Source organism: Cannabis sativa, chromosome 1 (genome assembly GCF_029168945.1).
Source record: "Cannabis sativa cultivar Pink pepper isolate KNU-18-1 chromosome 1, ASM2916894v1, whole genome shotgun sequence".
NCBI classification, from domain to species: Eukaryota; Viridiplantae; Streptophyta; class Magnoliopsida; order Rosales; family Cannabaceae; genus Cannabis; species Cannabis sativa.
The window spans coordinates 41,718,186-41,838,502 of NC_083601.1; the positions used below are offsets into that span (position 1 = coordinate 41,718,186).

Genomic DNA, 120,317 nt, shown 5'->3' on the forward strand with positions numbered 1-120,317 from the left:
TATTAATTAAACATACTAATTTAATAAACAAAATAATAATGTTCACATAAGTTTATTATATGACTCAATATGTGTGTCATATTTATTTTTTTAGTAATTTTTTAAAAAATAAATAATATATATAATATTTATATTATGTTTATCTTTTTCTTTTTCTTTGTTTATTGTGTCATGTTTATTTTTTTTAATTAAATAATATTTGGAGTTTATAAAGTTATGTTTGTTTGTTTATTTTTTGATGTAAGAATTGTATTTCAATAAAAAATTCGTTCACTAACTCATTAGAAAATAATTAATATATAGAAATAATAGAAAGAAAATATATTTAGTTTAGTATAAATTGACTGTCTATTTTTATGTTTACAATTATAATAAACATACTAATAATATAAAATACTTTATATGTATGTTTATTTTGTTTTCTCTTTATTAAACATACTAATTTAATAAATAAAATAATAATATTCACACATGTTTATTATATCACTTTATGTGTGTCATGTTTATTTTTAGTAATTTTAAGCTCTGATTTATATTTATATACATTAATGTTTAATTATAATTTTGATATTGTATTTTATTAAAAAAATCTTATTAAATTATAATAATTCATACTAAAATAATAAACATTTATTCTTTAATAAAAAAATATTTAACTTGTTTATTTTTATAAAATTGTTTATTATTTATTTAATTAATTTTACAAAATTATTTATTTTTGAGTTTTAATAAACATGTTTTATTATTAATAATTTTTAAAATATTAATATAATAAACATAAGGATAAGATATTACAAACATTAATTACATTAGTTTATTTATGGTAATTAATTTAATCATTAATTATTTATATTATTTAATAATTAAAATGTATGTTTTCATTTAATTATAAGTTTTCAAGATGTATAAGTTTTTAAAATAATTTTTTTTTACACATTTTTTGTAATTATATTATTTTTGTTGTACATTTATAAAAAAAGCTCTAATTTTTATGGTAAGGTAGGCATATTTTTATTTATATTTGATATTTTGAGAAATTATTAATTATATATATAACAGTGTACATTATAGTTATAATATATATTTTATTAATTTTTGAAAAATTATGAATAATTTAGGGTGCTAGCACTATAGAATAATCCATATACTTTTATAATTACAATATAAATCATTATTATATAAAAAAAAAAATTATATTATAATACTCACATGAATATATAAGAAATTTTTATGGTGAAGTTGTTAGAATTTATTGGGGTCACAATTGTATATATAAAATGTGTGTTGGGTCATCAAATAAATAAGTCAAATTTATGTGGTCTATTTTGGAATAAAGTTTATGACTTAAAGGCATGATTATCATGATTTTAATATGTGGATACCAATTAGACAATTTCTATATTGATGAGGGGCCAAATAGAAATAGTCAAAAAAAAAAAATATTACCAACAGGTTTGTCTGTTGGTAATATAACAGGTATGGGTCCCCATTTTGCATCGTATCATATTTTTACAGAGTTCCTGAATCCCCATCATCAGGAAAATAAGGTTTGAAAGGTTTTGATGCAAAATTGGAAGATCATACCAATCAAAGATCGATTCTATGGATTCCGGTACGCTTCCGCTAATCTATATTCTATTGTTTGATTCTCATGAATTAATTAGGGCTATATACAGATTTACAGTATTTCTAACATGTGGTATCAAGAGCATCTCTAAATTAATTCTTGAGGATTTATAGTGCTATTGATCTTTCATTAAATTTTATTTGCTTTTAGAATATTCAGTTAAGTATTCAAGCCGAATATAAATATATTTGCTTTGATTGTAATCGTTTGATTACTATATACATATATGTATGTGTTGTTGGACTCCTAACTCAATCGTTAATTGCACAGAATGGATATGTATAATTCTGTGTGGAATTAAATTTGTGAGAAAATTTTATAATCGTTCATATATATATTGCGATTGGAAAAGATTTGCCAAGATTGATATGTATATGCCTCTGTAAGTTTTGATTATATATGTTTTTTCATTTTCTGCGACTCAACATATATGTATATAAACCTGCAAGCTTGTTATGCGTGAATGTACTTTCTTTTATGTTTATTATTATTATTATTAAAATATATAATAATTTTAAGATAATAATAATAATTCAGTAACACTTAATTCAAATTTTGGTTTAAAAATTTATTAAGGATATATTTAATATTTAATTAAATTAATTGAAACAAAATATCACCAAAGTGATCTCTTTTGTGTAGATTAATTTAATAAAAATATTATGATGATTGCATGTATGTAATTCATAAATTTATTAATTAACCCAAAGGTGAGTTAATATTTGGATGAATTTCATGCTTGTTTGTGGTGATAAATGTGTGACAATTATAAGGAATCTTGTGTGAATAATATGTTAGTCCAAAGATTGCATATTGTTTGACATAATTTATTGTCAATATTTGATCACTACAACAAGAGTACCGCTTACAATTAATATTACTGTCCAAAGACTTAATATTAATGTTGTGTTTGGTATCTTGAGATGGGATTAACCAATATTTGAATTTATTGTTTTTATTTGGATTCTTATATGAGCATGTTATTTATGAAATTGTATTGTTCTTTTCAGCTGTTGCTAGTGTATCTGCTAACCTTAATTCGGTACCGGTCCTTAATGGTAATAACTTTAAGGACTGGAAGGAGAACATTTTTATTGTTCTTGGCTGCATGGATCTTGACCTTGCATTAAGGATGGATCGTCCTGCTTCTCTTACGGATACCAGTACCTCCGAGCAAAGGAGGATTTATGAGAAGTGGGACCGTTCAAACCGCATGAGTCTTATGATCATTAAGCGCGGCATACCTGAGGCTTTTAGGGGTGCGGTGTCCGAGGAGGTCACCGATGCCACAACTTTCCTTGCTGAAATTGAGAAGCGCTTTGCGAAAAGTGATAAGGCGGAAACAAGTACTCTTTTAAAGAAACTTATTTCCATGAAGTTTAAGGGCAAGGAAAATATAAGGGAGTACATTATGGAAATGTCTCACCTTGCTTCAAAGTTGAAGGCACTAAAGCTTGAGCTTTCAGATGACTTGCTTGTGCATTTAGTGCTTATCTCTCTTCCTCCACAATTCAGTCAATTTAAGGTCAGTTACAACTGCCAAAGGGAGAAGTGGACTCTTAATGAGCTCATTTCATTTTGTGTTCAAGAGGAAGAAAGATTGAAGCAAGAAAAGACTGAAAGTGCTCATTTGGCAAGCACCTCTAAGGATAAGGGCAAGAAAAGAAAGAATGAGGCTGCTAAGGATAAAGGTCCTGCACATAAGAAACAAACTCAAACCAACAGTGATGATGGTTGTTTCTTTTGCAACATGAAAGGACACATGAAGAAAGAATGTGCTAAGTACATTGCATGGCGAGCAAAGAAAGGTACATTTCTTACTTTGGTCTGTTCTGAGGTAAATTTAGCTTCAGTACCAAGAAACACTTGGTGGTTAGATTCTGGTGCTACTACTAACATCAGTGTTTCTATGCAGGGTTGCCTGAGTTACCGAAAGCCAAATGATGCTGAAAGAAGCATTTATGTAGGAGATGGCAAGTCGGTAAATGTGGAAGCAATAGGGCATTTTAGGTTGTTATTAAGTACTGGTTACTATTTGGATTTGATAGATACTTTTGTTGTACCGTCTTTTAGACGGAATTTGGTTTCTGTTTCTTGTTTGGACAAATTGGGTTATTGTTGTTCATTTGGAAACAATTGCTTTAGTTTATCTATTAATTCAAATACTGTTGGAACTGGTTCTCTTATGGTTTATGACAACTTATATTTGCTTGACACCGTTGCTTCTTATAATGAAACCTTGAATGTTGAATCACGTGGTACTAAGCGTAAAATGGATAATGAAAAATCAAGTTCCTTATGGCACAAACGGTTAGGTCACATCTCTAGAAATAGAGTTGAGCGACTTGTGTCTGATGGAATTTTAGATTCAATTGATTTTTCAGACTTTGATGTTTGTATTGAATGCATCAAAGGCAAACAGACCAAAACAAAGAAATTAGGTGCGAAAAGAGCTATAGATGTCTTAGAGTTGATACATACAGATATTTGTGGGCCATTTCCTACACCTTCTTGGAATGGTCAACGATATTTTGTATCATTCATAGATGATTACTCAAGATATGCGTACCTATTTCTACTTCATGAAAAGTCTCAAGTGTTGGACGTGTTCAAATCTTTTAAGGCTGAAGTTGAGAATCAACTTAGCAAAAGAATAAAGCAAGTCAGGTCTGACCGTGGTGGTGAGTACTATGGTAGATATGACGGCTCAGGTGAACAACGTCCAGGACCTTTTGCCAGATATCTAGAGGAGTGTGGAATTGTCCCACAGTACACTATGCCAGGATCTCCTAGCATGAATGGTGTTGCTGAAAGACGAAACTGTACTCTTAAAGATATGGTAAGGAGTATGATCAGTCATTCAACCTTACCAGAATCACTCTGGGGAGAGGCACTTAAGACAGCAGCCTACATTTTGAATAGGGTACCAACTAAAGCAGCTGCAAAAACACCTTATGAGCTTTGGACAGGGCGAAAGCCTAGTCTTAAGCACTTTCATGTTTGGGGATGTCCAGCTGAGGCCAGGCCTTATAGGCCAAATGAAAAGAAGCTGGAACCTAAAACTGTGAGCAGCTACTTTATTGGATATTCTGAACGATCCAGGGGTTTCAAGTTTTATGATCCCAAAGTAAAAAAAAATATTTGAAACGGGAACTGCAAAGTTCTTTGAGGATATTGAGTTTGGGGGGAGAAATACGGTTAAAGACTTTGTTTTTGAGGAGGATTTAGAATCACCCACTTCTCTTGAAGATGAGTTGATTCCTATTCCAATAGTTGCTTTTGACAATGTTCAGGATTCTAATCCTTGTAACGTCTCCGCTTCAAGCCTCCATTGGGTCCTTCCACCCACGGAATAATGGCTCTTATACACGAGTACGCCACTCTGGCTGCTTCCTGGATTGATGACTGACCCTACAGACCAACACGAGTGTTTCCAGCGTGCTTTGTCCTCACTCACACACATCCTGGGAAAACTTCCCAGGAGGTCACCCATCCTTGAAATTGCTCCAAGCCAAGCACGCTTAACTGTGGAGTTCTTTCGAGATGGGCTACCGAAAAACAAGATACACCTTGTTGATATAGGTAGTACCAATCAATCCATTTAAGCTCTATTCAACTGTGTAGTCCCATACCTACACAGTCTTAGAATCATCCCACTTGACCTTCCCCAGGCGGTGTGAGATTGTACAGCTTACCCGGTATTTCCCCTTACGGATCACGGGACTACTGACTGTCACAATCACCCCCCCTTACGGGGTCCGACGTCCTCGTCGACCACACTTCCGGCTGGGTCAAGGCTCTGATACCATTTGTAACGTCTCCGCTTCAAGCCTCCATTGGGTCCTTCCACCCACGGAATAATGGCTCTTATACACGAGTACGCCACTCTGGCTGCTTCCTGGATTGATGACTGACCCTACAGACCAACACGAGTGTTTCCAGCGTGCTTTGTCCTCACTCACACACATCCTGGGAAAACTTCCCAGGAGGTCACCCATCCTTGAAATTGCTCCAAGCCAAGCACGCTTAACTGTGGAGTTCTTTCGAGATGGGCTACCGAAAAACAAGATGCACCTTGTTGATATAGGTAGTACCAATCAATCCATTTAAGCTCTATTCAACTGTGTAGTCCCATACCTACACAGTCTTAGAATCATCCCACTTGACCTTCCCCAGGCGGTGTGAGATTGCACAGCTTACCCGGTATTTCCCCTTACGGATCACGGGACTACTGACTGTCACAATCACCCCCCCTTACGGGGTCCGACGTCCTCGTCGACCACACTTCCGGCTGGGTCAAGGCTCTGATACCATTTGTAACACCCTCATTTATTTCATAAAAATATCATAAATGACTTTACTTTAAAATACTAATGTTGCCTTTATTTTAAAATGAATTTTTTTTTTTTTTAAAGATAGGGTACCCGTGTATTAAAAGAAAATAACACTTGTTTACAATAATATAGAAAAAAAATAACAAAAGACAACATTATTTTAGCTATATTCAAAAGACTCTAAAATTTATAACCAAATGCCCATGACCATACGCTCAGTTATAAGATTCTCTCTGAATACACACACTGCTGATTGAGTCCAACTTGTCACCGTCAAACTCATTAAACCTTACCTGCATATATTAAAAATAAGGGGTGAGCTTCTAAGCCCAGTAAGGAAATCCTACATACATGTAATCAGATAAATACATTAAAATTTACTTACAATTACCATAATTAAAATCATGAGATATTTCCTTTTTAATTTCATTTCACCCAAATATGTTCCATATAATTCTATGTGTTACAATACTACAAACCAACAACACAGATACTACATAAAATACTATAACATCTATTTCAACAAAACAACCAAATAAATTAGTGCCACAACAATGCGACAACATTAGATAATAAACACAACATATCATATCAATGCTATAGAAATGCTACAACACCAACAAGTGCAACATATCAGATTAATGCTATAGAATTGGTACAACACCAACAAGTACAACATATCAGATTAATATCATGACAATACTATAGTATCACACACAGTAAATACAATATACCAGAAGGCTAGTAATATGATACATGCCTCTTTAATTCATAGTCAAATGATTACGCAGAAAGAATTCCTATTTAACACATAATTATACATATACATACTTTACTTCATGTAAAGTTAGTTTTATACCACAATCCATATAGAGAAAATTATAGTCACATACAACACACCCCACACATATATTCTCATACGCGAGGTCTATCCAATGGTCATTTCTTGAACGATGGTCTATTCAATGATCACTACTTGGACCACGGTCTATCCAATGGCCAATATTTGGGCCACAATCTATCCAATGGCCATTACCAACCATGGTTGTATTGAAATCAATCAACAAACAATGAGTACATTCAATAATCATATTCAAATTTACAATCAAATATATGCTATTAATGATATAATCAAATCCATTAATCATGCAGTTGATAATAAAATTACCTAATTTCCTTACCTTGAGTCTTTAAATAATGTTTTCTTCTAGTGAGTATTGTGATTGCGTCTATGCCCTTAAAAACCCAAAATTACTCCATGTACGTACCATCTTCAAGTTTGCTATCTCCAAATTTGTTTATGTTTATCCAATCCTAGCTGATCACTCTAGCGATTCAAGGCTCTCCTCGTTTTCTCATTCTCCTCTCTCTTGGTCTCTGTAGTCTTTTTCAAAAAAATAAAACCTAAAAGGACGACTTGGTAACTCAACTCTTATGCTATCATAATTTATAATATTGTTATACTCTTTTTAATAATCTAAAATAGTGACTAGACACGATGAACGTAATTTCCATTATCAATTCCACCATCATACACAACACCTGTGACTAATTTAATGATTTATTCTCTTAATCACCATAAATTTAGTAACTACCTTAGATATTCACAGGTACATCTTAAATTAAATATCCTAAATAAAATATGTATTTTAATTGTTAGCTTAGCACACGTGTTTGACCAATTCATAAGACACTTTTTATTAACTATTATATAATTTCACATCAATTGCCCAAGTCCATCCTCTAGTGCCACCTAAACTGCTTGGTTATTCATGCTAAATAAATAAAATAATTAATCCCCAACACTTCTATTAAGTCACATATAAGTATTCTATTAAGTCACATATAAGTATTTAAGTGATCGTGATTCTAATTTCAAGATTTACTAATCAGTCTAAGGCCCAAATCTTCATTTTTAAATTCTCACATAATCCACCTAGATCTAAAATATAATTTATGCATATCCAACGCATTAAATCTTAGACAAAATTTTTCATAATCTTCCCTGTACGCAATCTACTCACATTTTCTTTAATTGAAATTAATTAAGAATAATAATTATCCCTTAATTAATTCACATAGCTAGGTAAAATAATAATAATATTAATAATAAAAATATTCAGGTTATTACATTTTACCGCCCTTACAAAAAAAATTCGTCCTCGAAATTTTACTAAATAACAAACTGAGGTACCATTCCTTCATGCCTTCCTCATTATCCCCTATCCAAACAATTGCCCGCAGGACCTTAACTCTACATTTGAATCTCAATACTTTTATTCCTCACTTTGCTATGCAATTTGGTCGTAACCTATAACTCAAGTCTAACTTCAACTCCATTATTTCTTAGTTTAACTCATGTGCTAAGTCTGACATGTACTTTCATATCTTAGATAATATTGGTAGTAAGGCCAACCTATTAGTTACTTGTCCCTACTCTGTCCAATATCTAAAAAAAAATAGGAACACACACCCTTAACTTATACGGTAACATAACCATACTATTATTATAATATAATCATATCATAACTATTATGCTATTACCATAACATAGGCATATCATAGTCATTGCATAGTTAACATGGGCCTAACTAGACCTTATAATAACTTGGGCATAGGTAGCCCTACCATTGTTATAGTATAGGGTATCTCTACCTTCAACGACAATATCGTCGTATCATACCCACCATAACAATGTCATACATGAATCAGACAAATGTAGGATAGGGTATCTCTACATTCAACGGTCTTATCCCGTATCATACCCCACCATAACAATTTCATACACGACTCAGAAAAAATGCAGGGTAGGGTATCTCTACATTCAACGGCCTTATCCCGTGTCATACCCCACCATAACAATTTCATACACGACTTCGGTTCAATGCGATAGTTTGCTTGGGTTTAAACACGATAGAAATTAGGTTTTAAACTCTATTTTCGTTCACCCAAAACAGAGAACCAACGAGAGAGAGAGAGAGCACGTATACGGCGTATACGGTACCGAAAACTTTCGTTTCTTCAAGCGGAGTGAAACCTGGGTGAACGTGGGGGTTTGGGATCACTTATATACGACCTAAGGAAGCTTTTTAACGTGGTATAAGGGGCGGAAGTCGTCGTTTTGAGATTCGCCATTTTTGAAGCTTCAAAGGTGCGGCTTAGTTACGGACTCGAATTCGAACGTGTTTAAGCTTGTTCTTGGGTCAAGGGAGGTTATATTTGAGTGCATGGGACCCTAAGGATTGTTTTTGACGTAAGAAAACGAAGCTTTAACGTCCAAAACGAAAATCCAAAATTTTGACTCCATTAAAGGCGGTACACCGCCAACGAAGAAGACAACCCCGATCTGCCTTCTCGGACCATTTTTCTTGATCGTTTTGAGGTCCTGAGCATTGTGGAGAGCTTCCCCAATCGAAAGGACGCTTCAAGAGCCATTATTCCGTGGGTGGAAGGACCCAATGGAGGCTTGAAGCGGAGACGTTACAATCCTAATATTGATCAAGTTTTAGATCAAGAGCAACCAAACATAGTAAATCAAACCCCAGAGGTACAAACTCAACAACCTCAAGAACAAGTGCCTTTGCGACGATCCACTAGAGAAAGAAGAAATGCTATTAATCCAAATGAATACATAGTGTATCTTCAAGAACATGAGGATGGCATTGGAATGATGGAAGATGATCCAATCAACTTTCATCAGGCCATGAAAAGTTCTAACTCTCAAAAGTGGAATGATGCCATGAATGAAGAGAATAAGTCTATGCAAGACAATAAAGTTTGGGAAGTTGTCCCATTACCAGAAGGTGTAAAACCAATTGGTTGTAAATGGATATTTAAAACCAAGAGGGATGAAAATGGTAATGTGGTGAGGTTTAAGGCACGTCTTGTAGCAAAAGGCTATACTCAGAAAGAAGGCATTGATTATAAAGAGACTTTCTCTCCAGTTTCATCGAAAGACTCTTTCAGGATAATAATGGCACTTGTTGCTCACTTTGATCTTGAGTTACATCAGATGGATGTTAAAACAGCGTTTCTCAATGGCGACATTGATGAGACAATTTATATGGAGCAACCAGAAAACTTTGTGGTTGGTGACCCAAAGAATATGGTTTGCAAATTAAAGAAATCCATCTATGGACTCAAGCAAGCTTCCCGTCAATGGTACCACAAATTTCATCAAGTGGTTCTCTTATTTGGTTTTGAGATGAATGCTGTTGATGATTGTGTGTATCATAAGTTTAGTGGGAGTAAGTGTATATTTCTGGTTCTATATGTCGATGACATATTGCTTGCCACTAATGATATAGGCTTATTGCACGAAACTAAGAGATTTCTATCCAAGCATTTTGAGATGAAAGATCTTGGTGACGCCTCTTTTGTTTTAGGAATTCAAATACATCGAGACCGTTCTCGGGGTATTCTTGGATTATCACAAAAGAGCTATATCGATAAAGTACTCAAACGGTTTGGCATGCAAGATTGTAGACCTGGTGATACCCCGTCGTTAAAGGAGACAAATTTTGTCTTAAACAATGCCCTAAAGGAAGCCTTGAAATTCAAGAAATGCAAAAGATTCCCTACGCTCTACTTGGGGAGTCTAATGTATGCTTCGAAGTTTGTACGCGTCGGATATAGCGTACATTGTTAGAGTGTTAGGCGGATACTTAAGCAATCCGGGAATTGATCACCGGAAAGCGGCCAAAAAGGTTATGAGATATTTGAAGAGAACAAGAGAGTACATGCTCACATATAGGAGGTCAGATCACTTTGAGATCATTGGATACTCTGACTCTGACTTTGCGGGATGCCAAGATAGTAGGAGATCCACTTCGGGCTACATATATCTGTTAGGTGGTGGAGCTATATCATGGAGGAGTGCAAAACAAACACTCATAGCTTCATCCACCATGGCAGCAGAATTTGTTGCATGTTATGAGGCATCCAACCATGGTATATGGCTGAGAAATTTTGTCACTGGGCTGCGCATTGTGGATGGAATTGAAAGACCACTTAAGTTGTATTGTGACAATAAGTCAGCTGTATTGTATTCCAATAACAATAGGAGCTCGACGAAGTCAAAACACATTGACATCAAGTTCCTTGTTGTAAAAGAAAGGGTACAAAGTGGACAGATTTGTATAGAACACTTAGGTACAAACTCCATGATTGCAGACCCCCTTACTAAGGGTTTGCCACCCAAGGTCTTTCATGAGCACACTGCTCGTATGGGTGTTTTAGATTATGAGGATATCTAGATTCAGTGGGAGTTTGTCTTTAGTGTGTTTTATTTGTTTCATGAAACATGTGTATTTGGATATTTTTCTGATCAGAAATTATGTTATTCAGTTTATTTCACTTTGTACATTTAAGCTAAAGTTTTGATCTCCATAAAGTAAAGTAGGACCAATTGAAAATTGACATGAATAGATCACCATGCATGTAATTTTCATACCACATTATCATGATTGATCTATGTCATTTGGCTATGTTGATATATGTGACCATTGATGGGTTTAGTTGTGATTGATACAACGAAAATCGCTTTGATCCTATGTTGATATAGTTAATGGACGAGATTGCACATGCCTATGGTTATGATGACAAAGTTATGAGCTCAATAAGGTTAACACATTTATATGTATACATATGTGACCAGTGGGAGATTGTTAGAATTTATTGGGGTCACAATTGTATATATAAAATGTGTGTTGGGTCATCAAATAAATAAGTCAAATTTATGTGGTCTATTTTGGAATAAAGTTTATGACTTAAAGGCATGATTATCATGATTTTAATATGTGGATACCAATTAGACAATTTCTATATTGATGAGGGGCCAAATAGAAATAGTCAAAAAAAAAAAATATTACCAACAGGTTTGTCTGTTGGTAATATAACAGGTATGGGTCCCCATTTTGCATCGTATCATATTTTTACAGAGTTCCTGAATCCCCATCATCAGGAAAATAAGGTTTGAAAGGTTTTGATGCAAAATTGGAAGATCATACCAATCAAAGATCGATTCTATGGATTCCGGTACGCTTCCGCTAATCTATATTCTATTGTTTGATTCTCATGAATTAATTAGGGCTATATACAGATTTACAGTATTTCTAACAGAAGTATTTAAAAAAGAGTATTCCTATTAGGCACTAGTGGTGCCTAGCACCTAGTCGACATGTCACGTTGCGATTAGCCAGCGATACTCTTTAAAAGCTATTATATTAAATTATATAGGACCCGATATTTAGTTAGACCAATAGCGATATCGACACATAAGAAAGTGCTAGACACCAATGGTACCCTTTAGCATTTCTCTTTAAAAAAGACCCCATTCATGGGGCATTTAATCTAAAGTATCAATTGGTCAAGTGCATGTCAATACAATGGTCATTAACGCATCTTATAGAAACTTGAATTGATGAAATATGTTATCACATCTCTTAATGCATGTCCCCTCTCTGAGTCAATTGTTTTCCATTTGAATAGATTCGGGACTATAAATAGTGAAGGAGTTTTGTTCAAGCTAGACCGAAACGGTGAAAGTGTATTCGATTCCTCCTCCGCTCGTAACAATATCACCACCACACTTTTATCATTGTCGACTCCACTCAGCTTTTTAACATTTCCCCCTTTTCAACCATTGATACCTTGAGTAGAGGTTGTAATCGCAGACTTAGGAGGGAGATTATTGCAGGAGGTAGAATAAGTACTTTTGGTAAGTTTTGGTGTTTATGATTGTGAATTTAAACGATTGCATTTTTGAGTTTTATTTAGGATTGTTTAATTTGATTTTGGTGAGTTAGTTTTGACTTGATTACACCCTGTGTACTAGGTGGAGAAAGACAATTTCACTCATTCACCCCAAACCCGATTACACCCTAGAGTTATTACTCTCGACAAACTTGATTGTCTCTTAACTTTCTCTAACACTCTCTACCTAACTCTTTATCATAACCTTAACAGAAGTTACAATCGAAATAAAATGGAGTTGAATTTTTTTATATATATAATGTGTCATAAAAGAAACATGAGTAAATGTTATAATTAAACTTAATTGAGGTGATCGAATAACCCATTTCAATTAACGATGCGTAGTTAGTTAATTTTGATATTCATGTTCTGGAGGATTAACTTCCACATGTAGACTGTTGTACCGTTGTACATGTTTTTGTGACTTTTCTTGAACTTGGTTTTGAACTCTAATTTTTGTTCTTTTTGTGTTCATTTTTTTATACATGCGTAGGTGTGATGAATATCTATAAACAAGAGTTCAGTCAATTAGTTAGTGCATTAAATATTATTGAGGGTATTGGAGAACATTGTCCTACATGAATTAAATGTAAAAGTATTGAGCCATATATAAGAACTTGGGCTACTCCACTCATTGCCAATTGGTTTTGAGATGGAACCCCATGATTCTCAACATGGTATCAGAGCCATATCCCTAGCGGGCTTTCGATCCACACCTATCCAGATGGTTAGCCAACCGCACGAGCCTGAGATCCGAACAAAAATAAGCGAGCAAATGGCAGGGCCTGTGATAAGGTAATTCAAGATTGGTGAGCAAAAATAGCCACCATCTTGAGGGGGGATATTGGAGATGTAAAAGTATTGAGCTATATATAAGAACATGGGGTACTCCACTCATTGCCAATTGGTTTTGAGATGGAACCCCATGATTCTCAATAGAGGGTAATAGTGTAGTAATTTTAATAATTCAAAAATAGTTGATGAGAAGGTTGGTGTTGGTGAAGGTTTATTGGTTACTGCAGATTTGATGCCTGTTGCGATATTTAGCACACGCAAGTGTACGTATCGTTTCAAGTAGTAGACTCACTAGGAGTGAGGTCGATCCCATAGGGAGTGTAGTTAAGTACGTTAAAATTAAACTTTTACTTCTATTTGGTTAAATAAAAAATAAGAAAGAATTAAGAATAAGAAACTAGTAAGAAACAATTATACAAGAAAATTGAAAGTTAATAAAAACTAGGGCTTCGATTTCAATTGTTTTTATTGGATATGGCCTAATATGATTATTTTCCTAATATTAATTTCTATGCAATAGCAGGTTTACTAAGGTAATTTATAGTCTTCTCAGATATATAAATCTCAATTACATGCAAACTTTCTACTCTCGTGATAAATTTAACATGCAACAGGCATTAAACACAGAAACCCTATAAGCTATCTAAACCATATAGGTACTCTCGTCCTATATCGAAATTCAGTTCTATTCTACTATAGCATATTTGACACTCACTTCTCAGATCTCGCATCAAACTCATAGACAGATAATTGGTGATCAAGCAATTAAAAGTAGTTAAGCACAAATAAAATAGAATACATAGAAATTAGGGGGAAAATAACTCATATTAAAATCATAAACAATGTCAAACAATATCCATCTAACCCTAATAAAGTGTTTAGTTACTCATGTTCATCGAAGCACAATTACACATATTAACTTTAAGAAAAGAGATGAAAATAGAGAAGAGAAGAAGAGAAGAATGCTGAAAACCCTCTGAAGAATGCCTCCAATATTGCAGTTGATCTCTCCACTTTGTATCTGAATTCTCTCTTTTTTTCTCTCTAAAATTGCTTGCTCAAATCAACTCTATTCTTCCCTTTATATAGGCATTGAAGGCCTAAAAATATGGAAAAAAACGCAATATTTAAATTCCCATTCGGATTTAAATTTTTGGGAAACCTCAAACGATATATTTTTTCTGTTGCGTCGACTGATAGTATTTTGGCCATAACTCTCTCAATATTAATCGGAATTAGACGATTCAAGATGTTCTGGAAAGATAAAAGAGAGATCTAGAACTTTCATGTTTTAACTTTTTCCAAAATCTAATCAGAACACCGTCAAATTCAGGCTTGAAGTTTCGGCTTCCACAATTTTCTCTATTTTAAATATCATGATATTTTTATCTTTTTCCCATATTTTTCTCTGATATTTTTCTAATCTTCTTCTATTTTAAATCTGCAAAAATAAAAGATAACAAGCGTAAAAATGCTCCAAACATGATTAAAACTCAATTAAAAATATACTAAACTTAATCTAAAATTAATACTAAAAATAACCTAACAATGCCACCTCGTTTGATTCGGTTAAGTATAATGAGTCAAGTGCGTGCTTTTATTTGTATAAGGTCATTTTTATATATAGATTGATTATGTATATTATTGAAAAAATTGTTAGAAAGTGGAAAATGAGAAAAGAATAAAGAGATAAAATGAGACAATAAAAAATAAAGAAAAGGAAAAGAAAAAAAAAAAACAGTATTCTTTCTTTAGAATTGAGATAACACGTTATTGAAATAATGCTAACACATAAAAATATTAGTAACACTTAAAGAAAAGGGTAAAAGATATATCTACATCATTTTTAAAAGGGAAATTTTTATTAATATACGTATAACATATAAAAATTACATAAAAGACTTTAATTAATTAAATAGGCATTTAGTACCGTGACACATCATCATCCCTACCGTAATACCAAAAAAATTGCATAACAGAGTCCAAAAATGAAACATGCCATCTCGATCTATGAACACGCCATATCGTTCAACAAATTACGGAGTTTGATCCTCAAAACAACGCGTAAAACAAAAACACCAAAACGAAACCTATAAATTTACTTTTTTGGGATTCAAAATCACAGCTCCAATCATTCTTTTTCTTTTAAAAAAAAAAAAAAAAAAAAAAACCATTGACGAACAAAAAAGCTTCGTTCACAAAAACACCAATCAAGCATTCATAACCGAAATCGTTTCTCAAACAACAAACAAGGTCTACAAAATCGATTCACTGCGATTGCAAAAGAGATCAAAGTCAAAATTCGAAACCATTCTCACAAAAAAAAAACTCCATTAACGAAAAAAAAAGCTCCGGTCACAATCACCACAAGATCGATCCAGAATTTAGAACCGAATTTGTTTCTCAACAACAGAAAATCATTTCTCAACAACAAAACAGTGACAAATTCATTATTGGAAAAGTAACATCTCAATTGACAATTCAAAAATTGACCAAAAAATTTCTCTGTTCTAAAAATAAAATAAAATAAAAAAAAGAAAACCCTAAAGTATACAACATATGAAAAATAAGTGATATGTAATCAACCAACAATCCTAATTATATGAAAAACGCACATATATAACTATACAAACACGTTTTTTAAAAAATAAAAAATAAAAAACCCTAAAGTATACAACGCACATCAAAATAACATCTGATCAAATAAAATTCCCAAAAAATAATCAAATAAAAATATACAAAATATTTTTACAAAAATCACATCCAACTTTTCATGTTATCTTCACAGACAATAAGTTATAAATAGTATCAGTAAACTAACACTGACAAAATCATCACACTTAATATACACTGTAAACTACCATTACCGTAATCAATTCATTAGTATAGTGCAATTTGCATGGTAATCCTAATCTTGCTCATGTTTATTGTTGTTATTAATGTTACAAATTTTCATGTTATCTTCACAAACAATAAACTATCAAAATGCATCAAAAAACTTTCCTATGTAATATGCATGTTATATATCATTTAGTTTTTAGTTTAAGAAAATTAAAATATGAATTTTTATACAAATAGATAACTTGTTTATTTATTTATGACGAACTTATTTGTCTTTTTTATTCTTAGTTTGATAGAAACCATCAGATTTTATTTTTATTTCAATATGCCAAAATAAAACTAATAAGTTTATTTGGCATATATGAGTATAGATATATATATGTCAAATAAACTTATGAATGTATTTTATCATATTCAAATCTCTAACAAGTGTATATATTGTTATCCAAGTTTACTATGTAAGACATGTTATAGTCATGTACTTTGTATACAACTAGATTTGATATCTTGACCTAAAAAAAATAGACTAATTAGTTTGTTATTTCATAGGCATACATGATGATAGATTGTATTTGAAACAAAAACATATATTGTTGTTCTAATATACAAAAAATAAACTAATAGGTTTATTGACGTATATCATTATGTTTGATTATAGTTTACTCTGTATTAAAAAAAGTAAAATATTGTTCCAATAAATAGAAACTAATAGGTTCATTGACATATATAATTGTAGGCTATATGAAATAAAATGAATTGCTATTCCAATATACAAATATATATATATATATATTTCAATATGCCAAAATAAACTAATAGATTTATTAGTATATACGATGGTAAGTGCATACGAAAAATTTTGCTATGTGAACAAAGAATAAAAATTTGTTTCAATATGCCAAAATAAACTAATAAATTTATTTGGGATATATGCCAAATAAACTTATGAGTAATGCATTTCATGTGAGCAAGACATTTCATCATATTCAAATCTTTGACAAGTTCATAGATTGTTATCCAAATTTACTATGTAAAACATGTTACAGTCATGTATTTTGTATACAATCAAATTGGATTTGATGTCTCGACCTAAAAAAGAATAGACTAATTAGTTTGTTATTTTATAGGCAAACATTGTGTTTGAAATAAAAAATAAATTTTTGTAACAATATATGAAAAATAGACTAATAAGTTTATTGACGTATGTTTGATTATAGTTTACTATGTATTGAAAAAAAAAATAAAATGTTGTTCCAACAAAAAGAATCTACTAAGTTTATTGACATATATAATGGTAGACTATATGAAATGAACTGAATTATTATTCCAATATACGAAAAGAAAAATAAAAATTTGTTTCAATATGCTAAAATAAACTAATAGATTTATTAGCATATTCGATGATAGGCTATATGAAAAGGCTACTATGTAAACAAAGAATGAAAATATATTTCAATATATCAAAATAAACTAATAAGTTTATTAGGCATATATGAGTATAGGCATATATGCCAAATAAACTTATGATGAGTATATGCATATATGCCAAATAAACTTATGAGCAAGGAATTTTATCATATTCAAATCTTTGACAAGTGCATATATTGTTTTTCAGGTTTACTATATAAGACATGTTACAGTAATATACTTTGTATACAACCAGATTTGATGTCTCAACTTGAAAAAAAATAGACTAATTAGTTTGTTATTTTATATTCACAAATTGTGTTTGAAACAAAAAAATGAATTGTTGTTCCAATATACACGAAAATTAGACTAATGTGTTTCTTGGCGTATATCATTATGTTTGATTATAGTTTACTCTATATTGAAAAAAATAAAATATTATTCCCCCAACAAACAATAACTAGTAGGTTTATTAACATATATATGAAATAAAATAAATTGTTGTTCCAATATACAAAATAAAAATAAAATTTGTTTTAATATGCAAAAATAAACTAATAGATTTATTAGCATAACTAATAGTATGTTTACTGTATGAATTACTTTGTATGATCTATGTTTTTTTTTTTTTGTATATCAGTTTTGTAAACCAATATCATGAATATATTCAATATTTAGTTTGAAAATGTTGACCGAGGTTTTCGGCAACTATTAAAATATAATTATAATAAGGAGCTGTAAGAAAGTGAGATGAAGACTTTTTACGTGGTTGGGGCGTTAATGAGCCTTAGTCCACGAGCCACTGCTATTAATGAATGTATTTAATACAGATTCTACACTTGAGAGAATGTTTTTCTCTTAAATACAGAGAATGTTCTTGGTGAGTTTGTTCTCTTCTTGCTCTTTTTGCAACCAAGATTCTCGACCCCATTAAATGAGCTTTGAGGGGGTATTTATAGTGTTTTGGTGGGGTAATCCCTAGGATTGTTCTTACACACGTGTCTGTAAGTATCCATAAAGTTGGGCATTTCCGATGAATATACCATGGGTAATGCATGGTCAAATCCCTAGGTGCTGTAGGGTTTTTATGGAGAATGTCCTTTTTGTCTTGTGACTGACGTGACTCTTCGCAGAGTAGCCGTCGCTAGACTTAAATGATCATTACTGTAGCGCTGCTGTTCGGGGGTTGTGCCGTCAGACTTTATTGCGTGTTACAGTTCCAACACGCTTCCTCCCATGCAGCATTAAATGCGACTTGATTTCTCGGGAGAGACCTGACACCTCTCGGAGAGCCTTCATGCTATACTAGCTTCCTGGAGTACCTTGTACTCCGGGTGTCTCCTCCGGGACCCATGCTAATAGCGCTTCCTGGTGGCATAAAAAGACTTAGCAAATCTTTCCAAGTTATCTGATCCACGTGTCCCCTCTCGACTGGTCCACGTATTTTGGGCGAATTTTGGAGCAACATTTACCCCCCAAGCCTTGTTTACTTAATAAAAATAAACCAAGGCTTGTTCAAGTGTCTCCGGTTGACTCCTCGTTTCCCTAGCTCGAGCCTTGAGCGCGTGGGGGCAAATTAAATGATGTCATTTAATGCAGCAATATGCTTTTTGCAGGAATGTTTCCAGCCGCCTCCTCGGTCTTCTGATACGACTTGGGGGCGCGTGGAGGTGTGTCTAATAATGGCATTAAATGCAGCGATTCGCTTTTGCAGAGGTCGATTCGTTTCACGCCCCATGATTGATGCGGCGCATTGATGGTGTCAGACGGATACTCAAACGTTTCCACCGCCTTAATGGTAGATCGATCTGATCCGTTGATTTTTCAGGAATTCGAATCGTGCGTCTTCCCCACCGTGCGATTGGTAGGTGATGACGCCTGTTCCTCATGCGTTTTTGCCTATAAAAGCCACCACCTTTCCTTCATTTCGGTTACTTTCCATTCCTTGCCATTTCTGCTCGAATTTCCTAGAGAGAAAATTTCTCAAAGTAGCACGAACTGTCTTAATACTCAGACACTTCATTTAATTTTCCAGTGTTCGATTTTGCCAGTGCTTCTCAACTCTCACTCAACCACATTCAGTACCCCCAGTTCAACAATCGACTGTAAGTTTCTTGCATCCTTAGATAATAACATGCTTATATTTACTTCGTTTGTTTTCTGGGTTCGCACTTTGAGGCTTCTGGGTGTGTGAGTGTTTAAGTTCTTCGAGTTCTGTTTTATGTTTACTGCATTAGTTGTAGAATCGCCATTTATCATGCCCCTGTTGTAGTTTATACAGTTCTGTTTGGAGAAGGCCATGTGTTCTTCTTTTAACAGTCGCTTAGGGCATAAGATGGCTTTTTTCTTTTTTTCTTTTTTTTTTTTTTTGTGAAACCACTTTCTGCGATTTCATTGCACCCGACACTTGTTGAGGGATTCTCTCCAGAGTTTCCCAGGTGACACGTGTCCGGAGGGGGCCTCTTTCCAGCGGTTAGGGGACCCCCACTCCCTTTTTCTTGATTTAGGGTTTGGTATGGGACCTAACTGCTGGGTTTTTCTTTTTCCCTTTTGTTTTTCTCGAACACAAAATGTACGCTTCGGCTCAAAATCTTCTAAGAAGAAAGGGAAAAGTATGGCCACGCTGGAGGAGGTTTCTTTGGGACCCGTCGCCCAGGAGGGGTACAAGTCCCGTGCAACTGGCTGGGAAGCGGCCGAGCTTCGGTCGACACGACTTGTCCTCACCGAATTTGGAGAACATTATTAATGTGGCTGGGATCAAACCCTCTACCTCAGGGACCTTCCACCGGCCTCCTCGTGACTCGGAGACGCCTAATCACAACTATGACGGCTTCGGGGCTTGGAGTCAGACCCATTTGATGGCCGGTGCCATGCTCCCGCTTCAAGATTACTTTGTGAATTTTCTTGTATTTGTCGGCCTTGCGCCATACCAACTTATTCCTCAAGCTTACCGCCTGCTCTCAGGCTTATTCATTTTTTACACCGCCCGTGGCTGGGGGTCTCCCAGCCCGGCGGAAATTTTATATTTTTATGAACTTGTATCCGTCCCCAAGAAAGGGGACAAACTTAAGGATGGTTTTTATGGGTTCCGGATCCATCCTGCTAACGAGGGGATGGTTCCATATAATAGGCAGACTCATGTTAAGGAGTACCGCCACCGCTTTTTCTTCTCGTCCGGGTTCAGAGCCGTGGACCATCCGGAGCTTCTCACGGAGTGGGTGCGGATCCCACCTTACCAGCGGACGCTCCCCACTCAGGCTTTCCTTCGAAGGGCCCAAGCCTTCGCCTCCTACGACCATGCCGATCTTGATGTCGGGGGCCTGGTCACCACGGAGAATTGTAGGAAGGCTAAACTTATCCTTTCTCATCAATCCGTGGATGACTCCAACCTCTCCAAGGTCATCTGCCCCAATGTGAGGGCGCCGGTTGCGGAGAAGGCCTTCCGGGATGAGCTCATTGCTACGGCAGAGAAGAAGTACCGAGATTATCTCTACCGGAAGGCCCAGGAGAAGGCGTACTCTAAGGCCCAGGCTGCCTCTGGGAGAGGGCTTCGCGTGGGGAGTCCGGTGGTGCGAAGGAGCCAAGCCATTGGCGGGAAGTCCGAAGCTAAATTTTTTGACAAGATACTTCAAGAAGAGATTGGGGGTCCTTCCGCCGGGAGGCCCCTTCGTCTTGAAGGCTCTTCTGAGAATCAGACTTCCCGGCCTCAGCCTTCAGCCCCCGAACCAAACTCGGGTGCTCCCGGTGCTAGCACTTCCGGTGCCGGTGGTAAGTCTCCCTTGATAATTCGCTATGTTCCTTCCGTTGATGAATATACCAATCATAGGCCCATAGGGTTCGACGAGCGTCTCCGTAGGTTTAAGATGCCGTCGACCCGGTGGGGGGATCATTTGAAGGAATTTTATTTTACGAACTTAGGAGATTACCTAGGTCGGTCCCGGATGGGCTCCGGCCCTCCGGAGCCTATTCCCTTAGGTCCGTCGGCTTACATAGCGTCCAGCTGGTTTCGGCCCTCGGACAGTTATCTTGGAGATGATGCTGCCAGTATTAAAGTTCGGGACTTTGCTAGGGCCGAATTAGGAAGTTCGGGTAGGAGTAGCTTATCTGCTGCATCTTTTATAAGTGGTTCCTCACGAACTTCTAACACTTGCTTATTTTATTGGAACAGGTACCTCCATGGATGCCATCCTGGAACAGCTTGCCGGGGTTCATACTCCCGTGGCTCCTCCGGCTTTCACCCCCTCTCCCCCGGCTCCTTCCTTGAAGGTTTCTTCCGGCGCTCCCCCCGAAACCATTGACTTAGTGGATGACGAGGAGGTGCTTCCGGGAGAAGGCCAAGGGAAAGGGTGGGACTTCTCGGAGGAAGCCGCTGAGGGTACTGGAGAGCCTCAAGCCCATCCAGTGGTAGCAGAGGAGGACGAGGAGGAGCCTGAAGTGGCTCTGATTCGCAAGCGTAAGGGCAAGATGATTGCCCAGGACGAGCCGAAGAGGCCTCGGAGGGCCGACACTCCTGCTCATGGCCTAGACGGCGGGGTTTCCCCGATGGAGGAAAATCCTGCTCCTCCCCACATTGATCTTACCCCGATTCCGGGGGATGAGGTGAGGCAGGAGCTTCGCATAGCCAAACACAACTATGCTATGGACGAGTACTCCCGGGGGTATGCCGAGGTGGAGGCCCTTAGGAGGATTCAGCGAGCTGAGGTTGAGGCGAGCATCAACCATCCGGACTATCATGATCCGTGGAACCTCAACCTGGACCCTTTAACGGACTGGTTCCGTCCCCTCCTAGGGCCCACTTTGGCTCCCTTTGCCGCGGAGATGACCGGTGAGTTCGCTTCTCAGCTTACACGTTGTGCGCCCAAGCGGTTTGCCACTTGTGCCTCCTTGAACTCTATCTTCCAGGTCCAGGACCTCAGCCATTCCCTCACAGTGGTAAGTAATTTGCAATTTTTTGCGTTTCCTTTTTGTTGTTTGTATTTTGTTTTCTTCCTTTGAGAAATTTTTCCTTATACCTCGTTATGGTTCAGCTTGCTGCCGAGGCTGGTCGCCTCTCCAGGAACATCATAAACCATGGCTTCGCTCTGTCCGACTTTGGGGACATGAACGACGTCAGGAAGGTCCTCCAAGACCTCACAGCGGAGAGGCAAATTTACTAGGAGGCTGCCGAGCGCCAGGAGGCAGCGGCCAAGGCCAAGGAAGAGAAGGCCAAGGCCAAGGAAGAGGAGGCCACCCGGAGGGAGGCTCAGGCGGAGGCCATGATCCAGGCCGAGGCCCAGCGGAGAGACAGGATGGAGGCCCATCATCAGGAGGAACTAAGGGCTCAAACCGAGGCTGTCGAGAAGGCCAGGCGAGATCTTCGGGAGGCCAGGGAGGCTTTGGATGAAATGGCCGCCAAGGTGAGGTCTCTAGAGGAGACTCACCAGTCGGATATCGAATCCAAGGCCGCTCTAGCTGCGGAGTTGAAGGAGCTCAGGGATTACAAAGATCAGTCTACCAGGAAGGCCAAGAGGGCCGAGCTCCTTTCTCCTGTTTCCTGCGCCCGGTGCCCGAAGCGCTTTGATGATGGTGTCTACATGGCTTGGGCCACCAATGATCAGAGTATCAAGCTTACTTTTTATCCCAAACCCGAGGACATGATTGCCAAATTTCGGGAAAAGAAGAAGAGGCTTGATGCTGAACTTGAGGCACGGATTGGACCTCGTCTTCCACCGCGGGCTGACTGAGCTGCCGTATTATTGACCCAGATTCTACCCGTTCTTCTTATAACTCTTTTTTTTTATTTGTACATATTTGCTGCTGCCTTAGAACAATTTACATATAGGCGGCAGCTTTTATTTGAAGGGGAGACAGTTATATCTTAAGGCCTGTCCCCGGGCCATTTACATGTGTATGACCTACCCTTCGGGCTAGGATATTTTTTTTTCTATATATATGCGATCTTTATTTGTCACACTTAGGTATTTTAACCTGCTCAGGGTTTTTATACTTATGCTCTTTATTTTTGCGCATATTTTTTGACCTGCCCTTTGGGTCAGGATATTTTACTTAGATTGACCTGCCCTTTGGGTCAGGATATTTTACTTAGATTGACCTGCCCTTTGGGTCAGGATATTTTACTTAGATTGACCTGCCCTTTGGGTCAGAATATTTTACTTAGTTTGTTTTTGTTTGTCCGTGCGGTATACCCTAGTACCCCCCTGAGTGGCATAGAAACTTTGTTTTTAAGGCACTCAGTTTTATTTAATATAGAGGAGGCATACATTTGGACGGTACAAACCCTTTGAACAAAATCTAAGTTTAATTCGCTACTGGTAATATTTTCTGAGGTGATCGGCATTCCAGGCTCTTGGGACAGTAGTTCCGTCCATTCTTTTCAGTTTGTAAGTGCCAGAACCGATTTCGTCCTCGATTTCATATGGTCCTTCCCAATTCGGTCCAAGTACCCCCACTCCGGGTTCTTGGGTGGCTGGGAAAACCCTTCTTAGGACCATATCCCCAATAGCGAATTTTCTATTTTTAACCTTGGAGTTAAAATATTTGGTCACCTTCTTTTGATAAGCGGCCATCCGTATTTGGGACTCATCCCGGAGTTCTTCGACTTGATCCAGAGCTTCTTGGAGCAGGGCCTGATTGGTGGCTGGATCATAAGTCGTCCTCCTGTGGGATGGGAATAATGTTTCCACCGGGACCATTGCTTCACAACCGTACGCCATTGAGAACGGCGAGTGACCGGTTGTGGTTCTGGGGGTCGTCCGGTAGGCCCACAATACCCTCGGCAATTCTTCAGGCCGAGTTTATTTTTACGGACGGCGGCTTCTTTTTCAAGGTGACCTTTAGGATTTTATTGACTGCTTCTGCCTGGCCATTTGTTTGAGGCCGGGCTACCGCGGAGAAGCTTTTCACTACTCCGTGTTGGTTGCAGAAGTCAGTAAATTTCTCGCAATCAAATTGCTTTCCATTGTCTGAGACTATTTTGTGAGGCAAGCCGTATCGACACACTATGTTTTTAATAACAAAGTCCAATGCCTTCTTAGCAGTTATTGTCTTCATAGGCTCAGCCTCTGTCCATTTGGTGAAGTAGTCCACTGCTACTATTGCATACTTTACCCCTCCTTTTCCCGTAGGTAGAGACCCGATGAGATCTATTCCCCAGACCGCGAAGGGCCAGGGGCTGGTCATCAAAGTGATCTCATTTGGAGGAGCTCTCGGTATGTTCGCGTACCTTTGGCACGAGTCACATTTTTGGACATAGTCTATACAATCTTTTTTCATTGTTGGCCAGAAGTATCCCTGCCTCAATATTTTCTTTGAGAGGCTGGGTCCTCCCGTATGATCTCCACAGAACCCTTCATGGACCTCCAGCATGATTTGTCTAGCTTCAGGGTCCGATACACACCTTAAATAAGGCATGCTGAGTCCTCTCCGGTAGAGAATTTGATCCATCATTACATAACGATGAGCCTGATACTGAATCTTTCGAGACAGTGCCCTTTCTTGGGGCAACTCACCTGAGGTTATGTACTTTATGATGGGGACCATCCAGCTGGGTTCTTGCCCAACCGTTTGTGTGGTCTCTTTTATTTTGATGCTTGGCTCTGCCAAGCGTTCCACTGGTACTACCCCCAGCTCTTCGATTTCGCTGTCCGAGGCTAACTTAGCCAGACAGTCCGCGTGAGCGTTCTTTTCTCGGGGGATTCTTTCTATTTTATAGTCCGTGAATTCGTGGAGTAGTTCTCGGACTATTGTTACGTATGCGGCCATCCTTTCGCCGCGAGTTTGGTATTCTCCGGAAACTTGGTTTACGACTAGCTGAGAATCGCTGTAGACTTCCACCCTCTTGGCTCCTACAGCTTTAGCCAATTTTAGCCCTGCTATCAGGGCCTCATATTCGGCTTCATTATTCGAAGCTGTGAAGTTGAATCGGAGTGCTGCCTGGAGCCGCAATCCAGTAGGTGATATCATAGCCACTCCGGCTCCTGAACCGTTCTCATTAGAAGCTCCATCCACAAATACTCTCCAAGTGGGGATGGGTGGCTCCGGTGTATTGGCTGTCGCCTCGGCTTCATTACATTCGGTGATGAAGTCCGCCAAGGCTTGGCCTTTTATGGAAATCCGGGGCACGTAATGTAAGTCGAACTGACTCAGCTCCATCGCCCACTTGAGGAGCCTTCCGGATGCTTCAGGCTTCTGGAGAACTTGTCGGAGTGGATGATTGGTCAAGATTCTAATCGGATGGGCTTGGAAGTATGGTCTCAACTTCCTTGATGCCATCAGGAGGCAGAATACTAATTTTTCAATAACCGGGTACCTTGTCTCGGCTCCTACCATGCGCTTACTAACATAGTACACGGGGTGCTGAATTTTTTCTTCCTCCCGGACCAGTGCAGCACTGACCGCATGCTCGGAGACGGCCAAGTAAAGGAACAAGTCTTCTCCAAGGACGGGTTTTGATAGGATAGGAGGTTTAGGCATGTGGTCTTTTAACCTTTTGAATGCCTCCTCGCATTCATCTGTCCATTCGAACTTTTGGCATTTCTTCAGTATGTTGAAGAAGGGTATGCACTTGTCCGTGGACCGTGAGATAAAGCGGCTCAGTGCGGCTACCTTTCCGGTCAAACTCTGCACGTCCTTATGTTTTTTGGGGGATGGCATGTCCAGGAGAGCTTGGATTTTCTCCGGGTTTGCCTCGATCCCCCTTTGGCTGACTATGAAGCCCAGGAATTTCCCCGACTTGACCCCGAAGGTGCATTTTTTCGGATTGAGCTTCATGCCGTATCTCCGGACGACTTCGAAACATTCCTCTAAGTCGTTTGCATGGCTGCTGCATGCTTTGGATTTGACGAGCATGTCGTCTACATATACCTCCATGTTTCGTCCTAGGAGGCTTTTAAACATCCGGTTAACCATTCTTTGATAGGTTGCTCCGGCGTTTTTCAGTCCGAAAGGCATGACTAGGTAACAGTATACCCCCTTATCGGTCCTGAAGCTAGTGCACTCCTGGTCTGCCGTATGCATTTTTATTTGGTTGTACCCCGCATAGGCATCCATGAAAGACAACAGCTTAAATCCGGACGTGGCGTCTACCATCTGCTCGATCCTGGGCAGCGGAAAGCAGTCCTTTGGGCAGGCTTTGTTTAGATCTGTGAAATCTATACAAACCCGCCAAGTCCCGTTCGGCTTGGGCACCAGTACCGGATTGGCCAGCCATTCCGGATAGTATACGTCGCGGATCATGCCATTGGACAAAAGTTTGTCCACCTCTTTCTCTAAGGCCTCGGCTTTCACCGAGTCGAGCGGGCGTCTCTTTTGCTGTACAGGGGGCACGTCCGGGTTGACGTTGAGTACATGGGTGATGACATGAGGGCTGATGCCGGTCATGTCCTCTTGGCGCCATGCAAAAATGTCGATGGCGCCCTTCAGTGTTTTTATTATTTTATCTTTTTCCTCCGGATCCAGGCTTCTCCCTATCCGGAGTACTTTGGTGGAGTCGTCGTCGCACACTGGTATTTCTTCGACGTCCTCCATTGGTTCTACGACCCTTTCGGATCCTATGCGAGGATCCAACTCGTCCTCTTCAGCCTTCTCTATCTCAGGGGGCCCCCGGACCATGAGTACTGGCAAGTGGGTGGCAACATTGTAACATTGCCTGGCCTCTCCTTGATTTCCCCTCACCGTTCCGACTCCGGCTTCCTGGGTAGGGAATTTTAGGCATAGGTGTCGGATTGAAGTAATTGCACCAAAGTCGACGAGGGCCGGTCGGCCTAAGATTGCGTTGTAGGCTGTTGGACAGTCTACCACCACGAAGGTGCAATACTTGAATGTGCTTTGGGGGGTATCCGGGCACGAGAATGGCCCAGGGCGACTTTTCCCATCGGGATTAGCGTTGTCCCGTTAAACCCTGTGAGCTGCGATCCACTAGGAGAGAGGTCCCGGTCGGTCAACCCTATCGCAGTGAAGGCTTCTTTGAAGAGTAAGTTCACGGAACTCCCATTGTCAATCAGGACCCTAGCCACTACTTTATTTGCGATGGGGGTCTCTATGACCAGAGGGTCGTGATGAGGAAAACGCACCGCCTTGGCGTCTTCTTCCGTGAACGTTATGGGTTGGTCCATTAGCCGAGGCCTTTGAGCCGGGAGTTGAGTGACCTCCCACACCTCACTGTGTCTTGCGGCCTCGGCATATCTCTTTCGCTCCTTGCGAGTGTTTCCTCCGATATGGGGACCTCCGGAGATCATGGCTACCCGTCCATTAGGCCGGGGCGGTAGTCCGGGTATATGCTGGGCGTCACCTGCGGGAGCAGCTGGAGGCAATACTCCTGCTGTACCCCCTGGTGTTCCCGAAGGCATACCCCCTGCCACCTGCCCCGGATTAAGGTGGGGCAACCTATTTTTGATCCACTCATAGAGGTGGCCCAAACGGATCAAATTCTCAATCTCGTCTTTGAGATTTTTACACTCATTGGTGCTGTGACCAATGTCGTTGTGGTACTCGCACCTTTTACTCGGATCTCTCCGGGAGCTGTCTTTGTACAATGGTTGTGGTCTCCGGTAGTGCGTATTCTGCCTTGTGGCAAAATATACACGTTCCTGAGAGTCCGTGAGCTACGTGTATTGGGTGTATTGGGGTGTGTACCCCTTCTTTTGGCGCTTCTCTCCCGTTCGGGTGCTGCCCTTGGAGGACCTTTTGCTCCTCGACCCCTGGGTAGGGCCTGTTAAGCTAGCAGTCGGGGCAGCCTGTGAAGGGGTCCGTCCATTCACCCCGGACGGGTTGCCGTAATGGGAAGATGCCGGGGCCAAAGCTTGGCCCTGGCTGTACCCGGGAGTAGCAGAGAACTGTATGCCACTTACCGGAGGGGTCGCGGTCGGGACAGTACCCGAGGGCAATACTCCTGGCATGTATCATGCTATCCCGGTGGGATAATAGCCTCCGTAAGCCACGATTTGGGCTTCTTCGAGGTTAATATATTTTTGGACTCGCTTCTGGAAGTCCTGAAGGCTGGCAACGCCTTCTTGCTGTAATTCGTTCCAGAAGGGAGTCCCAGTGCGGATTCCTGCTTGGAGAAGCGCAAGCTGTTGTCCGTCATCGACCTTCTTGGTCTTCGAGGCTTCCTCTCGGAACCTCTTGATGTAATTATTCAAGGTCTCGGTGGGCAGTTGCTTGATGTTGGTCAAGGCACTAACCTCCAGGTTGACCTTCCTGGCAGCAACAAACTGTCTCCGGAAGTTGGTTTGGAGTTTGTTCCAGCAACCCACCGATCCTGGTTCCAATTTCTTGAACCATTCCTCTGCCGATCCGCCCAGAGTGAGGGGGAAGCATAAGCATTTGGCGTCATTGCTGACCCGCATGACTGTCATGACCCGGTTGAACCGTGACAAGTGATCACTGGGGTCGGAGTTCCCAGTATATGCTGCCATTTCGGGCATTTTGAAGTTTTTAGGGAGCTCCGCCTCCAGGATATGTTTGGCACAAGGCTCCCGATCCTCACTGTCCGAGTCGGAGTCATCTCCCTTCTGCCTCCGGGAGACTCGAGCAATATCTTTTCGAAGTATGGCAAGTTCTGCCATAATGCCTTCGTTTACAGTACCCGAGGAGGCTACGGGCCTGTATCTTTTTTGGTCAAGGTGATCCCGGAGGTCACCTTGATTCCCATTGATTTGATTTCTCAGATCAATGGGTGGACATCTCTGTCCTCCTCTCCCTCTACCCCCTGGTTCCTGGTGCACGGAAACGCTTTTCCGGTCCCCTCGATCCTGAGGGCCAAGACTCCCTCTTTGGGGCTTGCCCCTCTGCGGACCTTTCCCTTTAGGGAAATCCGAGCGGACCTTTCGCGGATCCTGCGCCTTTTTCTTTCGACCAGGGGCAGAAGTAGGGTTTTTTGTTTGGTTTTCCTCAGCAGGGTGCCTTATAGGGCTAGGTTCCCTAGGCCTTTGCTGCTGGGAATTAGGCGAAGACGTTGCTGGCTCCCCGTCGAGTCCAGCGGCCATCGCCTTGGGATGCACGTGAATACCAGCTGCCTCCATGGCTTTCTGCATGGCTAGCATCACTTCCTGCATTTTTTGATTTTGCGCTTTCTGAGCTTCGATCTCAGCTTCATGATCGATAGCTTTTTGTCTGAGGAGCACCAGCTCTTGGTAGCTTCCTCCGTCATAGGCATACTCGTCGAGGTGTTCCTCGCAGTTTTCATCGGGAACTATTTCTTCTTCTTCTTCCTCGGACTCCTCTGCTGCCCTTGAGGCTACATCTTCCTCATTAGGGTCTTGAGCGTCTTCTAGAGGGCGAGGATGACGTGTAGCTCTTGTCTCCACCATTATCGTGAAGTTAAATGCTTGTTGTGAAGCAGCTTTCCTCAGCTCTCAATGAAAGCACCAAAATGTTGACCGAGGTTTTCGGCAACTATTAAAATATAATTATAATAAGGAGCTGTAAGAAAGTGAGATGAAGACTTTTTACGTGGTTGGGGCGTTAATGAGCCTTAGTCCACGAGCCACTGCTATTAATGGATGTATTTAATACAGATTCTACACTTGAGAGAATGTTTTTCTCTTAAATACAGAGAATGTTCTTGGTGAGTTTGTTCTCTTCTTGCTCTTTTTGCAACCAAGATTCTCGACCCCATTAAATGAGCTTTGAGGGGGTATTTATAGTGTTTTGGTGGGGTAATCCCTAGGATTGTTCTTACACACGTGTCTGTAAGTATCCATAAAGTTGGGCATTTCCGATGAATATACCATGGGTAATGCATGGTCAAATCCCTAGGTGCTGTAGGGTTTTTATGGAGAATGTCCTTTTTGTCTTGTGACTGACGTGACTCTTCGCAGAGTAGCCGTCGCTAGACTTAAATGATCATTACTGTAGCGCTGCTGTTCGGGGGTTGTGCCGTCAGACTTTATTGCGTGTTACAGTTCCAACACGCTTCCTCCCATGCAGCATTAAATGCGACTTGATTTCTCGGGAGAGACCAGACACCTCTCGGAGAGCCTTCATGCTATACTAGCTTCCTGGAGTACCTTGTACTCCGGGTGTCTCCTCCGGGACCCATGCTAATAGCGCTTCCTGGTGGCATAAAAAGACTTAGCAAATCTTTCCAAGTTATCTGATCCACGTGTCCCCTCTCGACTGGTCCACGTATTTTGGGCGAATTTTGGAGCAACAGAAAATAAAAAGAAAATTATAAACAACATTAATAATTGTAAACATATAAGCTTTAAAAAAATGTTGATTGTGAACATCTAACTTGATATGAAAGCAACAAAAAGTATTGAAATTTATAAGAGGCAGCATTACAAAATATGTTTACAAAGGAGATTTACAGAAGGAGGTTTACAGAATGAGGTATTAAAAAAATTATTGAAAATTTGGAAAACCGTGATCATGTGCTCTGCACCTCCTGACGCACGTCCCATCAAACTATTGCTGACGTCATCCTTCTCTTCAGCTTGTTCAAAAAGCAACAAAGGTTTACAGAAGAAGGTATTAAATTTTTTTTGGAAAATTTGGAAAACCATGATTATGCGCTCTGCACCTTCTGACGCGCGTCCCATCCAACTGTCGCTGACGTCATCCTTCTCTTCAGCATGTTCAAAAAGCAACAGGATTGGATTAAATTTTAAAAACGGTATAAAGTAGCGGTAATACTAATAATTAGAAAAATTAAGTTATTATGGAGATTAAATACACAAATACGTATCCACATGTAAATTATCCTTTTTAAAAATTAGATTTAAAATAAAATATCAAATGTAAAAACTCCTAAAATTTATTATATCTATCTGAAAAAAGCTAAACCAAATTATGACCGACTCGTGAAAATTTTTGGATAAGTATCCTAAACCAATTTATAAGTGGGAATATTAAATTATGACCAACTTGCAAGAATTTACTCTAGGAAAATTGTACAGTAAAATTTTAGAAACTTTAAATAACCAATAATTTATTCTCAAAAATAATAATAATAATAATTAGAGTCAAAAATTATAAATAAGTAAGCTTTTATTTGTTCAAAATTGAAGTCTCACGTATAGATAAATAAGTCTCAACATCACATGCCCATATATATTAGTCCCACCAAAACAACTAGTGCTCCTGTTCAAAAACGATAGGTAACTTGTATTAATCTAACCAACAAGAAATTTTCATAAATAACTTAAATCTTAATTAATTGTAAAGATATATGTAACACCAACATCTTTCCATATTATGATTTTATGAAAATAGAACCAAAGACTTGTTTGCAAGGTCTTGGATTATCAAGAACCGCAATCATATTGACCTTACAAACTTCATTGAAATATATATAGCATTAATTAGTAATAAAAAAAAAAAATTAACTTTCTAATTTTTTTAAATGGTAAGATCAACAACATGTCAACATCAACCAAATTAATATCAGATATACCAATTATATATTACCCTAATGGATGGGTCTATTAATTAGAGCCAAGATAATGAAAGTGCAAATTTTACCTTAAAGAGCCACAATTTTAAAACTCACAGCAATGGTCTTTCCTTTTAAGTAAGTTGACCTTTTCCCACCATGAACATCTGATTTCTGCTTCCATGACAGTGCCGGAGCAATGCTTGTTTGCTGAAGAAAATCTGGATTGAATGATCAGTGAAGGAGAAAACAAAAACAATCATCAAAGAAATAAAAATAAGACTACTTGGGTTGGTTGTTTATAATTGTACATAAATATTAGTCGTATCAATTAAAATTTTCTTTCTTATTATTTAGCCTCTATTAGCCACTATTATTATTATTAGTATTATTATTATTTTATTTTCTCTCCCTAAATTAAAAAATAAATTTTTGTATTAATTTAATCTCATGAAAAGTAAACAAGAGGAGGCAATCATGAAAACCCATGTACAAGTTAGATTGAAATGTGGACTTTCCTTTCCCTCTAAATTACAGGTTAATATATATACTATTAATTTATATAAATATATATACTAATTAATTATTTATTAATTAAAGCCTTTCTTTTCACTTATAATTAAATTCTCTTTCTCTCACTCACTCTCACTCACATGTCTTTACCACTTTCCTGGATCTTTCACTCTTTCTAATTACCTTATTATTATTCTTTGACACTTTTACGGCCAAAGGGTATTTGATCCACACAATATTACAATTGTCTCATTTTCATACTTTAATATTAATATATTATCTGTGTATTGATTTTTAATACGTTTGACCAATTACCGTACCAAGTCCAAGTCCTCTATAAATAGCTAGTTGGAGCTCTCATAATTCATATCATTATTCTCTAAAAAATCCCACTATATACACATCACTATGGATACAATAATTATTACAACCATCTCCTCTCCTTGGCTTCTATGCTTTCTGGCTTTGGTTTTCAGCCATGGCCTTGTTCAGCTCCAAGCTTCACACCATGTTTACAGAAATCTTCAAACATCAGAGAATACTCCACCAAATCAACCTTATAGAACCTCTTACCACTTCCAACCCCCCCAAAATTGGATCAACGGTATTTTTAATATTAATTTCTTTCCATTACATCTTCTTTGTTTATATGTATATTTATTAGTTTTTATTATTATACTAATAAGGGTTTAATTAATTGTTTTTCTTTGGCTTCTTTTTCAACTTTGGTGCTTTTATTGGACTCTCAGATCCTAATGGTTAGTATTCTATCTTTTTTTCCATCTTCCTGTTAATTATTTTGATAAGAAAATTTTAGAGTTTGGAAAATAAATATATGGTCAAAATTTGAATGAATAACATTACGACTTAGCTAAAGTGTAATGACAGTTATACCCCTGTTTGTGATTATAATAGAGTTTGTTTAATACAGGACCAATGGTATACAAGGGACTATACCATCTATTCTACCAATACAACCCGAAAGGAGCTGTTTGGGGAAACATTGTATGGGCCCACTCAACCTCAAAAGACCTCGTAAACTGGACCCCACATGACCCAGCCATATTCCCATCCCAGGAATCCGATATTAACGGTTGTTGGTCTGGCTCAGCTACAATTCTCCCCAATGGCAAACCGGTAATTTTGTATACCGGAATCAACCCCCAAAACCAACAAGTACAGAATTACGCCGAGCCCAAGAATCTTTCCGACCCATTCCTCAGGGAATGGGTCAAGTTGCCTCATAACCCAGTTATGGCTCCCACACAAGCCAACCAAATCAATGCCAGCTCATTTAGGGACCCCACCACTGCTTGGTTGGGCCCAGATAAGAGGTGGAGAGTCATTATTGGAAGTAAAAAGAACCGCAGAGGATTAGCTATCCTTTACAGGAGTAAGGATTTCGTTTACTGGGTTAAGGCCAAACACCCACTTCATTCAGGTAAAGGAACTGGAATGTGGGAATGTCCTGATTTCTTTCCTGTGTCTGTGGATGGCCAAGTTGGGGTTGACACGTCTGTGATTGACAACAAGGTTAAGCATGTTCTTAAGTACAGTTTAGATGACACTAAGCACGATTATTACACCATTGGTACGTATAATTTTGCTTTGGATAAGTATATCCCGGATAAGGGTTTTGTGGATAGCTATTCTGGTTTGAGATATGACTATGGCAAATTTTATGCTTCAAAAACCTTTTTTGATGATATCAAGAATAGGAGGATTTTGTGGGGTTGGGTTAATGAATCTTCAAGTGTTAATGATGATATCAAGAAGGGATGGTCTGGAGTTCAGGTATGACTAGCTACTATACTATAATTTCCACATTTATTTCATAATATAATTGTTTGGTTACAATGTTAGAATGATAAAGAATAGAGTTGACTCGTTATAATTTAAAGGTGTAACTTAACTTTACCTTTTCTTTTTAACTTCTTTTCATGTGAATAATATTAAAATGGTTTTGCAGGCAATTCCAAGGACTATTTGGCTAGACAAATATGGGAAACAATTGATCCAATGGCCTATTCCCGAAATCGAAAAACTAAGACTTAACATGGTCAATTTGTCTAATAAATTACTCAAGGGTGGATCAAAGCTCCAAATTTCAAATGTCCAAGCACTACAGGTTGTTTAATTATTATATATATATTTTTTATTTCAAATTTAAATTATTGGGAAAAAAAATTAAAGTACTAACCATGATTCCCTCCACCAAATTATTATTAAAAAAAAATAACCTTTTTTTTTTTATTTAATTTTTTGGCCACTTTTCCAGGCAGATGTAGAGGTTTCATTTAAAGTTAGTGGATTTGAGAAGGCAGAAAAATTAGACCCCAGTTGGACAGACCCACAAATGTTATGTAGCCGAAAGGGTGCATCAGTGAAAGGTGGTTTAGGACCATTTGGTCTCTATGTTTTGGCTTCAAAAGGATTAGAAGAATACACAGCAGTGTTCTTCAGAATTTTCAAAAGTAATGAAAAATATGTGGTGCTTATGTGCAGTGATCAAAGCAGGTCAATTAATTACCTCTCTCTCTTTCGATTTCAAGCCATCATTATCTTATTATTACCAAATTTTAACAATTCTTTTTATATTATTATTTTGTTATTTTGATAGGTCCTCACTCAATGAAGATAATGATAAGACTACTTATGGAGCTTTTCTCAATGTTGACCCCGTTTATGAGACGCTATCCTTGAGAACTTTGGTGAGTATATACACAGGAAATAATTAATACAACTTGATTTTAATAAAAATTTTAGTAACATGTTTCTCTTTATTTCAAACTTACAAGTCAATGCTAGCTAGCTTAATAATCAATACTTAAATCAGAACATTATATGGCTCTATTTGTAATTGAGGCATCGCTCTATAGTGACATTTATATATATTCTACATATATCTTAAAGGATAAGCCATTATATACATATTTATCACCAAACTTTATATCATATATATAGTACTATACATATATGTTCTAATAAGTGGGGGTTTGCTTTTTTATCTAGATGATATAATTGCTTTCTTATCCATTAAAAGTAACACCATCTTTTAATGAGGTAGGCTAATATATATGATCATAACTTTTGTTTGACAGATTGATCACTCAATAGTGGAGAGCTTTGGTGGAAAAGGCAAAGCTTGCATCACAGCAAGAGTTTATCCTACCTTAGCTATTGGTTATGGAGCTAATTTGTTTGCTTTCAACAATGGTAATCAAGATGTTCAGATCACAAGCTTAAAGGCATGGAATATGAAGAAAGCAATGATCTATTAATTAATTGATCAAACAAATTAAAAAGATACATATAAGCAACTTTTCGAGTGGAATAAAAGATGTAACCCCAATAATATAATAATTATTATAGCTTAATCTCTCTCTCTCTCTCTCTCTCTTGCATTGTTTCGATTTTTTTTTTTTGAAAGAATTGTTTCGATTCTCGAGGACTGGCATATTTGTATGGTTGTATAATAACCCAATTATGCGGGTCAACAAAATATATATCATAAATTTTAGACTAATTATATATTTTTACTATATTTTGGCTTTCAGTGAGACCAGTTAACATTGGGATATAACACATTAATGTTCTCCAGTTTAGAAATAAATCTCTCTCCTATATAAAGACACTGAAAACCATTTTTCAGATGAAAAAAAAAGCATTGGAAACATGACCTTCATCGAGTTTATTACCTATCAAGCACTAAAGATTAATATAAATATTTTTTTAGTTAATTATTATAATATTAGTGATATGATTTATGTAATACATGATATCATGAAAATCCATTATTGTGACTAAAATGATGTGTGATCATTTATTATATATAATAGCATGTGAATCTTTTTTCTTCACTAAAAGAGAACGAGAAACACATTCTCTCCCACCGCCACCGTTTATAAGGCACAATGAATTTTAGGTGGAACTATATAACGTGAGCGAAAAGAAATTAAATTTACAAATACTAGTTGTGGTCATCAATTAATTAATTTATTTACAGAGTGGACTTTCGAAACTGATTTTAAGATTGATATTTGAGAGAAAGGGACATTGGAAAGGGTAACCTTAAAATAATAAGGATTGTTATTAGATCTTAGTGTTGTCTAACACTAGAAGTAGACCTTACCACTAGTTAAAAATATTCTATAAAAATTATCATATGAAATTTAATACTTAATTACATTAATAATAATAATAATATGTTATGTTGGCTAAAATAATATATGATTTGGTGGTGTTGGTTGTCACCACCGCTAAAATTATTATCTCAATATATAGTATATACACTTAGTCTTGATGCCCCAAGATGAATTTTTATTGGAATTGATATACATTTCTAAAAGTCTCTAAAATTTTCTAGTCATATATCATAGTAAAAACTACAGAAAATTAATCTAGAGAAAACTATGATATTAGCATTTCTAGAATTACCTAAAAACTACACTAGTAAGTCAAGAAAATTAAAGAATTCTAGAATTGTTGTCTTTACTTTACTTTGAAACAGAACAATTAAAATTAGTCAGTTAATCGGAATGTGTATTATACATATAGAGGATATTTCAATTGAGAAAGTTTGTCTTAGAAAGTGAAGTTGTAAATCAAAATAAGAAAAATCTAAAAATTTGTAATCTCTAACCATGTTCTCTAAATACACTCCTTAACTAAAATAAAGAATGAGTTTCAAAAAAATGAGTTTCAAGTTTCAACCATACAAATAGAGCATTGTTATGAAGCACTCATGGTGTCTAGTACTATGATGAAGTGTTGTCCTATAATTAGTTAGCGATTTTCTATAATATTTATTTAAGTAAAACAAATAGGACCTGATATTGATCTCATTGGCGATATTACATCTCATAAGAGTGCTAGAGACCATAGATGTCCTTTAGCATTTTTCATATAAATATAATAGATAATGGATATGAGCTCTAGAGTTTTCTATTTTTCTATTATTTTTTTAAAATAATTTATATTTAGCAAATTTAAATTATAAAATATCATTAAAATAATCAAATACTAACTAAAATATGAAAAAATAAAATAAAATGGTTCTCTAATTTAACTTTTTAGTTATTTTAGTTAAAATTTGGTTAAAAAATAGAAAATGTGATTGGAGATCCTTTTAGCTCCCTATAAATACCAAGTTGAACTAGTGTAACCAAGAACAACCAAAAATCAATAAAAGTCTATTAACGTTTCCTACATATTGAGTCTCCCATTCTTTATTATATACACCTTCAACCAATAATCATCAATCATCGTCATTATATAACACTAGTCACCAAACACATTTCAAAGACTATCACTCAACACCAACAAATCACAACTATTTACTATATTCCAATTTCTCAAATCATCAGTTTTTAAAAAATAAATTAAAAACCTCAAATTATTTATCTATGTTTTAATTATTTATTTGATTAACATGAAAAAAAATTACAACTAGTGTCTATTACAGAAAAAAAAAAAAAAAGAATAGCCCCCAATTTCCCAAGGAAAATCCATTCCATTAAAAAGTATTGATAACTACCCTTGAATCACTCTCCAAAACAACTTTCTATTACCTTCAACAAATTTAAAATTTTGTTTAATAAAAAAAATAACTATATAAGCATTGACACTTCCCGCTGAATAAAAATCTCCTACTCTTTTTTTTTATCATTATACCAATATCAGTTGGTTTGGGCCACTAATTTAATTTTGGCTTGAAAAGGCCTACTTTAGCACTGTGTACAAGTATAGACTGCATAGTACAACAACCCTTTTGGACAAAATAGTGTACTTTTGGTTAGCTTAGCTATTCTCTAGCTGCTATATTAAGAAAACGATATGACATTGGCGTTTTTTTGGATATAAATCCCTGCCACTGATCAAAGTGTCAACATGATAAAGATCGTGGCATTCGTACAAATGTTATGAATATTAATTTTTTTTCAAATAAATTTGTAGACTAATACAAAAACATGGAAACGTAACTTCAAAAACAAGCATACAAAAAACAAAAAAAAAAAAAAAAAAGAGAGAGGTACAACACATGCTTGTTTATCTTTTCAGATGAAAATCATTTTTCTGCAAGAACTGTTCCAGTTTCTGACGAAATTTCTCTTCTTTTCATTGTTCTTGTTTGTCTTCTTTATATATCTCTCTGTTGGCTATTGCTATCTGATTTAGTATATGAACAAGAACAAACAGAGAATATCGACAGATAATAGTCCCTAAAAGAAAGATTCCTTTGGTTGTCATACTTTTTCATCTTTTGAAATAAAACTTTGCCACTATTCATCTTCTAATAAAAAACAAAGGCTTTCGTAATTAGCACTTAACATATGGAGCTTTTCGTAATTACAACTAAACGTACGATACATGTACATGTTTGATGTTTCCCATGATCATTTTGGTCACCTAAATGCTACTTCCATGTGTTCTTTTAAGCGATTTAACAAAAATCTTATTACAATTGATCATGTTTATTTTCCTCCCAACTCATTTTTTCTACCATTTACAGATTGATCACTTAAAAAGGTTCATTACAGATAAGAGTGACAAAAATGTACCTTTTTTTTTTGTTTCGGGGGGGGGGGGGGGGAGGGGGGGGGGGGCGCTGTTCAATAATGGAACTGTCGAGAATGAAAGCATAAAAGGTGAGTGAAGAAAGCAAAGCATAAAACTGAAACACAACAGTAAACGACAATGTACTAATCATATCTATATCTAATATCTATGACTTGCATGGCAAAGGTTTGGTTTGAAAGAAATTTTGTGGTTATAGCCTATACATCAAACTCTCAATAATTATAATCCCAAAACTTCGATGTTTATTGAGAGAACAAAACGGGTGAAAAGTTGCAAAATAGATCTAACTTTTAAAAAGATCCAAAACTATCCAAGATGGTGCTACTGTTGCTTGCACTCGAGAGGGCGCTCACCTTGTGGACCATCCAAAGCTATAGTGGCCTACCACTTTTCTGCAGGCATACGAAAACAATGCAAATTAGTGTAATGCAGCTGCAGTTTCAAAAGGGGCATCAAAGCAAATTATTATTTTGCGGGGTCAAGGATCCAGCATATGACTTCAATTATCAACAATTTTAATTGAATTGGAATGTTTTTATTGTAATGTAGAATTTGAATGAATATGATAAATGAAGTTAAATTGGATTGAAACTATACCTTCTTCCTGCCCTTGTGTTCCTATTCATCCTCATCTTCATCTTCATCTTCATCCTCATCCTCGTTCTCATTCTGGTCGCTAAATTCATCATCATCATCGTACTCTTCCATATCTTCAAAGTCTTCCCCTTCAACAGCCTCCCCAGTAAACCATGAAACAGCATGTGGAATGATCTTGTCTCGAATTGTAGAACTGTAAATGACACACAGAAATATAGCTCTCCAACATTCATAAAATGTAAATAGCAACAATGTAAGCAGGTTTGACTATTGACTTTGGATTTTAAACATCTTGGGACATGTTAGCTCATGATGTATCTTCAATATTTTTAAGTTTAAAAACCTAGTGTTTAATGAAATAGAGGACCAACTATATCGTTCAAAACTGCAACCTTGCCCTGTTCCAAATAACTGGTCCTAAACTCAAATTCATACAAGACACCTAACTTACTGTTTACTCAATTCTAAAGCCTAAGTGATTGTTAACAAATACTTAAAAATAAAGATCGACCACATAAGGCAAAATAGATAGCACAGGATTACCCAATATCATAGTCCTGCTCCATTTGACTCTGGAGTTCATCAGCCTGCCAATACATGCATCAAATAAAACAAGAAACTAACTGATGTAAACACTAAACTAGCTAATGGATCATTCAATTCACTTGTGAATCTTAAATGAAGTCAAACTTACTGCATCTTCATCAATATCCACATCATCCTTAGGGATCGGAGGAGGGCTGAAAAAATTGAAGAAGCTGGAACAATTTTCAGTTTTGGTGATGGGGTTGGCATTTTTTGATCCATTCTTTCTTGGCTTCTTCTTCAAAATCTTCTGAGTCAAACATTTCCCAGGATACCATTCAATTTCAGTCCTACAAGGCAACCCAATATAAGAAGTTGAGAGAAATTACAATACAATTTCACTCCACGGCAACTGAAAACACATTTGATTTACCCAATTGCATTTTCTATGATAGGCTCATCGTCCTCAGCCATGTGATATGTCTTTGTCAGAACAGAGTTTTTGAAGTAAGGATTGGTATCAAAGAAGAAATCCAGCTTGAATCCTTTGGGATTTTTAGTCATAATCAACTTAATATCCTTGAGATACTTAAGAGCACCCTCATCACGCTCTGTAATCTGTGTTAGTGAAACAGTAAATCATACTCGAATCAATTTAGCAAATGAACAAATAAAATGCCATCAAAGTTTGTTTACCTCCTCAGCCAATATTTCATGAGCTTTCATTGCATTAAGCCAAAATTCAGGCACTCCTTTATCTGCAGTTCAAGTGTTGTTTCATAAGAAATTCAAGGGTCATTATTAACCCAAGTCAATAAAACTATGATTTCTTCAATGTACATACCTTCACTGGCTTTGTCTCCATGATTAACTCCATCGACTTCAACTATACCATTAACAATCTCATACCTCTGCAATCAATAGTTGAATTAAGCAAAAATGTTAAAAAAGGTCAAGCACAGACTAAGTATAAATGCAAAACTCCAGTTTGTAAAGCTTCATATCACTAAAGATGTCATGTCAAACTATATCTATTGCATACACCTCAAATTACTAAAATGAATACTGTGAATTTGATTAAAGAAGAACCGCATGGCTAATAAATCTTACAAACCTTAGTGTAAAGGGGTTGATAAAGTTCATGGTATTTAGATGCCAGTGAGGCTCTCTCCTCAAAAAATTTGGCTTCCAACTCATCATGTTGGTCCTGAAAATTATCAAAGTTTAAGGTCAATCAGTAATCATACGACATGCAAAGTGTAATTAGTATTAGAGAACACGAAAACACATAATATGTAATTTTGTTAACATTAAAAAGCAAAGAACCTGAATCTTTCTAAGTAATTCAACACGCTTCCGAATCTTAGGGGACAAAGTTTCCATAATATCTGAATGGTTAGCAGTCAAATTGCGAAGCTTACTCTGCATATATAATATAGAACACAAAATCAAAACCACAAAAGAAGGTGAAAAGTACTGATCATGATCGGAGTCGGACCCCATAATCAACACGAAATAAAAAAGGTAAGAACTCACTTTGAGAGCGTTAACAAGACCAACACGGTCCTCCGCAGTAAGAGCTATACATGAAGAAGAGACCAAACAAACAAAACAAAGGAAGTTAAGTTATTAGGAGATATGACAATGAATTATCGTTTCTACTCTTCTATTATATATAGACACAGAGACAGAGGGAGACGACCGAGTGTAAAAATAGGGTGGTGTGGTTGTGGTGTTACCAGCGGCGGCGGCAGGGAGTGAGGCCTCAAGATCGGACATACCGAAGTCAGCCTTGTTGTTGTTGGTGCTGCTGCTCTTCATTTGTTTAGAGAGTAATCTTTGTTTGGGTGACGAGAAAATATAAAGGAAAATAAGAGAAACACAACACAACACAACAGCAGAAAATATTTAATAACGGCGTGGCGGTGAGCTTCGTCACATCATATCATATGTGTGTGTATATATATAGGAATATATGGGTGTGTGTGGATTTTGTGTGTCAAGTGTTGTACATGCCAACTCTGAATGTAACCTATACACGACCCAATAGTGCCAGCCCTCCTAGTTCCCACGAAAACCTTACTTTCTATACCGTTATTAAGGTTCTTTATTTAATTTTATTTTTGAACGGTTATTTTTTATTTTTCTATTCTCATACTCATATCTTCATAAAATAATTTAATTTATTTACATTTTAACATATTACTATACAATTATATTAACATTCTCATGTATTTCCATTTATAGTACCACAGCTTTAATATCTGTACCAAAAAAAAAAAAAATGGAGTGTCACAACAACTTTAAGATCCTCACCAGAAAAAATGGAGTTCCGTAGCTTTAAGAACCTTATCGCAAAAAATGGTGTGTCATAGCTTTACAATCCTCACCGAAAAAATAAAATGTTGTTCAAACCTGAAAAATAAGGATAATTGAAAAAAAAAATGTTCATTATTATCTAATATACATTCTTATATGCATTGATTAAAAAAAAATGCATCATATATATTATTAATGATTTCGGTAAGTTGTGGGTAATGTAGTATTTAATGTGTAAATATTTTGTCTTAAATGTGATTTTGTAATTAAGTTTTTATTTATTATTTTTTTTTTGGCTTCATTTTTACACTTCAAAACAGTTTTTTTTTGTATTTTTACGTTACAACTAGCGCTGCAACCTAAATTGCAACAAAAAAATCGTATAAAAATTCTATTACAACTAGCGCTTCATCCACTCTAGAAATCCAAACCGTAAATTTAAAAAAAAAATTAAAAAAAGAATATATACAGTAATTCCCTTTTTTTTTTACAATGAATGTTATAATAAAATCCCTTTTTAAAAATATGTCTTCAAAACTACACCGCACATCACCAAAATCTTTACATTCTTTAATTTTCATAGTGTATTATATTTATTTTAAATAAGTAAATGTACACACATATTCACATATAAAAAAAAAAAATTAAGATTTAAAACTTTTTAAATGTAGAGCATGAACAAAAAATAATTTAAAACAGGTTATGTAGTATGCTTTTAATTTGATTCTACAAATATTTTGACTATTGGTTTCCTCAATAAAATTATGCAAAATAATATTATGCATGTTTTTAAATTCTAATCTAATTTAGTATATTTATTTAAGTTAGAATTTTAATATTATTTTAATTGTCTAATGCTAAATTAATAGAAATAGATCCACACACGCACACGCCCATGCATTGCAATTTGCAAGTAGTTATGCATACACTAGTTATTTTATAGAGAAAGCATATTACAGTAGAACATAGAAGTAGTTTGTTTAAAATTGAAGAAGTAAGACCTTATAATTGCTGCCACTCATCCTGGTCTCTGGTTTATTTAATAAATTTATCAGTAACATTACAACCAAAAAAAAAAAAAAAACTCTAAGGCTGAGTTTTCACTTCTCCAGAGAGTGAAACACTAGTCACGACTCATGGGGCTTGAGATGCATATAACTATAGGAAAAGCACATAAACCTCAGCCATCGTGTCATTGATGAGTAACTAGGCTACTTTGTTCACTGCTGCAACTTTCCTTTCAGAGATTCGATGACCGCTGAAAAATCTTGGTCACTGAGGCCTTGGGACTTTGCTACTTTGTACAATTCATTTGCAGCTGCTGCAATGGGGGTGGATTGGGAAACAGATTCTGCTAATCCTAAAGCAAGCCTCATGTCCTGAAAACAAATGATAAGAGTAAGAAGCTGTTGTAAGAAGGGAGATATTACTTGTTAGCCATCTAAGGAGGAGCTTTACACACCTTCTGCTGATGCTTCAATGGAAATGCAGTAGGATAAACGGATTGAATCATTGATGGGCCTTTCATTGAGTACATTGGCGCACTAATGGCACCCTGCGAGATCACCTGTAATACCATGGACGCACGAAGAAATGAAATCGACTAGGTCAGTTTATTTAGTCACCTGTGATACTTAGGATTATGAAAGAGTACAAGGATCAAGTTACTAACATACATTTTTTGATAAAAAACAAAAACCAAAGATGAATAAGATGAGACTTATGACAGAGATGCCCTGGAAGATACCTTAATTAGTACGTTCGGGTCAAGTCCTACTTTCTCACTGAGAAGCAATCCTTCAGAAAATGATGCCATCATACTAAAAATTGTTGTGATAAAAGGAAAACACGATCAGAATAACAGTCTAAACAAAATACAGAAGGATGTAGGATTAGTTGGGAGTTGAGATCTGCCAAACCTTCCCATGACCATGTTGACAACAAGTTTCATGGCAGCCCCATTTCCAACATCACCAAGGTAGAATTTTGACTGAATGAATGAGCAAAATCAGAAACAGGTAACTCTATTGACCAAACCAAACAAGCACTTTCTAGTTTTGACAAATCAAAACAGTACCTTCCCCATGATGTCTAAGTAAGGAGCAACTGAATCATAAAGAGATTTGTCCCCTGAAAAATTTAAGCTAGTAATTTAGTGTCTATTAGGCATTTATTCACTAAATACGCAAGATTTGCATAAGCTCAGAGTAGAACACTTAGCATGGATGAAAATCTTAACTGAAGGTATACTTGATTAAGTAGCAGAAAAGAAATCTGAAATTTTCAAATTATGAACTTTATGTAACGATGATTCACAACACTTCAAGCATGCAAACAAAATATTGCCTACCAGCAGCAAGAAAGATGAGCTGGCCATCTTCTGCTGGCTTTTTTGAGCCAGAAACTGGAGCCTGATACGAAAAAAAAAAAAAAAAACGCCAAAGCTCAAAATCTCTTATCAAAAAGAAACAGAAAAAGGTAATAGTAGAACTTACTAATGTATGAAACACTTTTAAGTAAATTAGAAAAAAAAAAAGTTTACCTCCAAAAACAAAGCTCCAGTAGCTTTAATATGTTGAGAAATCAATTGAGAAGTTTCACCATCAACTGTAGAAACATCCACATACCTGAAGATGTGCATCAATAACTATCATATTACTACTTATATCAGCTATGAAGCGCCTAACTTTGACATGGTCAAAGTATGCATATGCATAATAGATATAAAAGACCATTAGTCTATTCATTATTTGAACGAAGTCCTTTCTCGATTACCATTCTGTGAGTGTTAACTTCCAATAACAAAAATTCCTATTCTCTAAAGACAAGAAAATAGTACCCTTTCCCAGAACTCAAACCGCTTGCAGCTCCATTCTTCCCACAAGCAACTTCCACCTAATAAAAAACACATGTAAGTTGCCAAAACTGCTATATAATGTTATGAAGGAAAAAAAACAAGAACGTAAACAAAACTCACAGCGCTTTGAGGATCAGAAAGCATTGCAAATGTGACATCACAAGACGCGGCTACTTCCCCAGGAGTTGATTTATATCTGAAAAATCACAAAACAAAGTAAAGTACTGAAAAAATTCCAGGTAAAATCGTCTTAAATGGTGGTTACTGGTTGTATATGAAAATAACAACAAAATATAACTAAGCTAACATTTTTTATTATTAAACTCAGTTCGAATTTGAAATCACATGTCAAGTACTTACATGGCTCCTAAGCTGATGAGAGGATCACACTTGCTCTTAGTCCTGTTCCAAACAGTCACATTGTACCTGCATGGTGCCAAATCCACAATAAAAACTTGATTTCAGAGACAAAGAATTGACCTTCATGTTTCTCCCATAAATAACTAATTAGTTAATCCTGGCACAGTAACCCTTAACCACAGTATTTTCCCAGAAAAGTACTCAAAGGCAAATTCTTGATCCAAAAAATTGCATAATCTGATGAACTACCAAAGAGTATCAACATTTCCAGTAGATAAGAAGTAAAGTAAGTGGACCACAGCAATGCATACCCAGCTTTGATTAGATTCTGTGCCATCGGAAAACCCATTATCCCAATCCCGAGAAAACCCAACTTTAGAGACGACTTATCTCCTGAAAAATCAAGTACCATCAATAACAAACAATAAAGATAGATAAATATTTATATTAACAAGTACATACTATAGATGCAACATGAGAGAGAGTGAAGGCAGGCGAAGGAGTAAGAGATAGGTATGTTACCGGCGGCGGCCGCGGGGAGGGAACCAGCGAGATCAGACATATCGGAATTAATGGTGTTGATTGTATTTTCTCAGAGGTGTTTGGGTGACGAGAAAATCCAGTAAAACAGGAGCAGGAACCAATAGTAGAAGGAAAGTTGGGGAAAATGTGGAAGATGCGGGTTCGGATTCGGGTATGGGTTCAAGTGTGACGTGTTTTCATGACCAATACCGTGTAGACACGTGGAAAACTTATAGTTGGATCGTACTATTATTTCTTTTTTTTTTTAAAAAAAAAAACATTAAAAATTTATTTTCAAAAAAAAAAAAGAAAAACATTAAAAATTTTAAATGGCAGTGAGTGACTTTTGTGAATGCATCAGCAAACCATGATAATGATAAAAACAATTTATATTTACCCAATATAATTATGATTTAATTATTTGTTGCGATTAAATAAAACTTCAACAAATTATTATCTACAATTATGCTCAGGAGTCATGAACATTAGTGATTAACTAATTACATATATTCATATCATTATTAGGTATGTTTGTTCAAATTTCTCACTGTGGTTGACCAAACTAAAAATAATAATAATAAAAGAAGAAGAAGAACATAGGATCATCAGAAAATAATGATACTGCAACAAAACAATGATATGAGCTAGTAAACCTAAAAGAGACACTAAAGAAGAAACTGCTTAATGCTTATAGCCTCATCCTAAAAAATGGATATGCAAACAATAATCATCCAATTATTCTCAATTGTCAAATTAACATGGCTTAATTTCATTGCTGTGACTTGATGCAAACTTAAAAGTTATTTATTTTAGTATATATTATTTTCAAAATGGGAAAATTAAAAGAAACAAAAAAATTCTTAAAAGTAATAATATAGATTGTGGCTATTACAATGAACCACATCAACTGTCTTCAACTACTCTTGAGGCGGAATCACTCAGTGGGGAGGGGACAGGGAAAAATAAATCTTTGAGGATGAGTTTCAATTCTCCATTAACTGAATCACGTCTCGTGTGACTCGCTCTGGATTGCAGATCATGATCCGATCGATGAGAAACTCAACTGCTTTTCTCACTGCTGCAACTTTCCTTTCAAAGCTTCAATAACTGCTGAAAAATCTTGGTCACTGAGGCCATGAGATTTTGCTACTTTGTACATTTCATTTGCAGCTGCTGCAATGGGAGTGGATTGGGAAACAGATTCGGCTAATCCTAGAGCAAGTCTCATGTCCTGCAAACAATGGTTCAAGGCTGTGAACTAATATCATCATGACGAAAATTTAATGTTTCCCAAGAAATCCAAGAAACTTTACAGACCTTTTGCTGATGCTTCAAGGGAAATGCAGTAGGATAAAGGGATTGAATCATTGATGGGCCTTTCATCGAGTACATCGGTGCACTTATGGCACCTTGTGAGATCACCTGTGATACAATGGATGTGCCAAGATAAGTAACACACAATTTTGCTAGAACCAGAAACACAAGTCTTAACAAGTTAAAAAGCATTAGTGATTTTGAAATAACAAGAAAGATGTTCTTTACCTCAACTAGTACGCTCGGGTCTAGTCCTACTTTCTCACTGAGAAGCAATCCTTCAGAAAATGATGCCATCATACTTTTTTTTTCGAAGGGTTACAAAAAGAAGCTGTCAGAAATATAGTCAGCAAAATAAGGTAACTATAGATCATAAGGTAAAAGTAAATTAACAAACCTTCCCATGATCATATTGACAACAAGTTTCATAGCAGCCCCGTTCCCGATATCCCCAAGGTAGAATCTTGACTGGATTAAAGCACAAAGGTAAGTAAGAACCAGAACTGGGGAACTATATAGATTGCTAGGCCAGAGCAGCACTAGTAATAAAACAAGACATAATACCTTCCCCATGATGTCTAAGAATGGTGCAACTGTTTCATAAAGTGATTTATCCCCTGAAAGTTTTCAACAAAGAATTTACATTGGTACAAAGAGACGAATTCTGAGCATGGATTAAACAAGAGATTTGAAACTTAACCAATGATATGATTTAGGTAATTATCAGAAAAGAACACTGACAAAAGTCACATTATAAATGGTAGGCGATCAGCAACATATTACATAGGCAAATCAAAGATTGCCTACCTGCAGTAAGAAATATCAGCTGACCATCTTCTGCTGGCTTCTTTGAACCAGAAACTGGGGCCTAATAAAAAAGTGCCAAAGCTGAATCTTTCTCAACATCAAAAGTCCACATAAAGAGAAATAGAATATAACTTATCTTAATAGCCTGAGAAATTATATGATAATTTGCTCACCTCCAGAAACAAGGCGCCAGTAGCTTTAATTTGTTGACCAATATATTTTGAAGTTTCCCCATCAACAGTTGAAACATCCACATACCTGAAGATGCCCATCAATTAAAACTAATAAACTAATTATCAACATAGATAATGCTTCATGTATACATGCATCAATCCATAGATACAGCTAGCAAGTATCCAAACTTTGAAATAATAAAAACAATGTCAGAAAAACGTTTTGAAAAATGATTGCCACAAGAAAATTAGTACCCTTTTCCTGAACTCATGCCGCTAACAGCACCGTGTTTCCCACAAGCAACATCGACCTATTAGAAAATATATGCAACCTGTCATAAATGATATAGGAGATTAAATAAAGATAAATTTGAGTGAAAACATACTCACTGCACTTTCAGGATCAGAAAGCATGGCAAAGGTTACATCACAAGATGCAGCTACTTCTTCAGGAGATGATTTATATCTGAAAAACCATTAAACACTTGCTGATACGTTCCAGATTAAGTCTCTTGCATTCTATGGTGGCTAGTGAAAGTTGTAGGTTAAAACAAACATTACTAAGAGAAACAACTATCAAATATTGTAATAGCTAAATCTCAACGACCAACAAATGACAAAAGTCAACTGTGAATGAGTATGTCAAGCACTTACTTTGCACCTAAGCTGATGAGAGGATCGCATTTGCTCTTGGTTCTGTTCCAAACAGTCACATCACATCTGCAAGGCCAAATAGAGTATTAAAATTGACCTCATTCTTGGGACTAACGATTGATTTCAAAGTATCATGTAATGTTAAATACATATGATTAGGTTAATATTTTAAAGCAAACAATCCAAGTGAATTATCTTTAGCAGTAGATAAGAACTAAAAGTAGCCAATGCATACCCAGATTTTATAAGATTCTGTGCCATTGGAGAACCCATTATTCCAATACCAAGAAAACCCACGTTTGCTGGCAATTTATCTGCAGAAATTTATACACAAGACCCTAACTTAGATTGAGGAAAGCTGAAACTTATCCCATAACATAAGCCTGACAAGTACAAAGCTTTTTCCAGATACTCGAGAAAATTAATTTAGTTGAGAAAAGAAAAAGGTGAAAACAATACCTTGAGATGAAGCATTAGAAGCTTGCGAAGAAAAAGCCTTAAAAGAACCAGAAAAATGAGATTTTGCAGGAAAAGAGTAAATGGGTCTCCCATTAAAGCGGGTGGTAAGCTGAGGGAAAAAGCTTGAGCACATTGCTGCCATGGCGGTTGAAGAAACCTGCTGACAGTAACTGGTCTTGACAAATATGGACATGGATGATGATACCCAAGTTTGGTTGTTCAGAGTTAACGGCTTTGTTAAAGCACGCATTTTTATGCAAGACAACTTGTTTGGATAAGTAAATAGAAAGATTCTGAGGTAGGTTTTGGATACGAGGTTGGTCTTGTCCGAGCCCAAGGCCATTATATTCCCATTTAGGGGAAGTTAAAAAAAGTGAGTCACTTTATTTTCTTTTTTCGTTTTTTAAATTCAATAATTTCTCTTTATATATATATTTTTTAAAAGAAAATAATATAAAGATTTTCTAATTCAACTAAATCAGCTAGTTCATAAGAATGACCATGAATTTCATTTTCATAAAAATAAAAATGTCTCATCTTTATGTGTAGTCAGTCACAGAACAAACTAAAGAAGAAAAGAAAATACAGTAAGACTTTGTCTATTATAGAAAGAATGATGAACTGCTCACACAAAATAGGCACTAAAAGATTACACTTGTCTAATGTTTTAGTAGGTATTTTGTGTACTCATCATTATTATCAAGCTATTACATGGGAAATTTGAAATTATATGCATATTAGAGATTAAAATTGGTATCCTAATCTAAAACTATACATAATTTGTAAAATGGGATAACTTTTACTTAAACCCAATTTTACCCCCCTCATTTCTAAACTCTCTCTCTCTCTCTCTCTCTCTCTCTCTCTCTCTCTCTCTCTCTCTCTCTCTCTCTCTCTCTCTCTCTCTCTCTCTCTCTCTCTCTCTCTCTCTCTCTCTCTAGCGTTTGAAATTGCACCACCACGATTCCCCACTCGAACGAAGAACCCACCGAACCCACCACCCCACGGAGGGAACCCATCCACTGAGCACGCGACGAGCCTTTCCCCTTTCGGTTTTTTAATTTTTTTTTCTTATTGATTATGGTGAAAATGTTGTTAGTTGATAGATTTAGGTTGGATATGTGCATTCTTGATTAGATCTAGGGTTAGATGGAGTAGATCTAGGGTATGTGATCTTTCTGGGCAAGAAAATCCGATTTTCTAGTTTGATATGAGCTTGAAGATGAAGGCCCGATGCATGGCCCGATGGTCCGATGCATGGCCCGATGTAGGGCCCGATGGTCGGCCCGATGGTCAGATGCCCATTTTGAATTTTTTAAATTTTTTTCTATTTATAGGACTGGTCCGATGGGCCCGATGTAGGGCCCGATGGTCGGCCCGATGGTCAGATGCCCACTTTATTTTTTTTAATTTTTTTTCATTTTATAGGACTGGCCCGATGGGCCCGATGTAGGGCCCGATGCCCACTTTAATTTATTTTTTTTTTTATAACAAAGAGAGAAGAAGAGAGTGGGGAGGCGGTAATGTAAATGGGGGTATTTTAGGGATATTCTAAAATGTGTCAGATCCCACAAATATTAAATGTTATGTGTTTTAAAAAAAAAAATATTAAGTATATGTAAGTATAGAAAATCAAATTTCCCTATTACATCAAGAATTGGAGAGATATTACTTAAAATTTAAAGCCTGCCCTGGTTATAACCTTAAAACTTATAGCAAATAAATTTGTCGAATTCTTCAATGTCAAAAACAATAAAAAAATAATCTTTAGTTTAATTTCCCTCCTATTTAGTTGGGAATTTGTTCCTACTTTTTTTGGAAGCTTTGTACATAAATCATATTCCCCAGCAGCTGAATCAGCTTTGTTTACTTGCGAATAGGGCGATAATTCCCAGCATTAGAACCACTAGACCCGCCAAATTCACCATTAGGATTAGAAGAATTTCCAAGATGATTACCAGACATATTACTGCAGCCATAACCAGAAGTGCAACAACCATAACCACTGTGCATGGCACAATGATCAGCACCATTAACATAGACATGCATAGGCGTATATGGAATATATGCTGGCGGCCCATATAGGTATGCACCATAAAAACCGTAGAAACCAGGATAATTTCCATAGTAACTTGCCCCAAACTTACAATAAGCTTCATGATCCCAATAGACTTGTTCCATTTTACCGTTGTATTGATCTCCATAATGGGATCCCTCATGTCCAGCTCCAGCTGCAGATGCCCCATTAGACTTTGTAGTAGCAGCATTGTTGCTGTAATTGTTGCCAGCACTTTCAGGATTAAATTTTTTTAGTTCCACCTATGAAAAAAATAAATTACAATTCATGAATGTTTACTTCATAGCAATTACCTTCTCATGAATATAAACATCAAAATATTATTTTACACTTGATAAATCAGTACAAAAACGTACCTTAGCTTAGCATAAGATAATGTTAAACACTTTATTTTCTATATTTATATTAATATACGTCTATTTTAATTATGTAAAAGATATCCAATGTATTGTACCTTTTTTCCTCCAAGTACATGTACTGTATCCTCCTTTAAGATTTTTTCAACAGCATCTTCACTGCTAAATGTAACAAACCCAAAACCTCTAGATCGCCCACTCTTAGGACATCGTATGATCTGAGTGCGAACAATGTCATCGTACTTTTTAAAATACTCCTCCAATTGATCTGCAGTATGCTATACTATGGTAAAAATAAAATGGAGAAGCTACTTATCACGGATCATAAGACAAAAGAAGATTATAAGGTTCAATAACAGCACCATTGCTCAAACACACCGATAATCCACCAACAAAAATCATTTTCTTGTCAGATGGCGCCTTCATTGAGTCCTTAGGAACTGTCCTTTTGACATCTACCTGATAGAGAAGCATTTTCTTTACCAATCAATTAACAGAGTGGAATGTGATACCTAAAGCTGGTGACCTATAAAGAGAAAATTAATTAGGGAATAGACATTATTACCTTCTTACCATCTATGACATGGTCTTGTTCAATAACTTTATCGGCATCAGTTGGATTAGCAAATGTAACAAACCCAAAACCCCTTGGGTTCCCAGAGTGTTTGTTAAGTATTATAACAGAGTCTGTTATCTCTCCAAACTGGGAAAAGTACTTTTCAAACTGGCCTGAAAATAACAAATTAGTTCTTCTATCATAATGGAATTCATGTTGAAAATAAAATTGGAAAGGTAGGACTCTATATTTAAATCAATTTAATCTTTTACAGGAATTGAAGGAGACACAGTGGAATTTGATATTGGTTTTTAGAAAGAAAGAAAATCAAACAACAATGCCGTAAATTCTCACACATCTCATCTCAAATAACTCAAGAATACAAACATGTCCAAAAGAATAAACTGAGCATTATTCATTCCCATCTTACAATATTATCATGAACAAGTAATTAAATAAATATTAAGCAAGTACCTTTACTTGTGCTCCAAGAAACCCCTCCAACGAAAAGTTTTCTGCAACATAACCAAAGAAAAACATATTACAGTACAAGAGATTAAAAAACAGAAAAATAGAATAACCCTTGTTCTGCACTTAAATCAAGCACCCTTATATATTGAAAGCTAAATCTTCTACAATACAAAATTCATAAGACCTTCCTGAAGCCGAATAATTAGGGCCAGTTGGAAGGTCCACCATGGCTGCACCGTTTTCGTACTGATCCAGTTCAGAACCCATTGTGGCTTTTCAAATTAGCTTTTTTCAAGGTACAAAGAGATCATGATAGTAGCTTCACTTTAAAGAAATATATTAAATTTTATACAGACCAAGGCTCTGAAATTTCTCAGAGGCTTCTTCTACAATCCCTGGCCCGGCAAGAGAAAGAGGGATGGAGAAATTTACAAGACACTGGGAACTGAGTTTGATAGTTCCATACAAATTCATGGATACTTCCATCCAAATCTTTTAAGATATTTCATGTACAATATTGTAATTTGAAATAAGAAGAAGAAGAACTATGCTTTCATATGTGGAAAATATGAAGACTTGTCCCATGTATTTCCCCGCGTATTATAGCACATGAAACAATCCAAGGATTTTTCTAAATTTTAATATTATATTATATTCCTCACCTAATCACAACAACCTTTTCTTACATTGAAAAAAAAAAAAAACTACTTTCCTCCTCCTTTACTAAGAATTTGCAAATCCCCTCCTAGAACGTAGAAACTCCTCCTCTCCATTCTTATGAACTCTCCATGAAATCAAATAATAATAATAATAAAAAAAATTGTTTGCGAAATAAATTTCTCTAAACTATTTTTGTAGCTCAAGCTGTAATTGTAAATCATATTTTCAAGTCTAGAATTGAAATATTGTAATTCACAAACATGTTAATTTTACACTTTTAAGTCATGAGAATATCAATACTAAAAGTACTTAAATTGAAGCATACTTTATGTAAATAATCAATTTTTGCTTACTAAAATTGGATTAATAATTACTATCCAAATTCCCCTAAACAATACTGGAAATTCTTACTAAAATTATTTTGAATATATCTTGATAATAATTTCATTCAATTTCAACTACTTAAAAAACGTAATAGTTTTAATCCATACATTAAATGTTACGCTAAACCAAACATCTGAACTGAATATATTTAGTCATTCTATTTCATTTTCTATGCATAAATAAATGGTAACAAAATGTTTGACTTTTTGTATTTTAGTTGAAAATAAAATTTCTTTGGGACAAGTCCCGGTAATTCTGTATCTACCGATACTACAACCTAAAATATTCACAAAATTAGAAAGAAATACAAGATTCAAGACACGACAAAAGAGTTAAGTAAACAGAAGATATGCTAAAATGAGAAGTAAACACTAGGCAAAAGAGCACCACAAAAAAACATACATTACATCATGAAAAAGACACCCAAGTAATAGTAAAATACTAATCAATATACATCCATTATTCACCACCATCCTATTCTTCATCATCATCGTCAAATTCTTCGTCTTCTTCATGATTTCCGCTTGTTTCTTCCTCTTGGTCCAATTCATCATCACCAGCAATAAACCCTCCAAGTGTTTCATCATCATCATCATCATCATCATCATCATCTCTGTCATTCTTATTCTGTCGAGATTTTTTACTGCCTTGAGTGTCCTCGTGAGCTGATTTGTCACGATCCTTTGATCTTGTAGAGTATTTTGGCCTATTATTAACTTTTCCCACATTAGAAACGACAATGTCATTATCATCTTCACTTTCACTCTCAGCCATCCAATCATCATCCTCATTTTCTTCATTCTTTTTCCTCTTCTTCCTCAAACTCTTTTTCTTTTTCTTCTCAAAATCATCATCATCGTCATTATCCTGACCACTATCATTCTTATCTTCCTCAATAAACCAGTCCCAGTTCTTCACATCACGAATCATGTGCTTGGGATAATAGTCAAACTCATGTCCCATCACAACCAAACCAAACTCTGCACATTCCAAGAAAAATTTCAAATAATCATGCCACAAGGAATTCAAATGGAATTAACCATTAAAAAAAGAGCTTATATCAAGGTTATGATATATATCATTATTCAAACAATTTCAAGTCAAACAAAGCTTATGCAAATACCTCAAAATTTCATTTCCTAAATTTCTACCAATTATCAGCCAGTACTTTATAACATTCGAAACAACTCGCATCCGTAGTCCATACCACATATGCTAAATTTAACTCTTATCTTTTATTTTTTGTTATCATTACAATAGAGATAGAAAGTGGAAAGAAAATCAAAAGTATAATGATTTTCAAATATCCCGTATCAGAATTTCAATTTCAGTTGATTTGACACAGAAAACAAGTTTGAATGAAAGTAGTTCACAAAATGTCACTGTAGCACAAATTTTACCACAAATCGTTCAGGATATTATTATTACTATTATTTTGGCTTTGAGCAATATAGTTTAGAGGCCAAACCTTTAACAGGGTCAATGCCTGAAACATCAAAACTCTCAAATTCCGACACACTTCCCAAACTCTCCGTCAATTCACTCTCACTTTCCAAACCCATCTTCTTCTCTCCACCTTCAACCCCAATTTTACTCAATTTGAACCAAATGGGTCCCTTTCCAGACACGCAGAACCAATCCCCTGGGGCCAACTCACCCTTCTCCGATCTTCTGAAAACCCTAACTTCCTCCTCACTCTTGCTCCAAACCCAAACAGGGTTCCGCCCCAGCACCTCAAACCAAACCCTGGGCTCCGACTGGATGGAGTCCGGTTTAACTTCGAGAGCAAAGTGACGACGAGAGACCGTTCGGTCGTCCGTACTGATCCCGAAACCTCTACCAAACACGGTCTTGTGATCATCATGAAGATCGATTTTGGCTCCGTCTTGGCCTTCGATCTCCATGGAATTGGAAGTGGAGTAGAGTTTTGCGATTTACGGATTTACCCCCAACCCAAAAATAATTGTTACTTTTTTTTTTACAACGGAACAGAACAATGTGGATATCACGTGGTGAGCACGTGGGATAAGATTTTTAAGAGTAGAGAAGAAGAAAACAAACGACAAAACGACAACCTTTTATCGCTTCTGGAGAGAGAGAGAGAGAGCATTGGTATTTGGTGGTCGTAAATTGATTACTTTGCCTTCCATGTCCTTTCGCGCTCACTCTACAAATCAAATTTTCTTTTTCAATAGAAAATAATAATCTCCTTTCTCCAAATAAAAGAACAAAAAATAATTTCTAATGTAAAAATAATGATAATGCAATATGAATGGTAACGTAATATAATAAAAATTATAATAAGAGTGATATTATTATGACGTTTGATTTGATATTTTTAGTAAGGAGGAATTATTATTATACAAATTTATGTCATATTGTAATTTAATTTTGAATTAATTTTTGTTCATTATCTCTGATTCTCTAATTGGAAATGACGAAAAAGGATGGTTTTATGTGAGAGGTGTGGAGCAAAACTAAGTCTTGGACTCTTGTTTCAATATGCGGCTCTCTATTTAATTCTTCTTCTTCTTCTTCCTAGTTTAGGTGTTCTCTACTGAATCGAAGGTACTCTCTCTCTCTCTCTCTCTCTCTCTCTCTCTCTCTCTCTCTCTCTCTCTCTCTCTCTCTCTCTCTCTCTCTCTCTCTCTCTCTCTCTCTCTCCATTTTCCTCATTTAGTGAGTGTGTGTATGTATATGTGGAGAAAGAATTGTATGATTTTGCTTTCTTTTGTTTCTTAAAAATGGGTTTGCTTTAGTTAGAGTTGAAACTCTACGATGACTTTTTTGCTCTCAGGATAACAAACCCAATTGGCCAATTATCATACTTTTTAGGAAAATTTTCTGCAATTTCATGCGAAATTCCCCAACATTACTACAAATCTAAAAATGTTATCATATCTTTTTCTTTTACTAAAAGTCTTATATAAATTTCATTGTGTAAAATAAAGGTAATATCTTTTTTTTCTTTTAAAAAGTTAATAAATCCGAATTCTCATTTTCTAAAGGTATATTTTCTTTCTTCCAAAAAAAAAAAGGTATATTTTCTTTTTGTACACTTTTCTTTCAAAAAAAATAAAAAAACAAAGTTATTAACTCGCATTTGGCAATATTATAATTTTTTGAGAGTTTATTTTGGGTCTTGGAAACATACAATTACACCAAATATGGGGTAATTTCCAAGACCCAAAATAATTCCCTTTTAATTCAATTTTTTTTTTCGAAATAAAACCCAACTTAATTTAACCTAACCTTACATAAATTATTATGGAATCTAAACTCGTTGATAAGAGCTAAAACGACTTGGATAAAAACCCAAAATTTAAGATGAAACTCGAGCGTAAAAAAAAAATACACTTATTTATTTAGTAAATATTAATATGTCGACTCCAATCGACGGGAAAGAAACTTAGTGCATGTTTGGCATCATACTAAAAAACTGTTTTCTGTTTTTAAAAACAGAAAATTATTTTTTGAAAACAATTTGTTTGTTTGGCGCTTGTTTTTGAAAAGCGATTTTGAAAAACAAAGTTCTGAAAAACGAATTTTGAAAACAACAAAATGTTGTTTTTTGTTTTAAAAGCAATTCTTTTAGTCGATATTATTTTTAAAAAATACTTAACCAAAAACTCGCTTTTTAAAAGCTTGTATTTTTTTGTTTTCATTTCCAAAAACAATTTTTTGAAAACAAAAAACAGAAAGCAATACCAAACATGCTCTTAAAAATTGTGCATTTATTTTTTCTTCTTATCTCTTTCACAGTTCCATCATCGGCTAAACACAAAGACACTGGCTTTTGCTTCGTCCGGCAAAGCTGTTGTTCCTTTTACATATTCAATTTGAAAATAATAAACCCTAAATTATCTCTCGGCCGCTGCTCCACTTGGGTCCGCCGGCCAACCCACTTCGCCGGCTCTTTAACCCGTCATCGCTGCCAGGTATTTCATGTTACTATGTATTTTATTTATTTCTATGTATGTTTCGATTTGACATTTTAGGAATGTTGTACTGAGCTTTGGTTCTCGTTAGTGAAATTGAAATCCGGGTTACCATGTTGATAAGAAATCAATTTTTGGTTGTGTTGATTTCCGAAACCCATCATAAAGGTTATTTATTTGAGTCTTTAAATCACAATTTACGGATTATTTTGCTTTTTCTTTGATTCACAGAAGGATTTTCTTCTTCTTTTATTTATTTTTTTTTTTCACATATACATGTGTGTCGAGTTTTGTAATTGTAAAGACCTATCCTTTAATGTCCTATCAAAACAATTTTGACAAAATACAGTGGGGCGTATCTCCCCACTAGAACCTTCATAGTTTTGGCTCTGAACTTTAGTGGTTATTATAGATATTGGATACAGATTTCAACTTCTGGTTTAAAACAGTTGGGAAGAAATATTTAAAGTTGGTGGCTTTTGCTATTTTTGTTTTTCATATGTTTCTGGTGATGACTGATGAGACTCCATTACTGTATTGAATGACTGTATCAGTGTCCAATTATGGTTTGAGAAATATGTCAATTAACTAGATTTTATTTTCTTTCCCTCTACTTCTGTCATTTACCACTGGATCACTGCTATTTTACAACTAGTAACTTGTCCTAAAGGGAGAAAGCACAAATTGCAGTAATCAATGAATCATATGTTGATGTTTGCATTTTTTATTGTTTTTTTTTTTGTCAGTTAAAATGACTACAATTGCGGATCCAGGACCAACTGATAAATCTGTGCTCTATGATCAAGATAGTCATGTTTCTTCAGCAGTTTGGGATGGCCAGGTTGGATGGAAATTAAAGTTTGTTTTTACCAGTTATTTCTTTATTAAAATAAAATTATAATAAAATTACTTTATGTTTCAATTTGTGGTTTAAACTGATTACGGCATTTGAAGGAGCGAGGGGTTCTTAGATGTCATGAGCACACTTCAATGCTGGAACAGTGGAAACTCACCCCTGAACAAATTGAGTTGGTTGAGAAAGCTGGATTTGGGTACCTTAGAGTGATTCCCTCTTTTTCTCTTGATAATTCACTCATCTCAGCCCTCGTGGAGAGGTGGAGAAGAGAAACTAATACATTTCACTTTCCTGTTGGGGAGATGACGATAACTCTTGAAGACGTAGCCCTGATTCTTGGGTTGGCAATTGATGGAAAACCTGTTATAGGTGCTTCATCAAACACACCCAGCTCAGTTTGTGAAGCTCTTCTAGGCAAAGCACCAGAGGACCTAAATGGTGGAATGTTGAAGCTAACTTGGTTGAAAGAGTCCTTCTCTAAATGTCCTGAGGATGCTTCTCCTGAAGTAATTGAGCGTTATACGCGGGCCTATCTTTTGTATCTCGTTGGCAGCACTGTATTTTCCACAACAACTGGGAACAAAGTCTCTATCATGTATCTTCCATTGTTTGAAAATTTTGACGAAGCAGGAAAATACGCATGGGGAGCAGCAGCATTGGCATTCCTGTATAGAACTCTTGGCAATGCTTCTCTCAAATCTCAAGGCACCATTAGCGGTTCTTTGACTTTAGTTCAGGTAAGCAGGTTAACTATTATAGCTTCTTATTTTATTCTCCCTCAATTTTGCATGAATGGGTTCTCAAAGTTTATATTTTTGTAAGGGTTGTCAAAGCATATACTTTTTTTATAACGATTTTATATTGTTCTCTTTAGTGCTGGAGCTATTATCACCTTAATCTTGGCCGACCAAAGATCAATGAAGATACGAGTGGTAGATTTCCATTTGCACTTAGGTGGAAAGGAAGACAAAGTGGATCAAGATCAACATCCAATATAATTGCTTACCGCAAGGCTTTAGATTCCCTTACACCTTGTGATGTAGGTGAAGAGATGACCCACTTAATAACTACATATGGATTTTTTTTTTTTTTTTGGTTCAGGATTTAATAAAATTTGAATTGTTGATAACAAATGCAGGTTCAATGGCTTCCCTACAAAGATTTAGATTTCTCAGTAGTACCAGAACATATAAAGGATAACTTAGACCTGAGAAGATCAAAGACTATGCTGATATGCTTTGACAAAGCAGAAAAACACATGCCAGATCGCTGTTTAAGGCAATTTGGTTTGCCACAATCAATCCCAGAGAAAGTCAAGCGTTGGGAGAAAAAAATTCGGACCCCGGGTCCTGGAAAAGATTTGACAAATGATGCAGAATCTGAAGCTAAAGTTAAATTGCAAGCAGAGTTAAAAGAGTGGTTGGAACGTAAACTTCTTATTGTGGAAGTTGGTGATGATGTTGATGAAAGTGAGTACATGCAGTGGTATGAAAAAATTACCCGAAGATTTTTAGGAAGACCTGAATCACTAGAATCTGAGTTTCAGAGAACAGTAAGTTGACACAAAAAAAGTCCCTTTCCATCTTAGTAGTCATTTATTTACTGGAATACTTGGATGTGATTGAACTATTCTTTACAGGTTGCTGCCATGAAGGAAATTGCTAGTATAGCAGAGTCAGTGTCAATTGATCGGATGGATTCTCGGGATAAAAAGTTGCTTAACGAAATTAAGAGCTCGGTGCATAACTGTTTGACAGAGATTGTTGGAGAAGCACGAAAAGGTAGACGCAAGAGTGTTTCCAAACGTAAAAGGTCAGATGATTCCAACAGTAGAGAAGACTAACCATGGAGTACATGAAAATGTCTGAATGCTCATTATGTTAAGTTCACACTTTATTGTGTATGGCAAACATGCTCAAGTTATAGAATCATGGTCTTTAATTATAGATCATCTTCCGTAGATTGTGATATTATAGGCGAATTAGTTATTGTATTTGTATGAATGATTTATGGAAGCGTTAGTGTAACACAACCTTTCTGAACAATAAGACACAAGTCTAAGGTTGTAGAATGTACAAGAAAGAACAATCACGCTTCTGAACAAGTTATTGTAGTACTTGATTGTTTATTGTTGCTGTACTGTGGAGTGTTTCTACAATTGAATTGCTCGAATGGTTGATACCCATCATTAATTACAAAGCATCTGCCATTGTTAAAATGTTATCACTTTTCTTTTCATAAGAGAAAATAAGATATATGGACTAAAAAACAATATTTGATCTTTGAACAAATTAACAATGATTCCTGGAATCTCAACAGTTTTGAGATGTTAAGCCTTTTCAACTGGCTTCAAGTTATTTTGCTACTGCGCTCTTTGCTTTCTTCTGGAGCATTTCTTTCCTCTGCTTGCTTTAAGATGAACTTGTTGTTTGTCCTTGTCTTTCAACTGGAGTACTTTCTTCTTCTGTTTGCTTGAAGTGATCCTCATTGTTCTGTCCTTGTCTTTCAACCTGTGTACTTTCTTCTTCTGTTTGCTTCAAGTGATTCTCATTGTTCTGTCCTTGTCTTTCAACCGGATTACTTTCTTCTTCTGTTTGCTTCAAGTGATCCTCATTGTTTTGTCCTTGTCTTTCAACGGGAGTACTTTCTTCTTCTGTTTGCTTCAAGTGATCCTTATTGTTCGGTCCTTGTCTTTCAACCGGAGTACTTTCTTCTTCTGTTTGCTTCAAATGATCCTCATTGTTCTGTTCTTGTCTTTCATCTTGAGTATTTCCTTCCTTTATAAGCATAGAGTTGGCCTCATTGTTTAGCCCTTGGCTTTTGCTTTGCCCTTGGCTTTTATCTTGAGTACCTTCTTCCTCTACTTGCATCAAGTTGGCCTCACTGTTTTGCCCTTGGTTTTCATCTTGATTGTTTCCTTCCTTTTTTTGCATCATGTTGGCCTCATTGTTTTGCACTTGGCTTTTATCTTGGGTACCTTCTTCTACTAGCATCAAGTTGGTCTCATTGTTTTGCCTTTGGCTCTCATCTTGACGATTTCCTTCCTTTTTTTGCATCAACTCGGCCTCATTGTTTTGCCCTTGGCTTTCATCTTGACTATTTCCATCCTTTTTCTCCATCAAGTTGGCCTCATTGTTTTGCCCATGACTTTTATCTTGAGTACCTTCTTCTTCTACTTGCATCAAGTTAGCCTCATTGTTTTGCTCTTGGCTTTCTTCTCGACTATTTCCTTCCGGTTTTTGCATCGAGTTGGCCTCATTGTTTTTCCCTTCGCTTTTATCTTGAGTACCTTCTTCCTCTACTTGCATCAAGTTATCACCTTGAATACTTGCTTCTATTTCCCGCACTGAATTGACCTCATTGATTTGCCCTTGTCTTTTATCTCGACTACTTTCTTCCTCTACTTGCATCAAGTCAGCCTCATTTCTTTGTGCTTGGCTTGCACACGGAGTACCTTCCTCCATCGCTCGAATCAAATTGACGTCATTATTTTGCCTTAGGCATTCATCTGTATTACTTTTTTCTTCCACTGCTTTGACCTCATTGTTTTGCTCTTGGCTTTCATCTGGAGTACTTTTTTTTAATGGTTGCTTCAAGTTGACCTCATAGTTTTGCCCTTGGCTTTCATCTTGAGTAATTCTTTCCCCTGCTTGCTTCAAGTTGGCATCATTGTTTTTCCCTTGGCTTTCATATGGAGTACTTCTTTCCTCTACTTGCATCAAGTTGACCTCATTGTATTGCACTTGGCTTTCATATGGAGTGCTTACTTCCACTGCTCGCTTCAAGCTGGCCTCATAGTTTTGCCCTTGGCTTTCATCCAGAGCACTTCCTTTCTTAGATTGCTTCAAACTGACTTCGTAGTTTTGCCCTTGGCTTTCATCTGGAGCACTTCCTTTCTCAGAATGCTTCAAGCTGACCTCGTAATTTTGCCCTTGGCTTTCATCTGGAATACTTCCTTTCTCAGCTTGCTTCAAGCTGACTTCATTGTTTTGATCTTGCCTTTCAACTTGATCCTCGGCTTGCTTCAAGTTAACCTCATTCGTTTGCTCTTGGCTTTCATATGGAGCACCCCCCTTCTTAGCTTGATTCACGTTGACCTCACTGTCATTTGGAACACACCCCTCAGCTGACTTTTGAACCCCATTTTCAGTCACCTGCTATTGAGAATATTATATATAATAGTATTAGAATAATAGTTTGGACGATAATGGTAATAAACACCAATGTCTACATTGTGAATAACTAAACATGAAGATCAACTCACTCTAGCTGAAATAATATGCTTCAGTGCAGCAATAAGCTCAAAGAGATACTCAAACGCAGCCTTGTGAGGCTCCTGTATTAAAATCCACTACTTTTAGAACCTCTAATAAGTTACTAACACTGATAGAATGAGTAGCTGAAAAAATTGTATTTTTACCTGCAGATCTGATGGTAGAGGGAGTCCTTCTACCATAGGGGCCCTAGGAATTGGGACAACTTGCACGCCACCTGCATCATCTGCCAATGGAACACTCCATGAAGGGGGATTGGAAATGCCCAATGCCTCAAAATCGACCTTAGAGCTTATCCAAGGAGGAAAAATACTTCGAGATGAAGATGAACGATCTGTTGTAGGCTGTCCATGCACCTGTGAAAAGTACAGGCATTGAACAGTGCCAATCATACAAATTTTGTAAGAAATTATCAAGAAAAAAACACCCAGACACACTAGCAGAGCCCTAATTTCTGCCCTATTCTGCTTTTTCATGTCCTTGCGCAATAGGATGACAATGTGTTTATGTTCAAACCTCTGGCCTTTCTACAGCTTTGAATGAGTGGAAAGATGGCCTTTCAAAGTTTGGGGGCTTCAGTATAGCAAATGCTCCTTCATTGTAATATTTGGTTTCGCCAAACTGCAAGTTTCAAAAAATTATGAGGATCTGACAAAAGATATACAAACAAATTATGAGGAAAAATAACCTCTTCTGCACCACTGTTAACATCTGGACTTTATTCTACTTATGAATAACTACAACATTCTCCCAAGTCAGGCATGTAAGAAATTTGTGGAAGAAAGACACCAAATATGCAAGGAAGATAAAAGAAAATACCTGTGGGTAATCTGGAGCACTAAATAAAGTGTAGAGTGTCCCTGATTCTCCATGGTGATCCATACTGTACCCACTCAGCATGTCTCCAAAATCATCTTGACCAGCTCTTGCATCAGGGCCTTCATGAGATCTTAAGATCAACTGTTAAGCAATACGACCATAAAAGCCAATCTTTGCATCAAATACTCTTTAAGCTCCTCTCTAAATTATCCACACTATTAAACAACGGTTTAAACTATACATGAGGATTTGAAAGCAAAAATATTAATTGGCTATGAGAGTTTTTAAAAATCAAACCAACTCATCATCAATACAAACAAAGAAATGCATACATTGACAATATGTTTTGAAAGCTGCTATTTTGGTGGTCTAATTTGTAGATCAGTAATATGAACAAAACACAAATACATAGGCAAATGTCTCAAATGTCACTTATAATCCAATGAACTTGATGAAATTTAAATTAAGGACAGCATAAAAGTATACCTTTAAATTTGATTGTTTCAAAAAAGCCTCGGTGCAATCAGGACCCCAAGATAGACCCATTCCTTGATTCACACTCTCAAATAGACCATCATCCATCGATGGATTTGACCATAGCACATCACCCAATAATACATTTGGACCTCCATCTGGAGCATCTATAAGAAGACGATTCACCTTAGACAAGTCTTCTAATGAACCTAGCTCCACATTGTGTGCCCTCTTTCTCTTAGTCCTCCGAAAAGGTCCAGTATGTGTGCTTCGGAAAAGACCTCCATGAGTGGTGTACACACAACCTGCTATAATTGAGGCCAAAGGAAGATCTTTAAAGCATTCCACACAATTCTTGTAGACCATTTCACCTTGGTCACCAAATTTGGTTTTCACCTCTTGCTCGAAACCGTATATTGATGTACTAAATTTGGTCTCGTGGTTTCCTCGTAGAAGATACACTCTATTAGGCATCAAAACCTAAGCATACAATAAGACCACCTATAATTAGAAGTGTATTGACATAATACATAAATATTTATATACATCAATCAAACAAAAACACATTAAAGAGAAATTGCTAGTTAGAACATTGAATTTTCCACCTACCAGTAGAATAATTTATGTAGGCACAAAAAGAATGCAGGTTCTAAATCTTTTCAACAATCAAATAGACCCCATGACGCTGAAACTGTACTGAGTGTACCAAGCTTAATATCTTACCACTTAAATACATTTAAGAAAACAAAGGTATTTCCAATCTACTTGACCAAAAAGTAGGTGCTTAAGAATAACAAGTTCAGTGAAAGAGAGTATACTCCAACAAATACAATTATCACTGCCTTATCTTACCTTCCAAGCCAACAAGACCAGAAACACCTCTAAGCCCCACGCACCTCTGTCTACATAATTTCCATTAAAAACATAAAATTGCTTCTCAGAAGGCAGCCCAACAATTTTAAAAATATTGAGTAAATCATGGAATTGTCCATTCACATCACCCACTACAGCAACCCTAGAATCTTCTCCTTGGCAATCAACTGCCACACAATTTGGCTCCTTGGATAGAATACTTGAAGCAGCATTAAGTAATTTATCCACCACAGCAAGCGGCATGAGAGACCAAAACTCTGATGGTGGGTCCCTCTTTGAAGACCGCTCAAATGAAAACATCAAATTTTTCACCCAATCTAAGGTTATTTTCCCACCTGGGGGCCATACAACAGGTCCTCGAAAGGGTGAGAGTGAGACCTTATTCTGATTATCTGTATTTTTAGGTTCAGATGTCTCACTAAAGTTTTTTTGCACATTATTCTGATCATCAGTTCTCAACGCATCAGCTTCCATCTCATCAGTTCTTAGCTCAACAGATTCCACCATCTCACTCCTACCATCTTCACCTCGTAACTCGTCAGCTTCCACCATCTCAATATGACCATCTACAATTCTTAACTCACCAACTTCCATCATCTCATTCTGACTATTTTCAATTCTTAACCTATCAGCTTCTGCCATCTCGTAATTACCATCTTGAGCTCTTAACTCATCAATTTCCATTAGATCATTCTGACCACCTTCAGTACGTAAATCATCAATTTCCACCACCAATTGCACGTCGTCAAACATCATCCCTTCTACCTGACCAATCTGCATCTCATTGCTAGTAGTCTCTGATCCATCAACGTGCATTACAACTTGTTCCCCTATGAGGGGCACAGCACCATTACCTGATGGCATGGACTCATTCTGGCTGTCTTTATTTCTTGCCTGAGCCCCCACTTCCAGTGCCTCATTTTCAAATAATCTTCTTTGAAGCCCACCAATATCTATATCCCTGTTTGCTGGGATCAAGGCCTCACCCATCTTACTCTCCACAGTCTCTGCATCTACTCCACTGACCTATAAAATTTGCATTCAGTTAAACTGAAAATTCAGCTTGGTACAGAAATAAATACAAAAAAAAAAAACATTCTGGCTTGTAACCGTACTGATTCAACAGGTTCACGTCGAGTTGTTGAAACTTTAGCTCGTCTTGTAACAATCATCGAAACAATCTCTTTCATTCGTGACACTGACTGAGTCTGCTCATCATCCATACCATCACAAGGTATTCTACTTAAAATGTTACTGACATCCTTGCATGAACCCACCTGCCAATTCTCGTACTGTAAGCCAAACCAAACCAAACCAGATAAAATAAATGAATACAACTAGTAGAAAATTCCATTACCATCTTTTCAATACTGAAGGATAATGCCTTTTTCACATCACTCTTAGTAACCTGTGAATATCAAAATAGAAAATGAAATTCACAAAGTTAAACCATGAAAAGTACAACAAATAAAACCATAAAACCTTGTGGCTCTCACAAACCTTTTCAACTCTGTTATTAACAATTCCACGAGCTATTTCTCTCATCGTCATCAGGGAATGCACTTGTTGATCATTTAAGTTTGCAAAAGTCATTTCATTTATGTTTTCCACAATCTTCTTAGATTCATCTACCAATCTCTCCTTCCGACGGCTCATGTCTGCAATCAAATGTATGAGTATGAGTGAAACAAGAATTGATTGCATGACAATTATACATACCCCAAAAACAAATTTTCAAGCTACAAAGATACGAAACTCATATTCCAGAAACCATTGCACTTGTTTTTTCTTCACCAACATAACTCAACAGTCAAAAAAAAAAAAACACTATAATTACTTGAAAAAGTCTCATTCAAACAAATACCCAGAACAATTACTCGTGTCTACAAAACAGATTCCAAATACCCAATTCAAGAAAAAGACAAAATAATATCCAAAATCTCAATATAACGAGTCATAATTCAAATTTAAGAGTTGAGCAAAAAAAAAAGAAAGAAAAGGAAAACATATGAATGTAGTGAGAGCAATAAGGATGAGTAACCTTCGGCTGGCATGGCTAGTGAGGATGAACCGAAGCTGAGGAGACTAGTCTGAATAAAAAAGTAGAAAAGTGTTGAAGAGGATTGTCTGGGAGGGAGGAGATTGGAGCGCGAAGGAGAGTGGTGTTATATCATAATAGGTTGGTTGGTTCGTTGGTTGGGTTCTTTGGGTTTGAGGAGTTTTGGACTTTGTTTTTCTCTTCAGAACGACTAAACACAAAAACGACTTCAAGCCCTAGATCGTTTTGATTAATACTGCTGTTTCGTTTGTGCTGGGAGGGGAAAAAGGAAAAGAGTACTCAATACGACGCCGTTTTTCACAAGCTCGGGATATCTTATATAAACCTATTATTTATTTATTTATTTTTGCCTTTAAAATAAAAAAAAATATATATATTATTGAATTTGAAGGTAACAGCTCAATATTTTTGTTTGTACTACCTCCCTTGAATGCACACGTGCGCGCGCAATATGTCACTCTATACTATTTTTGTGTTCAGATTAAAAGAAAAACAATACGATTTGTGTGTATACTTTTTCTACAAAATCTATTACTTTTGTGAAATTATTCATTAAATATTACAGTAATTTATAACGTAAGTGTTTAAGTTTAATTTTTAATTATAAATAAATATTAAATTTAATTTTTAATGATAATAATACTTATATTATATTTTAAGAATTTAATAATTAGTTTATTAATTATATATATAAATAAAAAAGTATTAGATCCATATAAAAAAAACAGTAGAGTTGTTTATTAGAACTGGCAAACTTCGTTTTAAATTATCACCGCAATAATTTAAACTGCTGTAGACAATAATCAACGAGGTCATTTTGGCAATTTGGTTAATTCAGACCAAACGCCTGCGGCATGGTTTGGTTATGAGGTTTTATTGGTTTTAAGAATTTATATATATATATATATATATATAATTCTTTATTCATATCACTTATTTATTTAAGAATTGTTTTTTTTCTAATGGCTTTATTTATAAATATTTTATTTTTATATAAGGTGTTATACTTATATTTCGAGTAAGTAATATGGTGATGACACGTATGAATTGGCTAAAAAATATACTAGCTCATGTTATAAAGCAGTAAATACGTTCAATAAACTCGCCTAAAAAATACAATCGATTGGTAAATATATTTGAATTTATCTTTTGAAAGATAAAGACGAGCCATGAATAATAATTACCGTTTTATAAGATAAGGGAGATGAGCAATCAACGTAAAAGGTTCATTTTGGGATACACATAATATGCTACAAAACAACAATGAGTTGGAAGGAGTAGATAATAAATTATTTCAAAGCTTACAGCTCATTGACCCACATACTCGTGAGTATATTAAAAGACTAAAGCAACTACATTCACTATAATTAATCTCAGAATTATCACATTATGACAGTGTTCTACGTTTGCCTCTCTCAACATTACAGAAAGACGTAAGAAGTACTTTCCAAATTATATTTAGACGCAAAAAGTTATCTTCAAAGTAAAACATCATAAGATTATTATTTATGTTGCGAGGAGAAGAACCGCGTTAAAAATATTATTATTATTATTATTATTATTATTATTATTATTATTATTGTTATTTATTAATATTCTATAATTTATTTATTACATAAAACTTCATTTATTGTTATTGTGTATTAGTGATGTTTAACACTTTTTAAAAATGTCGTCTTGTAATTAATTAGTAATACTCCTTAAAAGTTATTACATTAAATTATATGAGACTCAATATTTAATTAAACTAATAACAATTTTAACACGGAGGAAATCACTAGTATGATACACTTTAATGATGATTTCCCTATGTTAGAGTGACTAAACTACACTAAAGCATATTATGTCACTTTAAGGATCTCACACAAAACTAGTTCGTAATTAACAATTGACAACGTGCAAAAAAAAAAAAAAAACTAGATTACATTTAACAAGAGGCTATAAACTAAATCTCTTGCACTCATTTCAAATAAAATATAAATAGATCTAACGTGAGAATCCAAATGCCTTGGAGACCTAATCACCTTACGACCACTTTCCTACAACCAGCCACTTGTCACGTGCTTTTACTATTAAAAGAAAGATTACAACGATAAAATGCAAATATAATATCATCAATATATGCCTCCCTGGGTCATTATATAAACAACGTTGTTTTACAGAAGATAGACACAAGCTTCCTCAGCCATGACTACTGCTTTACCCAGAATCCAAGTAGTGATTCTAAATCTAATACCAATCTTCTTTTTATTTTCCTCAAGTTATGCTCAATCTAAGGTATACATAGTTTACATGGACCATTCAGCCATACCCAGAGCATTCTCTACACACCACAGCTGGTTTGAGTCCACTCTTTCTTCCATATCAGAAAATTCAGAGCTCCCCATTTCCTCAAAACTCATCCACACTTACACAAACTCCATTCATGGCTTCAGTGCATCCCTCACTCCCTCAGAGCTAGCTTCCCTCCAAAACTCCCCTGGTTACATCCACTCCACCCCAGATCGTCCTATGGAACTACACACCACTCACTCTCCCAACTTTCTCGGAATGAGCACCAGTTCCGGGGTCTGGCCGGCTTCTTCATACGGCGAAGATGTCATAATTGGCGTCATTGACTCTGGCGTCTGGCCCGAAAGTGAGAGCTTTAAAGACAGAGGAATGAGTCGTGTCCCATTGAGATGGAAAGGTAAATGCGTGACAGGACAACAGTTCAACACTTCTTTGTGCAACAAGAAACTCATAGGTGCTCGATATTTCAACAAGGGAGTTCGAGCCAACTTCCCTGATGCCAAAATAACCATCAACTCTGCCCGTGACAATGAGGGCCACGGGACTCACACTGCGTCTATAGCCTGCGGAAACTTCGTTGAGGGTGCTTCCTATTTCGGCTACGCTGCAGGAACAGCCAGAGGAATGGCACCAAGAGCTCGGCTAGCCGTATACAAAGTTCTTTGGGAAAACTACATTTACTCATCTGATGTTATCGCAGCAGTGGATCAGGCAATCAAGGATGGAGTCGATGTATTGTCAATGTCGTTGGGAATTTTTGCAGAAGAAGATAAATTTTACGATGAAGACCCAATTGCTTTGGCTACATTTGCAGCCATGGAGAAAGGTATCTTTGTTTCTGCTTCGGCAGGAAACAAAGGACGTCTTTTTCATGGGACAATTTATAATGGGGCGCCATGGTTGACAACTGTTGCTGCAGGAACACTTGACCGTGAGTTTAAAGGAGCGTTGACTCTGGGAAACGATACTAAAAAGATTACATTTGAGTCGTTATATCCAGGCGAATTTTCTGGTCACCGAGAACAAATTGTTTTCTTGAACAAGTGCAAAAGCTTGAAGAAGCTGAAAAGGCTAAAGGGGAAAGTCATTGTTGTATGCAAAGATGGAAAGAACACAAACTTGGGAACCCAAGTCGACATAATCAAGAACGGAAGTACTTCGGTGATTTCTGGTGCTATATTTCTCACCAACTACGACTATAAAGATTATTATGATTACTCATTCGCAGCTGGATTCATTGATGATGAAAATGATCGGAAAACTGTGATGGACTATATTAGTAAGAACAAAAACCCAACTGGGGTTTTGGAGTTTCGGAAGACGATTTTGGGTACAGCTACAGCTCCCAAAGTTGCGAGGTATAGTTCGAGAGGTCCATTTGCGAGAAGCCGGAATGTGTTGAAGCCCGACGTTTTGGCTCCTGGTTCGGAAATCTTGGCTTCATGGACTCCGCTTGACAAAGTTGGCGAAGTCCACTCCAAGCCTTTGTTCAGTAACTTCAAATTAGTTTCGGGAACTTCCATGGCCGCTCCACATGTTTCAGGGTTAGCCGCTTTGATCAAATCTGTTCACCCAGATTGGAGCCCTGCAGCTATTAGATCCGCCATCATGACTACGGCAAACCCTTTAGACAACACTGGGAGTCCCATTAAAGACGACGGAAACAACGACGAACCGGCCAGCCCCCTAGCCATGGGAGCTGGATTCATTGATCCCAATAAGGCCATTGATCCTGGGCTAATCTACGATGCAGAAACAGAGGACTATGTAAAGCTTCTCTGCTCATTTAACTACACAGCAAAGCAGATGAAAATCATTACCAAAACGAATACTAGTTGCAATGGGATTAAGCCGTCTTCTGATCTCAACTACCCGTCGTTTATAGCTTACTTTCCCTCCGATTTGGAGGGCTCCCATCGTCCGAAAGTGGTAAGGGAGTTCATAAGGAGGGTGAGGAATGTTGGGAATGAGAAGGCGAGTTACAGAGCAGAGGTGAGTGGCATGAGCGGTTTCAACGTGAAGGTGGAGCCTTCGAAGTTGGTTTTTCGGCGGAAGAATGAGATGTTGAGTTACAAGCTGAGTGTGGAGGGTCCAATTAGTGTGGTGGAGGAGATTGAGCTGCTTGTGCATGGCTCATTGAGTTGGGTGGAAGAGTCAGGTAAACATGTTGTGAGAAGTCCAATTGTGGCTACTGATATTGATCCAAGGCCAATGAGATGACCGTATTCTAGATTTGAGAAGAGTTATCAATTTCATTTTTAATTTTTGCTCCAAGTTTACAATTTCTGTGTTTTGATGAGTTCATGTAAACCAAGGGAAATATTGCTAATGAATTAGGACTCTGTTAAGTTGTTGTAACTTTCTTATCAAATGCTTTGAACTGAGAATTAAAAGTTCAGAAATATTAAAGGGTAACCTTATGGTGCCCCACAGGAGGGAGGTGGTATAGTACTATACTACCAGCCAAATTTTAGAGTGTCAAGTTGGTATGTTGTTGGTTTAACGGCGATTCTCAAATATCGCAGTGCAATAGAAACAAAGACACAGGGAACGGGTTACCTACTCTCTTAACGGTCAAAGTGTATCCTTTCATTCCAAATTAAAGTCCCCGCCATTTTAGTGGTACTAGTCTAATAAACTTTTACTTGAACTGCCACTAGGATTTTTTTTTTGTTGTGGTAACGCCCTTCTAGAATTACGTTTAACGTCCCTTTATGACTTTCCCGATCGGCGCCTCGGGTCGGTAGCCGGGCTCTGGGACATTACTACCACGGCTACTATCGACCCGAGCCCAAAGAAGGAAAAGAACTAAGTTATAAAAAGTCTCAGAGCCGGCCGACCTTAAAGTGAGATGAGCTAAGTGTGCGTTTTGGATCCTCGTACACAGCCCCGAAACTATAAAAAAAAAATTATTAGTTTGTAGATAAAATGTTAAAGAGGTAAATAATCAATTTCAATCTCTATTTTTATTTTTCAAATAAATATTTAGTATATAGCTAGAGGATCGAATCTCGTATGAGTTTTAAATTTAATTTTGTGTTCTATATACCTTACGACCGTCTGTCTGTGAAGTCTATAAGTCAAAGATGGTCAATGGATAAAATGTTATGATATCTACAAATTTAAAATTACAATTTTTTTAAGAAAGGGGGCGCATGTGAGCATTACTGTTGAGAGTACTACCACATATACAAGATGACACTTCGAATATTTAGCTGTTTTCACAATCATTTCTCATTTTGTAATAAACTATTACTGGGCAAAGCAACCTCAACTTGTTCTTCAATGCTATTCTTAAAATAAAAATAAAAAAAGTTGCACTTGAAAGTTCCATTAAATATGAATTTGCTCAGAATGCGGCTTTATCTCATTGCTAATTAATACTTAATAGTCCTCCTTTAGTTTTTATATAGTGAGTGGAGTACACTAAAGCATTATGTAATGTGATGGGTATCATTGCCTGCTCATTAAATTAGTCTCCGAAAAACTAATAGTTAATAAAAAGTGACAACGTGCTGATAGTTAATACATTAAAACAGACTATAAAGCACATTTAAGCAATAATAAATAAAATCTCTTACACAAAACAATACTACTCTACCTTAAAATCCAAATGTCATTTCTTTGAGACAGCATCATCTCACGAGCTTTTTCCTCCTAGACACTTGCCACATGCTTTTGCTAAAATAATTAAGAAAGACTAACAACAAAGTTTAACGTTAAAATTATTGTAATAATTATTAAAAATCTAATATAATAAAATGAATATATTATGTACGATTCTCTTGTTTTTTTATAAAAACAAGGTTGTTTTACCAGAAATACTCACAAGCTCAGCCATGACTACTGCTATAGCTAGAATGGAATTAGTAATTCTAAATCTAATGCCAATTTTCTTCTTATTCTTTTCATCAACTTATGCCCAATCAAAGGTATACATCGTTTACATGGACCATTCAGTCATGCCCAAAGCATTTTCTACACACCACAACTGGTTTAAGTCCACTCTTTCTTCCATATCAGAAAATTCAGAGCTCCCCATTTCCTCAAAACTCATCCACACTTACACAAACTCCATTCATGGCTTCAGTGCATCCCTCACTCCCTCCGAGTTAGCTTCCCTCAAAAACTCGCCTGGTTACATCCACTCCACCCCAGATCGTCCTCTGGAACTACACACCACTCACTCTACTAAATTTCTCGGAATGAGCACCACCTCCGGGGTCTGGCCGGCTTCATCATACGGCGAAGGCGTCATAATCGGCGTCATTGACTCAGGCATCTGGCCCGAGAGCGAGAGCTTTAAAGACAGAGGAATGAGTCGTGTCCCATTGAGATGGAAAGGAAAATGCGAGACAGAACAACATTTCAACTCTTCTTTGTGCAACAAGAAACTCATAGGTGCTCGATTTTTCAACAAGGGAATTGTAGCCAACTTCCCCGAAATCAACATAACACTCAACTCTGCTCGTGATGATCAAGGACACGGGTCTCACACGGCGTCAACTGCTGCAGGAAACTTTGTTGAAAATGCTTCCTATTACGGCTATGCTGCTGGAACCGCCAGGGGTATGGCTCCAAGAGCTCGGGTGGCCGCATACAAAGTTCTTTGGAAAAATAAGGTCTTTGCATCTGATGTTGTCGCAGCAGTGGACCAAGCAATCAAGGATGGAGTGGATGTATTGTCAATGTCATTGGGATTCTTTGCGGCCAAGGATAAATTTTACGAGGAAGACGCAATTGCAGTGGCTACATTTGCAGCCATGGAGAAAGGTATCTTCGTTTCTGCTTCGGCGGGGAACGCGGGTCGTCTTCATGGGACAATTAACAATGGGGCGCCATGGTTGACAACAGTGGGTGCTGGAACAGTTGACCGTGAGTTTGAAGGAGCGTTGACTCTTGGAAACGACACTAAACAAATTACATTTGAGTCTTTATACGCAGGCAACTTTTCTGGTCTCCGAGAACCACTTGTTTTCTTGAACAAGTGCAAGAGCTTGAAGAAGCTGAAAAATATTAAAGGGAAAGTCATTGTTGTATGCAAAGATGGAAAGACAACAACTTTGGAAGATCAAATCGAGGTAATCAAGAATGGAAGTACTTCGGTGATTTCTGGTGCTATATTTGTTACCAACGATGAATGGAAAGATTACTATGATTACTCATTTGCAGCTACATTCGTTGATGAAAAAGATAATCAGAAAACTGTGATGGACTACATTAGTAAGAACAAAAACCCAACTGGAATTTTAGAGTTTCGGAAGACGATTTTGGGTAGAGCAACAGCTCCGAAAGTTGCCAGGTACAGTTCGAGAGGTCCATTTATGAGAAGCCCAAGTGTGTTAAAGCCAGACATTTTGGCTCCTGGCTCGGAAATCTTGGCTTCATGGTCTCCACTCAACAAAATAGTCGAAGTCCACTCCAAGCCTTTGTTCAGTCACTTCAAAATCATATCGGGAACTTCCATGGCCGCTCCTCATGTTTCAGGTTTAGCCGCTTTAATTAAAACCGTTCACCCAGATTGGAGCCCTGCAGCTATTAGATCCGCCATCATGACAACGGCAAACCCTTTAGACAATACTGGAAGTCCCATTAAGGATGCCGGAAACTTTGACCATCCGGCCAGTCCCCTAGAAATGGGAACTGGATTCATCGATCCCAATAAGGCCATTGATCCTGGGCTAATCTACGATGCTGAAACAGAGGACTATGTCAAGCTTCTCTGCTCATTGAACTACACAGCAAAACAGATGAAAATCATTACCAAAACGAATACTAGTTGCAATGGGATTAAACCGTCTTCTGATCTCAACTACCCTTCGTTCATAGCTTACTTTCCCAGCGATTTCGAGGCCCCTCATCCGGGTCCGAAAGTGGTAAGGGAGTTCCAGAGGAGGGTGAGGAATGTTGGGAAAGAGAGGTCGAGTTACATAGCAGAGTTGAGTGGCATGAGGGGTTTGAAGGTGAAGGTGGAGCCAATGAAGTTAGTTTTCCGGCGGAAGAATGAGATGCTGAGTTACAAACTAAGTGTGGAGGGTCCGACTAATTTGGAGGAGGAGGTTGTGCATGGCTCACTGAGTTGGGTGGAGGAGTCTGGTAAACACGTTGTGAGAAGTCCAATTGTGGCCACTAATATGGACCCAATGAACCTTTAAAAGCAACTACGTACTCGGACTAGGAAGGAGTATTTCAAAGCAAGCAAGCTAGAGTTTCTAATTTTTATGATAGGAGCATTGCTGGCACTTTAATTGGGGTTTTTACTTATGATTTATTAAATTAAAATGTGTGGAACTGAATATTAAAGTAGAATTATTTTGAATTTTTTATTTTTGAAAAGTATGTTTGTTTGAATTTAACCATTTATGAGTCAAACTTTGTGCTGTTCATTTCAACTAAGCTCTCGCAGAGGGAAAAATACCAAATTGTACTTTGCTGGTGATCACAAATGCACAAATACCCCACAGCAATGCGCAGGAGAATATGTAATCACATCCAAGCAGAATCATACAGGAGAGTTTCAATGTTGAATACAAAAAGATTATATACCACGATGATGATCAAAGAAACTATATATGAACTATTAACATTTTAATATTAAATCACACAGCAACAGTTAGAGCCAGCAATTAGCAACTAACCTGCCCTAAAACACTGATAAAAGAATAATTATGGACATGAAAATGATACTAGGTGAAATTTTTTCCGCAAAAGAAACTGCAATAGACAGCAAAATTTCTGCATCTGGTAAGTCTTGGTATGTTCATGTTTTCAATCCATTCGATTCAATCGTTTTGCCCTTCGTTTTCGTTTGGAACGCTTCTGACTCTCAGTTGAGGCATGGACTCCATTCTCAGTTACCTGCTTTTATAATGAAACTTATAATGACTTTGATATTCTATGTTGAATTTGATAAAAAATGAAAGAGGAACTGAGCAACTCACTCCTTTTAAAACCATGCACTTCAGGGCAGCAATAAGCTCAAAGAGATACTCAAAGGCACCCTTGTAAGGCTCCTGCATTGAAATGAAAACCTTAGGAATGACCTCAAAAAGCTACATAGCATGAGAACAGGCCAAAAAAAGTGTCAAATACCTGCAGGTGTGAGGGTAGAGGAAGCCCTTCTATCAAAGGAGCCCTTGGAACTTGGAGAAATTTTGTTCGGCCTGTACTGTTATTCTCCATCAAAATATTCCAGGAAGGAGGACTATAAATGCCTAACGCCTCAAAGTCGACCCTAGAGCTCAACCAATCTGGAATATTAGTTTGAGGTGAAGATTCACTACTTGTATACTGCGTGCATATCACAAAAGCAAGTAGAGTTCCATTAATGCTAATCTTGTTAAACATGCTGTATTTAATACTCAAAGTTCTTCAAAGAAATTGTAAGGAGAAAGCAGAAACAAAAGTCTCCTAGTCCCAGATGGGCATCAACCTACTCCATTCTCAAAGTTGACACTCCCATAACATTATTAAAATAATAAATGTACATTTAAAAATATTGTGATACATTTAATAAAACAGGGAATTGATTAGTAGATAATTAATTTTTTTTTCAAAAAAAAAAAGATAAAGAAAAAAGAAGCTAGCAACTCACAATTGATGTCAAATCTTCTTCGCTGGCATAACTCCCATCTTCATCAGCAACAGCCTCAAAAGGATCTATCACTATCTGTACAGAAAGTCCTTAATGTTAATGGCTATAACATGAGTTGCAGGACAGTCTTGTATATTTAACAAGGTAACTATTCAAAATGCCTTCTCAGGCACTTTCCAGTCATTCAAATGCATTAAAACAAAGAAATGGCTCAAAGTCAAGACACATTCTCTCCTGTTCTACTCTTCTTTGCTAACAAATGAGTATATTGTTTCTGGACTACATCCATACCTCTGGCCTTTCTATGGCTTTGAACTGATGGAAAGATGGACTTTCAAAATTAGGAGGCTTCAATACAGCATATGCTCCTTCGTTCTTGTAGTTTATTTCACCGAACTGTAAATTTTTATAACGTTTAACATAGGAAAAATGATAAGAACCTGCTTCAGCTTATACCAAATCAGCAACTAACAGAGAAAAATAATGAAAAATCGCAGCAAAACTCGATGGAACAGTAGCAATTTGAGATTGAAAAGGTGAGCTATTAATAGGAAAGTAGACTAAAAGTCTCTACAGTAAGTGAGAGCCTTAGCTCTCTATTGATGCTGATAAATATCTTAATACTAGCATGAAACTACACTCACTCAAACAAGCACATAGAAGCAACTCACCCACACAAGAATAACCAAAAGCCCCTCTGCTCATTTAACGTACCATTGTATATTCTACCTATTTCCCTTCCTAGCATAAGTAAATTTCAAGCAAGGCCTATCATGCCTATCAAAAAATTCAGATTAGCTTTTATCTTTCCAACAATAAAAATGTTATACCACAGAATTTAAATTGATTGTATAAACATATACTAGAAGCAAAAGATGTTCCAAATATGGCTAATTATACTAGAAGCAGAATTTAAATTGATTGTATGAATATGAAAATATTGAGGAGCAAATAGACAAAAAAGAGTATAGGCAAAGAAAGAACCAAAACCTGTGGATAATTGGGAGCACTAAATAAAGTATACAATTTCCCTGACTCTTCAACATGATCTGTGCTGTACCCACTTAACATATCTTCAAAGCCATCACGTCCATCTCTAGCATCAGGACCTTCATGTGATCTGATAATCAACTGTTTAGCAAAAAAATAAAAGAGTCAACCTTGCCTTGGCATAGGCCCTTTTATCTTCAAACAAGAATAACTATCACGTGGTTAAGCAATGTAAAGAGGTAGATTAATATCTAGCAACAATAGAGTAACACTGCCTTGTTTTTGCAGAGACAATATACAAAGGTTCATCATGTCTCAATTGAATCTTTTACTCCTAAAAAATCAAAAGAAAAGAACCCAACAAATTGAGTACCACACTTAAAATTTACCTTTAAATTTGACTGCTTCAAAAAAGCCTCAGTGCAATCAGGACCCCATGTTACACCTACTCCTCGAACTGCATTTTCAATTATACCACCTTTCTTTGATGGATCAGACCATAGCACATCATTCAATATACTTGGATCTTCATCTGGAACATCTATAAAAAATCTGTTCACTCTAGACAAATCTTCCAAAGAACCTAACTCTAATTTTTGTGGTTTGTTTCTCTTAGACCTTCTAACAGGGCCACAACTCAAGCTTCGAAAAAGGCCCCCATGTGCAGTGTATACACAACTTGATATGATTGAGGCCAAAGGAAGGTCTTTGAAGCATTCTAAGCATTTCTTGTAGACCAATTCACTTTTATCAGCAAATTTGGTCTTGACCTCTTGCTTAAAACCATATATTGATGTGCAAAATCCAGTTTCATGATTTCCTCGCAATAGATAAACTCTCTCAGGCATCAGGACCTGAAGAGAATGTGGAGTAAATCCGCACAAACTTCATAAGTGATCATACTTAATTCTAGAAATTCATATTAAAAATCATTTCACAATGAAATACAAACTGCAGTAACTACATCTATTACAAAGACTACATGCTACATATTAGGAAAATAAATATGTATGCACCAACATACATAAAAAAACATGACAAAACCAATAAATACTCACTACCTTTCCCTTACCTTCCAAGCAAACAGGACAATAATTACTTCCAAACCCCAAGCTCCTCTATCTACATAATCACCATTAAAAACATAAAACTGCTTCTCAGATGGTAACCCAGCAAGGCGAAAAAGATTGAGCAAATCATGAAATTGTCCATGAATGTCACCAACTACAACAACCTTTGAATCCATTTCATGACAATCAACTTCCACACAATTTGGTTCCTGCGACATGATTCTTGAAGCCGCATCAAATAATTTATCCACCACAGATATTGGCACGAGAGACCTAAAATTAGATGGTGGATCGTTCTTTGAAGAGTGTTCAAGTTTAAACATCAAATTCTTTACCCATTCGAGGGTAATTATATCATCAGCAGGCCATATAACAGAGGGATGAAGGGGCGACATTGCCACTGATTCTTTCCCTTCATTTGGGTCATCATCCCTTTCTAATTCAGATGATCCAGTGAAGGTTTCTTCCATCTCTTTCTGATCCTCTTTTGTTCTTAATTCATCTTTCACTGAAAATTGGGCATCTTCAAAAATCAACTCTTCTGGTTGAAAAGCCTGCACCGCACTGCAAGTAGATGTACCTCCAGAAAGTGTTACACATTGTTCCCTTCCAACTAGAGTTTCTCCATTGCCCAACCGGGGTGGCTCATCCATTAAGTTGGTTTTCCCCTCGATATGACCATCTTCATTTACCACATCAACTACCCTTTCGGCCTGGATACCCGCATTACCCAAATATGAATGTTCAACCACAATATTATTCTGTTCCACCGTCTCAACCACAATATTATTCTGCTCCACAGGCTTATCATGTTGATTTCTCAACTCAGCTTCTGTTTCCACAGTTTTATTTGTTAATACTGTCCTTTGAATCCCTTCAAGTTCCACATCCTCCTCGGTCCCAACAGCAAAAGTATTTGAATCAACCTGGTGGGAAGAAGAAAAAAGATTATGACATGATTCAGATTCAGGTTTAGCATGTTCATAATGCCAGACTACTCCAAACCTTAGCTCCTTTAGTGACAATAGATGACACAATCTCCTTCATCCGCGACACTGACTGCGAATGCGGATCATCAATAGTTTCATAATCAATATAACTCAAAACCTTCTTGACAGCCTTGCAAGAACCCACCTGCTCAATTCTTGAAACTATAAGCCAAACCAAATAATCCAACAAACAAGAAAAATATAAAGAATAAAAAAAAAATCACTTGCCATTTTGTCAATACTATGGGATTGTGCTTTTTTAACATCACTAGCTGTCACCTGTAAAAATTAGAAATTTATCAATAAAAAAATTTAGAATGCCAACCTTTGAATTCAGTGATACGTAAACTCTCCTCTAACCTTTTCAATTTTGTTATGAACTATACCACGAGCTAGTTCCTTTATCATCATAAGAGAATACACTTGTTGATCATCTAAATTCGCAAGAGACATCATGTTTATGGACTCCAAAATCTTCTTGGACTCATTTACCATTATCTCTTTCTGAAGCTCCATCTCTGTACGCAAATACGTATAATATTAACGGTGTAACTGTAACCCCAAAGCATCTGAAATTCTGAATCTTTCAATACAGCAGAACATATATACTATACCAAGAAATAAAAATTACATACGATATTCGTATGGCATAGTAATTGGGTCCCCAATTCGGTACTTGTAGCGAGAATTGGGTCTCAGTCTCAGAACTCCATTTTCATTTTTTTGCAGGCACAAGAAGACTACAAGCCCTAGTTCGTTTTGAATTCGAAAAGGTCACGCAACATTTTGAAACGATGACGTTTAATTTTTTAAAGTAGTAGCGCGCCATGCTTTTTTTAATTTTTTTTCAGCAACTACAGTCCAAACATGTTTTTGACTAATTTATATGGTTTTTTTTTTAAGTATTTTTATAGTATTCGGTATGTCATTTACATGTAAATTAAGTTTTTAAAGTCCATATTTAATGTTTTTATTTACTTTTAGACAGTTTTATTTGTCACTAGTATTGGAAAAATCGTCAGAATTTACTGTCGAAGATATCAGAGTAGCTGCCGGTGTCGAAAAAATTACCGGAGTTACTGTCAATGCCAAAAAAATCATTAAAATTGGTATTATCGCCAGACAATTACTGGAAAATCATTAAGAAACTGGTTTCTCGATGAAGAAATTAGTTTCTACAGATTAGCTAGCACACTTAACTGTAGATTCGGGTGTGGATTTGGGTAAGAAGAGTGAATACATCATGAACATGTTGTATGATATGATAATTATCATCTATAAAGGATAGAGTCAATACTCTATAAACTCTATGTAGGGTACAATTGAGAGTTGGTTACTATATTAACAACTGGTAATTGGTTATCTTAATAGGTAATATTGGGATGGGCCGGGGTTGTTGTTGAGGATTTTGGAGGATTATTATGATTCTAACAATATATATTAATGGAGTATGAACACATATAAAAATTAACAATAATGGGAATAGCAATAAATAGAGTTTAGAAAACAATAATGTAATAAGAACATTATTATGAAACACAAGATTAATCCAAAAGAGTGATTAATAATAAAAATTGACACAAATAGCATAAAGATGAGTTTGGAAAAGTCACCATTGATTTCTATGAAATCAATTCTTTGATCAAGAAGAGATGTCGGGTTAGAACTACGCATATTCAAGAAATCTTTACTCCAAGTCCCAGTTGGATTACTAATGGCTTCTTTCATGGAATAAAATCTAAGACTTCAAGCATTTGATTTGTTTATGATTAGCAAAATCCTAAACAAAACTAATTAGTCTCGGAGATAACTACTAAAGAACATTTAGATAGGTTTCTTGAGAGAGTAGAAATGAGTGGTCAATTCGTTTTGCTGTCATAACACATTTATAGTGTAGGAACCTTTATTATGTACTAACCCGTGATTAGGTCACTTAATGAGGTAATTTGAATCATTTCTTGCATAAATTTTCCATGCAAAGTGCAAGTAGCATCGGGAAATAAAAAAAACGTAAAACTCGAATCTCGTCTTGTTTTCGGTGAGATTTCACCTAGTCTTGAGGTGATATATCACCTAAAATTGACGACATATCTCGTGGGACTTTGACTGTGGTTATTTTTTTGCAATTCTAGAAATGTTTCAAGCAACATGTCGCCTTATACTGTGCATTTCATCTGAAACATGCATTTGACATTTCTGAACGATCCAGATAGAACTTCACGGGCAAGTTTAATCAAAACTAAGTTTTAGGATCTAAAAATAAATTCTAACACGTTCTACAAATATAAATCTTTTAATGTGTTTTGTTCTTTTAACTTACGTTAAATATATCTCATTGATTAGTCTTTACTAATCTTCATGTTTTAACTTTAAGTATTTAAACAATTCCAACAATCTCCTACTTAGTTAAATAATTATTTCTTTTTCATCTTTAAATACATAATGTCGATGCATAAAACAATATCTCTTCTTAATTGAATATTATCTTATAAAACTTTATCGGTGCTAGTCGGTATTCCTATGGATTGACCTCCAAGTTCTTAATGATAAGACTAGTAGTATTGCATTCAAGTAAACATTGTAATACCTAGTCTAATATTAATAATTTATGTGTGATGATATTATTATTTGTGTGCTAATAATTGTGTATGTATATATATATGTGTTTGTATTTAATTAGGAACAAAAATGATTATATAAGCTTAGAAAATATGTTAATTTTAAATCTTGTGTTACATTGATTTATCGCAGTAGTACACCTGAATTATTTATGGTGGCTGAACATATTATATATTATTATATACTTTTCAAACGTATGATATATATATATACTCTTCCATTATGTTATATATAATATTATATAGTATAAGTGTTTGTATAAACACTAAATATATATATATTATATCATATGTATAGTTACCTTAATAGTATAAAGAGGAGATAATTTAGAGTTACTTAAATTTTAATTTAAGTAAATGTTGTATAAATAATAATTAATATATGATTAACATTACAAATATTATTATTATTATTATTATTATTATTATTATTATTATTATTATTATTATGACAATTAGTAATTTTTTTTCCCTGAACTTTGACATGTACTAAATCGTGCTCTCTGAACTTTGTTGGTCGTTAAAAATTCTCCCGAAATATTGAGATTGTTAAATTTAAGGACTTTTGTCTAATTTCATTCAATTTTACTGCTTCAGTGATTGTTTATGTACTAAACCATGCTCTCCAGACTTTGATATCTATAAAATCATGCCCCTCAAATTTTTATACGTACTAAATCATGCCCCTTAAATTTTGATCCATGTTAGAATTTTTTTAACTAAAATTAGACAAAAATCCTTAAACTAACAATTTCAATAATTCAGGGGGAATTTTTAACGATCAAAAAAGTTTAGGGGACATGATTGGTATATGTCAAAGTTCAAGGGAAAAAATTACTAATTAACCTATTATCATTGATACGAGTATTCACTGAACGACGAGAACAAATAGAAACCTTAATTTGAAATCTTTATTCTCAGTTTGCCAAACTAAATAAATAGAAGTCAATTTATTCGTATCTTGCTGGATCTCATTCGAATCTCTTCGTATGTTACTGAATTTAGTTGTATCTCGACACTCTACAAAAGGATGTTCAATCCCGTAGATATTCGTCATTATCAACCTCAAAATGGGTCTCGGGCCTTCTCCTCCTTTGTTTCTCTTTTTCACTCTGATTTCTCAGTCTCTTTATCGCTTAGTTCTCTTCTATGCTTCCTTTATCCTCTTTAGAGCTGTTTTTTCGGTTTCACAGTCTCAATCTCCATGGCTTATCTAGAAGAAGAAAAAGTGTGTTAAATTTATCACATGTTAAAAGTGTGTGTTAAATTTAGCCCAAAATATAATATTGAGTCAAATTTAGCTTGGAATAAATTAATGCTACTTTTAGATTCTCAATAAAATATTAAATGACTATTAATATAATTAATTATTTATTTTACTTATTTTACGTATTGTATTGTGTATTAGAGCATAATTAAAATAGTTGGTCAAATATAAGCACAAATTTATTTTTTGTGCAAGTTTGACACAAAATTTAAATTTTGCATTAGAGATGGTCTACAATGCACCCCACTAAAATAGGTGTATTGGTACAACTCCTAACTATTGCGACTTTTAGAAAAAAAATTCGTCTATTTTTTTTTTCATAGTATTGTACGTTATAGTTATTTAAGATATTTTATAAAATTATAAGAAATTTGAAATAATTTACAATATAGAATTCAATGTTCAAATCGTCTATTTCATACACGTATAAAATAAAAAACTCACGCGTACAATAAACTCTTTTAATTTTATTTTGGCGTGTTAAATTTTTCTAAATTTTTACAGGTTGTCTTAAATAACTACAACATATACAATTATAAATAAAATTAGACTAATTTTTTTTTTAGATACTGAAACAAGTAAAGGTAAGCTACTAAGGCTAGCTTAGTGGTGAGGGAGGGATAGGTTAAGAGAGAGGTCATGAGTTTGAACCCAAAATCTTTAAGCTATAAGCTTTAATTGATTGTAAAAATATCTTTATGCTACACTCACACCAAAGAAAAAAAAAACAAATAAAAGTGTACTGGTACACTTCTTTCAAAGGTGCATTGTAGAATTTATTTTATAATTTATTATTAGTAAACCAAATGGAGTTACAAACTTCACATGGAATTAGCTTGATGATTCTCATTATTTTTATTTTCTTGTAGTGCCAACATTGCTTTAATTTGGTTATAAAAAAGATTAATTTATACTGGAGTATTTACAACCTAAAATGCTCATCTAATTGTTAATGAAACATCAATTTATAGAAGGTGTTTTTGGTAAAACTCCCAACATTTATTTACATAATGAAAAGGGTAGATGGGGACTTATAATTAGAGTTTAATACATATTAGGAAAGAGGAGGTATGAATGATATTAAAACCTATTTATAATTAATGCGATGATAACAATTATGTAACAATACCAAACAGGTGAGCTACCACATATATATTCCATTAATTACTTCTGCATCTAACTCCTTTTGACCATTTACTAAATAGAAACAATACTATTATTCACCCAACAAATATGCAGCCATCCCATAAATTTTTTATGTTCATAATAATTATGCACTTTTTTGTGTCTAGTATATACCAATCACAACTTATTTGTTAGGTATATCAATAACACCCAAAAATCAAAATCAAAATCAAAATTTGTAAAATCAAAAGTTACTTTCGGACCAAATGGTACGGGATATACCTTTATTTGTTTTGGCATTTGAGAATATTTTTTAATTTAATTTTTTTTATAATCATTTATATTATAGTTATTTAAAATATTTTGTAAAATTTTGAGAGATTCCAAAAAATTTAATACGTCGAAAATAATGTTTAAACAGTCTATTACACGCGAGACTCTTTTATTTTATATGCATGTAAAATAAACTGTTTGAAATCTATTTTCAGCTTGATAAATTTTTCTAAATTTCTCAAAGTTTATTACATGTTTTAAATAACTATAACATATTTGATTATGAAAAAAAACTATTTTTTTTTTCAAAATACCGAAAAAATAGGAATGCATAGATGAACTTTTTTTGAAGGGTGCATTAAAAATTTTCCTTAAGTAAAAGTAGACAGCCTTTCAATTAATTTTTATTTATTTGATATTTGATAAAATGAGCTATGAGAATCTCTGGTGTGTTTGTTAAGATTGAAATAAAGTTCCTTACAGCTTGTAATATATATTATATTTATGTGTGACCCCATTTTATGAAGTATGAGGAAAATGAGACTTTTTTCTCTTTTTTGAAACTGATGGAAATGAGACTTGACTAAAAAGAAAGTGCAACCCAACTCCTTTAATGACTACGTGATAGGCACCACTTTCTTTTTCTTCTTCTTCTTTATATTGGTCCCTGATAATGTAACACATTAAACTGGTACCCATACACACTTCTTTAATTCATTAATTATATCAAACCATGTTACAATTAATCCACTTTTAATTGTGGCCAAACTATGAAACCACTTTTATTGTCATTATTGTTTAAATAGCTAAATAATAATTAAAGAAAAAAGAGTAATATTAGATCCACACTTAAATTGCACACAGAGCAAAAAGTTATACCTAAACTATAGAAATAATAATCCTTTATATTATAGTCACACTTTTCTATTTTTAAGAAAGAAATAACCCACTCGTAAATAATATTAATTTATATATTTATTGCTTGGTAAAAATATTTTCTTAAAATTATTTTATCATTTATTTGGATATATTCATATTATTGCTACTTGAATTTTTTATACTATTTTAAATTAATTATTAAATTGATGAGTTGTGCATTTTACATTATTACCACTATTTTTCTTAGAGAGAAATTATTACCACTATTTTTTTTAGAGAGAAATGGTATCCCAAACATAATTTATAGTTGCAATATTTCAAAAAAAATTGAAATAACCAAAAAAAAAGAGAAAAAATGAAGACACAATTAGGTAGTTGTTACAGCTGATTGGATAAAAAAACTATATTTTATTAATCCTTAATTCCTTATTTAATAGGCTAAAATGGGTTAGATAGACAGACCCACCAACGCATGCATAATAAGTATAAACCCGCCTTTCTTCCCAATCCCATGTCACCCGGCGAGTATGAAACTGATAGTCATAACAAATGGTGACGTGACACGTGTACGTTGCGGGTTTGTTAGAATAATAATTAATAAAGGGAAATTTGATTTTCTATGCTTAGAAAATCAAAAAATTTGATTTTTAAACCAATAATTAAAACCCTAAAAAAACTATACCTTTTTTTTCAAAACCCCAAAAATACCCCCAAACTAAAACTATCTCTCTTTCTCTCTCTATCTAGCCGGTCCCAATAATCCCACACCCCAGGTCCGATGGTCGGACCATGGGGTCCGATGGGGTCCGACCAATCGACCCATCGGACCCCAAGGTCCGACCATCGGACCTCTCTTCCCTCTCTCTCAAATCGCAGAAAAAAAAAAAAAAAAAATTAAAAATGGCCGGGACCTTCGGGTCCGATGGGTCCGACCATCGGACCCATCGGACCCGAAGGTCCGACCATCAGACCCTTTCTTCCTCTCTCTCCCGTAATCGCAAAAAAAAAAAAAAAAAAAAAAAAATTTCAAAGGTCCGATGGTCGGACCTTGGGGGGTCCGATGGTCGGACCATCGGACCCCCAAGGTCCGACCATCGGACCTTTGTCTTCTTCCCTCTCTCAAATCGCAGGAAAAAAAAAAAAAAGTTTCAGAGAAAATCGCAGGAAGTGGGTGGGGGCGGTCAAGAGTGGGTGGGTGCGATCTAGGGTGGGTGGGTGCGGTCTACCGTCGGTGGGTGGGTGCGGTCTACCGTGGGTGCGGTGGTTCACCGTGGGTGGTGGTCGATCGGCGTTTTGGGTGGAACGCCGGAGGTGGATCGGTTGGATTTGGTGCTTTCTTAGTTGGGTTTCGGGTGGGATTGCTTTGAGAGAGAAAGGAGGAAGAGAGAGATGGTTGAGAATAATGAGGGGGGTATTTTTGGGGTTTTGAAAAAAAAAAATAGTTTTTTTAGGTTTTAAATTTTTGGTTTAAAAATCAAATTTTTTGATTTTCTAAGCATAGAAAATCAAATTTCCCTTAATAAAAGTCCTCCTCAAATTAAAAGACAGCTAATCTTAAAAAAAAGAGACGATCATTTCAATTTCATAGACTAGAATGATCCGTAATACATGCAATTAATTAGATTGTGAAAGACTTTTCAAGAATATGTCATAAAAACTTAAATGAATTTTTTCTAAATTATTCTTTTGTGATAAGATTTGGCAATATTCTAAATGTATGTAATGCTACAAACGCTACACGACATGCTCCACCTTTGGATAATTTTATTTATCTTAAGTTATTTTGGCATGAAGTGAATATTCATTAAAAGTTTTTTGTATCTTACAAAAAAATTAATAACAATTATGCCAATAAACTTTTAGGGGAATTTTGTTTACTTATTATGTGAATAGTTAAGTTTTTTAGCTAGCTGGTGATGGAATCTAAATTATTAAGTTTAACTGTGGAAGTGAATAGACTAATAAAGTATGTGTATTCAAAGTATGAATTTTCACATTTCATCATAAAAAGTATTCCTATAGGTTTCAATCAATTTACTTTAGATTACATGCTTGAATTATTAGAGTTTGAACGTCTTTCCTACATTTTTTGTGTTGAAAATTATTTACACAATTATGTCTATAATCTCCTATACACTACTCTTGTTTTTTTTTTTTGAAACTATATATTATAATATTAATACACAGGTTCCTTATATTAAGTTACACGTCAATTGATTGATTAAAAATACAACCTGTATTATTCCAAAATATTTCCCCTGATCTGACAACAAATCTGAAAATTACACAATAAACAAAATTTAAATACAATCAAAATTGTCCCTTCCTAAGCTAGCCAATTAAATAAGACCATATTTGTTCTATTAGATTTGAGCACAATTTTTTCCACTGACTACATACAATTATATAATTTAATATCAGGTATTTAATAAAAATTATTATTAATTACTAATTTTTTTTTATAATCCTACAATAAGGGAGTAACTGTGTAATTATTAAAGTATTAATTTTAGTAATTACACTATATTTTAAAATGTAAGGTGTGTTTGGATATGAGGTGGCAAGGCCGGCCTAAGTATTTTGGGGGCCTCGTGCAAAATTTTAAAATTGGGTTTTTTTTTTTTTAAAAAAAAAAACCTGTACATTAAAACTACAATTTTATTATTAGCTTTTTTTTAAAATTTATTTATAATTTTTTTATTTATGTGTATATAATAGGAAAAAAAAAAGAAAAAATAGGCCTTTTCTTCAAAAATAAAAATAAAAATTGGGCCTTAGAAAATGGGGGCCTTGTGCAATGGCCCAAGCTGCTCAATGCTTGGGCCGGCCCTGTGAGGTGTTAATTACATATGAATTCCTAATATCTTGTTTGACAAAATAGTTAGTAATTATAATATTTTTTAATAGCTAATGTTTAATATGGAAAGATTTTAGTAATTACATGTAATTACATTCAATTCTCATGGAGCCATGAGAATTGGAGGGTGCAATTGGAATCCCTCAATTACTTCTAATAACATAGTTACAGTATAATTACATGGTTAGACAAACATGTTAAAATGTGTAATTACCTTCAATTACACACAAATCCAATTATATTGGGACTTTCCAAAAATACCTTAAATAAAATTAATAAAATTTGATATTAAAATGTACCAATAATAATATAACACATGCTTTAATATTTCTTATTTAAAAATCTTGAAAATATTTATTTGAATATACAATGTTCGGGTAAAATAATTTATGTTTGAAAGCCGAAAAAAATAATATAATTTCATAATATTTGATCATTTTCCCAGTAACATTTATTACATCACTGGTTAGTGGTTAATGACCTTCTTCTTCTTCACAATATATTAATTACCAATTATTGAAAGAAAAGATGAAAAAGCCCATTCTGCAATTATCTTTCTTCTTCTCTCTCTAGAATAACTCCGTTAGAACCGGTCTATCTCTCTATATCTATATCTATAACTTTCTCTCTCTCCACTGAACAATTCCCTCCTTTTCATTTTCATCTTTATTTCTATATATATATATCTCTCTCTTTCTCACCCTCTAGGGTTTTTTTTTTTTTTTGATTTGGATTTTCCAATCTTCTTGCCCCCCAAATCAAAATCAAGTTCAGGTTTCTCTATCTATGACTTCGACTTCTGTGAAGAATAACTTGTTGCCTCCGGGGTTGGTCTCCAATCTCCAACAGGTCCTTCTCAGCAGGAAGGTTGGTGAAGGAGACCAATCCAAGGAACCTGCTGCTGATTCCACACAACCCTCATCTTCTATTGCACCCCCTGCTGATGCTGATTCTGTTGATGCCGATGTTGATAGTTCCAAGCCAATTGTTTTGGTCACCAATGGTGATGGGATTGATGCCCCTGGCCTTACTTGCCTCGTTGAAGCTCTTGTTTCTCAAGGTCTTTACAGTGTCCATGTCTGCGCTCCTCAATCGTGAGTAATCTCAATCTCTCCCTCTGTCTCATGTTTTCAGATGGGTATTGCTTGTGTCGGTTATATCTTATCGTGTCTTATTTTGTTTGTTATTGGCACATTTGAATTTTGTTTCTTTGAAATTGAATTCTTTAGGGACAAATCAGTGTCTGGTCATTCTGTGACTCTTCGAGAAACGGTCACTGTGAATTCGGCGGAAATTAATGGTGCCATAGCTTATGAAGTTTCAGGTGCAATTGTGTCTATGTGTTTTTACACTCTTCTCGTTTTCCTAATTTTGTTTTTTCGTTTTGTTGTCTATGCGGTCTTTGTTATTGATGTTGTGTACTTTTGTTTTGCGTTTTGGTTGGGGTCATTGATAATAATAGGTTTCATCATGATTCTTCTACTCAGGGACCCCTGCGGATTGTGTTTCGTTAGCATTGTCAGGGGCACTGTTTTCTTGGTCGAAGCCTCTATTGGTTAGAATCTATGTGCTGTAATCTTTAAGTACTATTTATATCTCATATTGGAGCCAAGCAATTCCTAATTTCAATATGTTTTCAGGTTATTAGTGGTATTAACCGAGGATCAAGCTGTGGCCATCACAAGTAAGTGTCATTTGTTTCCCTACATTGTTTTTCTTCATTAATTTTTTATTATTCGGGTATATTATCCAAACCGGTGTATGCATCATATAACTTTGCTCCTATCTTGTATGAGATCTTTCCCTTCCTTCTTATGAATATGAACTTTATTGAAATTTACATATTAAATCAAACATCAAATGGACCAGGTTTTACTCTGGTGTTGTTGCGGGAGCTCGGGAAGCTATGATATGTGGTGTACCATCTTTGTCAGTATCCCTGCATTGGTGAGTTGGTTGTCAATGTCATAACTCATCAGAAATTTAGTTCCCATTTATTTATGGAATCATCCGTTTATATTTGGTTAATCTATCACAGGAAGAAGGATGAAAGTGAAGAAAGTCATTTTAAAGATGCTGTTGCTGTTTGTTTACCTTTGATAAATGCAGCTGTTAGGGATATTGAAAAAGGGGTTTTTCCAAAAAACTGTTCTCTGAACATTGAAATTCCAACTTTGCCTTTGTCAAACAAGGTTTGTGTTACTTGAAGTAGTATCCTCATCTTGTTGGCTTCTTTATTGAAAAATAATTGTGATGCACTATTTGAACACCACCTGATTAATGTACACATGATATAAAAGATATGTAATTTTATTTTTCTTTAGGCTTACGTTTAAGAAAGAATACAATTTCCATTGAGTGATGTGATTGTGAAATAAACCCAGTTTTTAATTTTCATTCAGATTTTAAGTTTTCTGATTTGAGGTGAAATTATATATGATAGGAAAAGAATTTGCTCTTGAGACTGCAAAATAAGTTCTCCTAAAGCATATTACTTGTTTTGGACAATTTTCGTTTTGAGGAGTGCATTGAATAACTATTGTTACCTTTTAATATTTCAATGAAATATTACAGATTGCTTACTGGTATAGGTGTATCTTTAGTTGTGTAAGTGTCTAAAATTACAAAGTCTTCAATTATAGAGTACTTATTTTTAGGGTCTATGTAGATCACTGAGACTAGCGTACTTGTAAACTTAGTTGATGTATGCTTAAACGTGTTTGGCGTATGTCTCACCATTACAGCTGATAATAAATTAAGCAAACTGTGCCTGCATGTCCAAATAGTTTATTTTGCTGCTATAATAACATTAGTTACCCGGTTTTAAGTACTTGCAAGGTGTTGTAAAGTTATTTTATAATCATGTGCAGCGTTTGTCTCTTCTATCCTTAACAGGGTTTCAAATTGACCAAGCAAAGTACATGGCGATCGACTCCCAACTGGCAAGCTGTTTCAACTAATAGGTACCCTGCAGGACATTTTATGTCTAATCAACAAAGCCTTGGGATTCAGCTTGCACAGCTTGGTCGGGATGCCTCAGCTGCAGTAAGTGGCTTTTATTAAAAGACAGTGTAAACAGTTGGCTTACATTTTGTTGCTAGTTGTTATTACTATTAATATAATAATTTAGACCATCATTTCCTCAAGAATTTTTGTTCGTCTCCATTTTTCATTAATGGATTGTATTCTTTTATCAGGGGGCTGCTCGCCGGTTGGCAACACAAAAGAAGAATGTGGAGATTGAGTCCACTGGTGCTGCACGTAAAACAGAGTCTCAGCGGGTCAAAAAGTTTTTTAGGCTAGAGGTAATGTAGAAAATCAGGAAAACGAAACGATTGTGAGACAACTTGATGAATAACATCTAATTGCTTGAGGTTAATGTTGCTTGGTGATATTGGTGCCGTTGTCATTATTATCTTTGTGTACAACACATTAGAAATGTACTGCTAGAATCTTCTATTTATTGTTGCTATAAAACAATAAAACTAATACAAGAAGATATACTTGTTTGCAGTTCCTTGACAAGGAGCAGAATGACATGGATGAGGAACTGGATTTCAGAGCAGTTGAAAGCGGATTTGTAAGTTCTCAGGGTCATTTCCTATTGGTCTCAATCTCAAATTTGCATTGTCTTAAATCTAGATAATGTTTTTGCAACTACTCAGAGCTGGTGGTTGATTTGTGTATAACAGGTTTCAATAACTCCTCTCTCTCCTTCTCCAAATATCGAGTTGGAAATTCACACAGCTGCCTCGGATTGGATTTCTTCAGCTCTGCTTCAGCAAGAGCAATAAGTGGTTCCCAGTTGGAATGAGTTTTGTGTACATTTGGAGTTCTGACATTCTTTTTTCGTTTCATTTCTTTTCTTTCTTACTATTATTAAGGTCTCATTTCTAGTCTCTGATTAAGACTAAGAAGTTGATTATGGTTTCCACATTTTTACTTTCCTTCTAGAGATGTCCTTTTCTCCCCTTTTTTAAAATTAAATTTAGAGTCTTGGAGGTTGGTTGTGTCCATTGTTTCAGTTGGTTAACCCTCTTATATGGTGGAGCAAATGCTTCCTGTAATTTTATTTGGCATCGTGTTTTAGTAGTGCCAGTTTGTTTTGTTGTTACTAGCAAAACTGCTTGTAATGTAATGGAACCGTTTCCAATCTTAATTTAATATAGTAACACTGGGTTTGTGTATTTGTAAGTTTGTAACTGGTGATTTAGTAAAAGCTGAAATAAACAAAATACTTTTGTCACAAGTTGATTTTGAGACTCACTAGTTTCTTTTTGTGAGTTTGATCGTGGAAAGGGCTTAAACGGTGCCGTTTGTCCGTGAACAGTTACCATTTAATAGGTTTATCAGTAAGGTTAAGAATCAGTAAAAGTAATCAAATAATTTGAAATATAGTCTAGAGGTTTTGGTTTGGATTCTGAAGAATGACTTGGAACTGGAAGTTTAGAGTTCTGGATGTTGAAGAAAGAATATATCCCATTCTTAACCTTATTCAACAAAAGAATCGTATTCCTTAGATGATACATAAGCATGCATAGCAGGCTAAACTTAACACTGCAAGATCAAACCTTTTTCTAATTTCTCATATTAAATAATTATAATAAAAATAATTATAAATCAATCTTTTTACCATCTCGAATACCATGTTTGAACTTTTGTGATAATTTTAAGTCCCATATGTGAAATATTATGTTTATACTTTTAGGAAATAAAATATAAAAGTCATTCTATCATATTTTAAAGTATGAATGAATATATGTATCTTTTTGTCAAACTTTAATTGAAAAAAAAAATAAAAAATTATACCATATCAATAATTAGTGTTGTGTGTTGTATATATCATAATTCATGCATAAAATCAAATTTTGTTCATTTTAACTTTATTTTTTATGTAGAGGATTAGAGGGTGATGTGTTTCAAAGGGTGTTTAGATATAGCTTAAACATTTTTTTAGGGAAAGCGTAAAAATCAGGGGCTAAAATTTTTGTGATGTGTTGATCATTAGAATTTTTCTTTTACTTATGTTTAATGCATGGTTGCATAACAAATGAAAATTAGGGGCTAAAATGTAAAACAATTAAAGATCTGGGGACAGTTGTGACAATAACCAATACTTTGGGGACTCTTACCCGACCCATCTGACCACCCTTCCCTCGGAAGAGAAAACTCTTGAGTCTCCTACTAGGGTTTTAGTGATTAGCTCAATTAGCTTCAAAAATGGCGTCCAAAACCTTAATTCGGACGGGATCTTTTCTGGTGAACCGATTGTTGAACAAGCCATTCGTTCCACTGGCCCAAAAGACGCATTCGAATTCTCCTATTTCTACTCATGGCCTTGATATCACTCCCAAGGTGTTCCCGTCGCTATCTAATTTCTACTCACCCCTCCATCTGCAGCAAAATGACGCCGAATCGATAAGGAATGTTTATAATGAGGGTTTTCTGTACCCTTCTGGCCTTCCTTCTCTCGAATTCTTTCTACCCGACGGTACTTTCTCTCGTCTCTCTGTTTCGTACTTGTTTGGTTCTCTGGAAAATGTGATTTTTTATTTATTTACAAGTTTTAGATAAACATTTTCAATTATGCTACATTTTGGGTATATGTTATTCGTAAGCAAATTTTGACCCAAAAAGAACCAACGCATAATATTCATAGGGAAATAATCAGTTTTCAATACATGCTTGTGGGATTCGTTGTCATTATCTTTAGAATCTGTTTATTTTACAAACAATAATTATTCATGTGGTTAATAGATTGGATTAGGCACCAGGGATTAAGGCCCTGTTACTGTCGTTTTATTGGCAAAGATTGTATATTCTGTAAGATTAACTAGAATTAAAGATGGTATTCAACAGCATTAGATACAAAACTTATTTTATGTAGACATGAAGACTATGATTAGTTCTTTCTCTTGAGAGTGACAAATTGTTTCCATTATTTCAAAATATAAGCAAAAACTAGGGACCCCGAAATCTATTCTATGCTTCCATAGATGGAGTTAACATGAGAATTTGGGGTTGCTGTTGCGTCACTGAAAAAATTGATGCTATTCTTTCTATGGTGTCCAAATAGTAGCTTTTGTGATTCTTTAACCCAATTTTCACTTAGAATTTTTGTTCTGTTTTGTTTTTGTTTTTCAGGAGATGATTCTTTGTCAAAAGAGCCAATGCTCTTATTTCCCAAGCGGACATTCCAACCTAGCACAATCCGGCGAAAGAGAAAGCATGGATTCTTTTCTCGGTACCCTTCTCTATCTCTCTTTAGGTCTTGGTGTAAAAGTGCAAAATTTATATGGCAGTGATGGTTGTTTTCTTTATTAGGGAGATAGATGCCCACATGACCGTTTTAGCTTATGACTGCATGTTCTATACTTGTATTGCATGTATGTACTTACACTTTGTTAGATGGTTCATATTTATTTTGGCAGATGGGGGTGTTACTAAATTCTTATCCCATCACAACTTTTAAAGTTGGTTTTGCCTATTAGATCAGCTGATTAAGCTTGCTATTGGTGTAACTTTGTTAGTTGTTTTGATCCATTTAATAGTATATTGAGAGTACTTTGTTAATAACGATATCTTTTCTAACATGAACAGCAAGGCAACCAAGGGTGGACGGAGAGTCATTGCTCGAAGAATTGCAAAAGGCAGAGCAAGAATTACAGCTTAGCATATATCTGCCGTTAGCTTGGACTGGTTTTTCTTAAGATATCAAAGTTTAGATGCCCGTCTTTTGAAAATCAAGACGAAGGAAGCTCTGTTTCTTGTTGTGTTTTACGGTACTGTTGGAAGCCTTAATGGGATTTGAATACAATTAGTAGATCTTTTTGTGTTTTTAGGAACTTTTGAAGTAATTTTTGATTTTCGATTATACAATCCATCCTCAAGTAATAAATTAGACTTGGAAGCATGCACAGCAATGATAAATCATAGAGGAAACAAAATTGAATTTTTTTTTGAAAGGCTTTATTCTCCAGAGTGGATTGTGAATGAGCTAACATTGTTTGATTATAGTTGAAAGATTGTTTTGCAAGAAAATGTTTGATTTTCGTTGAAAAATTGAATATCTTTGATTATAGTTCTCTCCTCCAAGGAGTGGTCCATTTTGATCCAACTTTATGTTTTGCATCTCATTTTATTCATGGGAAAGGTCATACTCTCTGCAGGAAAATGAACTTGGGCCTTTTTATGTTGTGGGCCTCCAGATATGAAGGTGAGCTTATACGGCTGTAGTCGGTGATGGCCCATAGGCCATAGTGTTATGTTTACTAAGAATCTCAATCATTGGCCCATAGCCTATAATCTGAACGTTGGTACAAGAGAAATCATGACATTTTCCGTTACAATGAACAAGGGGAGAACAATGCAAATGCAATTATATTTGTAACCAATTAAGTCAGTGCCTAAATTAACTAATTATAACGATGAAATGATAGTCCTTTTGTAGGGGGGTAAAAAATGAAAAAGTGCTCTTAAGTAGTCTGACTTTGGTCCCTTTAATTTAGCGGCTTAAAACAATAGCATAGTTTAATTATGACTTTGATTAACTCAAGTTTTTTTTACGTTGTTGAAAGAAGATTAACTCAAGTTCGTAGAGGTTAAATATGAGGCAACGCAATTGATTATCGGCTTTTGGTCTACAATGATCCACGAGTTGACTTTAGAGTCCACAAGTATTGGCATCGATTATTATAACTTGATGTCTTTGCATCATAGCGTTGAAATAATGGAAACAGATCAAGAGAGAAAGAGTCATTTATATTCTTGACGATCAAATTCTATAGAGAAAACCTTTAATTAGTATGAAATAATAAATTGTACTTAAATTACAAAATATATGTTGACTGTTAAAATTAAAATGTGAAAGATGGGTACATAATTAATAGCTAGGAATATTATAGAGAGCCTGAATTATTAATATTTCTATAGCTAGCAACATTTGGATGTTGTGATTATGGCCATTGCATTTACTTCTATTCAAAGTTGATCGATCTGGACATAAATATAAAAGCGTTAATATAGGTAGTAAGATGTTTAGCACCACTTTTTTAAGGTGACGCCTTATAATTAATTAATAGTTTTATGTAAAAAAATTTAAAATAAAATAAATGAGACCGGATATTAAATGGTGCTAACAAGGAACTAGTGCCTTATAACATTTTCCTAAATATAAACAAAATGGTTGCACTGTGCTATTCATAAATCCATGCAAGCATATTCATAAAAATTCCATACATATATAAAAAATACCTTAATCACTATTCGAATGATTTGTTCTTACTCTTGTACTACTACGTACATTACATACTGCCATATATAATAATGTAAAATAACATATATATAATTTATATAATTTATATATCAAACTAGTCATATAAGCTAGGATTGGAGCTGGTTCACGAATTGACCGTTAGGTAACGGCGTTGACAATGCTGATATGCATGAGGAGGGAGACGACAAAGTCGATGAAGATGAAGATAACGGTAACGACGACATAATCATCATTGCATCAATATTATTGTACTCGGACGTTTGACTTGTAATAACATTTGGGACACAATTAGAATCCTGGAAACTTGAGACAACCACAGCTGATCTTGAAGAAGCAGAAGCAGCTAACGTTAATGGTGCCGTGGAACACAAGCTACCCATGTGATCAACCATATCATCGCATAGTTTCGGCATGGAAATGGAGGGGGCCGCCATTAACGTGTTCTCATGATCATTATAAGCTGATGATAATATCATCATGTTCGGATCGATGATAAGCTCAGGCTTGTCCTCAACTACATGATGATGATGATTATAATTATCATTGATCATAATATCTGCAGCAGCGCTTAGATTTTGATCGAGTAATGACCTTATTATAATATTCTCAAGGGCTGGAGCTGTTACTGAAGCAGGTTGATGATGATTATGATTATAACCTAAAAACGACATAAATGAAGAATCATAATTAAGTGTCGTTGATGAAATATCATTAGTATTATTATTATTATTATTGTTGTTGTTGTAGAACAATCCTTGAGTTGTGGTCCCCACGAGTGACGTGGCCGTTGGATTAATTATGGGAAGGTACAGCTGCTGTTGTTCGTGGTGATTCGGTTGTGATTGATGAGAGGTGAGAATATTGTTGTTAGGGTTTGATCCAGCGGTGAAAGTGAACAAACTACTAGTTTGATCATGATTATGATAATGATCTCCCGAAAAAGCAGATGGTGTGATTGTGTTGGGGAAATGAATGTGATCAGAGAAAGAGGTTAAAGCTGCAGCTGGAATGATATGATGATGATGATGAAGATGATTATCATGGCCTGATAACAGCTTCTTTTTTATGCTTGAGTTCCAAAAATTCTTCACCTCGTTATCTGTTCTTCCTGGTAAGTGCTTCGCTATTTGAGCCCATCTATAAAAACCAACTTGTATATAAGTATAAATATAGAAATACAGTCTAGCATTATGTATTTTTTTGTGTATATATATATATGGATATAAATACCTGTTGCCTAGAATGGTATGGAGTTCAATGATGAGGGCAGCCTCTTGAGGTGAGAAGCTCCCACGTTTAAGGTCAGGTCTTAGATAATTTATCCATCTTAGTCTGCAACTCTTTCCACATCTTTGTAGACCTATGTATATATAAATATATCAGTTTATATACATAAACAAACACACACAGTACATATGTATATATATATAGAAAAAAAATTAGTTATATTATTACCTGCAAGTTTTGGAACAGAGCTCCAACAACCATGGCCGTAGGTTGAAATGTAGTTGATGAGTTTCTCATCTTCCTCTGGTGACCATAGTCCTCTCTTCACCTTCTGTTTGTTGCAGCATGAGTGGTGTCCCATTATTATTGATGATATGTGTTTTTGTTTGGTGAGGAGAATTAATTATATCTTAATTAGTTATAAGAGGTGTGGTTTATGCAGTACTACCAACGAAAGAAAGAAAGAAAGAAAGAGAGAGAATGAGAATGGTTTAGAGAGAGAGAGAGAGAGATGAAAGGGAAGATGATGAATACGGAAGTGTCATGTAGTGGTGAATTTAATGTGGGGAGCAGTACAATATTGAGATGGGGGAGTGGCCCAGTTACGGTTTTTGGAAAAGGGCCTGAAAAGTTTCAGTATCGCTTCCTGTAACAATTGTATGCCTTATAATAGAACCTTTTTTCTCTTCTTTTGCATATATACATACAATACATCAGAGATGGAGCGGGATATTTCTGACTGTACACGTGTTGCACATGCAGGCTTCTGTGGGCTCCCGTCTGTTTTTTTTTTTCTCTCCATCTCATCTTTTTCGATATTATTATTATTATTATTATTATTAGGGTAAATAGCAGCGCTTTGAGTTTGTAAGCAGCATAAACTTAATAATTTTTTTAGTGGCATAAGTATCCAATGTTTGTAAAACTGTAATTTTTCTCTATTTTCGTTAGTATATGCTCCGTTTTAAATTTATTAAAAAAAGATTTGGAAGTAATTGATACTATATATTTTTCGTCCAGACCAAATAATCTAAAATTTAAGTCTTATATGTGTATGTTTAAGACAATAACAGAGTCTGTACTGATGAAATTAGAAGAAAATTACAGTTTTATAAATATTGAGTACTTATACCAGTAAAAAAATTATTGAATTTATGCCGCTTACAAACCTAAAATTATGATGTTATGTATATGTGTATATACGTTGATGATCTTATTATCTAATAATTATAGTAATAATAATAGAAATAATATTCCTATGTAGGCCGTGTTATTGGTCCCACTTTGGACTTATCTACCCAAGCCATCGATCATGATCAGTCATCAACCAAACACACCAGTCGGATGAAATGTTACCATCATGATCATATCCCATAATATTGTGCTCGATCATCTCTTAATTAATTACCTTATTCTCTCTTTCACTTTTGACTTGTGTAGAAGGGATTATATTCTAGCTAGGTAATTGAGTGTAATCATCTTGATCCAACGGATGAAACTCTTTTACCAAACATGATTATCATATCATACAAGACGTTACAACATTTGATCATCATCACCTAAAAAAACAAAAGAGACATAAATAATGATTATATTATATAAAATGTACATGTACATATAGCATTATCTAGTACTATATACACTCTTACTTATTTTGGATCTATATCTATATATACAACAAATAAATAAATATAATATTAATGATCTTTTCAAAAAGCAATTAAACTCTTAATTATATATTAATATTATTATTAGATCGAATATCTCTTTGTACTAGCTAGCTAGGGTTAATTTAAAAGTGGGGTTTTGGATTTGATACCAAGGGCCAACAAGAAATTAATCAGATCCTTCAAAGGGGTCCATTGCAAATTTTATTCCAAAGATAAAAAGACTCAAAGTGGTTCTTCTTTTCCCCACTATTCTCTCTAATTCAGAGAAGACGGTGTGATATGCTTCCTCTTAATTATTTATTATTAGCTGTTGTTTATATATATATATATCATCTTCTTTCTCATCCTTATCGATCGAGAGAGTCAAGTTTTTATACTAACCTACTTAATAATTGTTCCTTTACTTAAATCAAAGCAAAAAAGATAACCCTCTTATGTATGCCCACCATTCATATATGTTTTCAATTATTTTTCTCTTTAGTAATTGTACAACAAAACTGCAATGCATTGCATCCAAGTACTCTCATTCACACTGTTAAGGCTCATGACAGTTAGCCTTTGACAGTTAATTCTGTTATACAGTTGTTAGCTTATTCTCGTTTATTCTGCTTAGTTAATCTGTTTTGGTTGGTTGTTACACTTTCGGTTACAGCTGAGTGTTCATGCTATTTACTCAGCATTGTATATAAACTTGTAATCTGCTTTCAGTTCAATGAGATCTTCTTTTCTTCTCCATTCTTTCTCTGACTTTTCTCTGTTCTTCATTTTCTTTCTTTAGCTTTTATTCTGCAACTCTCTCTTCTCGGTTTATGACATCGCTTAAGTTATGAATCAAAGGTTTAACATGGTATCAGAAATACCGGCCTCCGCTCAATGCTAACATGGCTACTCTTGGATCCTGGTGGTAATTCGAACAACACTTCGGTTTTAATTGGTGGCTACACGGCCTCGAACTCAAACTCATCAAGAACCCGTTTACTTTAATCACGCATTTCGATTAGGTTGAATGATCATAATTTTCTCTTGTGGAAGCAACGGTGTTCAAAAGAATCAAAGGAAATCGCCTTCTAAAGTTCATCAAAGATCCTCCTCCATCCGAATTCTTAACTCCAGAGGATCGGTGCAAAAAACGAGTAAATCAAGCTTACATCGACGGGAGATCCAAGATCAACTCCTTGTCTCATGGTTGCCGTCTTCGATGACCGAGAGCCTCGACTCGAATGGTGGGATGCGATTCGGCTCGAGATTTGGTCCACTCTGGAGAAGCATTTCACATTACAAGTCTCCTCGAAAATCCTTTGAGTTTCGTACTAAATTGCAGAATTTGAAGAAAGGAACTCTAAGTCTCAAGGACTATCTCTTGAAAGTTAAACAAACAGTTGATCTTCTTGCATTCGTGGGAGAAGTTTTGAGTGATCGTGACCATGTGGCCGCGATCTTCAAAGGTCTTCCAAGTGAATACGATACGTTTGTCATTTCTACAAACACTAGAACCGAACAATATACCGTCGGAGAAATCGAGGCATCGTCGCTTTCGAATCCGAATTGAGAATTCGGGAAAGAAATTGATTTTAGTGCAAATCGGTGTACGGTGATCAAGATCTACAACCAGATGCTTTAATGGAGGCAAATCTTGCTTGGAGGAGATTTAGACAGCAGTATGGGAGAGGAAATCCTCAATTTCACAACAATTCAAGTCAATTCAATCAACCTGTGTTCAGGAGTTTTAATCGTGGAGATAATTCTGGAGTCAAAGCTAATTTCCCCTCCCAACCAAGCAAACGTATTCGGTGCAAATCGAAAGTACTAAGGTGCAATGTCAATTGTGCTCGCGCTTTGGACACACGCACACGATTGTTTTTACGTATTTGATAAATCTTTCGCAACACAACCAGATCAAGTGCTCAGAGTAATGGATTGCAGAAACCACAAGCAAATTTGACTCCCAATAACAGCTCCAATGACTCCAACTGGTCTCCGGAGCTACAAACCATTGCACTCCTCAAGCTCAAAACCCTACGTTTTTCACAGACTATGAAGGACAAGACCAAATGTATGTAGGAGATGGTACAGGTTTGTCAATAAAGCATATTGGTCATTCTTTTTTTACTCCACAACATGCATCTCACTCTCTTGTTCTTAATAACTTGCTTCATGTCCCTGAAATTACAAAAAATCTCATTAGTGTTTCCAAGTTTGCTAAAAACAATAATGTGTTTTTTGAATTTCATGATGATTTTTGCTATGTCAAGGACAAAGTGAGCAATCTTACTATCTTTCTGATGGAAATGCACAAGAATAACCTATATACTTTTGATAAGACTCATCTTGGACTCCGTACACTCAAATTCTCCTCCAAAATCAATTTCAAATCATTGCAAAGACGAAGTCTTTCTCACACCAAGAAATTCTCCGTCAAAAACAACAATCTATTTTGCCCGATTCTAAGTGTACTTTTGTTGCCACACTCAATGACTCTACTTTGTTATTGTCTAGCTTGTTATAGGTGTAATACAAATGTACAAAACCATTTTACTTTGTGGCATAATAGGCTTGGTCATCCTCTGAAAAGTGGTCCAAACTCGTACTCAAATCTTGTAACATTTCCAATGTTAATAAAGATTCGAATTTTCAATTTGCTCACTTGTTGTCTTGGTAAAATTCATAAATTCCCTTTTCCTAGAGCATCTCAAACTATCATTTCGAACCACTTTGACTTGTGGTCTCGTAACTGGGGACCATCATTTGTTCCATCATTTAATGGCTATATGTATTATATTCACTTTGTTGATGCTTATTCTAGGTTTACATGGCTTTATCTTCTTAAAAATAAGTCAGATGCCATTAAAACTTTTCCACACTTCAAAGCTGAAGCTGAGGTACAACTTGGCAAATCCATTAAAACTCTCCAAACTGATTGGGGAGGTGAGTACGATGTGTCATTTACCTCCTTTCTTGCCGATCGTGGTATACATCATAGACATCCATGTCCTACAACTCATCAACAAAATGGTCTTTTTCGAAAGAAAGCATAGGCACATTGTTGAAAATGGCCTTGCTTCTTCGCACAAGCCTCTTTACCTCTCAAATTTTGGGATGAAGCTCTTTAGGACAGTCTATTTACATAATAGACTTCCCACACCCCTTGTTGCACCAAGGTTCTCCCTTGGAAACTTTGTTTCACACAAAACCCGATTACACTACCTTTAGGACCTTTGGATGCAAATGTTATCCCAATATTAGACCTTACAACAAACACAAGATAGAGTTCCGCCCCGTGCACCTTTTGGGTTATAGTTTGAATCACAAAGGCTATAAATGTCTTCGACTCTAAAGGGAAGGTTATACATCTCTCGAGATATGTCATTTTTGATGAATTTTCTTCCCTTATGAGCAAGTTCAAAACCAAAGAAGCACTACAGATGTGAATACCATTCCCTCATCCGTGTCGCATTAATACCGTGTGTACTCATTCAAAAACTCCCTATTCTGCCACCGATCTCTTCGACCAACCCGTTATTCGTCCCAATTCCCACACCGGCACCTAACATTGCATCTCCTTCGCCGAACCAAGAGACCAAATTGCATCCGCATCCGCATTTTCTAATCTCGCTCATTACGAGTTAAATATTGTCCATTCTACTCTCAACAATGACCAACTTGCTTTATATGACAATGCTTCTACTTCTCATGACTTCGGATTAATACCGATATTACTTGTCCGGATCGGTTTCCATTCCGTCGATGCGTGGCTCTTCAGAACTTCACCAGGATCCGCAACATCTCCACGACTTCGGCCTCACACCCGATTCCGTGACACCACCTTGCTCATCTCCCGCAGCTTACCCTTAATTGCGCAGTCGTGTTAATGCTCCGGAAAACACAATCGTACGAATTGCGAAACCAGTGTCAAAGATGGGTATTTTTAAACCCGTGTTCTTAGCTTCTCGAGAACCGCAGGCTTCTTATAAAGAAGCTCTCAAACAAGAACAATGGAACATGGAAATGAGTGATGAGATTCTTGCCTTAGCCAAACAAAACTTGGATTCTTGTTCGACTTCTGAAGGACGACAAGCAATAAGGTCGTAAATGGGTCTATAAAATCAAGGAAAATCCCGATGGGAGTGTCTTGAAGAACAAGGCTAAATTTGGTTGCTAAAGGTTTTCACCAATGTGCTTTGATTTCACGAGACTTTTAGTCCCGTGGTTAAACTCGTCACTATTCGGTGGTTTTGACTCTAGCCTTGTCTAATGGTTGGCAAATCGACAACTAGATGTCAACAATGCGTTTCTTAATGGTGAATTACACGAGGAGGTTTACATGACTCGCCACAGTTTTGAAATCCTCGGCCAAGAACATCTTGTATGCAAACTCAATAAGGCAATATATGGTCTTAAGAAGCTCAGAGCTTGGTTTGACAAGTTACAACAGAGTTTGACATCATTTGGATTTATTTCCTCAAAGTCTGATCACTCCTTGTTTATTAATCACTCCTCTACATCAACAACACTTGTTCTTGTGTATGTCGATGATATTTTAATAACGTGAAGTGACCAAACCGTTGTTGATACTCTTGTTCTTGATCTCAACAAACAATTCTCTCTCAAGGATCTTTGGCCGCCTTCGATATTTTCTTGGTCTTGAAGTTGAGTACACTAATTCGGGTATTCATCTTTGTCAAAAGAAAAATGCTCAGGATTTACTTGTTCGAGCTCAAATGTTTGGTTCCAAGTCTTCACCAACTCCAATGACAAAGTGGTCTTCGTTTGTCCGCTCATGAAGGGGAACTCTTCACGATGTTCAACAATATAGATCCATTGTTGGTGCGTTGCAATATCTCACCATTACACGACCGAGTTATCCTTTAGTGTCAACAAAGTGTGCCAATTTATGCAACGTCCTTTGTCGACTCATTGGCAAGTCACAAGCGCATATTGAGGTACATCGGTGGCTCAATGCACTTTGGTCTCACCTTTTCCAAGCCCGAATCTCATGATCTAGTTGCGTTTTGTGATGCCGATTGGGCTTCGGATCCTGATGATAGGAAATCCACTTCGGGTTATGCTATCTTTTTTGGTTCGAATCTCATTGCTTGGAAAAGCAAAAAGCAACAAACCATTTCACGTTCTAGTGCGAAGCGTAATATGGAGTGTTGCAAATGTGACCGCCGAATTGACTCGGTTACATTACTTGTTCTCGAGCTTCACATTCACATGTCTCAACCTCCTACAATATGGTGTGACAACCTCGGTACCATCATGCTCACACGAATCCGAGCTTTTACATGCTCGGACTAAGCACATAGAATTGGATCTCTACTTTGTGAGAGAGAAGGTTTTGAACAAGATGGTTCAAATCAAACATGTAGCAACCTTTGATCAGATTGCCGATGGTCTCACTAAAGCTATTTCTAGTCAAAGGTTCTCTTCTTTCAGGGACAAACTCAGAATTACTGATCATCCAATTCTGAGTTTGAGGGGCGGTGTTAAGGCTCATGACGGTTAGCCTTTGATTAATTCGTTATACGGTTGTTAGCTCTTGTCGTTTGTTACAGTTAGTTAATCTGTTTTGGTTGGTTGTTACACTTTCGGTTACAGCTGAGTGTTCATGCTATTTACTCAGCATTGTATATAAACTTGTAATCTGCTTTCAGTTCAATGAGATCTTCTTTTCTTCTCCATTCTTTCTCTGACTTTTCTCTGTTCTTCATTTTCTTTCTTTAGCTTTTATTCTGCAACTCTCTCTTTCTGGTTTATGACATCAGTTAGCTATGAATCAAAGGTTTAACACACACACACACACACAAAAGAGGAAATTAAAGAGCTCTAGTCACTAGTTTATAATATTATTGATAATGATGATTTTGTTTTGCCTTACCGTATAATATATTAATATATTATTATTTGGGGGGTGAAATCTGTACGTTTTTTTTATTTTTTTTTTACTTTTTAGTTGATATGATTTCGAATTAATTTCCTTTTTGTCTCCAAAAAGATCAGTAGATTAATTTGAATAACAATATATATTAGCCAATACCAATTTGGGACACTTCTGTGACTGTGATGATTTCAGCAAGATTCCCGGGATATAATTTTCTAGACTCAAATAATAATGTCCCTTACTTATTATAAGTAATATATAGTCATATATAATCAATGTTTCTAGAACAATAACTCTAAATATATATATATATCTAATAATAAACTACTGATCAGTAAGTACTTCATAGAAGTTTCTGCTATTTTAAACCATGGAATTATATTGAAATATTCACTTGCATGTTTATATAATAATAATTATAAGTTGGTAATAATAAAAACACATAATTAAAAACGTAACAACAGTACATCATATATTTTTAAAAATATATATATAGCCATACAGCTAGCTAATAAGTTAATTTACTACTAAAAAGGTCATTATAAACGTGTTTTGACGAGAGGAGGAATAATATTAGACAAAAAGTAATTTTTATGAAAAAAGCTAAAATGGAAATGGCCATGGCTGGAGAAAAAGTGGAAACTCATCTTTTTTAGCTAGAATGCTTTGGTTTTACGTTTTATATAATTTGATAAAGGAGTATTCAACAGCCAAATAAAGTAGGCTTTTACATTCTGTTTTATGATCAAACGATTCCTTATGTTAACATACTACAGAGCACTGATTTGATAGGTTTTTTTTTGTCTGATATTGTTGGATATTCTTTTCAGTCCATTATACGTGTACTATAAATGGATGTTAATTATTGTTTAATCATAGTTGATAAATAGATTATATTAATATTCATCAGGGATCCTATGATATATATAATATACTAGTAGTGATGACTGCATGCATATATATGGTATAAATATATATATTTTACATTTATATATACTGATCGAGAAGATTTGGTATATTCTACATTTCATGGTATACGTATACTTATAACAATGTAATAAATTAATCATATATTTTTTCTTTTGTTTGTTACATGCAGCTATATAACTTGTACTATAATTAATAGAAAATATATTAATTAAAGTAATACTAAAAATATGGATCGACTAATAATTATAAAGAAGTTCTTGACTTTCACAATGAACACATTGGAAACCTGAAAGCTAATTATTTGCAAATATTATAAACTAGACAAATTTTTCTTTGTAGAAAATGGAATAATCTTCGAGCAATCATGAATATCTTGAGGTAAAAATAGGCATGAATATCTTGGACTAAACAAATATTAATAATATAATATATATAAAACTTGTACTACTAGCTACACATATAGCTATATATTATATATAGCTAGGTAGCTTTGTTTGTTGCTTTTGAAATAGAAAAAGTAAGAGTTTGGAATGCTTATGATGGAAGAAAGAAGACCAAACGAGATTCTTAATTTATTGTGGCACATGCAACAATAAATGGCAACAGACCCCTTATGCTTTTTTTGTCCAGATTTCAAAGGACACTAACTGTAAGAGATTTTTGTTTTTTTCCCAACTCTTTCTCTTGTGGAATCATATGAAGTACATGAAAGAATTATGACCGATTATTTCTAATTTCTTTGTCCTCTTCTATCCCCCGATTGATTTTGGTACGTGTCATTTTCACTCTAATTCATATAAAAACTCCCTCCTATAGATACCTATACATAGTTTGATCAAAATGATAATATAATTCTAAGTATGTATTATTTTCTTCTTGTTACCTATATGTTACACAAATAATAGAGCCAATTAAGAACAGTTCATATAATTTTCTATATATATATATTGATTTCTATACGGATTCTACATATGTAAAAACGGCAAAAACTCTAACCAACAATAGCTCCCTTTTGGTTATCTCTAGGTTGTGTAATTATAAAGGGGAAAAAAATATGAAGGGAAAAAATAAAACTTTTACACAAATTGGGTATATTCGTAAAAGGGTCCTCCTGGTCTTCATTGATTAACCCTATGGAACCCAATAACAAAAACAAAGTGATCAAATAAAAGCTAAAGTTAAAGTAACTTTTTAATATTCTACCTTCTTTCTTAAATCAATTATCAGTGTCACCAATGATGTGGGAGAGAGAGAGACACATTTAAATAATGTAAACACATACATTAATCTCTCATCAGTACTCCATATTACCAAACATCATAATTAATTACTAAATTAATTCACTAGAAAAATGTCTATACATTTCTCTTTCCATATATGCATATTCAAAAATCTTTATAATATATATATAATAAAACAAAAAATAATATGAGAGAGATCTAACAAAAGAACCACAATATATGACCCCATATATATATATATATTTATATAAAAGGAGCCAAAGCAGCTCTCTCTCTGTTATGAGATACCCATTAAGCCCCCATGCATGCTTCCAAGATTGCCCCCACCATAGTGCCTTCCTTCTCTTCATGGCAACCCCCCATGAAAGAAAGTATACAGATTTAATTAACTCAAAATTGAAGGAAACCCCTTTCTCTTTCACATACCTTTATTTTATTTTCATGAGTATATCCCATCAATTTATTATTACTATTATTATCATTATTTTTATTTATTATTGTTATTAGGGGGCAGCCAAATTTTGATATATTTTACAGCTTTTTGGAGGCATCCTGATTTCTTGCCATTGTTAGCGCATATACTCTCACGTCACAACACCCTTTGTAGGCCATTCACTTGTAGAGATAGAAGTCAAACTTTAACGGATTGTAGATATATATAGTACTAACATATATATACACACACTACACATATATATGTACAATATATATCAATCGGTTTTTTAAAAAATTGACTCATCACCAATTATTTTTTTCTTCATTTTGGAGATCTTATCTTGTATATAAATATTTTTTTAAGTTGCTTGAAGATTGAATGAAAACGACACAACCATATATTATAATAAGATGTATTGCGAATTAATTTACCATACATTTACTTTAATCTTTAAAATTCTACCTATAAGGAATAATGCTGCGTGGAACAATATATATACATATATGTATGTATATTTTTATGCATGTGTGTGTATAAATTAATAATAATCATTGGTATTGCTAAAATGGGATGAACATTATGTTTGAAAGGTGGGTTAATTAGCATAATTTAATTTAAATAGTATATACTCATTGGAAAAGGAAAAAGCTGAGTTGAAAAGATGTCTAATGGCAATTATGGATGGTGATCATATTTGAGGTGGTCCAGGAATATTATCTTTTTGGCCATCTCTTCTTTATATGTTAATTATTCCATTTATAAAGTTAAGCTTCGGAAGTCAATTCAGGAATCAGAACCAAAGTAGGGTCGTCCTTCTTAAGATGACTACATAAACAAAACCCCAAAAATTCTTAATGGTTAATTTTTTTCATTTATATTCTATTTTATATGCATATATTGTTTTAATTAATCTCTATGGTAGTGAAAACCCAACCATTGGATGAAACAGTAATTTTTGTTTTTGTATGTGGGGCATAGCAAGTACCCTGGACTTCTGTCCCAGCTCTTAAATGTTTTGCTAAAGATAGACAGATTCGTTTTTCTTTTCAAATCTCTTTTTCTCATTTTTTTTATTAATTATTTATTATAATTTTTTTATCTTTGGTTCTTCTTTTTTTTTTTTTTAATATTATTTTTTAAGGGGTTGTTCAGCATGTAATTGCGGATGTGGATTTTGCCACCTTTAAATCTGGGCTTTGAAGGAATATCTGGTTGTGCATGATTTTGTTTTTTGTCGGTTGTCTCATTAGTGTTTTGATTTGGTTAATTTGGAACATAAAATTTAAAAAAAAAAAAAAAAAAAAAGAAAGATCTGGTTATTATAAGTGACATGAATATACCTTAATTACCAAACTAGACTGCTGAAGAATAATACTTTCAAAAAAGTGCTACAGGGTTTAGTTGTATTTAGCATCATTTTATATATGTTATTATAATTACATTTAGAGTAATATTGCTACTGCATTTTATATTTTGGATCAGTCCATTTCCAACAGTTTGTTATGTTTTTACTAAGCGATTTCAAACACAAAGCAAGATCTGCTAAGACTGTTACGTGTGTGGACATGTTGTAGAAAGCAAAGCAAGGCCCATTTCACTATCACTTTCTTTCATTTTCATACATAGGTCCAACAATTGACACTGAAAAAAAATTAAAGTATGACAATAATAGTCATATAATATTGAAAGAATTTTTCATCCACAAGAATCAAGATAGCCATGAATCAAAGCCATCAATCTCAACATGATCAAGTCACAAAACAAACACTTATTGACAATCTCACTGGAGATTTCAATTCAGACATGGAACAGCTAGCATCACACACTGTAATATTTATATCATATATATATCTGTCTGTATTCTGAAACCATTTTTCAGTTAGTAGTAATCCTATAATATGAATCAAGTAACATCACTAACCTAAGACAAAACAACAAGCTGTTGAACTCAAAAATCAGATACACAAATTTAGCCAAGTATAAACTGATGGAAGAAGCAGGGCTCAAAAGGACAATAGTTTGAGTGTCGTTTTTGTTATCAGAGTGAGATATTGTTTCCTCTGTCTGTCATTTTCCTTCTTTGCAATGGCAACTGCTGATCTCTTCTTTACTGTCTTCTAGTTCTTACACCATCATAATATCTACTCCTAGACATTGGAGGAAACAAGTCTTTGCTCAAACTACCCGAAGGAGGAATGGAGCCAGCACTACTCCTTGTGTCCCCATTAGAAAATGCCATTGACATGTTATTAAACTGAAGCTGGAGCTCTTCCATCTTGTACCTCTGTGCATTGGGAGATGATGAAGCCTTGCAAGCTCTCAACTTTGCCTCGGTTGATTTCGTGAAATTCATGTAGCTGGGCTTTCGCGTACTGATTTGCTCAAGATTTCCCACCTTGCGGTTTCTAAATACCAAAGGTGGAGTGGCAGATCTTGAGGAAGTTGATGTTGAGGTCTCATCATAGTGAGATTCAGAACTCAGCGAAGAAGACAAGTGATTTAGTTGATTTTCTGAAGGTGGTGGTGGTTTAGCTGTAATCCTTGTTGTGAGATTATTCCTTCTCACTTCCACAGAATCTTGTCCAGAGGAAGAAGAGTATGGAAATTCTTCAACTTTCCTAGTAAAGGGACTCATTTCAGGTGGCATGTCTTCCATTAGCCTGTTTTCCCATGGCTTGGTTGCCATCCAACGATCTAACCAGCTACAATCTGAATTGTTAACCAGTTTCTCATGCTTAACTGACTTAGATGGCTGTTTTGTCCTTGCATATGGGCTAGCATTAGGCCTAAGTTTCTGTGGCCAAGAAAACCATAACGCATTCAAAATTAACTCAGAATCACCAAACAAGCCATAGACATTAGCAGATTGACCAAAAATTTACCTGTTGAGAGAGGGAGTAGGCAATTACTCTCTCTCTTTTGATGGCTCCATTCTGCCTCATATGAAGCTTTGCTTTAACTTCACTCACAGTTCCAGGACTATCACACCATCCTTGCTGCCAATTTTCAAGACAAGAAAGACCCAGTTCTTGGTCAATATATTATATATGTCTTTCTCAAAACTTATCAACAGCATTTCAATTTCAATATACTACACCAACAATTACCTCGGCGTGCTTGATGGGATCCGTTTCGAAACTATTTTCATCAAGTAACTTCTCCACAGCCTGCCCTTCTGGTGACATTTTTGCAGAACGTGCTCTAACTCGAGCTTGAACTCTAACAAGTGCCTGCATGCACCTTAGAGTAACAGCAGCTTGCTTTCTCACTTGTCTTCCACGAAATATTGCTTGAATCCTTACCACTGCTCTCAAGGCCCTTAAAGCTTGCCTTGCCTGAAAAAAGTATTACATGATCTATTAACAAAAACAATAAAAAGAGGAGAAAGAAAGCATATAAAACTTATGTTCGTTTACACAAATCTGATACCATATTAGGTGAAATGCTTCTATCTTTATTCAAAGAGATTCCAAAATGAGTCAACCTTACAATGGAAGAGTCATAATCCTTGTATAGAGGATTAAGGTCGGTGATAGAAATTAGTTAGATAAAAAAGAAAACTAACAGAAAATAATAACCCAACTAACAATATTCCTAATAACAAATGATAGAGTTCATCAAAATCCACAGGAATCATTGAACAAGGGTGCGTACCAAATTACAAATTCTCCGAAATGGGCAACGAAGTTTACTTCTCACATTACATAATTGGCTCGTTCAAGTTAAAATGGGCGTAATTTTAAGCATAATTGAGTTCAATTTTCTGGTCTTCTGTTCTTTATATTTTAAAGCTCATGACTTTTGTTATGATAGAACCCAAGTTGGCAAATTGTGCAAATAAAATAGGTCATTGTGATCTGAAAAGCTTAAGTCTACTTATGCACAAAAGGACTCTAACACCATAATTGAGCAAAACAAAGAAATGAAATACTTAAAAAGAGAACAGGAGGGAAAAACAGAGTCGTGTACCAGAAAGCCCCGGAAAAATGCCTGGATCCGAATAGCAGCCCATTCTCGTTTGACAACCTTAAAATCTTTTGGCTGAGCTCGGACTACAGCAGCCATGGCAGCAGCGAATGCATCATCAGAAACCAAGGACTCAACAGACGCCTCGAATGTCGTCATGTTGGTCCTTTTCATACCCGTTTTGACAGACGATCCAAAACCTTCCGATGCGCTCCTCCATAGCTTCCATTTCTTCTTTCCCTTCTCCTGAAAACCCTAGAAAAGAAAAAAGCGAAAATTCAGTACAAAGCAAAAAAGAACAGAACAGAACAGAAGATGAGAAAATAAGGTTACTTGGTCTTCATCTGCAGAAGACTTCTTGGAAGCAATAAGGGATTTCAGCCATTTTCCAGAAACACCCATTGGATCAGAAGACAATGAAGATCAGTGGGTGTTTGTTGTTTGAATTGAAGAAAATTGAGAAATTGAGAACAGAGAGGAAAGCTTCGTTAATGTTAAAGTTTTTGGGCTATACTATAGTCTATATTCTGTAAAGAAAAAAGAGACGTTTGGATTTTGAATTTCGAAAAAAAGGTAAAAGGTCAAACATATTTAATAAATGAAAGTAACTACCTATAACGGATATATATCTATTTATTTATTTAATTAAAGGCGCTCCATCTCTCTTAATTTTAAAAACTTTACTCTATTTCTGTAGAATTAATGTTACAGGATCAACCCACCAGATTACATAAAAATATTTTTTATTTTTTGAGGTAAAAATTGGGTGTCTAATTTAATTGGAAATTATAATTTGATTATAGTTTTGAAAAAAAAAGAATACAAAAAAATACAGAAGGGAGTATAATAATTGTATAATTGTAATTATGGAGTTTATTTTTCTATGAACAAAAAGGTTACTAATTTGTAATACAACTATTTTGATCAAATCGTACGAATTTATAACCATGCATTATAATTCTGTAACAATATTTACAAACTAAATAAAAACAAACAAGAAAATATTTGGTAAAAATTATTATAGAATTTTTGTAAAGTGTTACTTTTTTTTTATATATAATTAATTGCAAATGTCGATGGAAATTTATAAATGATATATAATTTTGAAAAATGACCAAATGCTTAGATGACTATATACTAAGTGTAGCACAAGAATGTCCAAATTAAGATAAATACTGTATTGTTTGCTGCCACTCATTAGTTTAAAATTAGTATGGCAGCTCGTGATTATTAGTGTGGTTTTGTTGAAGCTCGTATCATTTGTTGAATTGGCTAAAATAATAAACATTAGAAAGACTCTCAGTTGATTTAAAAATAAAGAATGATCAGTTATATAGTGCTAAATACGAATTTATTTAATAGTGATTGAGACTATTCCTAACCTGATTTTTTAAATGTATTGAACATTTGGTGAAACTAATGCACAAAACTACACATACACTGACAAGATTCCTGTATCTAGAGCTTCATGATTAGATAAATTGTGCTTCATCTTTGTAAAATAGAGTGAATTAGAAGTATAAATTTGACACAAGAAGATATTACTATAAAGGATATATAGTAGTAGTCATACCCAGCTAGCTATACTATATATAAGTATGATATAATTGATTTATAATTTTTATTTCCCTTTGGTGGAATTTGTTTCTGATAATTACGGAGGATAACGTCATTTTCTTTGATCAAATTAAATAAATTATGTTGACCAAAACAAATATTAAATAAAATCGACATGTAAGGAGTAATTTTATGAGGTAATGTTTGTTATTGAAAACCATAATTATGAAATGCAAAGGCAGGTTGTACAATTTTCCTTTGATTATTATTATGATCATTATTTATTTTTCGAAAGGCCTGTAATTATTTTCATTTGTCATAATTTCTCATGATTTTTGGCCATTCCTTGGAAGACGTTAATGAGCCTGGACTTAGCAACAACATGTTACTAAGTGCAATTAAATGGGTCGTTCGATGGCTTCACTTTACAAACATTTTTATGTTTACTTTCAGTTTTAGTACTTTTTAGGCTTTAAATTCTTTGTTACTACTCACCAACCACAATAATATTTCACTTAATTATTCATATGAAAAAGATTAAAAAGGCAGGAGCTATTACATATTTGTTTTCTACAAGTATCAATATCAGTGGCAAAACTATAATAAATGAGTGCCAAATATTAATAAAAAGAAGACAAAGGCAAGCTCTTTATTTTACTCAATTATTAATTACAACGACCATAATAAATGAGTCCAAGATTCATAATTAGCATTTAAGTATTATCTCACGATCGCTTGGAGGCAAATTCGTGAGTCGTGACCAAAAAAGGAAAACAAAATTGTTTTACAAAAATTATAATTCTAGATAATTATTTTTCGAAAACAAAACTTTAAAAATAAAAAAATTAATTTTATTTTTGTGATTAAAAAATTTAAAAATAAAATTATTATTAAATGCCACCATAATTAAGTAATTATTTTCGATTATAACTTATGTTATGGGGTCATTATGCCTTTTTGTAGGTATTGTGAATGAAATTTATCGTCTTTGTGCTCGCTTCTAAAGGGGTACTCGGATAAACAAAAGATGCTTTAGTGCACTTGGTTGAGGTTATGCTAGCATAAAACAGATGATGGTATGGGATTTCAGGATATGTTCTTGTTTAATTAGTCTCTGTTTGCTAAATTGGTACCGCATTTGTTTAATTTCTCTTATTCGTTAGCTGCTAAGGTAATGAAAGGTTCTATTATGCGCGTAGTTCTCTGATGGATGTGGTTGAAACTAAGCGAACTTCTTTTTTATGGAAGAAAAGGATTTGTTGGCTTGTTGGGAAGGGAGATAAGGTTCGTATTAGGGAAGAAGCTTGGATTCCTAAAGACCATGTGGGTCAGACATACTCTTTTTAGGGTAATATTGGAACATGGCCCCTCCTAAAATTTTGGACAAAAAAATTATAAGGCAATTTAATGTTAAAAATTTTATTTTTTTGAAAAATTATGTATTTGGCACCCCTTAATTATTTTTTTTATCTTTTGGCCCCCTTATTCTTAACTTCTGCCTCCGTCCCTGATCAACATGCTTCTGAATTCTGATCTCAAGTTGGAGTTTGAGTTTTGGAACGTTCCTTTGGTTAAGGATCCTTTTGATGTAGTTGAGGTCAAAGCTATTCTTTCTATTCCTATTTCTGAGTTTAATAACTAGAATATGTTGATTTGACATATTTTTTATTAATAATGGCTCACATATGATGAAGGGTGGGTATTGGAGCTCCGTCGCAAGGTTGGGGGGGTCACTGGTCAGGTCTCAATTTTCTCAAGTCAGCCCCGTTAGTAGAAGTTTATGTGTTCTATTTTCGTTCCACCCAAAGTAAAAAAAATGGGAAAGCGACTCTAAATTGTTTGCCTTGTTATGCCAATCTCACTCGTTATGGCATAAACGTTGCTAAGGTGTGTCCTATTTGCTTCCAAAATAATGTGACAACGGTGCATATGTTACGAAAATTATAAAGCTTACGCAAGTGTACGTATTAAGCAATACTCACACAGGTGAAGTTGAACCACAAAGAATTAAAATTGAATACTACTAAATTAGACTTATATTTGTATATGGTTAATTAATATAATCTTGGAATGAAATAATAAAACTTGACAAAAAATTTAATAGAAAACGAATAATGTTGATCAAATATGGATGAGTTGTTGTTCCTATTACCTAATTATTAATGCAATTTACTAATCTTATTTCTTTAAGTGATGACAGATTATAAAACTCTTCTCAGATCATTAAGGTCCTAAACTATATATTACCTAATGCATCTCTGAAATAGAATAACATATAGTTTGCATTAAGCAAAAATCTAATGGTCACACAATCTACGTGAATACTCTCATATCACATCAAAATCTATATTTGTTCAATTAGAGCATTCATACATTCACTTTTGAGATTTTATATTAGTATCATGAATCATGTTAGAGTGGCCAATCTAAAATATGCATTCGCACAAATATGAACAAATCACAAAGATCTAGAAAGGAAGATTAACAAATCACATTAATAAATTGGAACAAAATCAATCAGCATTCATTATATTCCTAAATTAAGAAATTAGTTCATAACTTCAAAACTCAAATCCATGTTTAACCTGAAGATCAAACTTGACATAAGAAATTAAAAAGGTAAAAGAAACAAACTAGATGGTGAACTTGACACAGATCGCCACGTTCGCTTCCTTAGTCTCCTTCTTTGTTTCTAGAGTTCTATTTATGAATAAATGACATAAAAATTCAAAACTCTTTTATAGAAGTCAATTTTACACTTCAAAATAGTCAAAATACAAAATCGCATGTAAGTTTCGTACAAAACATCTCGCCGCGACCATGAAAGGTCTAGTCGCAGCGACAATGTACATAGTCAAAAATCACGGTTCTTCCAATTAAGCTCGTCGTGACCACTCTTCATCTCGCTGCGACGATAATTGGTCGTGGCTAGACTTACACTCGTTGCGACGAGCTTCAAAAATTTCACTTCAAATGTTTGTTATTTTCAACTCGTCCCGTCCCTTTAGTATTTGACAAAATATTTACTTTAATACTCCAAAACCTGAAATAAAAAGAAATAAGCGTAAAACCGTCCCAAGAGTAATAACAAAGAAAAAAAACAACTCTAAAAAATGACTTGAAACTTAGGCTAAAAATAACCTACCAAATTCCCTCAAACTAAATCGTTACTCGCCCTCGAGTAAGATTAAAAACTAAGACAAAAATACAAACACACATACAATTAACTAAGCCTTCAAATAATCAAATTGATGCTGCCACCTATGAAACTTCAATCAATTAATTACACCAGGATTTCAATCCTAAAATTCTAACAATTAATTTGAATGCTTCCTTTGAAAAATAATGTATAGATGCATATTAACTTCAGTATTTGAAAAGCATCATAATCATTCTACTCTAACCAATCTTTCCACAGTCCAAAGATCAATATACTTGCATGACTTACCTCTTTCCACTAATGTTAACAATTCTTGCTCGAATCAAAAGATTTTTCAAGGTTGTAATGAAATGACTTAAGTAAAGGATAGTTGAAAGTCATTTAAGCTATATTATACCATAAGCACATTATAAAACAATCAAGCACTCGTATATAAATATACTATCTTGAAATTCACCAAATTTTCAATTATTGAGAGCCTACTGATAATTTTTCTAACATCACTTTATTTATTCAACACTTTAATTTTCTTTTCTTTTTTCAGAATAATAAATAGAATTAGCGATGTTGAAAAAATACTTTTACAATTCATACATTGTCTCAATCACCCCCTTATAACAATAATTTAACCCACACACAATTAATCTTCCCCAAACTTATTTCTCAGCTAATGGTATAATTCAAGGGACAAAAAAAAAATTGCAAGTGGATTCAAAGTTAATTTCATATAGTGGTTAAAAAAATAATTGAACAGGCTAAAGCTCAAACAATCAAACTAGGGATAGTAGAGATAAAAGTAAACTTAAAAAGGCCCAAACGATCCAAAAAAAATTGCCTACATTATTTTCCAAATAAGTATTGTCAAGAATTTCGACTCAAGAAATAATTCATGCAAGTTCTATTCTATTCAATCAATCTTACCACAAATCAAAGTAAAATAATTATGATACAATCTAATTATTGACAATTTACATCGATACACAATTTGTACAAGCATTTAAATTAATTCAAAGAGTTAAGGAATCAAGCAACAGTTCAAAATTTTAATTCATTCCACAAATAACAATAGCAACATAATCGATATTAGCTTAATTAACAACTAAAACAAACAAGCAAAATTGAACACTAAACACTAAACAACGAAAAAAATAAAGAAATAAAATTAAACTCTTCCCAAACTTAAAATTTTACATTATCCCTAATATGACATAAAACCTCAAAGATAAGACTTACCTGATACTTGTTAGGCTAAAATTAGTCTAAGTTTCGGGTCGTATTTTCGGTTAGTTTTCACTCTTTGTTTCTAGTTTTAGGGCTATTTTACGCTTGATTCTTTTGTTTCAGGTCCTCGGGTGTTTAAAGAAAGTATCTACAAGAATTGAGGACAAGTGGTGAAAGAATTGAGAAGAAAAACAAACAAGACATTTTGCTGCCTAATCTCGTCGTGACGGGACAATATCCCCGTCGCGACGGGGATTGGCAGAGAGTTTTGGAAAATTCTGTTTAAGCCTTCGTCGCGACGGGCAAATCCTTCGTCGCGACGAAGCTCCAGTGACAGGATTTTTGGACAGTTTCGTAATTTCACGAATTTTAAAGATGAGACTTGGTTTAAATAGAGGGGAGTTCGTGAAAATTGAGATTCATTCAGATTTGGAGCCCTAGAAACAAAGGAGGAGGCTAGAAGAGCGGCTTGTGGCGACCTGGATCAATTGCTTCAACTAGTTCTTTCTCTTCTCTTTAATTTTTCTATGCTATTTTCTGTTTCAATTTTAATTGTGGATTTGATTATGGATGTTATGAACTAAACTCCTATTTAGGGAGGATGATGAATGTTGTTTAAAGTTTTGCCTAGTTAATGAATAATTGTCATTCCTCCATCTTGATGATTTGTGAAATTATCTATATTTGTGTTTAATTCCATGTGCAAGTTTGATCACCTTCTACATGTTCTATAATCTCAATTCAAAATCTAAAAAGTGAGAATTGAGAATGCTAAAATTGGATAATCGATGTTCTATGTGAAACGAGAGTATTCACATGACTTATGTGACAATTAGATTATTGCTTAATGTTGATTTCATGTTAGTTTAATTAAGAGATTAATTAGAGAGCATGTGATTTAGAACCTAAAAGATCTGAAAAGAGTTAGGTTAATTTATAATCTGTCATTCACTTCAAGAAAAGGATAGCAATTAGGCATTAACAGTTAGGTAAACAAACAACAAGATTCTCCTCCCTATTATCTCATATTGATCAATTTTCACTTGTGTTATTTAAGTTTCTTGAATTACTTTCATTCTTTTTGAATCATAAAAAGTATTGATTTGCCAAATAGAATCATAAGTATAATTTAGTAGTAATTAATCTAATTCCATGTGGTTCGACCTCACTTGCGTGAGTTTACTACTTGATT

The 120,317-nt window shown here is 35.2% G+C and overlaps 15 protein-coding genes across 19 annotated transcripts; 6 read left to right on the forward strand and 9 right to left on the reverse strand.

Moving 5' to 3' along the window:
* Nucleotides 1-32,950: 32,950 nt before the first annotated feature.
* On the forward strand, nucleotides 32,951-36,170 carry LOC115707467 (beta-fructofuranosidase, insoluble isoenzyme CWINV1). 3 transcript variants are annotated; one of them, XM_061115778.1, is made up of 6 exons: nucleotides 32,951-33,248; nucleotides 33,560-34,438; nucleotides 34,614-34,772; nucleotides 34,923-35,161; nucleotides 35,265-35,355; nucleotides 35,746-36,170. In XM_061115778.1, the coding sequence occupies exons 1-6, from the start codon at nucleotides 33,123-33,125 to the stop codon at nucleotides 35,923-35,925; spliced, it is 1,674 nt and encodes a 557-aa protein (XP_060971761.1). In that variant the 5' UTR covers nucleotides 32,951-33,122; the 3' UTR covers nucleotides 35,926-36,170. The 3 variants fall into 3 exon arrangements, with proteins under 3 accessions (XP_060971761.1, XP_060971754.1, XP_060971764.1); XM_061115771.1 differs by having other exon boundaries at nucleotides 32,990-33,248; nucleotides 33,576-34,438; XM_061115781.1 differs by having other exon boundaries at nucleotides 33,098-33,402; nucleotides 33,576-34,438.
* Nucleotides 36,171-39,296: 3,126 nt separating this feature from the next.
* On the reverse strand, nucleotides 39,297-42,399 carry LOC115704907 (nucleosome assembly protein 1;1). The gene is made up of 11 exons (XM_030632128.2): nucleotides 42,085-42,399; nucleotides 41,882-41,925; nucleotides 41,672-41,767; nucleotides 41,460-41,552; nucleotides 41,190-41,256; nucleotides 41,042-41,103; nucleotides 40,779-40,963; nucleotides 40,515-40,695; nucleotides 40,364-40,407; nucleotides 39,821-40,013; nucleotides 39,297-39,615 (listed from the first exon to the last, which is right to left on the reverse strand). The coding sequence occupies exons 1-10, from the start codon at nucleotides 42,164-42,166 to the stop codon at nucleotides 39,842-39,844; spliced, it is 1,026 nt and encodes a 341-aa protein (XP_030487988.2). The 5' UTR covers nucleotides 42,167-42,399; the 3' UTR covers nucleotides 39,297-39,615; nucleotides 39,821-39,841.
* A 1,171-nt stretch (nucleotides 42,400-43,570) lies between these two features.
* LOC115706988 (glyoxylate/succinic semialdehyde reductase 2, chloroplastic-like) lies at nucleotides 43,571-46,656 on the reverse strand. The gene is made up of 12 exons (XM_030634773.2): nucleotides 46,404-46,656; nucleotides 46,193-46,274; nucleotides 45,882-45,947; nucleotides 45,642-45,717; nucleotides 45,504-45,559; nucleotides 45,207-45,291; nucleotides 45,015-45,075; nucleotides 44,742-44,794; nucleotides 44,584-44,654; nucleotides 44,412-44,484; nucleotides 44,127-44,231; nucleotides 43,571-44,043 (listed from the first exon to the last, which is right to left on the reverse strand). The coding sequence occupies exons 1-12, from the start codon at nucleotides 46,441-46,443 to the stop codon at nucleotides 43,885-43,887; spliced, it is 927 nt and encodes a 308-aa protein (XP_030490633.2). The 5' UTR covers nucleotides 46,444-46,656; the 3' UTR covers nucleotides 43,571-43,884.
* Nucleotides 46,657-47,141: 485 nt separating this feature from the next.
* On the reverse strand, nucleotides 47,142-50,208 carry LOC115706986 (glyoxylate/succinic semialdehyde reductase 2, chloroplastic-like). The gene is made up of 12 exons (XM_030634772.2): nucleotides 49,811-50,208; nucleotides 49,587-49,665; nucleotides 49,352-49,417; nucleotides 49,088-49,163; nucleotides 48,953-49,008; nucleotides 48,698-48,782; nucleotides 48,525-48,585; nucleotides 48,282-48,334; nucleotides 48,115-48,185; nucleotides 47,946-48,018; nucleotides 47,721-47,825; nucleotides 47,142-47,634 (listed from the first exon to the last, which is right to left on the reverse strand). Exons 1-12 carry the CDS (start codon nucleotides 50,151-50,153, stop codon nucleotides 47,476-47,478), a joined length of 1,227 nt encoding a protein of 408 aa, XP_030490632.2. The 5' UTR covers nucleotides 50,154-50,208; the 3' UTR covers nucleotides 47,142-47,475.
* A 1,300-nt stretch (nucleotides 50,209-51,508) lies between these two features.
* LOC115706997 (uncharacterized) lies at nucleotides 51,509-54,556 on the reverse strand. Its single transcript, XM_030634790.2, has 6 exons — nucleotides 53,455-54,556; nucleotides 53,274-53,314; nucleotides 52,809-52,972; nucleotides 52,606-52,702; nucleotides 52,342-52,511; nucleotides 51,509-52,129 (listed from the first exon to the last, which is right to left on the reverse strand). The coding sequence occupies exons 1-6, from the start codon at nucleotides 53,535-53,537 to the stop codon at nucleotides 51,677-51,679; spliced, it is 1,008 nt and encodes a 335-aa protein (XP_030490650.2). The 5' UTR covers nucleotides 53,538-54,556; the 3' UTR covers nucleotides 51,509-51,676.
* A 108-nt stretch (nucleotides 54,557-54,664) lies between these two features.
* LOC115706998 (uncharacterized) lies at nucleotides 54,665-56,218 on the reverse strand. Its single transcript, XM_030634791.2, has 2 exons — nucleotides 55,783-56,218; nucleotides 54,665-55,294 (listed from the first exon to the last, which is right to left on the reverse strand). The coding sequence occupies exons 1-2, from the start codon at nucleotides 56,216-56,218 to the stop codon at nucleotides 54,789-54,791; spliced, it is 942 nt and encodes a 313-aa protein (XP_030490651.2). The 3' UTR covers nucleotides 54,665-54,788.
* Nucleotides 56,219-56,478: 260 nt separating this feature from the next.
* LOC115706993 (protein MAIN-LIKE 2) lies at nucleotides 56,479-61,266 on the forward strand. Its single transcript, XM_030634786.2, has 7 exons — nucleotides 56,479-56,882; nucleotides 58,077-58,252; nucleotides 58,999-59,093; nucleotides 59,207-59,845; nucleotides 59,983-60,147; nucleotides 60,247-60,660; nucleotides 60,748-61,266. Exons 3-7 carry the CDS (start codon nucleotides 59,004-59,006, stop codon nucleotides 60,949-60,951), a joined length of 1,512 nt encoding a protein of 503 aa, XP_030490646.1. The 5' UTR covers nucleotides 56,479-56,882; nucleotides 58,077-58,252; nucleotides 58,999-59,003; the 3' UTR covers nucleotides 60,952-61,266.
* On the reverse strand, nucleotides 61,203-67,894 carry LOC115706989 (uncharacterized). Of its 2 annotated transcripts, none has more exons than XM_030634775.2 (11): nucleotides 67,590-67,894; nucleotides 67,049-67,206; nucleotides 66,906-66,956; nucleotides 66,664-66,825; nucleotides 65,528-66,574; nucleotides 64,688-65,155; nucleotides 64,202-64,342; nucleotides 63,899-64,003; nucleotides 63,529-63,738; nucleotides 63,373-63,444; nucleotides 61,203-63,262 (listed from the first exon to the last, which is right to left on the reverse strand). In XM_030634775.2, exons 1-11 carry the CDS (start codon nucleotides 67,600-67,602, stop codon nucleotides 61,520-61,522), a joined length of 4,170 nt encoding a protein of 1,389 aa, XP_030490635.2. In that variant the 5' UTR covers nucleotides 67,603-67,894; the 3' UTR covers nucleotides 61,203-61,519. The 2 variants fall into 2 exon arrangements, with proteins under 2 accessions (XP_030490635.2, XP_030490634.2); XM_030634774.2 differs by having other exon boundaries at nucleotides 61,203-63,265; nucleotides 67,590-67,884.
* Nucleotides 67,895-69,698: 1,804 nt separating this feature from the next.
* Nucleotides 69,699-72,367, forward strand: LOC115706992 (subtilisin-like protease SBT1.9). The gene has a single exon (XM_030634783.2). The coding sequence runs from the start codon at nucleotides 69,795-69,797 to the stop codon at nucleotides 72,117-72,119; it is 2,325 nt and encodes a 774-aa protein (XP_030490643.2). The 5' UTR covers nucleotides 69,699-69,794; the 3' UTR covers nucleotides 72,120-72,367.
* Nucleotides 72,368-73,377: 1,010 nt separating this feature from the next.
* On the forward strand, nucleotides 73,378-76,291 carry LOC115706991 (subtilisin-like protease SBT1.9). The gene has a single exon (XM_030634782.2). The coding sequence runs from the start codon at nucleotides 73,661-73,663 to the stop codon at nucleotides 76,052-76,054; it is 2,394 nt and encodes a 797-aa protein (XP_030490642.2). The 5' UTR covers nucleotides 73,378-73,660; the 3' UTR covers nucleotides 76,055-76,291.
* A 54-nt stretch (nucleotides 76,292-76,345) lies between these two features.
* On the reverse strand, nucleotides 76,346-81,392 carry LOC115706990 (serine/threonine-protein phosphatase 7 inactive homolog). 2 transcript variants are annotated; one of them, XM_030634780.2, is made up of 12 exons: nucleotides 81,178-81,392; nucleotides 80,903-81,060; nucleotides 80,771-80,821; nucleotides 80,559-80,687; nucleotides 79,556-80,479; nucleotides 78,873-79,337; nucleotides 78,484-78,624; nucleotides 77,785-77,889; nucleotides 77,494-77,568; nucleotides 76,992-77,189; nucleotides 76,841-76,912; nucleotides 76,346-76,757 (listed from the first exon to the last, which is right to left on the reverse strand). In XM_030634780.2, the coding sequence occupies exons 1-12, from the start codon at nucleotides 81,191-81,193 to the stop codon at nucleotides 76,668-76,670; spliced, it is 2,424 nt and encodes an 807-aa protein (XP_030490640.2). In that variant the 5' UTR covers nucleotides 81,194-81,392; the 3' UTR covers nucleotides 76,346-76,667. The 2 variants fall into 2 exon arrangements, with proteins under 2 accessions (XP_030490640.2, XP_030490639.2); XM_030634779.2 differs by having other exon boundaries at nucleotides 76,346-76,760; nucleotides 81,178-81,334.
* Nucleotides 81,393-90,080: 8,688 nt separating this feature from the next.
* On the forward strand, nucleotides 90,081-93,748 carry LOC115706996 (uncharacterized). The gene is made up of 10 exons (XM_030634789.2): nucleotides 90,081-90,655; nucleotides 90,791-90,885; nucleotides 91,049-91,116; nucleotides 91,202-91,245; nucleotides 91,431-91,508; nucleotides 91,600-91,753; nucleotides 92,457-92,606; nucleotides 92,759-92,866; nucleotides 93,076-93,141; nucleotides 93,254-93,748. The coding sequence occupies exons 1-10, from the start codon at nucleotides 90,348-90,350 to the stop codon at nucleotides 93,353-93,355; spliced, it is 1,173 nt and encodes a 390-aa protein (XP_030490649.2). The 5' UTR covers nucleotides 90,081-90,347; the 3' UTR covers nucleotides 93,356-93,748.
* An 891-nt stretch (nucleotides 93,749-94,639) lies between these two features.
* LOC115706999 (uncharacterized) lies at nucleotides 94,640-96,526 on the forward strand. Its single transcript, XM_030634792.2, has 3 exons — nucleotides 94,640-95,052; nucleotides 95,706-95,805; nucleotides 96,162-96,526. Exons 1-3 carry the CDS (start codon nucleotides 94,782-94,784, stop codon nucleotides 96,232-96,234), a joined length of 444 nt encoding a protein of 147 aa, XP_030490652.2. The 5' UTR covers nucleotides 94,640-94,781; the 3' UTR covers nucleotides 96,235-96,526.
* A 1,233-nt stretch (nucleotides 96,527-97,759) lies between these two features.
* LOC115706995 (transcription factor MYB26) lies at nucleotides 97,760-99,583 on the reverse strand. Its single transcript, XM_030634788.2, has 3 exons — nucleotides 99,292-99,583; nucleotides 99,067-99,196; nucleotides 97,760-98,973 (listed from the first exon to the last, which is right to left on the reverse strand). Exons 1-3 carry the CDS (start codon nucleotides 99,422-99,424, stop codon nucleotides 97,944-97,946), a joined length of 1,293 nt encoding a protein of 430 aa, XP_030490648.2. The 5' UTR covers nucleotides 99,425-99,583; the 3' UTR covers nucleotides 97,760-97,943.
* An 11,393-nt stretch (nucleotides 99,584-110,976) lies between these two features.
* On the reverse strand, nucleotides 110,977-113,751 carry LOC115706994 (protein IQ-DOMAIN 8). The gene is made up of 5 exons (XM_030634787.2): nucleotides 113,521-113,751; nucleotides 113,191-113,442; nucleotides 112,329-112,556; nucleotides 112,104-112,217; nucleotides 110,977-112,015 (listed from the first exon to the last, which is right to left on the reverse strand). The coding sequence occupies exons 1-5, from the start codon at nucleotides 113,587-113,589 to the stop codon at nucleotides 111,329-111,331; spliced, it is 1,350 nt and encodes a 449-aa protein (XP_030490647.2). The 5' UTR covers nucleotides 113,590-113,751; the 3' UTR covers nucleotides 110,977-111,328.
* Nucleotides 113,752-120,317: the final 6,566 nt, after the last annotated feature.

Excerpts from the sequence above, each read along its gene's own strand:
- LOC115706998 (XM_030634791.2), bottom strand. The coding sequence starts at position 56,218 with ATGGAGATCGAAGGCCAAGACGGAGCCAAAATCGATCTTCATGATGAT. Across the intron at positions 55,295-55,782 it reads AGGCATTGACCCTGTTAAAG|AGTTTGGTTTGGTTGTGATG; the intron begins GTTTGGCCTCTA and ends TGGAATGTGCAG.
- LOC115706989 (XM_030634774.2), bottom strand. Across the intron at positions 65,156-65,527 it reads TGGTCTTGTTGGCTTGGAAG|GTTTTGATGCCTAATAGAGT; the intron begins GTAAGATAAGGC and ends TTGTATGCTTAG. Across the intron at positions 64,004-64,201 it reads GTGCTCCAGATTACCCACAG|TTTGGCGAAACCAAATATTA; the intron begins GTATTTTCTTTT and ends TGAAACTTGCAG.
- LOC115706999 (XM_030634792.2), top strand. The coding sequence starts at position 94,782 with ATGGCGTCCAAAACCTTAATTCGGACGGGATCTTTTCTGGTGAACCGA. Across the intron at positions 95,053-95,705 it reads CGAATTCTTTCTACCCGACG|GAGATGATTCTTTGTCAAAA; the intron begins GTACTTTCTCTC and ends TTTGTTTTTCAG. Across the intron at positions 95,806-96,161 it reads AAGCATGGATTCTTTTCTCG|CAAGGCAACCAAGGGTGGAC; the intron begins GTACCCTTCTCT and ends TAACATGAACAG.
- LOC115706986 (XM_030634772.2), bottom strand. The coding sequence starts at position 50,153 with ATGGCCTTGGGCTCGGACAAGACCAACCTCGTATCCAAAACCTACCTC. Across the intron at positions 49,666-49,810 it reads TTCTAATGCTTCATCTCAAG|ATAAATTGCCAGCAAACGTG; the intron begins GTATTGTTTTCA and ends AAATTTCTGCAG. Across the intron at positions 48,335-48,524 it reads GCTGATATTTCTTACTGCAG|GGGATAAATCACTTTATGAA; the intron begins GTAGGCAATCTT and ends GAAAACTTTCAG.
- LOC115707467 (XM_061115771.1), top strand. The coding sequence starts at position 33,053 with ATGGATACAATAATTATTACAACCATCTCCTCTCCTTGGCTTCTATGC. Across the intron at positions 34,439-34,613 it reads AGGGATGGTCTGGAGTTCAG|GCAATTCCAAGGACTATTTG; the intron begins GTATGACTAGCT and ends ATGGTTTTGCAG. Across the intron at positions 35,356-35,745 it reads CGCTATCCTTGAGAACTTTG|ATTGATCACTCAATAGTGGA; the intron begins GTGAGTATATAC and ends TTTGTTTGACAG.
- LOC115706995 (XM_030634788.2), bottom strand. The coding sequence starts at position 99,424 with ATGGGACACCACTCATGCTGCAACAAACAGAAGGTGAAGAGAGGACTA. Across the intron at positions 99,197-99,291 it reads CTCTGTTCCAAAACTTGCAG|GTCTACAAAGATGTGGAAAG; the intron begins GTAATAATATAA and ends ATATATACATAG. Across the intron at positions 98,974-99,066 it reads CATACCATTCTAGGCAACAG|ATGGGCTCAAATAGCGAAGC; the intron begins GTATTTATATCC and ends TGGTTTTTATAG.
- LOC115704907 (XM_030632128.2), bottom strand. The coding sequence starts at position 42,166 with ATGAAGAGCAGCAGCACCAACAACAACAAGGCTGACTTCGGTATGTCC. Across the intron at positions 41,768-41,881 it reads GTCTTGTTAACGCTCTCAAA|AGTAAGCTTCGCAATTTGAC; the intron begins GTGAGTTCTTAC and ends TTATATATGCAG. Across the intron at positions 40,696-40,778 it reads ATCATAGAAAATGCAATTGG|GACTGAAATTGAATGGTATC; the intron begins GTAAATCAAATG and ends GTTGCCTTGTAG.
- LOC115706996 (XM_030634789.2), top strand. The coding sequence starts at position 90,348 with ATGACTTCGACTTCTGTGAAGAATAACTTGTTGCCTCCGGGGTTGGTC. Across the intron at positions 90,656-90,790 it reads CATGTCTGCGCTCCTCAATC|GGACAAATCAGTGTCTGGTC; the intron begins GTGAGTAATCTC and ends TGAATTCTTTAG. Across the intron at positions 91,117-91,201 it reads CTTGGTCGAAGCCTCTATTG|GTTATTAGTGGTATTAACCG; the intron begins GTTAGAATCTAT and ends ATATGTTTTCAG.
- LOC115706988 (XM_030634773.2), bottom strand. The coding sequence starts at position 46,443 with ATGTCTGATCTCGCTGGTTCCCTCCCCGCGGCCGCCGCCG. Across the intron at positions 45,948-46,192 it reads CAGAATCTAATCAAAGCTGG|GTACAATGTGACTGTTTGGA; the intron begins GTATGCATTGCT and ends GGCACCATGCAG. Across the intron at positions 45,292-45,503 it reads GGTTTGAGTTCTGGGAAAGG|GTATGTGGATGTTTCTACAG; the intron begins GTACTATTTTCT and ends GCACATCTTCAG.
- LOC115706993 (XM_030634786.2), top strand. The coding sequence starts at position 59,004 with ATGACTACAATTGCGGATCCAGGACCAACTGATAAATCTGTGCTCTAT. Across the intron at positions 59,094-59,206 it reads CAGCAGTTTGGGATGGCCAG|GAGCGAGGGGTTCTTAGATG; the intron begins GTTGGATGGAAA and ends CGGCATTTGAAG. Across the intron at positions 59,846-59,982 it reads GTTCTTTGACTTTAGTTCAG|TGCTGGAGCTATTATCACCT; the intron begins GTAAGCAGGTTA and ends TGTTCTCTTTAG.
- LOC115706992 (XM_030634783.2), top strand. The coding sequence starts at position 69,795 with ATGACTACTGCTTTACCCAGAATCCAAGTAGTGATTCTAAATCTAATA.
- LOC115706997 (XM_030634790.2), bottom strand. The coding sequence starts at position 53,537 with ATGGGTTCTGAACTGGATCAGTACGAAAACGGTGCAGCCATGGTGGAC. Across the intron at positions 53,315-53,454 it reads AATTATTCGGCTTCAGGAAG|AAAACTTTTCGTTGGAGGGG; the intron begins GTCTTATGAATT and ends GTTATGTTGCAG. Across the intron at positions 52,512-52,605 it reads ATCGGTGTGTTTGAGCAATG|ATCAATTGGAGGAGTATTTT; the intron begins GTGCTGTTATTG and ends AGCATACTGCAG.
- LOC115706994 (XM_030634787.2), bottom strand. The coding sequence starts at position 113,589 with ATGGGTGTTTCTGGAAAATGGCTGAAATCCCTTATTGCTTCCAAGAAG. Across the intron at positions 112,218-112,328 it reads ATCCCATCAAGCACGCCGAG|CAAGGATGGTGTGATAGTCC; the intron begins GTAATTGTTGGT and ends GAAAATTGGCAG. Across the intron at positions 112,016-112,103 it reads CCTACTCCCTCTCTCAACAG|AAACTTAGGCCTAATGCTAG; the intron begins GTAAATTTTTGG and ends TCTTGGCCACAG.
- LOC115706991 (XM_030634782.2), top strand. The coding sequence starts at position 73,661 with ATGAATATATTATGTACGATTCTCTTGTTTTTTTATAAAAACAAGGTT.
- LOC115706990 (XM_030634779.2), bottom strand. Across the intron at positions 78,625-78,872 it reads TGAAGCAGTCAAATTTAAAG|TTGATTATCAGATCACATGA; the intron begins GTAAATTTTAAG and ends TTTGCTAAACAG. Across the intron at positions 77,190-77,493 it reads AAGAAGATTTGACATCAATT|TATACAAGTAGTGAATCTTC; the intron begins GTGAGTTGCTAG and ends ATATGCACGCAG.